A 128,536-nucleotide genomic window follows, 5' to 3' on the forward strand; every position below is an offset into this window, starting at 1 on the left:
TCAAACAATTAATAATTCGAATACTATCTTATTTATGGTTATTTGACTGTGGTGAAATGGGTTCGAATCTCAGCGTTGGCTTATCGTTTTAAAATATGCACCCGACTTACACCGACCTTAGTGATGACATTAAATATCCTTAGAGGTAGACGGATCATGGGTTAGAATCCCTTTGCCGTCAGGATAACCGTTGGAGGTTTCCGTTGTTTTCCTCTTCATGTAACGCAAATGTGGGTTAGTTCCATCAAAATATCCTTCACGAAAGCAAATTTATGGCTCAGCTGTTCACCCACGGCTATAATATTAAATAAAAAGTAACAATTAAATAAATTGCTATTGAAACATTTTTTCTAAGAGATATCTTACAATTAAAAGTAGTCATTAATTGATTTTTAAATTCGCCTACCATTCTCCTTTTCATTGTTTTAATTGCAATTAAAACAGCGAGGCCATGAGAAATATATATTTAATTCCGCATGGATGATAACAAATAGTAAAATTTGGAGGTCTTATTTTTTTGCAGCAATTTTTTAATTATTTTAAGAAAAGCAATTTTTTTTTTAAAAAAATGTTCTATATCTGATTTCGATGAAAGGGATAGAGCTTTGAAAATTTTCCATATCAACTTTTTCTTTAAGATAAATGACCTAAAATCTCAATAATAGCAGAGACGAAAAATATTAATCGTGTTAAGAAATGTGTTGAAATTCAATTTTTTTAAACTTTGAACTACTGGAAGAATTACTGTGGCAAGGACAGAAAAACAGCATACACAAAATCAACCAAGCATTCCTCCATGAATCCTCAATCTTTAATCTCTTTTCCCTCAAAACTATATTCCTGATCTAATCAAGTGATATTTTGGAATGTTCCTTTTATTTTTATTAAAATTTTAAGTAATAATCTAATTTCGTTCATTGTAGCGTAAAGTAAGCTCATTTTTTAATAAAAAATAATAAGAGAAAAACGTCTTTATTTAACTTATGTCACTTCGGAATTTTTTGAAAATAAAAATAACTAAATAATTTTTTTTCTTTTAATTTTAGTTTTCAAAAGTTAACTTTTTGTGTTTCGTTTCAAACTCGATTGAGAGATGTGATTGACTGCATTATTAGTATTTATTATTTTTTCTTAATTTCGTTTGCTCAAAAACTTGTGCTTGTTATCATTATATTTAAACCTATGGGGGCTTTCATAGCTCCAGTAAATTTCTAAGGTTCTCTTTTCTTCTAGCTTAGATCTTGAAGAAAAAGAATGTTTTGCAAAAACACTTCGTCAGCCATCGAATTTGTCGGTGGGAGGGGGGGGGGACGTGAAAGGAAGAAAACAGTCGTATCTCAAATTACAATCATAATTTTTTAATTACTTTGTGCAAATGAACGGAAATGGGGTGGGATAACTTTTCTTGTCCTCTGGGTTGGTTCAAAATTGCAAGGCTACGGAGTTGCGCATTAGTAGTCGCAAACCCAAAATTGGTTCTTTTGTTCCACGGCGGTTATAAAATAAAATAAAATGAACGGCAACCAAAAATATATTTTACTACATGTTAAAGTACTTGAACGTTCATAAAAAAATAAATACGTATTTATATTTTTTGAGTTTATACATGCATTAAGAAAATTTTTTTGTTTTGTTTTTTACCCGTTCTTCAGTTTAAAATCCTAACACTTCTTAAATTCTTATTTTATACACAAAAAGTAGCATCAAAGTGATAGGTGGCTCGTTTTTCTCAGTGATCTCATAGTACAGGGTCTTTATAATTAAAGTTCCACTTTGAAATGGCTATAAAAATAAAACTACCCGACCAAATGTCATCAAACTTGATAAATGTCTATAAGAAGTCATGGGATTTTAGTTCCCGCAACAAAAAAAAAAGAAGAAAAAAAATAGTTCAAAAATTCACCAGCAGCGGAGAATGGCGCTGTATGCAATAGTGTTAAACAAATGTGAAATATGCAAATTTGTTTTACACGCCATGTGACTTTGCAGTTATAAAAGTGAGGCGCCTTGTCTGAGCTGTCAATGTTCTGAGTCGACAATGTCTGCTACCATGCAAGACCGTGCTTTGCTTGTGAAATGTTACTATGAATGCGACAGCAATGAACGGAGGGCTTGACTAAAGTTCCGTACTGTAAGAGGAAAACGCCGAGGTCCAATGGCACCGCAAGGTTTACGGCAAATTTGCGGTGAAAGACGTGTAAAACAAATTTGCATATTTCACATTTGTTTAACACTATTGCATACAGCGCTATTCTCCGCTGCTGGTGAATTTTTGAACTATTTTTTTGTTGCGGGAACTAAAATCCCATGACCTCTTATAGACATTTACCAAGTTTGATGACATTTGGTCGGGTAGTTTTATTTTTATAGCCATTTCAAAGTGGAACTTTAATTATAAAGACCCTGTATTAAGTAATAGAAGATAATATATTTATTTCAATCGTGTTATAGCTGGTTTTATAATAGAAGTTTAACTATTATAGAATAAATTATAGGAATCAAAATGCATGTAATGTTGATAATATTAGGCAACATTTTTAGGAAATATAAATCAAACATAATAATTAGTTATACTGTAATGCTTTTATATTGTATGTATTATTCGTCCCCAATAGCTCACTTTTCAGCTTTAGTGCTACGTAAAGTATATTATTTCAAAATTGTAAATTTGCTATAATTATACCGAATTTATAAATTCTGTTTTCGTTCACACAAATAAACTCGATGAGAAATGATCAAATGGACGAAAGTGAGCATTGTGGCTCAGGGAATAGAACATTTTAGTCCCAATGACGTCACCCAGGTTTGAATCACAAAGGTTGCTGGTTGTTACGAATTCTGCTCCCGGTTCATACCAACTGCAGAGCTGACGCAAAATCTTCTCAGTGGAAGACAGATCATAAGTTAGAGTCCGATTAACCTAGGGCTAATCGTAGAAGGTTTTCGATATTTTCCTCTTCCTGTAATGCAAATTTGGGTTAATTCCACCAAAAAGCTCTTCAAGAAGGCTGGCATGTCTCACTGTTAGATCCAGAAGTTCCCTCGTCTCCGATTTTGAGTTCAAAATTACAAGGCTCTGGAGTTAAATATTGATAGTGATAAACTCAGAACTGGGTATCGGTTTTTCAACGCCAGTTATTGAAAATAAAATATCTATATTTTGTATTCTTTTGCAAGGGAATTCCATTTTTTTAAGTATAACATTGTATTGCAATATTGCTAACAATATTCTAAACATTTTAAAATTCCTTATATTTATCAATATATATTTCATAACTTTTTGAAAATTAAGCCTATTTCCATACCTACATTAATTGATTTCATCATTGTAAATTTGTAGTAACTATGGCTAACATTAAATAAATTTGTATATTTTTCAATATATGCTTAGTATTTTCCTGCGAGCAAGTTCGTGTATGCATAATATATATAACATTTTATTTCAGCATCATTATTTTGCTACCCTCATTCAAAACATTTCACAATTTATTAAATTTTTCAACATACAGTCGAACCTCGCTAACTCGAACCTCGATTTCACGAATTTTTCGATATCTCGAAGAAAAAAAAAATTCCCTTCAAATTTTCTATACACTCAATGTTACAAAAAACCTTGATTTCTCGAATTTTTTTGTCTAATCTCTCGATAACTTGAATTTTTTTCCCCATAAATAGTGTAGATTTTTTTTCTGAAAATAAAAAAAAAATATTCCAAAAAAAAATTATTTTAAGAATAGAAAGCCAATTTTCATAATCATAATCAATTCTCAAACAAACACTTTCTGCAGTGGACACTGTAAGGAGATTTACTGAGAGGCAGCTGAATATGTCAGAGGAGAAATTTAAAGCTATAGTCCACTTAGAAAGTGTTATAGACAAACTTTCTTACACATTTCTAAAGCAAACAACAATTGAATCTTTTTAAGTATAAAAAGTGTTTTTAGAATAAATATGGAATATTAAATAAGGTATTTAAAGATCATTTTTCTTTATTCTACCATCGATAACATGCGATTTTCGATAGTTCGAATTTTCGGTATCTCGAATTTTTTCTCCTCTCCTTTCAAGTTCGAGATATCGAGGTTTGACTGTATATTTAATAATGTTTTGTAAGTAAATTCGATTTCTTTACTTATTACGTATGTATTTAATATTTTTCTGTAAGTAAATTCGATTTCTTTACTTATTACGTATGTATTTAATATTTTTCTGTAAGTAAATTCGATTTCTTTACTTATTACGTATGTATTTAATATTTTTCTGTAAGTAAATTCGATTTCTTTACTTATTACGTATGTATTTAATATTTTTCTGTAAGTAAATTCGATTTTCCAGTGAATCTTAATCTACTGCAAGATTACAATTTTCCCGTTATTATTAATAAAAATTAACTATCCATTTTCATGCGTATTTCATGTTATAATTTACTTAAGCTAAATTAATTTTTCTTTTTTCATTCTAGGTTGCAATAAGACGAAATGGCTAATTCAATGAAAGAATTTTTAGAAAATACGAATTTCAGCATTGAAAGCTATTATACATTATTTGTCGATGTGCATTTTATACAGAAGGATGCTAAAAAAATTATTATCCAACTTATGAGAAAGAATCACGAGTTTTTCTGGATGAATAAAAGAGATCGCAACAATATTTTAGAACTTGAAAGAAAAATAGGGAATTTTTATCGGGAAAAAAGATACGAGCAGGGAAAATGAGGAACCCTCCACCCATGCGTTATTATCAGTTCAGTGCGTAAAGAATTTCCAGTGAATTCACCTGCTTAAACACGTTGTGCTTTTTAAAAATTACTTGGTAAGTCTTAATTTGAGTAATGATATTTGTGCTCTTTTGTGAAAATTACTTATTGAATTAATTTAAAAAACTATGTGCTTGTAACATAATTAACAAAAAGTTTCTGCATTAAAAATATTTGAGTTATGTAATTGCTGAAACAAATTCCTCTTATATTGAAAATAAAATCTTTATCTCAATAACTCTATGACGTGCGAAATTTGGCTGTAGATTTATTTGAATTCAAGATTAAATATATTGCTAAACCTAATAATAGGTTTATGTCATGACTTTTACTTATTTCTGAAATCTTTTTTTTCTTGAAAACTAATGATTGATTCAAAAGCTCAAAAATTTAGATAACACTCACAAATTTCGTTTATTAATGATATCTGAGGTATGTAAATACAAAAATAAATTTCATTAATTTCGAAAATAAAAATATGAATAAAATTATGAAATAAAAATATAATTTCGTCCAGAGTTACAAAGTTCGTCCATTAAGTGATTAGAATTCATAATTATATAGAAATATCGTAGTTAGGATATAGAAATACTGCAAAAGTGGCATACATAAAATGATATTCCTCACCTCTAAACTAAACAAAATTTACATTATTTGCATTATTTTTCTTTTTTGCACATTTTTTAAGTAATTACGACGATTTTTATTCACGATTTTTGCTTCTTTATTTTTAAGAGATTTTTTCTAAAAGAGGTTAATTTTTTTTTCAAATTCAGGAGTCTAAGTTTCTTTATCTTGAAAATAAATGTGATTTAGTATCATTTCTTTTCAAGTATAAGATTAAGCAAAGTATTTTCGCTGATAATTGTAAGAATATAGGAAATTTTCGTTATAGAAGAAGTTTTAATTTTGTTGATAGAAAGAGGAAGTTATTTATAGTCTTGCTATTTATATGTTATTATTATTTATAAGTTATTACTATTTATTTTCTTCCATATAAAAAGGATTTTTGTTGAATTACAAAATAAAATTTCTCACTTATAAATACTTTATAATAAAACTAAAAATGTAAACATATTATAAATTATCAAAATCGAAAACTTTTTATTCATTTATATTCTGTAAATAATATTCAAATTTTCATACAAAACAAATCTGTTATATAGTCTAGGATTTATTTTAGGCTATCAGATTATTTTTGCGTGTTCCTCAATATAAATATAATGAATGGTGAATATTTAAAATAATGTTGGTTAGAACTTATCAAATTTCAAATGCAATACAGAGATTATATCATTTGTTATTAGTTGTTTAAGTCATTAAAATTTATTCGAATATTTATAGGTTGGTAAGGAAATATTCCTGGTTGTCAAATTTTCAGTAATTAACTTAAGTAAATCCTGTTTTGTATTTGCGCTGACCCATATTTCATTATTGTAATAAATTTAGAGTACAACTTAATCAACCTAATTTATTTCTTTGCTATTCTTTTGTACTGTAAAACATAAAAAGGAAGAATTTGAGAATGATAATAATAAAATAAAAGTTGTTGGAACATAAGTATCTTACACAAGAAAAATTTTTATCATTAAAAAGTTAGAAAAACTAATCATATTTTAAAGTTTGGGAAAAAGTATAGTAAATTTTAAAAAGTGTTATTAAGTTTAAGCATAAAAGGGGTGTTTAAAATATCAAGATTAATTTTCCATCGTGAATTGATAAAGTTATTTTGAAATTTCCCAAAAAAATTATTAAACTCGTTAAAATTCCCTAAATTATATCGAAATTTCTTCCTCTTTAAAAGAAAAAAAAAAAAAAAAAAAGTCATCTTGATTTTGGAAAGAAAAAAAAATATTTGCTTGCACTTTTCTCTTTAAAAGTAACGTTACCCTAAATTAAGTAGCACCTTTTGATACTGGCAAACAAGATCTTTTTAGTTACTTTTGATCAGTTAAAAATAAAACCAAGCTATACTTTCTACATTAGGTTATATTTAACAGCATAATGAAGTGTTTTGTGTTCAGAATTTATCCTACTATGAAAACAGTGTGTAGTTTGAATGCAGAATCAATTCTTACATAATTGTTTTAATATTAACTAAATGTTGGCGTATAACATAAATTCAAATATTTTGTATAAAAAAACTGTGCTAAAATTTGCAAATAAATTTAAAGTTCGCAAATATGTTAATTTCTATTATTAACTTTACTTATTTAGAGTTAGTTCATATAGCTATTCATTGTATTGTTATATTGTCTATTGTATTGTTACATTGTATAGCTATTAATAGTATTGTTCATTGTATTGTTCATATAGCTATTCGTTGTATTGTTCATTGTATTGTTCATATAGCTATTCATTGTTAATTGTTAGTTGATATAGTTATGGATTGAATTGATAGTTTCACATTGAAAGGGTGCCAAAAGAAAAGCACCAATATTAACCAAAGCCTTCAAAGCATTTAGAAAGTATGTCCCTCTCAGAAAGAATGTTCAAACTACTGTTGCTTAAATTGTGAAATAAAAAATACAACTAAAAAAAATTACAAATCATATATCTTTTGAAAATATAAAATGTACAAAACAAAAAAATTAACAACAGAATAACTTTTGACCTAATAATTAATTCTTTACTTACAGAGATGTTATTTAAAGGTTCGAAAGATTGCCCTTAATAATACAGAGAGAGAAAAAATATGGTTAAATTACCGCACTGAATGGTAATTACATTTCTGGAAAAGAAAACTACAATTCTGGTTTAAAAAAAAAAACTGAAATATATGGTATTAAAATCATTCATTTTGTAATTTTTCCGTTTATGTTTTAAGGGTTTACCGGAAATTCTGGTTTTCAAAATTACAGTTCTTATTTTCCTCACGATTTGTAGAAAATACAAAACTAGAAGGTAAATTGAACCAAATAAATGGTTTTTATGACATTCTATGGTAATAGGTTAAAAATACCGAATTTTGCCTCATTTACCAAATTTTGTGACAGTTTAAATTCTTATCATGTTCTGAAAGTTTTGAAATTTTTAAAAAAAATTTGAAAATCACAAAGACAGACCTTTTCCAAAATGCTTAGAATAACCCCTAAAATTAATAACGTTTTGGTACTGAAAAATTTGTGATTGTATGGAAAAGAAACCATCAGACAATGCCAACCTTCATCGATTAAGAGGTACCTCAAGGTTGAATCAAGTTAAGCATGTCTTATATACTAGTGAATTGATGTTTAATAATCGCAGTGGTAGTTACGCCAGAATACTCCCCTCCAGAATTTTATGAGGGATAGAATTCGATGAACGGATACCTCTAGTTGCTGTATTTGTGAAGGACCGGGAGAGCTGGATTAAGGTCACCGGGTATTGAACTTGAGAGCTGTATTAAGATCATGGTTGTGTGTGTGGTCACTCCTGTGTTGCTATTAGCAGTCGATAGTGCAGGATCCCGTTGTGTATTAATGAGACTGAGTAGCAACGGCGTTAGGAGGACGATGACGCAGACACAATTAACAAGTCAGCTGTTCAATGCGGACCATCTAAGTAATCGTGATCATATCACATCGGCATGTCACCAATGTGGGGAAAAGAAACCATCAGACAATGCCAACCTTCATTTATCAAAAGGTACCTCGAGATTGAGTCAAGTTAGCATGTGTTATATGCTAGTGAATTGGTATTCAATAATCGTAGTGGTAGTTACGAAACAATTATAAACGATACTATATCTATTTCAATTATTCAAAATACTTCCATGCGAGAATAACGTATAGCGTTGAGAACAGATATAAGTCTGTAACAGGTCTAAAATATCTGTTGCGCAAAATATTACCAGTTCCAATCACACAGATCCTATATTAACTAATATGCTCTTCATTTTAAGTTGTTTTGAGTAAACAATACGTTTTGATGAACTGACTAACTGAATTCAATTTATTTCAATAAAGATTCAACTTCTATATCTATTCAACTTCTATATCTCTATATTAGTAGCAACGTTATTTTTTATCCGTTGCGCTATATTTCGTAAGACCGTTAGGCTTAAAAACAGAAAAATCGTCAAATTGCTGCTGGGCTGTTTTAATGTAGGAATGTATGCATGTTAGCTTTGTTCCTCGGAGTAAACTTAAGGCAATAGAGGTAAACTAAATTAACGTTTTTATCTTAATAATCCTATGTTGTCATCGAACATCCAAACTTTAGTATTTAAACTAATATAGATTTGTTATAACATATGATAACTGTTCATATGATAACGCAATGGCATATGATAACGCAAATAAATAATAAATGAATATTTAAGAATTTTAAGTAACTGTCAAAACATTCATGTTAATAATTATAAGTAATTGTAAAATTAATAATTTATACACTGAGAAAAGAAGTATGGTCAAAGTTATAAGAATAAAGCAAAATTTATCGTATTTCTGGCTCTATGCGAACAACAAAAAGCACGGTAAATATTACCGAAACGCTTTGCTTATGATTTGATAAAAATAAGAATTAAATATTGTTTTCTAAAATTTGGTTAAGGTTGTAAAATTTTATTGTTTTATCAGGGTACATTTGAGCATGGCATAGAAACTATTTATTCGGTTAAATTTAGTTTTCAGCTTTGTGCTTTTTAAATAAATGTGTAATAATAAGAACTATAATTTTGAAAACCAGAATCTCTAGAAAAACCGTTACCATATGAACTGAAAAATTACCAAATGAATGGCTTAAATACCATAAATGTTGATTTTATTACTAGAATTATGTTTGTTTGTTTTTTTAGTTATGTTTGTTTGTTGTTTAGTTAGTTTAGAGTGATTATGTGAATGAAAACCGGACAAATATATCATTTATTGACTGCAAGACACCACAAATCTTTTACTTAAAATATCAGTTGAGCAATCCATATATATATATATATATATATATATATATATATATATATATATATATATATATATATATATATATATATATATATATATATATATATATATATATATATATATATATATATATATATATATATATATATATATATATATATATATATATATATATATATGTTAAAAATGAAGAATAAAACAAAGAAAAATTATAGACATATGAATAAAAAAAAAGGGGGGGGGGAAATAATAAGTAAAAAATAACAAACAACAGTTTATATATATATATAAAAAAATAAAAATAAAAATGGATGAAATTTTATTAATGGATGAAATTTTATTATTATTTTCCGGTTTTTTAAACCGGAAAAAAAGCCGGAAAAAAAGATATAATCTTTTCTTCAGCCCACACGATTATATCAGCGAAACAGAGTGCTTACTGATATTGTATCAATAAAGCCAAAGCAAAATATATTAATACAATAGTGTGAGGAGCACTCAAAAATTGTTTTTCTTAACTTTCTTCGTGTTTTCTTGTATTTATTTATGTATTATATATATATATATATATATATATATATATATATATATATATATATATATATATATATATATATATATATATATATATATATATATATATATATATATATATATATATATATATATATATAATGTACAATTAATAATAATTAAATAGTGATAAATAGAAGATTTTCATCTCACTTACTAATCATATGAGGCCATACGATATATTAAATTGATAATAGAGTTGTTTTAATGCTCTATTGATAAGAAAACAGGACAAATGATTTTAATATGGAGATCGTAATATTCATCGCAATTCTGTTCTTGTATTGTAAAATAAAAAATTCACTTTGAATTGTTAATTCACACTGTGCACCAGGTTTAAATATTTGATATTAGCATGTATATATATATATATATATATATATATATATATATATATATATATATATATATATATATATATATATATATATATATATATATATATATATATATATATATATATATATATATATATATATATATATATATATATATATATATATATATATATATATATATATATATATATATATATATATATATATATATAATGTAGAAATGTAGTTGCACTTCACTTTAACTGATATACTTTTTGTGTATATCTGCAATTACTACAATTACTATATTTTGAACTATAAATCCAAGGCTTTATGTTTACCAAGAAATAAATTTCATTGAAATATGAATGTTTTGCATTCTATACTATTTGATATTTAAAACTTCGAACAACATAAGCTTAAAATTATGTTTGAATTTAAGTTTGATATTTAAGATTTGATACCACTTCAACTTTATTTTAAATATTTTGCATTTAATTTTCACTTTGCATTTAATATAAGTTACATTTTACATTTTTTACTGCACATTCGATGAAAATTAAATATTTTTACACTTGTGTTCTGTTTCAACAACACAAATGTTTTCTTATAAAACGAGTTTTTCATTATAATAAAAAACATCTCATATCATAGGCACATTACTGTAAAATCCATACATATTGTAAATGAAAGAAAAAGCAGCTAAAAATGTGCTGAAAATATTCTTTGTATTTATAGTTTATTGTGTTAAAAATTATTTTGTTGATGGATAAATTTAATTATTGTTAAATAATTTCTTTTTTACAACCGCACATATTTGTTATAATACAAAACTACTTTTTTAATGATTTTCATATAAAGTACAAATAAACATTTTTAAAAATATCTTTCTTCAAGTTTTTATCATGCAGATCCTAAAATTTGCATTTCTTCTTTTGCTGTTTTCCCCTTTAAAAGTTATTTCTACGTGATAAAAATAGGTAACTTCGAAGTTTAAGTTTTATTGTTTATTTAATTTGTTTTCAAAATGACTTTTCCAATTTTGTTTACGAATAACTATCACAATCAAAAATCTAAAAACTATGCTAAATAATGCTGAAAACACTACTACACTGTAAAAAATTCCGAATCAAATTACGGAAAAAAATAATTCTGGATAATAAAACTAAAATATATGATACTTAAACCATTCATTTTGTAATTGTTCCTTTTATATTTTAACGGTTTACCGGAAATTCTGGTTTTCAAAATTATAATTCTTATTTTCCCCACGAATTGTAGAAAATACAAAACTAAAAGATGAATTGAACAAAATAAATGATTTTTATGTCATGCTCTATAGGATCAGGTTAAGAATATCAAATTTTGCCCCATTTACCAAATTTTATGACAAAGCATAAAAATCATATTTTAGTCTTAATTTTACCAAAATCATTAACAAAGCGTTTTTGTAAAATCTACCGATCTTTTTGGTGTTCTCATAGAGGTAGAAACACAGCAAATTTTGTCATGTTCTAGTAGTTTTGGTCAAACTTTTTTTTCTCTGTCTAAGTATAGTTAAACCATAATTTAAGTTTTGATAAATTTAGTCAAGAAATCAGGCATAAACATACCTTTTTTTCAAGGAAATTTTGACTCAGTAGCTACAATATGAAATATGTACAGATAGTTTAGTTAAGATAAAACTTTGATTCCCCTAGCATAAGTTTTATTTATTTTTTTTATTTTTTTTTGTGTGTGTGCTCATTTTGCTATATTTCTGGAACCAATTATAAGTGAATCAGAACAAATTTACTAAAGATATAAAACTCGATTATTCATAGATATTTCATGCGAGAAATATTTTTTTCATTTTAAATTATTATTATTCCATTTAAAAATGATCAAAAAATTCTGAATTGTAAGGTATTTGCATTTTTGAATTATTTTAAATTATCTAACTTTGTATGACATAAATTCTAAATTCGAAAGGAGGGTCATGCATTTTAATATTTTTTTTCTCAAAAACATATCGACCAATCGAGCTCTAACTTTAGATTTTTTTCATTTAAGCTTATATTATTTAAAATATAAAGCTAAATTTACTGAAATACTAATTTGTTAGATTATTATTAAATAATCAAAAATAACTATTTAATCTATGAATTTATTTAGTGCCAATACTTTTGATTAATTCATGACGCAGATGCGACAATTTATTTAAAAAATAAAATTTACTTAAAGAATTTCACACTTTTGGCTGCACTCTAGTTTAATCCAATCTATCTTGTTTTATCTTGATTAATCTATAATTTTCATATTTCTACTACTTCCATATTTAAAGGGTCAAAAATCCAAATATATTGAAAATTAGGTATGATTATTCACAGAAAATACATTTGCTTGTCTAATTTCGTAACTTAAATTATTACCTGTATTTATTAATCGCCATATTTAAGCTTAATCTCTCGATTCATTAAAATTGAATCTTAATACACGAAAATTCAAGCATTAGATTACGATTTATTCAAATTGTTCCGTTTTTAATTTTACGCTATGCGCTATAACATTAATGATTCATTAATGAACATGTTTGTCAATAAAAAAAAACTTAATTTAGTTCGTATTTAATTTTGTTCTTTCGTATTTAGTAATAGTTTTAACCCATCAATTATAACAATTTCTTAAAATGAACTAATTTCATATGAGATATCTTTAAAATTAAACGATGTGCTGTAGCAATATTGATTATACAAATATGTGCTAGTTATAATCATGCAATCAAACGAATTCGTTTAATTTCAAAATTATTTATTTGAATGACGGAACACAACTGAAGTTTAAAGGCAGAAAAATGAAATAAAGAAAAATTAATTAATATATATGTGTTTTTCTTCTAAGTAGGTCAGTTAAAATAATTATCATTAATTCACAAAAATCTGACCTTCTGCTTTCATTTTTTTTTCAATACAATTAAGAACTTATTTATTCATTATTCTATACTTCAAATAATCGTTGTTAACAATTTTTCATTATTTTTATTGTTAATAAACTTTTATAAACTTTATATATCGCATTTCTTTTGAGAATTTTAAAAGAAAAAGGATAGTCTAAATAAAAAGATTCCTTAAAAAACTTTTGAAAGCTAATGTATCTTGCGTCTAGCTATTGGCTTAAAATTATAAATGGGCGTAACAATTACTTTTAAGGATCATATTTCCACCGCTGTTGCTACATAATGACCGTTAAAAGTATCTGTTCCGAAGTAACACACCTAGTGATTTTATTACAGTAGGGTTTTTTTTCCTCACTAACTCAACTGAAACCAGCGCATTTCTTCTAACAACGATTTTTACTGGAATATGTATTTTAGAGTTATAGAATTTTCAATTGTTCCATCTATTATTGACAGCGGGAAAAATTTCTTAGCCAGACAATACTTTGATAAAATGCTGTCATTTTTCAAGTGGCATTTCGGAATCTGTGACGATTTTAAGTCTTAATTTTAAACCTGAAACATCTTGAAAGACACTGTTTTTGTGTTCTCTTCCCCCCCAAAAACGGTTTTCACTCAGAAGCAAAATTTTCAGGTAGAAATTCTACGATTTAATGCAAAATTCGAGGGGATCATTGGTTTTTATACAAGGAGAAAAAAATTCTAGTAAAATTATCGTACTGTATGGTAATGACATTTCGGAAGGAAAAAAAAACATATTTCTGGTTAATAAAATTAAAATATCAGATATTTTAACCATTCGTTTGGTAAGGTTTCCGTTCATATAGTAACGGCTTATTCGAGATTCTGGTTTTCAAAACTATAGTTATTATTTCCACACATATAGCAAAAAATATAGTATACTGTATAATATTAGTACATACATATAGTATACTTAAAAGTATACTTTAAAGTAATACTTAAATTTTACTGAATAAATAGTTTTTAAGCCATGCTTCAAATTTTAATGATAAAATTACCAAATTTTATCATAGTTATCAAATTTTATCCCACCTAATAAAACCTTATTTTATTGACATTTTTTAACAAAATCATTACCTAACAGCTTCGATAAAAATTAATGAGCATTTTCCCACAAAGCCAGAAACTCGGTAAAATTTATCATATTCTGGCCGTTTTGACCATAATTCTCTTGACAGAGTGATTTTTCACAAAACCATAATTCTTTATTCCCAAATTCGTAAAATTATGAGAAAATTTAAAACAATTTCACAAAAAAAAAACCTTTTCCAAAAAGTTTAGAACAACCCCTAAAATTAATAACGTTTTGGTACTGAGAAATTTGTGATAAAGGATATTATTTCTATTTCAATTATTCAAAACACTTACAGCAAAAAGCCCTTTTTTCCCATGCGAGAATAACGTGTAACGTTCAGAACAGATATAAGTCTGTAACAGGTCTAAAATATCTGTTGCTTAAAATATTACCACTTCCAATCACACAAGTCCTATATTAACTAATATACTCTTCAGTTTAAGTTGTTTTGAGTAAACAATACTTTTTGATGAACTAACTATCTAAATTAAATTTATTTCAATAGAGATTCAACTTCTATATCTATTCAACTTCTATATCTCTATATTCGTTATTTTTTATCCGTTGCGCTGTATTTCGTAAGACCTTTAGGCTTAAAAACAGAAAACTAAAGATCGTCAAATTGCTGCTGGACTGTTTTAATGTAAGAATGTACGCATGTTAGGTCTGTTCCTTGGAATAAACTTAAGACAATAAAGGTAAACTAAATTAACGTTTTTATCTTATTAATCCTATGTTGTCATAGAACATACTAACATTATTATTTAAATTAATATAGATTTCTTGTAACATATGATAACTGTAAATAAGTATTTTTAATAATTTTAAATCAATGTCATCTTAATAATTATAAATAAATGTGAAATTAATTATTTGTACACTGAGAAAACAAGTTTGGTCAAAGCTATGTCCAGAACAAGGTAAAAGTTAACGTATTTCTAGCTCTATGGAAACACCAAAAATCACGGTAATTATTGCCGAAACGCTTTGCTTATGATTTGGTAAAAATAATAATACAATATTATTTTCTAATATGTGTTGAAATTTCGTTAAGGTGGTAAAATTTGATAGATTTATTAGGGATCCTTAGAGCATCGCATAGAAACTATTTATTCGGTTAAATTTAATTTTCAATTTAGTATTTTTTAACTAAATGAGTGTTAGCAAGAACTATAATTTTGGAAACCATAATCTCTAGTAAAACCGCTACCGGAACGGAAAAATTACCAATTGAATGGCTTAAATACCATTAATGTTGGTGTTATTATTAGAATTATGTATTTTTTAGACCATGTATTTACCCTACCATAATATATTACAAAAAATGTATTTACCATACAATTGGGAAATTTTATCAGAATTCTTTTCTCTTTGTAGTAACATCAGATCTGTGATTTCTTAAAGTTTATTATAAGAAAATCATACTTAATACTTAACTTAATACTTTAATACTTAACACTTAAATTATCAGTTACGACAATTATTCAAATTATCAGTTGATCAATCCTGATATATATAATGAACAATTAATAATAATTAAATAGAGTTAATTTGAAGATTATTTTTTTGTTTTTACTAATCATATGAAGCCACACGATGTATCAAATTGATAATAGAGTTGTTTTAATGTACTGTTGATCAGAAAACAAGACAACTTATTATAATATGGAGAGAATATTATCGCAATTCTGCTATTGTATTGTAAAATAAAGAAACTCACTTTGAATTGCTAATTCACTGTGCATCAAGTTTAAATATTTAATATTAATGTATATAGTTTAAAAAAATGACGAAGTATAGTTATACTTTACATAAAGTGGTATACTTTTTGTATGTAATTGCAATTACAATATTTTGAACTATAAATTCAAGGCTTTATGTTCACCACGAAGTACACAACATTGAAATACAAATGAAGAAGTATAGTTACACTTCACTTAAAGTGGTATACTTTTTATATGTAACTGCAATTACAATATTTTGAACTATAAATTCAAGGCTTTATCTTCCCCACGAAGTAAACAACATTGAAATACAAATGAAGAAGTATAGTTACACTTCACTGTATAGTTACACTGTATAGTTACACTTCACTTAAAGTGGTATGCTTTTTGTATGTAACTGCAATTACAATATTTTGAACTATAAATTCAAGGCTTTATGTTCACCACGAAGTAAACAACATTGAAATACAAATGCTTTGCATAATTCACTATTTTGACATTTAAGACTTCGGGCAGCATAAGTTTGAAATTATGTATGTTTGAATTTAAGTTTGATATTTAAGATTTAATACCACGTCAAATTTAATTTAAATATTTCGCATTTAAATTTTACTTTACATTTAATAAAAGTTTACTTTTAAGTACTTTAAACTGTAACTGTGATACTTTAACTACATACTTTACATACAAATTTTTTACTACACATTCGATATAAATTAACTATGTTTACACTTGTTTTCTGTTTCAGCAAAGCAAATGTTTTCTAATAATTAAGGGTTTCCCATTAAAATAAAAAACATCTCATTTCATGGATACATTATGGTAAATTCCATACATTTTGTAATGTAAGGACAAAGCAGCTAAAAATGTACTGAAAATATTCTTTGTGCATCGTAGTTTATTGGGTCAAAAAATATTTCCTCTATGGATAAATTTTATTATGGTAAAATAATTTCTCTTTCACATATTTATTATAATTTGAAAATTTTTTTTGTGATGAATTTGATATAAACTACAAATAATCATCTTTGAAAATATCTTTCTTCAAATTTTTAACATATACATTTCTCTTTTCACTGTGTTACACGTTAAATATTTTACGCGATAAAAATATTTAACTTCAAAGTTTAAAGTTTATTGTTTGTTTAATTTGTTTTCAAAATAGCTTTTCCATTTTTTTTACAAATAACTATTACAACTGCAAATTTAAAAATTATGTTAAATAATGTTAAAAACGCTACTACATTGTAAAAAATTTTGGATCAAGTAACGGTAAAAAGTACTACAGCATTCATAAAATCAATTTTTACCATAAAACTTTATGTCGTAATTTTTACAGTAATATTTATTTAATTTCAGTGATTTTACAGTAAATATTAGGTTAAAATTACAGTATTTAATATTTTTATTCCTTAAAATTTTACGTTAAAATGAATTTTAAGTAAAAAGTAACGGCTCCTTCAGTGCCAATACATTTCACCATAATTTGATCCGGAATTTTTGCAGTTTACATTGAATTAACTCGATCATGCTTAATGAAAATAAAAATATTTATTTAGAAATAGCTCAAAATAACAGGTTTTATTTTAACCTGAATTCGCATTCTCTAATTCTTGTGCATGAAAAAGCTATCGACGAAAAAAAAAAGTTTGAACATTTTTTCATGGTAAAAATTATTCGTATTCTTAAAATTATTCTTATAACATTTATAACATTTTTTCATTCATTATAACATTTTTTCATTCATTATAACATTTTTTCATATAACATTATTATAACATTTTTTCATGGTAAAAATTATTCGTATTCTTAAAATTATTCTTATGTTTTAAGGGAAAAAATTAATGACTTGTGTGAATCAGTATTTTACAGTGTGCTATATTAAATTCAACTTGATGAAATTTTTATAAAACTTATTTTCAATTTAAGCTATTTTTATAATACTTATTATAATAACACATTACTATAATACTTATTAAAATAACGCATTACTATTATACTAACTATAATATTTATTTCAAAACACATTTATGGTTCATTTTTATTTATTATTTTTATTTTGCGAAGTTTCTTCCATTTTGTCCAGTTTCTTCCTTACGAAATGCCAACCCCGCTTATAAGTATTATTCATGAATAATATTTTCATTTCGACAAATGATGACATTCTTTATACAAAAGAAAAAGTCATAATATATTTCAAAACAAAATACTTTTATATAAAATGCAATAAACAATCTTTGTGAAAATCAAAGGTGCTAGCACACATTTGCAGTTTATGATTAAGCTTTTAAAAATGGAACTATTTTTAGGGAAAGAAAGAATAAAGTAGTCTCAGCAAGAAAAGTGAGTTTAGCTTCTTTATTTTTGCAACCATATTGTCCCCTAAGATACAGTAAATATTATCTCTCTCTTTTAATTTGGTGGTTAAGTTTTTCTAATTTTGAAACACATTTGATTTCTCTTCTTGTGTTTGGCTTTATGTTGTAAAGTAATCTAAGCAAGAAAAGTGAGTTTAGCTTCTTTATTTTTGCAACCATATTGTCCCCTAAGATACAGTAAATACTATCTCTCTCTTTTAATTTGGTGGTTAAGCTTTCCTAATTTTGAAACCCATTTTTATTTTCTTCTTGTATCTGCCTTTATGTTATAAAGTAGTCTAAGCAAGAAAAGTGAGTTTAGCTTCTTTATTTTTGCAACCATATTGTCCCCTAAGATACAGTAAAAATTATTTCTCTCTTTTAATTTGGTGGTTAAGCTTTTCTAATTTTGAAACCCATTTTATTTTTCTCCTTGTGTCTGGCTTTATGTTATAAAGTAGTCTAAGCAAGAAAAGTGAGTTTAGCTTCTTTATTTTTGCAACCATATTGTCCCCTAAGATACAGTAAATATTATTTCTCTCTTTTAATTTGGTGGTTAAGCTTTTCTAATTTTGAAACCCATTTGATTTTTTTTCTTGTGTTTGGCTTTATGTTGTAAAGTAATCTAAGCAAGAAAAGTGAGTTTAGCTTCTTTATTTTTGCAACCATATTGTCCCCTAAGATACAGTAAATATTATCTCTCTCTTTTAATTTGGTGGTTAAGCTTTTCTAATTTTGAAACCCATTTTATTTTTCTTCTTGTATCTGCCTTTATGTTATAAAGTAGTCTAAGCAAGAAAAGTGGGTTTAGCTTCTTTATTTTTGCAACCATATTGTCCCCTAAGATACAGTAAATATTATCTCTCTCTTTTAATTTGGTGGTTAAGCTTTTCTAATTTTGAAACCCATTTTATTTTTCTTCTTGTGTCTGGCTTTATGTTAATAACTCTGCATAATAGTTAATGGTGATGGCAAGTAATTATTAATTAGCATTTTAATTATTTGTTTTTTTACTGTTATATCAATATGCAATTGTATATAAAATGACGATGCTAATCAATGTGTGTTATGCAAATTTGCTATTTAATTGAAAGAATATAAAATATGTGACTACAAAATATTAGAATGGAAGTAGCCGCACCATCCCGAAGTTTGTCCGGTAAAACTGGTATGAAATCGAAGAGCGAGTGCGAAGTTGCATAAGCACGAGAAATGGTGCCTGATCGTAGGTTCGTATCATAGAGAACGATTTGCATGCGGTGGGAGCATTCTACCGGCCTCTCTAGCTTGCTCAGGGCCTGATTATCGCCTAGGCCCAACAATAGGCAGGGGCCTAGGGCCCACACTTTCTGGGGGGCCTCAAAAATTAGTAAAAAGTTCGCAACATCGCTATTTTTTTAAATACTGAAAGAAACAGTTTTTCTCAAAAAATGCATTTTTTTTCCTTCAAATTTTCTTTATATTGTGAAAACATTGTAAACATTGTCACCAAACTCGTGTAAACATTGCACTAATCGAATTTGAAAGTACAACAGAATTCGAATTATTGTAATTTTTACGTCAACGACTTAAGTGAATGCACTGAACATGAATTTTAATTTTTTAAAAGTGTTATATTTAAACAAATTATTATTTAAGTGTGTTTTTAATTTTCTATGAGTAGATATAATTTTGGCTCTTTTGGATATTTTTTTGTTTGTATTTTTTAATAAAAATTATAATTAATAACCTTAATATCTTACCATACATGCTGAACTTATCGTTAAATCTAATGAAAAGTTGGCTACCTTTGTGTTGGTTTAAGTACTAAATAAAAAAAGTAATTACTGCTTACAATAAAAAATAATTCCACTAATCAGTGACTTTTAGCAAAAATCACTGATTTTCAATTGTTTGTGGTCACCAAACTATTTTTATTTTGACACAACATTGTTTTGTTGTTCTATATTTGCTTTTAATATATAGATGCGACAACTTTATCTTAAAAAAATGATCTTCAATTGTCAGGTTTCAAAATTTTTTAGAATGTTTTGCAGTTCAATAGATTCTTTTTTATTGTTAGGACTACTCTTCAGAAACTTAATTTCAAAATATTTTGCAAGGGGCCCGGAAATTTTGGTGGGCCTAGGACCCGAATTTGTCTTGATCGGTCCCTGATGGTGGAGTAGAGGTGAGGTCATATTGTGAGCTGTATTATCCCATGTCTAGAACACCCTGCAAGATCAGAACAGCCCCCACAATAACCAAAAGACCCTTCCACAAACATTACAAAAAGTCACAATAATAAAGAGTTACAATTTCAACAATAGCACAAAACACTTCGTTTAAACAGAAAATAAATAGAATAAAGTTTGTTAACAATTCATAACAAATTATTTACGCAGGATTACGAGGAATAATAATGAGAATAAACTTCCAATAAGTTGCATGACATATTTACAAAGAGAATAGGTGGTTACGCAATATTAAGAGCACAAATATGTTGTGCAAAACGTAAAAAAACTGTTGAAAATATAAATTTATAACAAATTCTAAAAAACAAAAGAAAACAACAACAAAAAAAAGAATATTCAAACATTTTAGTTTCTACAAATTTATGAATAATTGATTTATAAATAATTTAACATTTAATAAATTCATTTTTCTATTGGACATTGCATAAACTACTTTCAAGATGAACTTGAAAATAAAAATGCATACAATATTAATAAAATGCATGGTGCCAGTAATAATATGTAAATAAGATATGATATGTAATTTTAAAAAATAATTTCATGTCAAATATATATCGAAAAAATACTTTATATGAGCGTAACATAGAAGTTTAAATATTTGTTTTGGACAAATTTAAAATTCGGGAGAATGACAATTTAGCACTCTCATCCAATGTAAATACAAGGGGCTAAAAGACTGCATACATTCCCACAGAATTCAGACAAGAAATTAATTAACACAATTGACTAGATATTCATATTTTAACTATTAATGCATGAAAATAAAATACATTTAATTAAAATACATTGCCACAAAAAAAATTCTTTATCTCTGAATTAAACTCGTTTTCGCAGAAATTTGGTAGAAACTTGTAAAATAGCGGAACAGTGTCGAACATTTTTTGACATTGTAAATTGAAAAGCTGAATGAATAAAAGTTCTAAGCTATATTCTAGTGAATTTAAATAAATTACCTTTGAAAAATACGAAATAAAGATAATGCCTTACATTTATTTCTAGGCAGCAAGCTTCCGATTTTATTTTTATTTTATAACCGTCGTTGAACAGCCGACCCAATTTTTGAGTTTACAACTACTAATGTTCAGCTACGTAGCCTTGTAATTTTGAGCCCAATCCAGAAGACGAGGGAACTCCTGGGTCAAGTAGTAGGAGAAATTTTGCCATTGTGGAAGACTTCTTGATGGAACCGAATTTGCGTAACATGGAGAAGACCACGAGAACCTCCCACGGTTAGCCTGACGGCAAGGGGACTCTAACCCATGATCCGTCTACCACTGAGGATATTTCACGTCAGCATTGTGGTCGGTGCAAGCTGGATGCGGAATTCGTATCGACCAGCCATGGCTGGGATTCGAACCAGGTTCACCTCAGTGGAAGGCGAACTCTCAATCCCCTGGGCCATCGCGGCTTGTCCAAGCAAACTTTTGACTGATAAAATATGTGCCTTAAATATTTTGATAAAATTTATCCTTGACATCCTTAACTGTTCTTTGAAATTTTCGCATCACAGCGTCCGCACAAGCATTTTTGTTTGCTGTTATGAGAGAGGCTTTTTAAAGTTACATTCCGATTATTTTTTCGTCAGATTGCATGTAAAACTTCTTTCCACTTATAAAAAAAACTGAAAAATTGCTATTTCGTCAACTCATATCTACAAAATTTAAGAGCTTGTCAAAATTATATATTTTACGTAAAATATAGACTAAAATAAAATCTTTCTCCTCGAAATCCTAATTTTTTCATAATTGTCACTTAGAACCATCATTAATTAAGCTTTAGCTTTTATATTACGATAGAAATGATATGTTAGATAGCATCGAGAAGAACCCAGATTCTGTAGAATTAATATATAAGCTTAAAACTTTCAATACGTCTGTTTTAAAATTACCTCCTAATTGATTAAAACTTCTGAAGTAATTTGAAGATATATCATCGTAGATACGATTTTTATTCTTAATAAAGTTATAAATCACCGCATAATTGATTGAAACTTTTGAAGTAATTCGAATATATATCATCGTAGATACGATATTTATTCCTAATTAAGATATAAATTACCGCATAATTGATTGAAACTTCTGAAGTAATTTGAAGATATATCGTCGTAGATTCGATTTTTTATTCTTGATTAAGATATAAATTACCGCATAATTGATTGAAACTTCTGAAGTAATTTGAAGATACATCATCGTAGATACGATTTTTTATTCTTGATTAAGATATAAATTACCGCATAATTGATTGAAACTTCTGAAGTAATTTGAAGATATATCATGGTAGACACGATTTTTATTCTTAATTAAGATATAAATTACCGCATAATTGATTGAAACTTCAGCAGTAATTTGAAGATATATATAATCGTAGATACGATTTTTATTCATAATTAAGATATAAATTACCGCATAATTGATTGCAACTTCTGAAGTAATTTGAAGATATATCATCATAGATACGATTTTTATTCTTAATTAAGATATAAATTACCGCATAATTGATTGAAACTTCTGAAGTAATTTGAAGATATATCATCGTAAATTCGATTTTTATTCTTAATAAAGATATAATTTTTTTTTCAGTGAAGGCTCAAGCATGATGCTCATCATATCTCTCGTTATTTTAACGGTAAATTTGCTTCCTTGGATAGAGCAAAAGATTTCCTCTGGTTGTTATGATTCTGAAATAATACAATGGGTGGATAAAGATAAAAAGATTTTCAAGTATATCAAAAAAAGAACTGGAAGTAAGGATGTAGAAAAGTCACGACTTTTCATCGATTGGGCTATAGCTGGAGGTAATTCTCTTTATTGTTTAAATTATACAATAACAGTAACAGCGGGTAACAGTGGACTGCTAATGAAAGTTTCAAAAATATAGTTTTTCTGAATAGGCTTCGCTTATTTATTATTCCTTATTTTTTCAATTTTTAATTCTTAATAAGATTTTATTTTAAGAAATGGAAAAAAGCGAGCAATTTTTCATTGCTTGAAGTACATTTGAAATGATCGATTTCCCAATGAATGATAGAGGTTCTTTAAATATAAATGAAATTTTTAATTTCTTAAATTTTTTTTTAAACTTTTTGTATCGTAAACGTTATTTAGTAAAACTTTAACTTTCAATAAGATAATTAGTTAAAAAAATTTTCTATAAAAGCAATGCAAAATCTGTATCGGTAAAAAAATACTTTTATATCATGGTTCTAAATCTCTTTTTAATTAAATAATCAATTGTAAATAAGAAAGTAATAAAGAATATTTCAATTTTCATGAATATTTAATTTGAAACAAAGTCCTTATTACATAACATCAACTCCCTTAAAGACCCCTCATCGGTAGATATGTTTGAAATGCAAACTAACCATGAGTGGAAAAAAAATAGAGCATCTTGGATAACTTTCGTTCTAATGATTGGATTTTCACGCAGAGGACTCAATAGAGATCAGCGGACTCAATAAATTAAAAACTGATCATGATAACAAAAGTTATTCAGGAGTTTCATTTTTTTTCTTCTTTTTGCACACTGTGTAGCAAAAACAAGACAGTTAAATGTTCCAAAGCAATACTGCTTAGAATCATACCGACTGTTTCACAACAACCGAAACATATGAATGGATGAACGAAAACGAACGAAAAATGCTACTTCTTATGTCCTGGCTTTAAAAAACTTTCTAGCGTTCCTCTTACTTTCATAATAAAAAAAAAATAAAAAAGTTCTAAAATCAATATTTAAAATTTTTGCATTCAGAAACTTTTGAAATATCACAATATCGCATAAATTAGATAACTCGAGTAGTTTCAGGTACGAATTGTCTATTGCTTTTCTGGTGGAACTAACCCGCATTTGCGTTACATAACGAGGAAGAGAACGAGAACCTCCCACTGCGACAAGGAGACTCTAACCCATGATCCGTCTACCACTGAGGATATTTCACGTCAGCACTGTGGCCGGTGCAAGCCGGATGCGGAATTTGTATCGACTGGGATTCGAATCCGGCTCGCCTCATTGGAAGGCGAACGCTCTATCCCCTCACCCTTCGCGACTCTTTTACAATCAGCGATAAAATTTGGAAAACATTCAAAATAAAATGATCCTGTACGAAGCAACCACCAGCTAGAAATTTTTTGCCACATGATAACCCGTCTACCAGTTCCTCATTAAGCAAGTTTTCAGAGCCTGAACAATAGACTAGCTCTCTGCACCCAAGTATCTCCTCTAAAGCTGAAATGCTTTTTTGGCAATATCTTAATTCACGCGAACTGCATAACAAGCGAGAATTGCGATCAAATTGTCTTTTTTAATTCTCCTCATTTAACATCTCAAGTCAAAAATTTTGATGGTTTCCCATTGTAGACCAACATAATCTTGATGGTCGCCATCAATAATTCCATCATGAACCATTATATTTTTTGATGGTAACTACATAAGTAACCGCCACCCAAATGTTGGAATTCGGACTGATTTATGATGGTCCAACTTAAGAATAGCAACTTGTTTTGATGGTTTGCTCATGTTGAACGATCAGAAATTTTCATCATAGTTTCTTAGTAATCGAATGTTGGAGCGATCATGAACCACCATCATCCTAATGTAGGAATTCGGATTGATTTATGATGATCCAACATTAAAAAAAAGAAAACTGTTTTGAGGGTATATTTCTGAGAACAAACAAGAATTTCTATTTTACCATCATGAAAATGAATCGTTGGGATCCTCCTGTACCATCTTAGATCATCATGGATTGTTGGTCCATAAGAATCAAACTTCTCTTGATGGTTAAACGTCATTGTATTAAAATAGCATTTTCCATCAGGGAATGATGGAAGTTTGTTGGCGTATCAAACACCATGAACGCGTAATGGGAAATGTTGGATGATGGTTACCATCAAATGTTGGACCATCATGAATAGCACTGACACCAACATAAACCATCAAAACGTTTTGATGGGACCCTCAAGAGTTTTAACTTGGGATTTCTTAATTTTGTTGTAAAAATTTTTTCATTCTGTTTTTACGTTTCCCTGAATTCTGCTGGGTTGTCCATAAGTGGGTAGTTCATGTCTGGAGATTTTGGTGGCCAGCGGAAGTGTCTAAATTCAGAAGATTGCCGCTGGCCACCAAAATCCCCAGACATGAACAGTATTGAATATATTTGGGATGCCTTGCAACGTGATGTTCAGAAGATATCCCCACCCCCTCTTACTCCCACTGGTTTATGGACAGCCCTGCAGGATTCATGGTGTCAATTATCTCCAGCACTACTTCACACATTGATCGAATCCATGCCACGTCGTGTTGCGGCACTTCTGCGTGCTCGCGGGTACTCTACACGATATTAGGCAGGTATACCAGTTTTTTTGGCTCTTCAGTGTATGATAAGCATAACATAAAGAATCGGTAATAACCTCCATTTATATATGCTTAGAATCCATGTTGAACTTAAAGTCTAAAAAGCATACATACATGAAGTTTCAAATTAATAGTTATACTTTAGTCCGAATTACCCTAGTATAGTCTGAATTGCATCGAAAGTTTCGATTAAAGCATGGATTAAATTTGTTTCAATAAACCGGTTCCTTTCACAACATTTTGATTTATAACTTCTGTACTATTCTCGATTAACAAATACTAGTTATTTCATCACTCTTATTTTTTCATTCTTTTCAGATACTTATGGGGAAAATATAAGATTTTCAGTATTCAAACACAACTTAAGACAAGCTTTGAAAAGCAGAGAAAAGTTGGGATTAGTGAAAGAACTGAACAAAAAACATAAAGAATGGTATACCTGGCAGATATTAGGTAATTATTTGATAGAATTTCTACGATTATTACCATCTCTAACTTTCTTTAACATTCTAAACTGTTACTTATACTTTCTGTCTTTCCGATTTATAATTTTTTGATAATATTTCTATGATTCTTACCATTTCTAACTTTCTTTAACATTCTAAACGGTTACTTATACTTTCTGTCTTTCCGATTTATAATTTTTTGATAATATTTCTATTATTCTTACCATTTCTAACTTTTTTTAACATTCTAAACGATTACTTTCTGTCTTTCCGATTTATAATTTTTTGATAATATTTCTATGATTCTTACCATTTCTAACTTTCTTCAACATTCTAAACGGTTACTTATACTTTCTGTCTTTCCGATTTATAATTTTTTGATAATATTTCTATGATTCTTACCATTTCTAACTTTCTTTAACATTCTCAACTGTTACTTTCTGCCTTTCCGATTTATAGTTTTGATAGTATTTCTATGATTCTTACCATTTCTAAATTTCTTTAACATTCTAAACGGTTACTTATACTTTCTGTCTTTCCGATTTATAATTTTTTGATAATATTTCTATGATTCTTACCATTTCTAACTTTCTTTAACATTCTAAACGGTTACTTATACTTTCTGTCTTTCCGATTTATAATTTTTTGATAATATTTCTATGATTCTTACTATTTCTAACTTTCTTTAACATTCTAACAGTTCACTTTCTGTCTTACCGATTTATAATTTTTGATAGTATTTCTATGATTCTCACTATATCTAACTTTCCTTTACATTCTAACAGTTCACTTTCTGTCTGACCAATTTAACACCATTATTAATTTAATTCGTTTTTGATACTTCAATTCAATTAATTCTATTCTGATATTTCATTTCATTTCTTATTTTTTTATTGTAGTGCTTATGCAGTCAGAACCCTAAATTTTTAAAACATAATACAGCAAATTTTAAAATATAATAAATTTTTGAAATACAAAACAATAAATTTTAAAATATAATACATTTTTTAACTGTAATGCAATATCATATAATAAATATTCCACAATTTTCAAATGTTGTGAATATAGATATTTTATGTTTTCCAGTAATATAAAATCAGACATTTTTAATGGGTATTGAATTTCTAAGGACAATTAAATTAAAGATGAATTGAGTCTTTTTTTTGTTACCTCTTAATTTTCCATCCTATCTGTAGCGTAATCAAACATGTGAAGTTTAAGAATAAAAATGAAATATGGTATCGATTTCTTTAATTAATTCCATTTGAAGACGTAAAAAAGAAAAGCCGAAACGGAAAGGGAAAGGAAGTGTTAATGGCAACGAGATCTTAACGTTTATGGCAACGAAACGCTTTGCTTGGTTTTTTCCATTCTCTTTTACAAATTAGTTATGATATAATTTATATTCACTTTATTATTTACAGCATTTTGCTTAAACGTTATTATATTTTGGCTACAGTGTACTGCACTTTGGTTATAGCAATACATGTATAGTGATGCATAGTACTGTATGTTGATTTAAAAACAGATTGAAATCTTTTTAAACAGTTACTTATTTGTTTTACATAAGTAATTTTTTAAAGAGCGAAAAAAATATTTAACTTTTAATGACACATTAAATTTGTTAGAAAATCTTTTTTTTCCAATCAATATTTAGTCTAATCCATAGATAAAGAAACTTACATATTTTTCATTTTTTTTATTATTTTGCATTAGTTTAGGTAAAATAAGTGAAAAATATTAAATTTGGAATTTAATAGTTAATGGTTATAAAATACAGCATGAAACACTAATGTCTTTTTTTGTGGTAAATCTTCCCAATATAACTCATTTCCAAACAATAATATTTCAAACTTGCTCTTACTTGCAGTTAATTGGATCTAAAAGAAACAGTTATTCATCTTCGAAATTTCTGTAATTTTCAAAATGAATTATTTATGAGTTATTAATGAAACTTATAATTTCGTAATAAATTTATACTATTAATTTTGAATTAAATTCAAAATATTTAGCCAGTGATAGATCCCATGATTAGATGAGGGGGGCCATAGACTTCTTCGCCATCTCTCTGCTGTCCACTGTTTGTTCCTTACTAATTTTCTTAAAAAATGTTTTACCATCCCCTTGATGATGAAACAAGCAATTACTATTTCATTTTTATTTTATACCGACGTTGAACAGCCGATCCAATTTTTTGGGTTTACAGCTACTAATGTTCAACGCCGTATACTTGTAGTTTTGAACCCAATCCAGAAGACAAGGGAACCTCTGGATCAAGTAATGGAAAAAATTTGCTTTCGTGGATGACTTTTTGATGGAACTAACCCACATTTGCGTTGCATGGGGAGGAAAGCCAAGAAAACCTCTCACGGTTAGTCGGACCGCAAGGAGACTCTAACACATGATAAGTCTACCACCGAGGATATTTTACCCCAGCACTGTGGTCGATGCAAGCCGGATGCGGAATTTGCTTCGACCAGCAACTGCTGGGATTCGAACCTGATACACCTCATTGGAAGGCAAACGCTCTATCCCCTGAACCATCCTGGTTCAAGCCATTAATATTGTAAATAGCAACAAATAATAATGGTTGGTTGGTTGGTTCTAATGCCACTTGCCAACCGAGCAAATTTAAGGCAGAGTGTGCGATTCTTGTTTTTCAGTGGCGCCATCTATGGCCAAGAATTCGACTTCGCCACATCATACGTCACACCTGTTTATAAGGCGGACCCATTCATACATCCATTCATTCATCCACAGATCGTAATTTTGACCTGAATCAGAGAACGATCGATCTCAAATCCAGTACCCCCAGAGGTATTGATTACAAATAATAATAAATCACTTTAGTAAATGCGATTTTCATTTCAGAAAATTCTGGCAAGGCAGTGAAGACTTCAGAAATTAAGAATAATGTGAGTAGCTTTTTTAAGATACTAAACATTATCTATTTAGTCTAGAAATTGCGCAAAATATAGATTGTTTCAGATGCATCCAAGTTTAATGATATTACTTAATTGATTTTCTTATTTTCTTTTCATCTCAATACCTTTAAAGAAACAGCATATAAAATAAACGATTAAATAAAAGTCTTTAAACGATTTAAATTTAGTTTTTTAAACTTAAAGGAATTTTTAATGTCATAATGAGCTTGAGAACAAATTTTGGTAACAATACTAATTTCGTTCTTTAAAACAAAAATATTTGCAAAATATTTAACGGAGTTTTACCTAATCAATGTAACTAAGTTAAAATATTTATTTATAAATATTCAATTAATGAAATGTCTGCATTCAGAACAAAATAATTAAAAAAGATACTCTGAGAAAATTTTTTTGTCAGAACTACAGAATATGGTAAAATTTACCTTGCTCTTGGCTCAATGAAGCATTAAAAATCTCGCTATTTTTTTCCGAAGTTCAATTTTATTATTATTTTGGTAAAATTAACAACAGAATATGAATTTATAATCTATGATAAAATTTACTAAATGGGGTAAAATTTGGCAACCTCTTCATGATACCTCAGCATGGCATAGAAACTATTTATTCTATTAAATTCACTTTTCAGTTTTGCATTGTTTATTGAAAATGTGGTAACAAAAAATATTATTTGAAAAACCAGATTTTTTGGAAAACAGTTACCATATGGATGGAAAAGCTACCAAATGAATCGTTTAAATTCCGTGTTTTGATTATATTAACCAGAAGAATTTTTTTGGTCAGAAATGTCATAACCACACAGTACGGTAATTTTACCAGAATTTTTTCTCCCTGTAGTGTTGCAGGATTTTTATCTTGTGGATTTTTATGTACTAGATTGCAGGATTTTTATGTACTGCAGGATTTTTATGTACTAGAACATTTTTTAAAAGTGTTTTTGAATAATACTTTCTTTTAAATAGCCTTATTTTTCCAAAATTATTAGGAAATTCTCTAGTAGTAACCATTAGCACTTTTATAAGCATCTTAACTTGAAAATTAACATTTCATGTTTGAATAAAGTAAAATGTTTCTGGGACATTAATAAGTTTTTGTTTTGAATTTGGTGAAAAAAATTGTGAATAAAAAATAATAAATATTTATTGTTCGGCTGCAAAATTGGCTGGACTAAGACATTTGCTGTGCAAACGGAAAAAAACTATGGCAAAGCTACCATATTTTTATAGTAAACACATTTTTGGTAACTAAAGGATAATTCTAGTAATTAAATCATTCATTTGGTTATTTTTATGTTCGTTAGGATAATAGTTTACCGGAAATTCTAGTTTTCAAAATTATCGTTCTTATTAGTACACATTTAGTTTAAGTACACGAAACTGAAAAGTAAATTTAATTGATGGTTTTCTTGCCACGCTCTAAATTATCATAGTAAAATTATCAAACTTATCTTCAGAACTCTCATTCAAATTACCATTTTAGTAATTTTGATATCTATGTCTTTTACCAAATAGAATAGTAATAGACCTTATGATCTGTTTAAATTTCTATGGTTTATTTAAAATGGCGGTTTATTAAAATTGTTGAGAGGAGTAAGGAGATGGTTATTTATTTTCTCAGTATATCGTTTAATTACAAATGAGAGAAAATTTGCCCAACTGATGCTTTCAAGCGTTATAAGCATATTAAACTCGGATAGATCTAGAAAATGTTTGTGTTTAACGTATCTTTTATAGGGTTCGTAAAATTTATTCATTTATTTATATGCATATGTTGGTTTCTTTATAATTACACAGAACAGTTTAAAAACTTTTCTCATTTTGAAAAGCAAAAAGAACAAGTGTGACATATTCAGCAAGAATGTTGAAAGAGCCTGATGCGCAATATTTAATTTAATAATTTTATCTTAGCTTTTTCCAGGTATTTGTACAATTGCAAGTATGTATTTTTTATAGTTTTTAAAGCTGGTAGTTATTAATCTAAAGCGTACTCGGGGTGATCCCAAATTCATGGTACGAACTTTAAGGGTAGATACAGGACATTGTAACAATCATTTATTGTACAAGAATGTATGAGCGCAAGTGATGCGATGAGGCGGAAACAGGGGAATTAAAATAAAAGAGAAATGGAGTTATCGGTTGGTTGCGTTGCCGGTAGAGGGCAGTAGATGTTTAGCCGATGTTTAACATGATGCATCTCAGTAGGGGAAAGCGCCATTGTGCTGACGTCTATGATGGGAGACTTTACGTATGCCGAAAACGCAGACCTGCATTACATGTGTACGTCCGGGCAAATGTTAACGGCAGAGTTGCGCTACGAATGTATCACGCACAGTTTCATGGTTGATGAATTCCAGATCACAGAATTTTTCAGCGGTTGTATCTTCAACTTTGTGAAACAGGTTCGTCCCACATCACCAGACATGAAGCTGATCGGCGAAGAGCTGTACGCAAATCTAGCCTGGAAGAAAGCATCATGAACGTTGTGGCTGATAAATCTGAATCAAATACAAGAGCTGTTGCTCATCATGTAGATGTGAATCATCAGATCGTTTGTAGAGTGTTAAACGAAAATCGCTTTCACCCCTTCCCTTTTCGGCGAGTCCAAACTTTAAATCCGGTAGACTATCCTCTCCGCCTGAACTTCAGTCAGAGGGTGGTACAGCAATGTGACTTTAATGCGCACAATTCCCATGTGTGAGCAACCGAGAATCCACATACAATGCGTATCAACAATTCTGCTTGAATGTGTGAGGTGGTATTGCCAACGACTGGTGAATGTCAACTTATTTCTCTGGAACACGTGTTACCAAAACCAATGCAGGATGCTCCGATCGCCATTCGTAACCGAATGTGGTTCCGATTTATCGAGTCTCGATCTTTTTTTTATGAGAACATAAGAAAAATCTTATTAATGCGACTCCACTTGACTCAGATGAGGATCTCGTTGCTCGAATATCCGGTTATTGTAAACATTATACTTGTCAAAGACGTTTTCAACATACACTTTGTTTTCATTTCCCACATTTCCTTAAAATAAATTATTGTTACAATGTCCTGTACCTATCTTTAATTTTATATCATGCATTCGGGTCCACCCTGTTTAAAAATCAAACAACTAATCGATCAGAAAAAAAGTTATAAAGTGTTTACAAAATAAAAAAGAGCTTATGAAGCTCAAACTTTTTGCATAACCACAAAATTTGCTAGTAGTGCTATAATTACTTACTCTTTTTCTAGGTAGGTAGGTATACTTTACTTACATCGCTGGGTTTTTGACGACGGTATGGGAAACATCCCTGAGGATGATTCGAAGACATGCCGTTATGATTTTGATCCTCTGCAGCGGGGATCTTTTTTACCATCTCTTTTGGTAAAAAAAACTCAAATATACTTAAATTACTATCAATCAGCATGATAAGGAAATCATAATTTATTTGTATTTTTACTAAAAGTCATTACCAAAGCGCTAAGGTAAAAATTACCGTACTTTTTAGTGCTCTTCATAGAAAGAAAAAAACACGTTAAATTTTACTTAATTACGGTAGTTTTGATCATGCTTTTTTTTCTCAATGCATCTTTTAAATTGTTGCTTGTGAAGCAATTTGAAATTTGGCATTTCAAAAGAAATAAATAACAATTCAGAATTTAAAAAATAATATCGCGCGCTTGATTCGTTTCTGCAAAAGCAAAAAACTTTTTAATATATATTATATAACTTATTTATACATTTACCATAGTTTTTATAACTCATTTATATTCTTTACAAGATGACTGAAAAATGCTTCTCATAGCCATTCCAATTATTAGATGTACAGGAGAGGCATTGGCCTAAGGCCCGCAAATGATAGAGGCCCCAAGCACTGACATTTAAAAAAATTAATGTGACTTTTTTAAAATTTAAAAAGGACTCCTTCTTAAAAGGAGTTATTCTTATTCTAACCGACAGCGAGTAAGGATGTCCAGCTTAAGATCATCTGTTTATGTTTTATTTTCCTAATTTTTAATAAATGTTATTAAGTTTAATTTTGGAATAGAAACGCTAAAAATTTGAACTTAAGAAATGCAGAGAGGAAAATGGAAACTACGAGGAAGATTTTGTGAAAGAATTGTTGAATTCACCTACAGAAGAAAGAAAACGGAATTTAAAAATTCAAGAGCAAAAACGTGAGGATGTACTAGAAGAAATGGAAGACGAAGAGAGGTAACGAAACCAAGAAATAAATTTTGAATTTGAAAAATTGCGTCAACAAAATGAATCAAAAAGTATTGAAAACGGAAGGAGTGGAAATGATCTTCTGATAAAACCGAAACTGGAACTTCATAATATTCTACCAAAGTTCGATCCGAAAGCTTATGCCTGGTATTGTTCGAGAGACAAGAGAAACGAATAGGAATAAAAAAAGAACTGTAGGTATCGATTACAGATGATTACAGAAAAACAACAGATGATTACAGTAAAATAAAAGAGCTCTTGTTAAAAAGATTCAAAATGATGACCGAGAAATTCAGATAGTTTTTCATAAAACATTAAAAAAAAAACAGATACGAGTTGGTTTGCTTTTGCTTACAAACAGAGTAATTATTTCGACCTATGGATAACAGGATTAGAAATAACAACATCCGAACAACTTTTGTGATTTAATGATTACGGTCCAAATTAAAAGAAAAGTCCCTTTGGAAGTTAAAGAACATTTTATTGATGTGTGGAGCAATTTGTAAATTACGAATGATTTATCCAGTAAATTAAATTATTACGTAAATGTTAGAATGAATATGAAAACAAAACTGAAAGATTTCCAGAAAGAAAATTTCAAACAACCAGATTTCAAACGAGGAGAACAGAGAATTCAAACAGAATCGAAATTTCTCCCCCCATATGCTAGACAACAGAAATTTAGAAGCTTTTAAAAAAGAAGAAAATTCAACAAGAAGCATTACAAAAGATTGTTATATTTGTGATGAATCCCATTTTGCAAGAGAATGCTCAAAACTATTTAATAAAACACCTGATAATTCGAAGAAAAACGAAGTTTTAACAGCCAAGATCCGCTTTGAGTTATTAGACGGAAATTCCAACTTCGAAATTAATCCTTTACAATTCATTGATGTTCTAGTTGACAACAAGTCATCAAAAGCTTTGATAGACAGTGGATTTCAAATTCCAGTGATGCATGTGAATTTAGAAGCAGAAAAGTGTAGAATTATTCTTAGTAACGCATTCGGAGAACGAATTGGAACCGACCTCACGAGCTTCCAAATAGCCTTGAAAGAAAAAAGAAAATACTATGTTTTCGGAGTCAGTCGAAGTTCTCGCTGGAGTATCAGATAGAACCCTCCCAGCGTTTTGAATTTAATTGAAAATAATGAAGTCGTTACCATGACAACCAAGGCTGAACAAAAAAATAAAGAAAAATGCGAAGTAAAAAAAGGAACGCCTACATTTCGAAGGAGGCATACGGTGTGGTCAAATTGGTGAAGACGTCATGTTTAAAGGCGGAACTTGTGACTCAGAAGTAATATTGAATAGGAAGTAACACGATTTAAGGAAGAACAACGAAAATTCACGCCCCTGACAGATGTCTGGCGTTATAAGAAAATAAAGAAGAACGTTTATTTATTTATTGATGGAATTGTAAGACCAAACGTACCATTTGAAGTTGTTAACGTGGACATTATAGGAACTATATTATAGGACAACCTTAAACTTACTTAAGGGTTATTATGCAATCCCAATGGAGAAATAAAGTAAAGAGTACACATCTTTCAAAACACATTGAGCACAATAACGATTAAAATTATGCCATTTGATTTGAAGAATGCTGCAGCTACTTTCCAGAGAGTAATCAAAAATACCATAAAATAATTTAAAGAATTCTCTAGAGCTTACTCAGATGACATCGCTATATTTTCTCCTGACTTTTCAAATTTACAACATCTCCAGAAAGTATTTACCAAACTGGAAAATCTCGGATTTATTGTAAATTCCAAAAAGATCTCCTTTGCCAAAATTCAAATTAAGTACCTTGGCCTTATCATTGGATTTGGAAAAAACACAACTAAACGAAACACAATCATTGGATTGGAAAAACACAACTTGGACGAAAACACAACTAAGAAGCCTGCTAGGTTTGTTTAATTTTTAATTACTACCGAGATTATATTCCTTGTTACACTCATGCAGCTCCCAAAGAAAGGAGCTCCTGCAGAGCTGAAACATTGGAATGAAACACATGAGAAAGCATTTATTGAGCTCAAAGAAAAATTAAGTTAAACACCTGAGCTATATACACAGACAAAGGACTTGCCATTCAAAATCCATTCTGATGCTTCTAAAATCGGTATCAGAGCATGTTTAGCTCAACAGAGTGGTGAGAAAGAAAATCCCATTTGTTTTACAAGGCCAGGAGCACCCATATGTTTGAATTTAGGGGGGGGGGGAGGCTCATGAAAGAAAACGACAAATAGTTTAATGAATTAAAAAAGTAATGAAAGGAAATTTTATCTATTTATATATTTTTAATTTAATTAGCTGAATAACTAATTAATTTAAATACTAATTATTCACTCTTAATTGTACATGCCAAAATTATAATGCCAAAATTTCATTTTGTCCTATTTCGATTGGGCTCTAGTGAAAATCTAGAGGGGGGCCCCCGGGCCCCTTCGGCCCTCCCCTATGGGCGCCCATGTACAAGGCAGAAGCTTTTCTCAACTCAGCAATGCTGGCCAACAGTAGAAAAAGAAGCTTATACTATTCTTTTTGAGCTCTAAAGAAATTTGAGCATTGGGTATTTGGTGCAACTATCAAAGTGATTACCGATCATAACCCCTTCGCTTTTGTGGTGAAAAATGCACTACAATCATCAAAATTACAGCGCTGGACAATTGCTTTTCAAAAATATAATATCCAAGTCATTAACTGTCCAGAAGCAAAATAACTTCATAAACAATGTGTTTAATTATGGATTAATTCTTTTTTTCCTGTATGTTTGAAGGTAAATATTTCATTCATTAATCATTAATAGACTATAAAAGAAGTGCTTAAATGTTAATAAGTAATTAAGCATGTTAGGAGATTATTTAATTTTCAACTTTCTATTTTTCCTGATAATAATTTTTATTTTTGTAAATGGTTATAAATGTTGAGGATTGTTTGTTAAAAATATTTCTGAATAATTTAAACCTTTTTTTGATTTATGAATTATGTTATTTCCTTAGAATATATATAATGGTACAGCTATTTTTGTGAATAATTTTAATAATTTTGGTGAAAAATAATTTTGAATTTTAATTCTTTGATATTTCTTAACTTGATTTTATGGAATCTTAATAGTTTAGATCAGTGGTTCTCGTACTTTTTTGTCTCATAGACCCCTTGCCATGCTTTTCGGTTTTGGGTTAATTATTCAACTTCAAATGTATTTTTGAAAGCTGGTATAGTGCTACTCACTGTGAAAGATTTAAATTTCTAACTGTAGTCTAGCATGAAAAACTTAAGAAAAAAACACAGGTTAATTTTATACATTTATTAATTAAATTCAAATTAATTTACAGCGAAAGCCAATTTATCGCAGAAAAATACTTTTTTGTTACAAAATAAAACCTGATAAGCAGAGAAAATAAAAACGTAAGCTGGCAGAGATGCAGGCAACTGCTAGTTTATAATAATTGTTTCATAGCTCAGAAAATAATCCTAATAACTTAAGTTTTAAGAAATTTTTTACTTCAGAGCTATTTTTATAAATTAAGTAGAATGTAGATAGATGTATGTCTTTATAAGGTAGTATAATGTAAGTAAATAGGTACTATCAGTGTTATGTTGATTATTCCATTTATGAAATGCCAAAATAAAAGTAACGACTTGCTTATATGAGATCCACTATCGTTGACCCCATTTTCATTTCATGGACCCCTTGCAGGTTGTCGTCTACCCCTAGGGGTTGATATGGACCATTTTGGGAATCACTGGTTTAGATCAAGTAATTAAATTTCGAAGCTTTTGTTAAGTAGCAAATATGTTTAGGGTAATTCATGGAGTTTTTATTTTATGTGGTTAAGTGTTTTATACGTTTATATCTTTATTATTGTGCAAATTTGTGTTTATTATGCTAAATTCTAATTTTCAATGTCACTTTCGTTTTTTAGTTTTATTTAAAACCCAAACCCATAGCTTGGGGGAAAGATACAATATCAGAATTTATCATTTCGTCTATTATTTGTGTTAGTTCAGAGATGGCGCTGCCATCATATTGCTTTTGGAAATTACCTCCTTCCTAAAAGGAGTTATTTTTATTCTAACCGTTAACGAGTACGGTTGTCCGGCTTAAGACCATCTGTTAGTGTTTTGTTTGCCTAATTTTTAATAAATGTTAAAATATTTATTAAAATGATTTTTAATAAATGTTAATTATGTATTTTTAATAAAGTTTAATATTGGAGTTTATTCAATAAGTCCATATTTAACGAACCGTTTTTACTACAATACTAATTTTATTTTAGTAAAATTATTAAGGTCCCCTAATGAGTATTTGTCGTCCAAAGCTTCGTCTTTCTTAATCGAGCTCTGATGATTTTTAAAACTAAATTTTACTAGTTTTATGTTGTTTCCCTAAATTGCTGCTGCAAATATGTTAAAAATTTTTGCATAAATATTCATGTACATAATTTTTTATCTGCATCTTGATACTATATAACAAAACATGGTAAAGATTTACGATGCAAATAATAAGATTTTTTTTATAAGAAATTTCTCAAGCATTTAAATACAGTTCTTTTAATCACTTCTTCACATTATTTAGGGAAATTTTTTAAATCAATAATATAATCTGTTATTAAACATCTTATGAAACAATGTCATATTTTGTAGGTAAATAAAAAGGAGAAAAATAGGAAAGTAAAAACAGTCGATCAGCAAACACAAACAATAATCTCAAAAGTACCCACAAAAAGAGGTAAAAGAAAAAGTACCGGCAAACTTCAATCTAAAACACCTGAGAAGAAGTCAATGACTAAGAAAAACATACCAGTTCAAAATGGTAATAAAATTTTTTTTAAGAAAAAATTAATAGAATCATGATTTTTTATTTTATTATAATTTTTTATTATTAGAATCATAAATAAAGTTTCATAAATTTTTATTTCACTTAAAAACTTTACGTGTTTAAGTATTTTACTTCTTTACAGATGATGTTTCTTCATCTACCGAGCCACTTCCTCCGTGCCAAAGTCTGTTACGAAACTTTCCTTGTACATCAACTTCTCTTCCAGCAACAAACTTAGGTTAAACATTTTTATGGTTATTTATTGAGTATTTTTACTTTTTATTACATTCATTGTTTAATTTACTATTCATTTTGAAGTGCTAAATGTCAGTGCTAGGAATTTTCAATTCCTAGAAGTTTATTTTATAAAAAATAAATGTAGTTTAAACGAAAAATTTTAATAAAAGTTTTATTGATTTTTATAATTTCTCGAAATTTTATTAGGAAAAATTGAAAAAACTACTAAATAACTTGAAGATTTTTCTGAAAATATAGTCAAACTATTTATATTATGAAGGGGGATTTCTTTTTATAAATTGTGATATTCGAATTTTTTAACATGCTTTGCGAAATATTTTTTCATAATGTATGTTTTCATAAAATATATTGTTTCATTATGTTTTCATAAAACATACTTTGACTAAAATTAACTTACATTTTATGAAGCAATTTTCCTTAAGTAATATTTGATATACCGTAATATTTGCTCTAAAATTATTGAATTACTGTAATTAAATAAATTTTTCTATAGTTTAAAATAAAAAATATATAATGAGATAAATATATAATAAATTTGAATTTCTAAATGGTTCATTATCAATTCCTAGAAGTTTATTTTATAAAAAATAAATGTAGTTTAAACGAAAAATTTTAATAAAAGTTTTATTGATTTTTATAATTTTTCGAAATTTTATTAGCAAAAATTGGAAAATTTACTAAAGAACTTGAAGATTCTTCTTGAAATATAGTCAAACTATTTATATTATTTTTAAAAAAAAAAAAAAAAAAAAAAAAAAAAAAAAAAAAATATAAATAGTTTGACTATATTTCAAGAAGAATCTTATTATGAATCGAATTTATATTATGAAGGGTGATTTTTTTTTGTTTAAATTGTGACATTCAAATTTTTTAACATGTTTTGCAAAATTTTTTTTCACAATGTATGTTTTCATAAAATATATTGTTTCATTATGTTTTCATAAAACATACTTTGGCAAAAAATTAACTTACATTTAATGAAGCAATTTTTCTTAAGCCATTGGAAAAAATACTTAGAAGCAAAATTGAAGGAGGCAGTTATGGATCTAATTTTCGTTTATTATTACGAACAACACTTATACAATTTTATAATCGAAATGGAACCGTGAAACTTTGTGAATGTCATTCGGAAAGATATACTCTAATGAAATTCCTTATTATTACTAAAAAGGTAAGAACAAAATGAACAAAAACTGAATTTTTAGGATTGTTTAAAACTAAAAACATCAAGTGCATTATAAAAAATCCAGATCAAATAACGCTAAAAAGTACCGGCTCTCAAAGTGCCGGTACTTTTTACCGTGAAATTCATTTATACCGTGAAATTTTATGGGACAAAATATTTGATATACCGTTATATTTGCTCTAAAATTATTGAATTACTATAATTAAATAAATTTTTCTATCATTTAAAATAAAAAAATTATAATAAAATAAAATTTTACAGTAAAGATAGATTTTACGGTAACCATGAGTTTTACAGTAAAATGGATTTTACGAATGCTATTTTCAAGGTGGCAGTACTTTTTACCGAAATTTGAACCGGGAAATTTGATTTGATTTTTAACATTTTGTGATCGGGTTATGCTTTGATTGTTGCAAATTTCTTTATTAGAAAAGAGCTTGCATTTATGCTTAAAAAATAGCGATCCTTAGGTTATACTTTAATTTCTATTAAAATACTATATTAATATTAAAATTGCTATTTAAACTATTTAAGTTAATTTATAATTAACTTAAATAGTTTTAACAATACTTTAAGTTAAAACATTTTTTTTTCTTCTTTCAGACCATCAACTCGAGGATTTTAGTCAACAAAATCTCAACCAAATCTCACACAACATTAACACTGTATATGTTCAAACCTCAAACACTGAAATTATTCAGGAAGTGCCTTTATTTCATCCTACAAACACCATATCTGACTTGATGATACTTGATTCACCACAGCTGGAAGAATCGATATACAACCCAAAATATAACGAAGATATTTCACCTCTGTTCGAGCCAGGAAAACTTGAAAGCCAATCTCAAACGCTTTGCTCATCGCTAAGTTACCTTGAAAATCTGTCTGAAAATGAGCTGGAACAATCATGTGTACTGTTTACCGTCCAATTAGATTCGGTAAACACTTTGCCCGATGACTTTCTAGACTATGACGTAAACCCTTCGTAAGATTTTCAACCAATCAAATCAATGTATCTAACAATTTGACGCCGATTCTAATTCTTCGTGTAGTTTAAGCGACTTAAAACATAGCATTTAGTAGTTTAGAATTTCTTTTTACTTTAATAAAGGGTAGACAATATTTTGATATTTTTTAAAAAAATAACTGTTCATTCACATGGGTTTATGGCTCTTAAAATTAGTGAAAAATATAGGGGAAATTGGGTTAAAACCGAGAAGCTAAGATGCGAAAGCAGGAGAAACTGTTAAATTTTAACAAGATTTGTTATGCATTATTGCTTAGTTGTTATGTCGAATATAATTCATAGTCTGTTAGCTAGAAATAAGTACTCTAATTAGTACTTCTTTCTGGAATCGCTTTACCCTGTTTCATATCCCAACCCGGTTTTTCTCCACTTTCCTCTATATTAATTTATTCACTGTGTTATATGCTTTAAATTAAATTTGAAATAGTTTAAAAAATTGACATGAAGCCCGAGTATGGTTAGTGATAATAATTTACGACTTCTCCAAAAACCTCTGAAACCGACAGACTTTTAGCAATGTTTTAAATTTTTTTATAACACCTTAATAACTGATTTGTAGTGCATATGTAAGCTACTAATAGCACATATTACTAACTAACAATCAAAACTATTACTAACAATCAAAATAAAAAACAATTCTTAAGTCAGTCGTTTTGACTAAAAGGATTGAATAGCATGAATATTTTAAAATTATGTTAAATCATCAAAAATTGTAATTTTAAAAGTTTAAATTCTAAGATTTAATTTTTTTTTCAAAAGAATTAAATTTTATTAAGTTCAGAATGATCTATGAGGCAGTTGTAAAGAAAAAGAAAAATATTTCATTCTAAAAAATGAGTTTTATTTTAATTCAGGATATCTTGTGCCAACGTTTGTTTGCACCTAAGAATTATATGAAAAGACAAATGAATAAATAAATACTATTTCAATTTATTTACAATAAAGCTTTAAAAAAGGTATATTATACCTTTTTTAAAGCTTTATTGTAAATAAATTGAAATAGTATTTATTTATTCATTTGTCTTTTCATATAATTCTTTTGAAAAAAATTGTTCCGATTGTTCCGATTTATTATGGCTTTTAATTGCTTACTGGTGTAAAGAAATTTAGGCTTGAATGAGATTGCTACAAGAGATCTAGTCTATGGCATTTTAAGGCACGAGGCATTCATATTCCCGGCAACACTTCATGAAACTAATAAGTTAAAAACATTTTTAGTTGACTCGTTTAATACTTCGTTTAGTATAGTCTGTTAAGAACGTCGCAAAATTGATGAGCTTAATACTTCGTTAGATCGCCAGTTAAAAATGTTGTCTTTAAGTTGGTTGTTTCAACACTTCATGTAACTAATCAGTTAAAAACATTTTTAGTTGATGCCTTTAATACTTCGTATGGTAGTCTGTTATTAACGTTGTAAAATTGATGAGTTTAATACTTCTTTAGATCGTCAGTTAAAATCGTAGTTGTTAAGTTTTTAGTTTTAACACTTCATTAAAGTAATCAGTTAAAAACTTTGTTTAGTAGTCTGTTAACATTTAACATCGTAAAATTGATGAGCTTAATACTTCGTTAGATTATCAGTTAAAAACGTTGTCGTTAAGTTGTTAATTTTAACACTTCATGAAACTAATCAGTTAAAAACATTTTAAGTTGATGCGTTTAATATTTCGTTTAGTAGTCTGTTATGAACGTCGTAAAATTTATGAGCTTAATATTTCGTTAGATCGTCAGTTAAACACATTGTCTTTAAGTTGTTAATTTTGACACGCCATTAAAATAATCAGTTAAAAACATTTTAAGTTGATGCGTTTAATATTTCGTTTAGTAGTCTCTAGTCTGTAATGAACGTCGTAAAATTGATGAGCTTAATACTTCGTTAGATCGTCAGTTAAAAACTTTGTCGTTAAGTTAATAGGTTTAACACTTCATTAAAGTAATCAGTTAAAAACATTTTAGGCTAATGCGTTTAATAATGTGTTTAGTTGTCTATTAAGAGCATCGTAAAATGGATGTGCTTAAAACTTCGTTAGATCGTCAGTTGAAAACTTTGTCGTTAAGTTAATAGGTTTAACACTTCATTAAAGTAATCATTTAAAAGCATTTTAGGCTAATGCGTTTAATAATGTGTTTAGTTGTCTATTAAGAACTTCGTAAAATTGATGTGCTTAGTATTTGTTAAGTCTCCAGTTAAGTATATCGTTAAATTAACATTAAGTGATCAATTGAAAAAGTTGTTAAATTTATGATTGTATAATGTTAAATCATTGATTAAGAATGTCATTAAGTTGACGTGTCTATTTTATTAAGTCCTTGACTGAAAATGTCTTTAAGTTTATGCTTCGTTTAGTTATTAGTTAAGAATATGTTATGTTTATGTGTTTTATACATCATTATGTCGTCAGTTAAAATTGTGGTTAAGTTCTGTGATTAATGCTGCTCAACGTTCTTAGTTGAAAAATATTGCCAAATTTATGTTCTAAATGCGGGAATTACACATGCGTTTATATTACTTTTACATAAATTTCATCCTTTATTCATCTTAATTTTGTAATAACATTGTGAGTAATCCTTTTTTCCTAAATTTGAGACTTGAATCAACTTTGAATTTTATGCTCTATTATTCATAGTATGAGATGTTCATTGTACACATTGCATAATATATTCATTGTATATAATTCATTGTATTATTCCTTGTTATGTTGCTTCATTTTTACAAAATTTTGTAATAGATTGTTAAAATCAAATACTTTTTGTTGTTGATCAGAAAACATTTTGTAACATGCTTCAATTTTTTATTAAAAGTGTACAAAGTAAAAATAAATCTGTTTAATTTGCGGAAAAAAAACCCCACCAGCTATTGAGTCAGCATAAAACCACATATTTCACAGGAAACACTGTTATTTAAAAACGGACACCTGCTTTTTAAGCAGATTAGTGCTGCTATTTTGACAAATTCTATTATTTTAGCAAACTAACTTTTTATTTTAACAAAAATAAACTATGTTTTTAGAAAAAAAATCATATGTTATTTTAGCACAAAAATATTCTATGAAATAACGATGTCAGTATTAGAGTCGGCGCGAGTCGAGAGCAGAATTCATATGACCATTCAAGGTGGGACTCGAACCTGTGTCACTCCATCGTAAGGTGAGCACTTTGTCCCCTGAGTCATCGCAACGCTAGCGTTTCGTTATGAAGAAATTTCCTAAACCATCTTCATCTTTAAATTATTACTTATTGTAATCATATTTAAGTGTAAAAACGTTTGAAACTATAATGGTCTACCCTTATAAAAAGTTAGGCACTTTTACTTACCAAAAAATTGTATTTGAAAATAGATAATAATCTGGTAGGATATCATTTTGTTAATAAAGTCAAATAGCAATTTTATTTATGCGATACTCAAAACCATTAAATAATTTCTGAAAAGTAACAGCAAGTACAGAAAATAATGATTTGAAACAAGGTAAAGTTACCTTACTGAAAGCAAATTGCATGGCAGGAACTATAATGAACTGACTGTTTTAATCTAAGTCTCTAAATCACTATTAATGCACTGTTCAATTTGCTCAACCCTAACTTAAATATGAAAAATATGAATTTTTCAGAAAATTATTCAATAATGCTCCATAATAAACATTCGAACAATTTTTAAAAATTTAATAACTTTTTTAATTATTTAGAAAGTTTCCAATTTTAGTTTTATGAGACAAAAAAGAAACTTAAAAGTATCTAATGCAGAGTTTAACTTACGTAGGTGACAAAAAAAAACTAAAAGTATCTAATGCAAAGTTTAATTTACATAGGAGACAAAAAAAAAACCTAAAAGTAAAAAAAAAAAAAAAAAAAAAAAAAAAAAAAAAAAAATCCTAAATCTAATGCAGAGTTTAATTTACATAGGAGACAAAAAAAACCTAAAAGTATTAAATGCAGAGTTTAATTTACATAGAAGACAAAAAAACCCTATAAGTATCTAAAGCAGAGTTTAATTTACAGAGGAGAAAAAAAAAACTATAAGTACCTAATACAGAGTTTAATTTACATAGGAGACAAAAAAAAACTAAAAGTAATTAATGCAAAGTTTAATTTACACATTGCAAGTTCTAAATACGGAAAAAATTGATTTTTCACTGAATTATACAAATGTACCCCTCTCACTATTAATTTAAATTTAAATGAAACTAAAATGGAAGGATTTTTCTGAAGTAATATTCTGATTATACTTAACTGTTCAGCTGAAATTCCTTGCTATTTAAAACTAAAGACTTCGTTTACACTAAGTAATACTTATTTAAAATATACAATAAAGAAAAAAGGTTTATTAAATTATTGAAGTGAATAGAACAATAAGAAAATATGGCAGTTTATTTAACATGAGCTTTATCTACAGACACAATTGTTGACAAGCACAAAAATCAACTTTAAAAATAAGTAAAACTTAGTCTAAAATCTTTCACAATTAGATATTTATAGCACCATGTATTAACGTCAATGAGATTAACATTGCCAAACAAGCAGCTCTCAAAAAATAGAAAGTGAACACTCACTTTAAAGTGCGTTAATTTCTTTTTAAATGCATTGGTATTACCTTAAAAGGACTAGAACAAAAACACAAATACAAATGCAGAACCAGAGAATTATCAAGAACACAATGCTTCAAGAAATATATTAATGCTTCTTAAAACTTAAATGGTAATATGGTTAAAGATTTTCGTCAATCCCTGATGAAAATTATTCTTTTGTGATTGAACTTCGTGGTTTATTGATATCAAAATTACAATCAAACATTTCCAACATAAATCGTTTGTCCCAAAAACATAAAAATTTGTTCTCTCTGGACTGCTGGCAGTCAAAATCATGAAAATTCGTCAGAAAGAAAAGTTAAAAAATGATCTGTTCACAATAAAGAAAAGCACAATTTTTTTAAAAAAGAGGTTGTAAATTTTAAATCCACTTATTGAAAAAAGAGCTTGTTTTGTTGCAATTGCAGGATGATACTGGTTGCTATGTTTCTGTGCTGGTTTTGAAATTCCAGGCTAATTTCATAATGATAGCAAATTTTCGTGGCATGTTGTCTTCAAAATTGCATTCAAACAATTACACCAAAAGAGATTTGCCCCAGAAGCATAATAGTTCGCTCTTTCTGGACTGCTGGCAGTCAAAAATAATTTTTAAAAAATTGTCAGGAACGAAAATTAAAGGACGCTTTTATCAATAATCAAATTTTAAAACAAACTCCTTAACTTAAAAAGCTTGACATCGTAAAATTCTATCCGATCAATTGCACAAGTTGAACAGATAGTTTATTTTAGCCCAGTTTTGGTAAATTCTTCACACATTGCAAAATTTCTGACGAATTTCATATTTGTTTATAAGTGTCAGTTGAAAGAATATCATGTTATGTTAGTGTTCTTCACACAAACATTACACCTGCTCACTCTCGTACGCAGATCATTTGCCTTAAGGGTAACGCTAGCTGGTCTTTCGAATTGTTCGTCATCTTCGATGCTAGTTAGCCAGAAACTGTATTTGCTAGCATAGTAATGGCATGTTCCTTTAGCACCATTGCATTCGATGAATGGAGTTGCTCTAAAGTCTTCTAGACAGCTTCCTGGACTGGAGAGTGATTGCCCACCACCTTCAGCTCCCGCGGCAGTGTGCTGCAAACAAATATTTAATGAAATTAGATAACAGAAATATTTTATTGGAATTAGATAACAGAAATGTTTTATTAGAATATATTTTTAAAAAAAGCCATACATTTTTTAAAAGTATACATTTTTAACCAGAATAATAAGCAGATATATTACTTTATCCGTATCCTATACATTCGTGTATTTTTACCACGTTTGTATCAACTTGCTTTCGTAAATGTCTGTTCGGGTGGAATTTCGTAATCGATTTTGAACTAACTTCCCGACTAGCTACAAACTTTAAATTTGGCACATAGTTCAGAATTGGATGACAATGCATGAAAATTACTATAAAAAAGACATACAAAGTAAAATAAAATTAAAGAAAAATTAATATTTTCGAGATTGTCTTTTGTTGTCGATTCGATTATTTCAAATTAGTGTCACATGTCAGTTGAAAAGTTTCGTGAACAGTGAGTGAAAAAATAGAGATTTTGGAAGTGAGTACAAAAACTAATAATAATAATATTTTAAAAAACCACGTTTTTGTAGTGGAGAATAATAATTAAAAAACAAAAATTCGAAAAACTAAAAACGTGGGGGGCATGAAATACATAACAGTACATATACACATTTTCTTACTCATACACATGCACAACCACATACATATCCACATTCAGATACAATTACAGATATACATACACATATTCTCATGAGCACACATACTGTTACTGTTATGTATTTCATGCTCCCCACGTTTTTAGTTTTTCGAATTTTTGTTTTTTAATTATTATTCTCCACTACAAAAACGTGGTTTTCAAAAATATTTTTTTTCTTTTTTAAAGTATACATTTTAAAAAGTATACGAGAATGAATAGGTTATGGTTAAAATAATAAGTCTGGTTATTATTAATAATAACCACGTTTCTTGGTAAACGTGATAAATTAGGCACATTAAACCCATTTACTGGTTATTATTAATACCATTGCTCACATTATAATACTGATAAATGAAGTTTGGTCGGTGTTTGGCATAATTTATTGAAACTAAAACTCTAACGAAATTTTTATCAGTCTAATTTCTGTGATAACAAATCCCTCTTGTAGAAATTAGTAGAGTTAAAAAAATAAAAGACAAAGTGAAATGCGGATTTTTACTTACGTTTCAATTTAAAATAAAAGTTTTAAAAATTCATTTTTTTTAAATATTACCATATTTATTGATAAGTTATAATTTTAGAAATTTTATGTTCAGAAAATTTAACATCGTTATAAAAGATTTATGAAAACATTTGCTTATGGAATACAGCTAATATTAATAATCGCTGTTTATTATTTTCAGTAATCGAATTATAATAGGGAAGTGACTGCACTGATTTTTTCTTAGGGTTAAGTACCACTTTCAGGTATACCATAGGCTGATATTTTTATATGGTCAATTCCATGTTTTAAATGTCAGTTTTCGGTTCACTCTACACTTGCCCGGTATACACTACACTGTGGAGATTTTTTTAAGATAAAGTATCTTAAAGACAAAAAATTAAAAAGAATTTTTGAAAAAACGTCTGGCACAAAGTGTCAAAGAGCAACGCACACAAAGAGCGTTGCTCTTTGACACTTTGTGCCAGACGTTTTTTCAAAAATTCTTTTTAATTTTTTGCGTCTGCATCCAAGCTGCTGCTAATAATTGTGTCTGCATCCAAAGTAAACAAGCAACTGATATTGTCTATAATTTTTTTTCAACAAAAAAAAGCTTTCTGATTAAACTCTTAGTGAATGCAATCGTCTTTCTTAATAGTGTGAAAATATTTGAGATCACAGTTGAACACTTATCATATAAAATGCATTCACCTAATTAATAATCCATGCCGAATAAACTAGTTGGTCTTATGCAACAGCAGTAAATTTCCTAATTCAGTTAACTAAATGCTTAAAAGTTACAGATCATATAATTTCATAATTGTGTGAGCGATTCCATACCATAGCAAAACTATATCCGATCCACAAAGAGTCCCATCCTCTTGGACAGTTAGGAATGGCCAAAGATTGACTGTGGACAGCGATGACGTTAGCTGGTGTCTCACAGACTACACATCGACTAATGTGCTCTTGGATAACATTGTCGGACACAGGCATCATAGGAAGAGGTGCGTTTGTTGAAAGCCAGTATGACTTATCACTGCGTGTTGCATAGTTGCAAACGCTGTTAAAGTCGCAGAACAGGAATGGCATTGTACTGAATCTCTGCATGCATGATCCCGCAAAACCTGAAATTTAAATTTATTTAGTGTAGGGGAATTGGCGACAAATGTTTTCCTCATTCAGAGACAAAATTTAAAGCTAAATTATGCAAGCAAAATTATAACTAAAACAAAGAATAATTTTAAACTAAATGTAGAATTAGTTTTTAATAGTTAAACTAAAACAATTAGTAAAGAAAAGTAGAGGAAAAATTCTTAATGTGAAATAACGATGCTATATAGAGTCTCTTAAACTGCATGTCACGACCTGCAGCAGAGATCACCAAATATTTTCTTAAATTTTGATTTTTTTAAAACTTATTCGAGATCCGTGGTGGCGGAGGGGATAGAGCGTTAGACTCCCGATGAGGTGGCACGGGTTCAAATCCAAGCGGTGACTGATTGGTACGAATTCTGCTCCTGGTTCGCACTGACCTCAGTGTTGACGCATAATATCTTCAGTATATATCTTCAGTGTATATCTTCAGCATAATATCTTCACTGATCATGGGTTATAGTCCTCTTGCCGTCGGTCTAACCGGGGGAGGTTTTCGTGATTTTCTTTTCCATGTAACGCAAAAGCGGGTTATCTCCATCAAAAAGTTTTTCACGAAGGCTAGTTTGTCCCAATGCTTGATCCAGGAGTTTCCTTGTCTTCTGGGTAGAGTTCAAAATTACAAGGCCATCAAGTTGAACATGATAGTCGTTAACGTTGCTGTGACGCTGCTGTGTTGCCTTCTTTTCGTCTCCAAGTCATCCCTCCTTTGCGTCAATTTCTTTGCTGAATAAGTTCGAGAGCGCACTTCTAGTTATCTGTATGTCCCCGGATGACGCCCGGGTAAAGTTAGTTATTGATAGCCGTAAAACTTAGAAATGAATCAGTTGTTCTGAGCCGGTGATAAAATAGAACAATAAAAAAACTTATTATAATAATTTAACAACTACTGTAAGAATATACCTATAAAGAATTTATCCAAGTAATTTATTTTTTATTGCATTATAATATTAAGTCTGTTACTGATTCAAACTGCGCATTGTTACGTCATTTCATTGTTTACTATTCACATTGCGAATTGTAGTAAAATTTAAAATTAAAGTTAATGACTTAAGGCTGCAATTGTTTATTGCAGTACAAGTGAAGAAACTGATAGTTTCGCTAGTGCAGTTATTAGATTTGAGCAATGCACATAGGGTCCCACAAAAGTTTCATACATATTATGGGGTCTCTACACCTAAAAACTTAAGTAACCCTGCAATGCGTACGATTTTGTAAGCAATAATACACACAAAATTACATAAGTATTATATAATAGTTTTAAAATATCCAAAACAAACATTAATAACAGAAAGATTTACGCTATCTAAAAAGAAAATTACCACTTTTCACATTCTTGTAAAATCTACAAATCTTAACATATTAGCCTACAAAACTTTCTTACTCGTGTACGAAACGCAAAGTTTTAAGTGCAGGAAAAACTTCATTTGTATTTTTCATAAAGCTAAAAAAGGGATCCCGTAACTATTAACAATTCAAAAAAAAAAATACAGATGACTTAATAATTCTATTTTTAAAATTTTTCTGTATGAAATAAAAACATGTGGTTTTAGCAAAATGTCTTAATAATGTCAGTAGTTATGTTCTTATCTGAAACTATCCATTAGTAATAAGCAGTTGTAATCTAAAGCAGCATTTTTGTGAGAAATTATTAAATTAATTAAAACGCTAATTCCCGACCCCTTCTTTTAAAAAGAGTGATTCTTATATCCCTACAAAGCTAATTAATCCCTAATTATTGCGCTCATTACTAATTGTCATTGTTACATACATAAATTTACAATCAAATAAAACTAATAGACTTTATTTAGATATCGGCATTTTGCGGAAAGTCATTTTATCCCCTTTTCTAATTCTTAGAGTTAAAATCCATCTTTGTTTTAAGCTTTTAAAATGAATCAACCATGCGTATCAAAATGTATAATTGCTTTCCATGGACGTTTTACGAAAATAGGTACAAAAAAGTACATCTCACTATTTAGAAAATATAATCTTCTTGTATGTTTTTATAAGAATGAAAGTTTAATTCCAAGAGACAATATTATATAATAGTTCTAGCAAGCAAAAATATACGTGATTGTTATAATTATTCAATATTATTGTTAATACGAAAAGAAAAGTAGTATACGTTAAAAAAAAGTCTAACCAATAAGAAAATCACTTCTAAAAATATTATTTTCCTTGCACAGGTAGACTTACCTAAATCTTGATTGTGTGATTTTTCATTGCCTTCGATATACAGCAAACTGTAACCGTCCCACATTTTTCTCATGCCTCTTGGACATTGAGGTAAGTTGTAAGATTGACTATGCCTTACCACAAGCATTCCCATTAGCTTATCTCCTCCACCTTTTCCATTAAGACCTCTTGGTCCTGGCTCTCCTTTAGGTCCTGGTACACCTGGTGGTCCAGGAAGTCCATCAAAGCCCCTTTCCCCTTTTGATCCATCTGGACCTGGTAAGCCCGGAAGTCCTGAAGGACCGTTTGGACCAGGATTGCCTTTTAATCCTTAATCAAACAAGAGAGAGAAATGCTTGAGTATTAAAAGCACGAGTAGCACAATTATTAGAGCTTCTGAATAATATAGTCATTTTAAGACGCATCGCATTTTAAATCATAATCGAAAAGAAATAATTAATACTCTATATAAAGATGCACACAAGATAATGTTTATAGATTAAATTAAGAAAATTAGATTAAAGCTGGGTTTGATGAGACCAACTTGTATGTGACAACAGCTGAGTTTTAACTAACATATCTATAAAGTTTCAGCTTGCTTAATAATTAGCTCTATGGCGGTTTCATGAATGAGCAAACTTATGAGAATCTATCTAACATGTACAGCATCTCTGTCTCTTACAATAAACTGCATTCTTTAGAGAAGAACACCGATTGAAATATGATATTTTACGCTCATCGCCACCATATAGATAAGATTTCAGATCATCCCAGGCGATTTTTTCTCTTTTTTACTTTTGCTACCATCCTTACCATTTGAAACCATTTACTTTTTCCATCTTTACCATTTTCCTTATTATCTTTATTTATCTTTATTATTATTTATCTTTATATAATTTCTGTGTAGTTAAAAAATTTCATTTGTAGTTTTTATCTTACTTACTTACTTATCCTCTACGTGCCTTTGGGCACTTAAGGCCTCTAGCATATCCCTCCAACGCCTCCTGTCTCTAGCAATAGATCTTGCTTCCTCCCAGCCAGATATTCCACATTCTTTTAATTCGCCCGAAAACATGCGCTGGATGGTAAGTCTGGGTCTTCCTCTTGTTCTCTTACCATCAGGGGCCCATGTAAGAGCAACAGATGTAATTTTTTCTTTGATCATTCTAAGGATATGTCCGAGCAAGCTCCATCTTCGTTTTTTAATTTCATCTTCTATTGTTTTTATTTTAGCTTTCTTTAATAGATTTTGATTTGATACTTTGTAAGGCCAGAAAATTTTAAAAATAAATCTTAAACATTTGTTTTGAAAGGTTTCTAATTTTTGTATTTCGATCTTAGTCTGTTTCCAGGTTTCTGCGCCATATAATAGTACTGCTCTAACAATAGCTTTGTAAACAACTATTTTTGTCTTTATTTTAATATTTGACTCTCTCCAAAATCTACCTTAAAACATGTTCTTGCTTTGATTATTCTCTGTCTAATATCTTCACTACTTCCACCTTTTTTTTTTATCTACAATAGAACCTAAATGACTCTATGTCATCTATTTCGTGATTTTCGATTTTAATTTGTCATTTTTCTTTTGATTTATTCTCATTACTTTAGTTTTTGTCTTGTTTATGAATAAACCTACACTATTTGAATATTTGTTGAATTTGTCTGTTTTAAGCTGAAGGTCTACACATTTGGAGGAAATAAGTACGATGTCATCAGCAAAATCAAGGTCTTCTAAAGTAGCTGTGAAATTCCACCATATTCCTCTTTTTTCATCTTTCAAGCTGTTTCGCATAATCCAGTCTATCACCAGTATAAATAAAAATCCTGATAAAACACATCCCTGTCTCACGCCCGTTTTTATCTATAATATTTCATTTTAATTGTTATTTGCTATGCACATATGATTAAATGCCTATGAACATTGTGCAGTTAAATAAATAAGACAAAATCAAGCATGACATTACCATTTGCAACCATTTACTTTTTCCATCTTGACTATTTTCCTTATTATCTTTATTTATCCTTATTATTATTTATCTTTTACTATTTTATCTTTATATAATTTCAGTGCAGTTAAAAAATTTTATTTGTAGTTTTCATCTATAATATTTTAATTGTTATTTGCAATACCCATACGATTAAAAACGATTGAGCATTGTCTAATTAAGCAAATGAGACGAAATCAAACGTGACCAATAAAACATGTAAGCATTGATTAATTTGTGTATACTAACCCGGGAATCCTGGACTTCCAGGATATCCTTTAAGACCAGGCAGTCCTGGATCTCCTGGTATTCCAGGCAATCCTGGTTCTCCTTTTTCACCTCTCAGCAAGTTAGGAGGCGGAACATTTCCCTTTTCTCCTTTCATACCTGCGAATCCTGGTGGACCTGAAACAAATTTTAATTTTTCTTTGAATGAAGAATTTCTTATTTTAATTCAACATTATTTGATAAATTAGTTAAAAATATGACTTAATCGATAGGAAATTACAAATAATAAGCTAGGTAATAAATAAATATTCTTATTTGCTACATCATTTCCTACATTTTCATTTCTCATTCGTATCCATTTATGGTTTTTAAAATTTCTAGTTAATTTAACTTTCTATAACAATTAAAAACTAATATAAATATCATTAGTGTATATATTAACGACGCACGCAGAAATATATATATATATATATATATATATATATATATATATATATATATATATATATATATATATATATATATATATATATATATATATATATATATATATATATATATATATATATATATATATAGCACAATGAAGACAAAAAGGATAAAAGAAAAGAGAAGAAAAAAAATTATTAAAATAAAATATTTTTGAAAATATTTTTAAATAGATTTATTTACTTAAAAAAATATTATTAAAAAGCCAGAAAACAAAATATTGAAAAGATATAATCTCCTCATCAGCTCACCCGATTATATCCGAAAAAAAGAGTGCTTTCTAATATTGTATCAGTATAACCAAAGCAAAATATATCAATACAGTAGGGTGAGGAGCTCTCAAGAAATTGAAACGAAAATAGAACACATTAAGTAAAAAATTTATACGAAATAAAACATATCAAGCAAAAAAACAGAAAATAAAATGCAAAGAAATGTAAATGTTTACTCTATATTTTGTTCTGCATTTTCTTTACATTTAGTTATATTTGTCACTCCTTTTGTGCAAATGTTCTTACCTCTTGGTCCTTCTGAACCTGGAAAGCCATCTATTCCTCTTTCTCCTTTGACTCCAGGAAAGCCAGGTAATCCCGGCAGTCCTGGTTCTCCTGATTCTCCCTTATAACCTGGGGGACCTGGAACTCCAGTAAGTCCTAAAAATTAAGTTATTAAGTTAATAATAATTGCTATCCCCAAATAAAAATTCATGAAGTCTGTATTTTTATATTAACTCGAGGAACTAAGAACATTTTAATCAAACCATTATTAGAAATGTTGCATTCAAGTATAAGAAATGATACTAAAAGTTTGTCGAAATTTTTGTTCATGAAAAATAATTTTAAAAATTAGAATATAACAAGTTCTAGCCAAAATTTAAACATTCCAAACATTATAGTTAAGTAGACAGTATGATTTAAGTTAAGTAGACAATATAAATTAAGAACTTATTTAAATTAACAATGTAGTTTAAGTTAAGTAGAATATTTTTATAGATATCTAAGTTTATATATTTTTTCTAATGAAAATGTCCTGTTTTTAATTTAATGAAAGATTTTTTTTATTTTTCAAATTTCAAGATGTAATGAAAACCTTTTAAATTTTTTGTTTCAATGTGCAAAAAAAAAAAAAAAAAAAAAAAAAAAAAAAAAAATTTTTTTTAAAGATACCTTTTTAAGGCACTGAAAATTTTAAATTTCTACTAATTTAAAAATTATTGAAAGGAACTTTAAATATTTATTGACACTAGTTTTCCTAAGCCATTTAAGGTATTTGGAAACACCTTTTTATTATATTAATACATTTATTTTATCGTTAGAATTTTTAAGTCAGAACATTAACGAAAATAAAATGTGGCAGTGTATGAAAAAAATTGCCGGATCATAATCTAGAATTGAAATATATCGTGACTCAAACCTGGTGGTCCTTGATCTCCTACTGGTCCTGGTACAGCTGGTAAACCAGGAAAGCCTTGATCCCCCTTAAGTCCTGGAAATCCTGACAAACCCCGTTCTCCTTTTATCCCTGGTGATCCATCCAATCCATTCCTTCCAGGTACGCCAGGAAAGCCTGCGTTTCCTTTTTCTCCAAATAACCCTGGTAATCCTGAGGAGCCTGGTGTTCCTGGTTCTCCTGGTAATCCTGGCAGCCCAGGTACTCCTATAATATTTAATTAAACGTTCGTTCAACTTAAAGCATTATTATACTAATACTTTCTAAATTTAAGACTAATATAATTTAAGCATTTAAATGAAAATTAAAATATACCATTCACGCTCATGGCAAAGCACTTGGTATGCTTTATAAAACATCAAAATCAGAAATTGATTTTTTTTTTGTGAATGTTTTTTATTTGTTTTTCGAAAGTAGGAAAGAAGTAAAAAGAAGGTAACCATGGTTTTAAATTGATCAGTTTACATCTTTTTGCCTAAACTTTATAGGAAATTAAATTTCAATTAAAGAATTTTTAGTTATAATATACCAATGTATTTTTTTATAACTGAAACAACGATATTAATTTCCTCCAAGTTCCCTTAAGAAATCAGTATCTCAGGAGATACTGAATTGAAGATTGATCATTTTCTGGTTCAGATGAAAATTAAATCTGTGGATGAATGAATAGAATATGAATGGGTCTTCCCTGTAAAAGGGATTGTGACGTGTGTGCGCCTGAAGTTATATTCTTGGCCATAGATGGCGCCACTGAAAGACAAGAAACGCACCCTATGTCTTAAAAATTCACTTGGTTTACTGTATTGGCAAGTGGCATAAATAACAACAACGACAACAATATTAATTAAAAATCATACTCAAACTTCAATTATAAAAAAATTGAATTCTAATATTTGATAAATTTTAACTAATGTTTTGAACGAGAAACTGATGTACAAACCTTTTGGACCAGGAATACCTGGTAGACCTTCAAGTCCAGGTCGCCCAGAAAGACCCTTTTCCCCTTTCATTCCAAACCCAGGAATGCCAGGAAGGCCTCTCCCTCCTTTAATTCCAGGAATGCCTGAAAAGAAAATAATGTAAAAATATTATGAATAATATTCAATGCTTCATTAACTTCAAGTATTTATCCTATCGAAATCCATGTAACAATTTTTACAGAAATTAAAATGATTCTCAACAACTATGCGGACTCGAAAATCGTATAATCCTACAATTCTGCCATGATGAATAGGCTTTCCCGGGTATAAAATTTTGACAAAGATCTGTAATATGCTAGATTGGACAAAGAAATGGTATGAATGGGAAGGGAAAATAAATCGGCTATATTTGATGCACATAATTGAGATACGTAAGTACAGAATTTATTTAACAAACCCAAGTGTACCTCAAGCACTGCGTGTAAGAACTAAAAGTTTATAACGATATGCGATCAACTTTAAATTATTTCATAAATAAATTTATAGTATCGTTTTAAAGTAACATATTGAAAGATACTTGCCGTTAGCTCATATTTTTAATATAATTTTTATAATGTTAATTCTTTGTTCATAGTAATGCTGTGTATTTTACCCCACCATTAATAATTCTAATTTTTACTTAAAAGTGTTAATATGGTGTTGCTAATGTCATTTTTTTTCGGAACGATTGATAATAATGGGTACATTCATTTGTCATTACCATGCAATCTAAAATGATGTTTCGAAAGTGCAATTTTAAAATTAATTTGTAGACTAACATTTCCGACAGGACATACAAAAATTTCGAGCCCTTGTACTTTTTTTAGTTATTATCGTACAGGGTTTGAAATTAAATGAAATATACACATATATGCACTGATTGCCATAAAAAGTCGCGCACTAGGAAAAGTTGTCAGCCTAAAAAAAAATCGGAATTTTGCATACGTAAGTACTACGTTGATGAGAGCTGAAAAGAGACAGTCCAAGTTTGTGTGGCTTTTTAATATCTTCACAGCTATAATGCTATTTACCCAATACTAACATTTCTGCTCCAGAAAACCTCAATGTGAACTATTAAAACAATGAAATTAAAGTGTAGGAAATAAACATAATTTGAAATAGCCTTATTTTCTAAAAGTTAATAGCCTATAGCCATTGAATGGCATTTCATAATCTGTATATATATAGAAACAGCATTACCTGGGAAGCCGGGTTGTCCTTGAAGTCCTGGTGTTCCATCTAATCCAAGGAATCCTCTTATGCCCTTTAACCCTATAAGAATATAATAACAATTTTACTCACCCTTCATACAATTTACCTGATTTCTGATGGATTTGAAATAACTAAACCATCAGCCAAAACAAAACATTTAACGCATATTACATTTAACACATAACAAACATTACCTGGTAAACCAGGAGCTCCATCTAAGCCCCTATCTCCTTTAGATCCTGGAAAACCAGGTAGTCCAGGTAAACCAGGTTCTCCTTTTTCACCAGGGAAGGCTCTTTCACCTAAAAATAAATTAAAATAGAATAGAACTCTAAATGCTTTATATGTAGCATTAAATTTTTATTTATATTAACGACAAGAAGAAGAAGGTTGTCCCACAACATCCCGTGGCGGGCCAGGGAATCATAGAGGTTAAGGCTCAACAATTTTATGAAGAGCATTATTTTTACAATGTGCTCAGCATGCAAAACATGCAAACTGGTATTCATCATTCCGAAGCTGAATGAGATTCGAGCCACCAATGAGGATCGAGCCCTAGTCCTTCACAACGATAGCCCAGTGTCTTCAATGAATTTTATATTTATGAAATTTCTAATGTATATTTCAAAACTTTCCCCATTTATTAGATGATGACTACCATTTTTAAAATCAAAAAGGAACTTAAAAGCAGCACTAAAAATCTCTAAAAAATTAACGTATTTTATAAATTCAAATAATATTATGTTTTTGAATGATCGATTAACCATAAAATTTTAATACTTAGTTCAACCAATTAACATCTGAGCAAAATAATTTCTTGAACACCTAACTAGTTTAAGTGCAACTGATTTACATCCAACACGCAATAATTTCTTGAACTCCTAACTAATTTAAACGCGTTTTAAACGTTGATCACTCAATTGGTTCTTTAAAAAAAATAGAGAGGTTAGCTTCATACTTAAAGAACAACGTAAGATATCAAACAATTTAAAATATCAGGAGGAAATAAGCAGCTACTTTTGTTAGAAATGCAAGTAGAGCAATCATTAATGTCAAAAAACGGAATAAATAGTTTTGTACATAATTGTAATTGTTCTGAAAAGAAGCAGAAAGCAACAAAAAACATATTATGTTCTTATTGTTGGGGAAAGATTTAGTTGATTTCTGTAACTGGGCACTAATGTGAAGCTTAATTTTAAAGTTCAGCAATTTCACATTATTTTTTACATCAAATTATAAAACGTCAAAATCATAAATTGCGCAGTGTATTCTCTAAACTAATAAGATAATGGAAAATATCAATAATGAGGTAGGAAAGAGAAGTGAAAGCAAGCTATACAAATGCAAAAAATTATAACATTGAAATTAAAAAAAGGAAAGAAAACGGAAAATCTGTGATTACCTGGTAAACCTGGAAAACCAGCAAGGCCTTTGTCTCCTGGAAGTCCTGGTGATCCAGCTGGTCCTACACCCCCAGGATATCCTCTATCTCCACTCAATCCAGGTAACCCTGGTAGACCAGATGGTCCTCTGCTTCCTTTAACCCCCGGAAATCCAGGTAATCCACTGTCTCCTTTCAGACCTGGCGAACCAGGTAAACCATCTTCACCGGGCAATCCGGGGCCACCTGGTTGGCCATCTAAACCCTAAAAATTTGCATTAAAACAATTTAAATTTACAATTGCATTCTTTTTTGCTTTTTTTTCGAAACTCATAAGTCATCATGGTTCATATAGCAAAACGTGGACATACATATGTAGGCAGATTTACAAAAAAAGAAAAAAAAATAGCTGAACTAAAATAGTAATAATAATAATAATGAAATAAATTAAAAAAATTGTCTATTTATTTCTATCGTTACGTACTAAAATCGTAAGTAGATGCTTTATTATATATATATTTTTACATAATCATTTTATTTTTATTTATCCTAAGTGGCAAATTTATATACAAAAAAATGTATATGAATTGGCCACTATGGTATGTTTCATTTTTTGCCTCATACACACATGGAGAATTGCAAAGAAAAAATTAATAGTTTTAAATAGTAATGTATTTATATAAATAAAGCAGAATGTTTGTATGTATGTACAGTGCGCAAAAAAACGGGCCACATAACATTTGATCTAATAATTAAATCTTCAAGTTCGAGGACTCTATCTTAATGGTTTAAGGGGGTAACTACAAACACGCTAATTGAGAAGTACTGACGATATCTTAAGTTACGAAATAAGACACAACAGCGTAAACTTTCTCTAAATAAACTTAACTTATTTACAACTGATTCGGATTTCTGACCCCGAAAAAATAAGGGGTAACGGCAGTTTGGGGAAAGTGGTACCGATAGTTTGATCAGGAGAGCAGTAAGAAATTTTGATCCTTTAATGTTAATTTTATTTTTTGCCTATTTCGCTATATATCGAAAACTTTTTAAGCGAATCAAAAAAATTTTGCAGACAAATTTAAAATTTATTTATCCAAAGATAATTCCAAGCAACAACTAACTTTTCGAAAAATTTATTATTTTTATTATTTAATTTATTAACAGTCGAAAAAATTTTGAATTGTAAGGTATACAATTTTTTACTTCATTTTAAATAATGCAATGTTACATAGCAAGACACAAAATTTGAGTGAAATCAGTCAAATTTTAAAAAAGTCGTGCATTTAAAATTCAAGTTGTAGGAACTATTTAGCCGATTTCGCTCAAATTTTGTATTCTGCCATGCAAAATTGCACTTTTTAAAATTATGTCAAAACCTTATGCCTTACAATTCAAAGTTTTTCCGATTATTTTTATAAATACAATAATAAAATAATAAATAACTATCGAAAATTCTTCATTGAGTTGATTTATTTTTGGACAAACGAATTTTATAATTGAGTTCAAAAGTTTTTTATTTAACAGGAAAATTTCTCGAGATATAGCGAAGTACGCAAATAGTAAAATTAGCATTAAGGGGTCCAAACTTTTGATCGCTCTCCTTACCAAACTATGGGGGCCATATTTTCCAGATTGCGGCTACCCTCTATATTTTGGGGGTCAAAAATTCGTATCCATCAAGCAAAGGGTATGTTTATTCAGAGAAAGAATTTTTTTGAATCTAATTTCGTAATTTAAAATATCGTCTCCCCTTGTTAATTAGTATATTTGAGGTTAACCTTTCGAAACATTAAGATCGAGTCCTAGAACGTGAAGATCCGATCATTAGATCAAAAGTTATTTCGGGTGGTCTTTTTTTTTTCATTTTACGCATTGTATATATATGTATTTTTGTACCCTATATAAATCCGCAATTCGGAATCAGTCCGCAGCTGTTTCGTTGTACATACGTTCGAAGATATGGCGGACCTAACTGTCTCTTTGAAATTCTTTCCGACTGCCTGTATACGGGCTATATCCCCCCCCCCTCCAAAAAAAAGAGTTTTCCAAAGGTTTTGATAAATATTCTATAATATAAGTGATTTGCTAGCTTGCAGCTCTAATAAATCAAAAATTTGTTTTATTGCAAGTTTAATGATTTTTTTTATCTTTGGTTTCCTATGTTAGGTTATCAAAAGTGAAATCAACGTTAATAATTTCGCAAAGAATGATGATGACGTCATCGAATTTGCATTTTAAAATGTATATGAAACCATTTGTTTCTTATATTATTACTTACGTTTTTAGAGCATATCTATACTAAATTAAATAATGGAGATTCAACAAAACTTAATAAAACAAAATCGAAGTTATCTATTAAGCCCCTTGAAAATTGTGGTAAATTAATAACACTGGTTTGATGTTATACGTACAACTTATTTTTTTTTCTTTTATGAGTGGGACTTCTAACTCTTTTAGTCAGTTTAATAGTATAAAGCCACACCGGAACCTAAAACAAATAACAAAGGAAAACAGTTTGTGTGTTAGGTTCCGTTAAAATGTTTTGTTGGTTGTATTAGAATACTTATCCGTTTCAGAGCGCGTAAAAAGAACAAATTGCCACAGTCTCTATACTAGGCACCTGTATTTGTATAATAGGTTCTAATTACATGGCAATACCAGTAGTATTTTAGTATTTAATATCACATTTAATTAAGCATCACTGACGTTGATAAAAGCTTGGCATTTTTATGGACTTAATAAAAACCGATATTAGTTCTGTAAAAATGATTACAAAAATTTTAGTGTCGTTGCGAATTATTTTCAAGAACTACATTCAATTAATTTTTGGCTATAGGTACAAATTGAAATAAAAAAGATTAGTGTTGTACTCAAAAGTTAAATTAATGTAGAGCAGAACTGATACTTATTCGTAAATACGAACAGTATAATATTGACGTATGAAAATTGGAGCTAATGATTCTTCATTAATTTTGGTAAGAGGTGCAAATTGAAATGAACTGAACAAATTGAATCTACTGAGAACTGTTTCTTAACGATCAGTCCACTGCGGGACCATAAATAATAGAACAAATGATTCAAAATATTTGCAAAAAATACTTAAACTTACTCTATTTCCTTTTAAACCTGGGAATCCTGGTAAACCTTCAAACCCTTTAGATCCTGGCAAACCTGGTAAACCAGATGGGCCTTCGGGACCTCTTTCTCCAGTTGGACCTGGGGGTCCGGGAATACCAAATCCTGGTATTCCGTCGTCGCCTTTTAAACCAGGGAAGCCATCAAGTCCTAACATATGGTGTTAAACATTATCATAATTGAACAAAATGTAAACACATTTATTTGGTACAGTTGTAAGCATAACATTTGTTTAAGGACGCAATTAAAAATTTACAATATTTTATGCAATTTTCTAAATAAAAAGGTTATTTCCGCATTTTGTTAATTACTGAATCATTTTCATTTAACCAGGTTTATTTCGACTTCTAATTTCAAAATGATTGCCACAATTCTTTACTATTATTTATAGATAAAGGTATAATGTATAGTTACATAGCAATCGCGACAAAATACAAGTTTTGTGATTTTAAAATTTAACCCATATGTCTTTAAAAGCTGCTATCATATTGATTTCAAAAATGTACTTATTATTTAGCCATCCTGAAAATATAACTGTATACATGAGAAAGTTGCCCTTCTATTCGGTAATTGATTTTGGCGCTAAACTTGACGATTTCACAATTTTGAACAAAACTATTGTAATTATAACCTTCCCTAGTACTTATACTACTTGTACTTAGGCGTAGAAATTATAATAATAAAACGCTGAGCCCCTATGGCTCTATGAATAGAGCGTACGTCTTCCGATGAGGTGAACTGAGTTCGAATCCCAGCGATGACTGACTGATACGAATCCGCATCCGGCTTGTACCAACCACAGGACTGACGTGAAATATCCTCAGTGGTAGACGGATCATTAGTTAGAGTCCCTTTGCCGTCAGGCTAACCATGGGATGTTCTCGCGGTCTACCTCTCTCTGTAACACAAATGAGGGTTAGTTCCATCAAAAAGTTCTCCACGAAGTTAAATTTCTCCCAATGCTTGATCCAGGAGCTCTCTTGTATTCTGGATTGGGTTCAAAATTACAATGCTACTTTATTGAACATTAGTAGTCGTGAACCCAAAAATTAAGTCGGCTGTAAAACGACAGTTATTGAATAAAAATAAATAAAATAATAAAATGTTAAATAAATATAGGAAAAATAAATTCCATCGGCCAAAGGAAGAAAACTGGACTCCTTTAATGAACCAAAAAGTTTCGATGAATAAGCTGATAGCTAATTAGTTTTTTTTTTTTTTTTAAATAAAGAATAACCTTAATACGAAGAATTAAAATGGCTTAAAAAATAATATGAGCCTGAGTGATTCAAAAGTGAAAGAATAATTAAAAAAAAATTTTCAGATCGATTTCTAAAGTTTCGAGATTTTTGATATATGTACACTCCTCAAAAAAAAAAAGAAAAAAGAACGTCCTGAATAACTTTTTAATAACAAATATTAATGGTTTGGGGGGACAAACTATAAATTATATTAACCATAACCATAATAATTCTATAGTATCGATGAAATTTACGTAGAGGACAATTTACAAGTAACTATTTAAAAAAATTATTTCTTAAAATAAATAATATAAATAGCTAACAATATATCTACAATTTTAAAACGTTTATAAAGCACAGACAAAAGCATCAGTGGAATTTAAGGAACTTAGAATACGAACCTTCAGGGCCTGGTAAACCTGGTGATCCTCTTAAGCCAGGTAGTCCTCTGTCTCCTTTATCACCTTTGGCGGCTATTCCACCAGGTTCACCTTTTGTACCAGGAAATCCCGGAAGACCAACGTTTCCTTTAACCCCGGGTATTCCTTGCTGACCGTCTTTACCAGGAAAACCAGGGAATCCCTTGTCACCTTTTAATCCTTGAAAGCCAGGCAAGCCTTCTAAACCTGCAGGTCCTGGATTGCCAGGTAGACCATCAAAACCTCTTTCTCCCTTTATACCTGCCGTAGAGTAGCAATTTCTTTCAGTAATACGTCACATTGCATTTCAATTTCATAAAAAAATGTATTGCTCATCAATTATAGTAATTTATAAATTTGAAATGTAAAGCCTATGTACATATTTTTTTCTCTTTTTTTTTTTTGGAAAGTCAAATTGTTTTTGCAACTTCAGTTTTGCTTGCGTCAACTTTTTGGGGTGTTTTTTTCACATTTACAATATGAAATATTTTTTCAGTATAAAAATCTTTGTTTAATGAGGACAAAAGCTATAATCAAATCAAAAACAAACTTAATAACAGAATGCATAAATTAAAGCATACTTAGTAACAGAACACTTTAATCAAAATAAAGTATTAATTGTTACCGATAACGCTAAAATTACGACAAAAATTCCCAAGACTTACAATACCGTTATCTTTAAAGTAAAAATAAGGCAGAAATTGTTTATCACAAACATTATAATCAAAAAGTTCTATGAATTACAGAAAAATCCTTCTTCTAATCAATAAAGCAATTTGAAAGGCATATAATCTTTTTGGAGAAGCAGACCAAGGAGTTTACATCTTAATTTCTTCCTAAATTAATTAAACTTTTATTAACTAATTCGTAAAACAGAAACAGATTTTTCTTCATTCTTCATAAGAAAGATATTTCTCGGTAAAGAATCTGTTTCCGAAAATATTTATGATCAAATAGTTTGCTATCAATACTCGATTTATGCAAAATCATTTTACATTAATTTATGCGATAAATAAATAAATTTTTTTCTGATTCTATAAGTGGCAGTAATTTATTTCTTGATCACTAATGATATAATATTTAAAATTATTTTAAACTATTACATTTCAAAATTTTTTAAAATTATTACTTTTTAGATTCTCCAAAATTTAATGTAACAGAAACATCACGTTTAAATTCAATGATTTATAAAAAAAATTATTGCATGATCCTTTTTTTAAATATAATATTAAAATTTCAAGGCTTATCATAATAATTTACCTAATTATCCTGAATGTTTAATAAGATTAAAGATATTAAATCACAAAATATTACTGTCCGAAATCACCTAAGCATTTTTTTATATTCTCTAGAGCAGCGGTCCTCAAAAGGTGTTCTGTGGTACCCTAGGGTTCCGTGGAAAAATCATAGGGGTTCCAAGAATTGGGAGTTTTCACTCAGTAAATTGATCATTTAACATTTCGGGGATTTAAGGAAAACTCCAGTGAATAAAAATTGCGAAATTTACATAAGAAATAATCGAATAAATAACAATAAAATTATGAAAAGAATATGCCTCTATAAAAAAATAACATCAGTATTTTCCCTAGAATTTTTTTTCTCAAAACAAAATAACAAAATTTAACAATAAAGAAATATGCTAATCATAAGATTCAACTAGTAATGAATAAAAAAATACATATTTCACATTAAATATTATTAAATTGAAAATCTTTGCTTAATATATTCATATGCTGACAATGATTTATTAAATATTATTAAATCGGGATTTTGCCAAAAGAAAGTCAATCATTTAGGGTTCTTATAACGGAAAAAATTAGGAACCACTGCTTTAGAGTTATCTAATTTTTTAACCATATACAAGGGTTTTAAGTCATATTAATTTTTAAGAAATATTAATTTTTTAGCAATATTGATTTTTAATCAATTTTTTTTTAAAGAATTACAATTGCAATGCAAACTTTTGCTAACTTCAATTAATCATTGAAAACTTCAGATAAATTTTAAAAAAAGTCGGCAGAGATCCACTATTAGAAAAAATTAAAAAATTATCATATATTTTAACTCTGGCAGTACCTGGAAAGCCTGGTAAACCTTCAAGACCATCTTTTCCCTGTCTACCCGGTAAACCAGGTGCTCCGTTGAAACCTGGCCGTCCTGGTGAGCCAGGAGTACCTGATAATCCTTTTATTCCGGGTAGACCAAAAGATCCTGGTGGGCCGACATCTCCAGCTTCACCCTTTGAACCTAAAAAACAAAACCAAAAGAATCATTCAAGCAAATTTACCTTAAACCAAGGTCTTAAAATATGATTTTGGTACCCATTAACCAAACAATAAAGGAGACAGTTATCTTCTGCATTGTTTAGCTTAATAAATTTTCAAGGTGCCAAAAACAGATTTTAAAAACTTGAAAATTAGCTGTGGTTTGCTTTGTTGTTAAACTGTATGGTAATTATGAAGGATTTAGGTACATAAAAGATATCAAATTTTATATTTTACCTTTAGGTCCATCAAATCCTGGTTCACCACTCGGTCCTCGAGGACCAGGAAAGCCGACTAATGCTGAATCTCCTTTGTCACCTTTAGGACCATTAAATCCTGGTACTCCAGATATTCCTCTATCTCCTTTTTCACCCGGATAACCAGGAAAACCTTTTTCTCCTAATAAAATACCAATTAATCAAATTATGAAATTAAAATTATTTAAACAAAGATGCTAAACTCCTTTTGGCTAAATTACGCAAAATATAGCAGCTTCGTCATTATATTTTCGTTATTTGAAAATAAATCTTTTGCAATTTGAAGGCTAATTTAATTGAATAAAGACGTTGGCGAATAAAGACGTTTAGTATTTAAAATGTTTATATTCGAGGAATTTATGTATCTTGCAAATTTTACTGCAAAAATTAATACTCTAATTCCAATTTACGACACATTTGTTAAACAAATAAATATGCATCTCAATAAAGTTTACGAGGAAAACGATCATTTCATAAACAGATTTTTTACCTTTTTAGAGCAAATAAAATTAATTTGTTAATCATTTTTTGTCGGATTTATCCGAATTAAACAAATTTTTTACAAACACATTTACAATACAGAATCTAAAATAAAGGAAATTTACGCAAAATTTTAATTAAATGTAAAATTAAACAATTTTGTGCTAAAAATGCAATACTGCACGAAAGAATAACGCGTTTTCATTGCTGAACAATATTTTAAAAGTAATGAAACTTTGACTGCTGCAGTTCGCTAATTTCATGCAAAATACGGTCGAAGTATTGATTTGAACTTCGTCAACTGTGAAGAGTGCTATTAAAAAACGTAAGAAGACTAGATAAATTGGGAACTTTTAACACTCTGGCCGTCCAATACATATATGTTTCAACACGTGAATTGGACAACACATAGTTTCAACAAGAGCATGAGACCTGACCGTGTTTCTCTTGACCGGTGATTAAAATATGCCTCCTGGATCATGTGATTTAGTATCATTGGATTTTTTTCCATGGGGTTACTTGAAGCATGGAATGCATAGAATGTAGAGATTCAACGCTGCATCAAAGATATTCAGCCGCATTTATGCAAAATTGCAATGGAAAATTTCGATAGAAAATGAGCATGTGCCAGCAAAGCTGTAGAGCTCATTTGCCCAATGTGCTATTCCATACATATCCCTATCCTCCTATCCTACGTGCTTTATGATTTTCAATACAAAAAAAATCTGCAATTGGAAAAAAATCCTCTTTCCTTTTTAATTCATATCTTGCGCAAAATTTGGGACACCCTTTATTAAATATTGTAAGCAAAAATTTTAAATACACGTGTTTACTATATGCATATACGGATATATACTTGTATTTCACTTTACTTGTATTTGAAGCAATGGAAGTTAATGAAATTTCATTTGACTAGCGTGACCATCTGCCGATTGTTGTTGGAATTTACCCACAAAAAAGGCCACATAGAAACATAGAAATGTTTTATTTTTAATTATTTTCAAATATTTTGAACATTAATTTTTTAACATTTAATAAATAGTGTCCTCCAAAAGGTGTTTAAGGTTAATGAAGTTAATGAGGTTTCCTTGAAAACAGACATCCTAAGCTTACATTACCTATCAAACCTGGAGCGCCTTCTGGTCCTCGTTCTCCTTTGTCTCCTGGTCGGCCTGGAAAACCAGGTTGCCCTTTTCGGCCATCTCCAGCTATTCCTCTTTCACCTTTGTCTCCTAAATTATAAAAAATTAATAAACACCATGAAAAATGTTGTTTCATTTCCGAAAAAATATGAGTGAAATTGCAAATAAAAGCGTAGTGGAGATTTCTTTTAAAAATTTCGATTCATACATTTTTGCAAATTACATTAATTTGTAATGTGAGCAATATTTAATTGTTTATTAAATATTATTTCATTTTCCATCATATTATTAAATTCATTTCAATAAAAACTAAGGTGCACTTTTAAGAATTATGGTATCCATTGAATAATTTTTTAACTAATCAATTTTATTTGAATAAATAAGATAATAAAATCGAGATTGAAAATTGAACCACTTTAAGTATAATGTGCTGTATGATGTGTTGCGTGCAATTGAGACCTTCATCTAAAAACTTTCAGTTTAAAATGAATACAAAAAAGTTTCGAGATTTACCTTTCGCTCCAGGAAATCCAGGTAGACCGGGTTGACCTTGACGTCCTGGTTCCCCTTCAAATCCTGGTGGGCCTGGGTTTCCCTTGTCACCTCTTGGACCAGGCAAACCTATAAATGAGGCACTTATGAATAAGAAAGTAAATATCAAACGTATTTGCTGAAGAAATATGCGTTTTATTTTATCATTCTAAAAACAAATTCGAAGAAAAAGTTTGCTAACTTAAAAAAAAGACAAAAACTAAAACCAAAATCTGTGAACACAAATCCTTTGAAAAGAAGTAGAAAAATAAATATTATGTTTGACAATTAAGAAGAATGCATAAAAATAATTAAATAAATTTAGGAAATAATTTCTGTTATAAAATTGAAATTTTCTAATTTTTTTTTTACTAAATGACGATGTTTTCAAGTTTTTTGTGGTTTAGAAAGTTTTAATTTTTAATTTTTTTTAGCTAAACCATATTCTTCTAGTATAGTCAACATTCCTTCAAACACTTTGCGTACATTAACAGACTCAGTAACTATAAATTTAAATAAGAAAGCATCATCAAATTTATTTTACTAATTGAAGTTTTTTACGTAAATAATTTTTCAAAAAATCTAACTTCTAGGCACAAACCTGGGTTATAAAATTACACTTAAATTACGAGCAAAGCATTGTGTTTGTTATAATATTCAATAAATATAATTAAATGTTACGCATGTTTGTACAGCACTAATATTCTTAAATTGTAATGCTACGCACACCCACAGAAAAATTTAAAAAGAAATATGTGATTCTGTGATACAGTTTTTAACAGCCTTTTGCAGCTAGAATCAAAAGAAAAAAGTTATTGAAAGATAAACTGAATACTTTTTTAAAGTATTTAACTAATATACTTTATTTTCAGAGAAATTTTAAGCTATCTATTCAAATGATTTATTCTCAAATAAAAACTAATCATACAAATGCTTTTTTTTTCAGAAAGATTTGTATTATTAATACTTATTTAAATGCCATTGTTTAATATTTTTAATATTTCTTGTAACGCGAAAAAGGCAAAGGTGCGAATTTTTGGCATTCCGTAAAGGTTCCTTTTGATGTTTTCTTAGATTACATTTCTATGATTAGAATAACGAGTCGCAATAATCAATAATAGTGGAAATTATACACTGTTAGAATTTTCATTCTAAAATTATGATAAAATAACAGGCAGCTGTCTGTCCATCAGATTAACCGTAAAGGCTGAGGTAAAGAGTATTTTTTACCTTTACGGTTTTGAAGCCTTTTACAACTAGTTCGGTTATAAAATCATGAATACAAGTCTTTGCTCTTTTTTTATCATTTACAACCACCATGGTTTCAAAAAGGTAAAAAAAGAAATCTAACTGGGCATAGGTGTTAGGCTTCTCATTAGAAAATGGGCATTGGAGAGTACAGGACACTGGAAACTCTTCAAGTGTGTTAAAGGGAATGGAGGTGTCAAAGCTCGGATTCGAACCCCCGTTCTGTCTTCCATGAGATTGACAGATTAGCTCTTTCGGCAATAACATGTACGCAGTTGCAAGGAACTAAGTTGCTTCATTAGGTAGGATTAGTTGGTGCTGTAAAATTCTTGTTATTTAACCGTTTTAGGTAAAAAATAGTTAATAAACGATATTTCTCACTCTTAATAGTTTCATTTCGATCTTATTTATGGCTATTCGACTGTTTTGGTTAAATATGGTAAAATAACAATTACATAAATTGTTATTTAGCCATTTTTTACGAGAAATTTTTAACAGTGTAGTAGCAGCTATTTAGCTGAAATTAGTTAAGCTGGTATGCTTTATTAATTATGGATTTTGACAACTGGTTTTTATAAGCTATTTATGCTTAAATGTATATAGTTCATACAGATTTCTTTTCTCGAAATAAGCAATTTTTGATAAATTATCGACGGACATTTTATTTTGAGCTTTGTTTCTACAATACCCAAATAAAAATAAGTTTTACTTAAAATTCATTTCATTTAAATTACATGAAAAAAAAATATTTTCACAAGTATTTTTGATATCTGTGCACCAAATTTTCATTTTAGTTCAACATGTTGTTAAATTTGATAAAAACTCACCTCGTGGACCAAGTGGACCAGCTGAACCATCAAAACCACGCTCTCCTTTAAGTCCTGGTATACCTGGTCTTCCGTCTCTGCCATCTTCTCCAGGTCCTCCATCTATTCCATCGAAACCAGGTTCTCCATTAGGCCCTGGTGGGCCAGGAGGTCCGGGCTTTAACTGTATCCAAGTGGGAGGGGGATCGGGTGCTAAAGAGGAATCATTTCCATATTAATTAATGATTTGGATTATAAGATATATTTTCGATATATTTATTCTATATATATTTTCATAAATTTTCAAGAATACTTGAGAGTTAATTGAAGAACTGAGTGCATCAATGGTTTAAGTGACATTTTAAATAAGTGAGCAAATAAGGTTAAAAGTTTACGCGTTGACAATAAAAAAAAAGGCAATACCTTGCCTTTATTTCTTGCTCATAAGCTTTCAATGAATTCGATAAATCCCAAACACATGATGTGATGTGATATGATATGATATGATATGATATGATATGATATAATGTAATATAATATAATATAATATAATATAATATAATATAATATAATATAATATAATATAATATAATATAATATAATATAATATAATATATATAATATAATATATAATATAATATAATATAATATAATATAATATAATATAATATAATATAATATAATATAATATAATATAATATAATATAATATAATATAATACGATGCAATACGATGCAATACAACATGACACATGCTGTAAATTGGGTAATTTCTATGGGAGTTGTAGTTTTTCAAAGTACAGTAATTGTGACAAGAGTTATGCATTTAAATAACAAAAACATATTAATATAACTATATTTTAATTATTATTCACTAACTACAAGACTCTTTTATATCTTCAGTTGCAAGACTTTTCTATAAATTTTAAAAGGATTTTTCAATGCATTACTGTATTACCCATCGTTTTTAAGTAAGAAACACGTTTAATCTAAAATTAGTTTTGCTCTTAAAGCTACAGATTTTTATTAAATAACATTTTAAGTCTATTTTTTGGTCAAAATGTACAGGTTTAAAAACTAGTTGTATAAGTTTACAAACTAGTAATATATAAAAGGGGGAAGTAGATAGCAGAAAAAAATAGTTAATGTCTAGGGAAGTTAGGATGCATTGTTAAAATTTAACTTGTATAGAAACCCATGCCGGTAAATGTCACTGTACGCAGCTAGGGGCGCTTCAATATTATAACCTGCTCAAAAGTACTCGAGGAAATGGTTCATAATGTGGCAGTTCCTCTAGCGGCGTATGGTGACATTTCCAAGTATAGGTTTCTTCAAGTTTAATCCTGATGATGTGTCCTAACTCCCTTAGAAATTTGTCGTAACATTTATGCAGTTTGCTGGCAACTTTTTGTCAAAGATGTCATTTAAAAAGAAAAAAAAAACTGTAGCTTAGAGAGAGAAAGCGATTGCAGATCTAAAATCAGTGATGCGGAAATATCTTAGATCCTTTACAAAATCTCATGAAAAAAAAAAATGCTCGCCAGTGAAATTACTGGGGTATAGCAAAAACATCGTATATGCTCCACAGTTTCAAAAAACATGAATTAAAATGAATTTATTTTTGATCAGTTTTTAATTCATTCAAATGATTAAATTCCATATCGAATTATTTGTTCAGTTTAAAGAAAATTGTTAAAAATAATTTAATACGATCAGTCGTTTTTACCTGGTTCTCCTTTTAGACCTTGAGCACCAGGTCTTCCAGGTGTACCGGGAAATCCAGGTTCCCCTCTTTCTCCGGGGAAACCAGGTGGTCCATATCCACGGTCTCCCTTTGGTCCTCTAGAACCTGGAGATCCAGCCGGTCCCATTAATCCTGGTGGTCCAGGTGGACCTATAAGACCCTGAAAATATATCAATAGATTCCTTTATAGCATTTGGATACAAAGATTCTATTTAAACTTATTATTCAAAGGAAATATCAAAAACCTGTTATATATATTATTGCTAACCTTAAATTCATATTTTTTGAGCATCTTCAGAAATGCTTTAAGAAATTCCATTCATATTAAAATGAAGTGTTTATACTCCATTTCAAAAATACACTAACAACAAACAAAATAAATACAAATAATTTTTTTTGTATGGAATTCAAAAATCAGATTAAAGTAATTAACGCTACCAAGAACAATTATCAATACCGTATTTATTTTAAAGCAAAATCACCTTGTTTACATTAGCAGCAAAAAATAAATAAATAAAACATAAAGCTTTACTTCTGAGCCACATTATCTGCAACCAAAAAAATAATTTAAAATTAGGGATGAAACGAATAGTGATTTGACCGAATAGCCGAATACCGAATGCAACTATGTTTTAAAAATTATTAATAAATATTATTGCTAAATTTAATTTAGAAGTTTGGCATATTGTTGACAAGGTAATAAGTGTTTTATTATAATTCTTTTTTTCAAATGTTAAGCTGCACAGCAAGAGCCACTTCGAGTTTAAGACGATTTCTAAACGAGTTTAAGACTTTAGTTTAGAACTGATTGTAAACACAAATAATGAAAAAGGTAGGAAATACTATCTATGTATACAAGAAATACCACTCGAGAGAGTCTCAAAGTACTAAGAATACGTTGTTTAAGACGAGTTCTAAACGAGTTTAAGACTTTAGTTTAGAACTGATTGTAAACACAAATAATGAAAAAGGTAGGAAATACTATGTATACAAGAAATACCACTCGAGAGAGTCTCAAAGTACAAAGAACACGTTGTTTAAGACGAGTTCTAAACGAGTTTAAGACTTTAGTTTAGAACTCATTGTAAACACAAATAATGAAAAAGGTAGCAAATACTATGTATACAAGAAATACCACTCGAGAGAGTCTCAAAGTACTAAGAATACGTTGTTTAAGACGAGTTTTAAACGAGTTTAAGACTTTAGTTTAGAACTGATTGTAAACACAAATAATGAAAAAGGTAGGAAATACTATGTATACAAGAAATACCACTCGAGAGAGTCTCAAAGTACAAAGAACACGTTGTTTAAGACGAGTTCTAAACGAGTTTAAGACTTTAGTTTAGAACTCATTGTAAACACAAATAATGAAAAAGGTAAGAAATACTATGTATACAAGAAATACAACTCAAGAGAGTCTCAAAGTACAAAGAACACGTTGTGAGCCAAATGGCACCTGAATCAGTAAACCGGAAGTATAGAGAGTAAAGAGCCTGCAGCTCTCTCTAGTGTATAAAACACCATCCATATTCGGCTAACCGAATATTCGGCAAAAGGGCCGAATACCAAATAGTGGTCAAACATTCGTTACATTCCTACTGAAAATGAGATATAAATTATTCACAGATACTCATATTTTATATATCAACCGCGATGGCTCAGGGGATAGAGCGTTCTCCTTCCAATGAGGCGAACCGGGTTCGAATCCCAGTTGATACGAATTCCGCCTCCGGCTTGCACCGACTACAGTGCTGACGTGAAATATCCTCAGTGGTAGACGGATCATGGGTTAGAGTCCTCTTGCCATCAGGCTAACCGTGGGAGGTTCTCGTGATCTTCCTCTGCATGTAACGCAAATGAGGGTTAGCTCCATCAAAAAGTCCTCCACGAAGGAAAATTTCCCCTAATACTCGATCCAGGAGTTCCCTTGTCTTCTGGTTTGGGTTCGAAATTACAAGGCTACGTAGTTGAACTTAAGCAGTCGTAAAATTTGTTTTTCTCCGGATGCCGCCTGACTAGGGCGGGAAGGGGTTAAGCTTTGATTAGCAGTCATAAACCCATGAGATTGGGTCGGCTGTTCAACGACGGTTATAAAATAAAATATCAACAGCATAACAAATATACATATGTGCACGCTTCATAATATACATTGAAAGCTTTTATATTGCATATTCGTTTCTGTTATAAATTTCAATGTAGTTCAATTATTTCAAATAAAAATAAATAAGAAATATTAAAGTACAAAAAGAAATAACTAGATTTCAATTGAATGAAAAATTCAAACACTTTAAAGGCTTCAAAATAAATTTTCTTCATTTTCTTGCTTTACTTTTATAAGTTTAATTGATATTAAGGTGTTTGATCCCTTCCCGATTTCAGTACGTAAAGAGCATGACACCGAATTTTTGAACTCTGAATTAACGATAACATATTGAGTTATGAATTTTATATTAATCAAGCGAATTTTGTGTTAGCCAATCACGTTCCTTCTTAATAAAACAACAGCCTTACCTTCTCTCCTTTAGATCCAGGAATTCCGTGAGGTCCAGAATAACCATCTGCCCCTTTTCTGCCATCTTTTCCTGGTCCTCCAGGCAATCCAGAGAGCCCTCTATTACCTTTATCGCCTAAAATATACTTATTATTACAAATATACAATAATTACTATTACAAATATGCATAATTTATTATTACAAATGCATGTTTATTATTAAAAATGTTCAAAGTTTTATTTCATGGTAGGAAAAAATAAGTTAGTTAATAGAATTGATACATAACTTCGTTGACCTGTACTACATCCATTATTATTATTATCTGAAGAAAACTAATTCATATCGTGTTCAATCTTTGGTTGCATTAAGTTTTGTGTTTACTATAGTTTTTGTATTAAATTTGAGCGTTTTTGATGAGATCTTTTAATGTATATAAAATAAGAGTTTTTGATATAAAAATTCGCAAATTTAAATATCTATATAATAATGTCTCAATTACATTATAATATTGAAATAATTCCTATACATCCTACGCAGTTTTCCAGATTGAATAAACAATGCTAAAACGATGGAGTAACTAAAAAAATAATTTTTTGAAAAAAACTGAACTAACACATATTTGTCTTAAAGTGTTAATAATGTAAAATTTTTCCCCATCTTTTTACTGCATGGAATGATATTTCAAATGAGAAATATGCATTATTGTTCAAGATATTATTCATATTGTTATGGAAATATGCTATTTCATTTAGTCTCCAGCGATACATTGTTTTAAAGCTCGATTTATAACAAACAAAAAAAGTCTTAAGTTAAAGAAACTACAACGTTTAATAAAAAAATATACTGAAAAAACTTATGGAATGGTAAAAAAAATTAACATCCTGAGTGCATCATCTGTAAAATTCGCTTTACTGTATAACCCATTTTCAAGAAAAAATTTTATTTCATAATTTTTACAATATTTATTTAATCACAACGGCTTAGTGATTTAGAGGTAAAAATTGCTGTAATAATTATGGCATGTCAGATTTTTTTCAACAAAGGATAGTGCTATGTAGATATGCTATACATGTAAGCGAAAAACAACGTAAATAAGGCAGAGAATTTGTACTATTGTTTATTGTATTTTCATTTGTCCTCCCTTCATGTTGTTTTTTGCTTTAGTCAATTTTTCTTACGAAAATTTTACGGTGAAATAGATTTTACCACTAAAAGTACCGGCATCCTACCTTCCAGTACTTTTTACCTGAATTTTTTACAGTGTACCACGTTAATAAAGCACCAGGGTTTGCAAAAAAATAATAATTTCTTTTTAAAATGATATGTAAATTTAAATTTAGTTAATACAGAAAGTGAAAAATTATTTGAAGTGAAACAAAATTATTATTTGTTGATTAATTATGTGCAGAGGAGAACTCTAACAACTATTTGTACTGCGCATAAAATTTCTTCCTCCCAGTTAGCAAGCTTCCATACTTATTTATTTATTTATTTAATTTTCTTAGTGAATGCAAGAATGCCTGAAAATGACGTTGTGTGGGTATCTCGATCCTGATTGGTTGCTGAATTGTGGCATTTGTTTGCGTTAGTAACTGTTCTTTCCATTCTATTTCGAGCAAGTCAAGCACGATAAGTATCAATTCTCTTAACTGACGCATTCTATATTCTCACACAAAAAATTTATTTCACTATATATTCCTTATTTAACACCAAGACTGGCATGAAGCTACGTAGAACATAAACAAACTAATTATGCATCAAAGTTGCTAAATGCACATAGCAAAAATACATCATAGTTACGATATATTAAATAAACAAATAATAAATCTAAATTAAGTAAAAGATGTAGACGAGAAAGAACTATATTTTAACAAATTTGATGTGCTTATTAACTTATGTGGAGAAAACGTTATAGGTCACATGTGTGGGTATTTGTGATATTCTTCTTGAAGTGGAAGTACTCAATTACACATTTAGAAAACTGTTTTTAAAACGTTGAATTGCTGCATAAAATCATTGGTTCAGAAATGTAGATACATTATAAATTTGACATTATAAAATAAATTTTTATTATTTTTTGCAATTAGAAGCATTTATGTTATGAAATTATTAATACAATTTAAAGTTACAGTACATTTTTCACAGAGTAGTAAATTTAATAGAACTTTTACAGAAACGAAAAAATTTGTACTAAAAATGCGGAAAAGCAAAATTTTAAAACTGAAATTTATTTTAAAATAACTATTCATTGTGCCTGTGCTGCTATTTTTACACAAAAATTAATATCGATATTAAGAACAAAACTTTCTTCTTTTAACATCAATTCTTATCTTCTTTAGTGTGATTATAACTTATAAGGTGTTCTTTAATGACTACCCTTAATACATATCTTTAGAGTCCTTGTCAAGTAAGAAATGAAATAAATATACACGTTAGAGATTGCAAATTCAGCCTGAGAGAAACAAAAATGTTTTACAAATAAAAGGATAGTCTGATAAAACTTGGAAGCGTTTCCATTAACCACTTTTTTCCCTTTTTTTCTTTTTACTACGGTAATCAAACAGGTTTTGATGTTTTCAATCCCATCTTCCTCAATAATTATTCGGGAAATTTCGATAACATTTTTGTTTTTCCTCGCTAAAATAATAGTTTGTAACCGCAATTTGTAAAATTTTCTGTCCTCACATTTTAAGAAGATTTTATAAATATTTAGTATATTTCGAAGCAAAAACTTTAAAATACACACTCCTAATCCAATAAAATTCCCCTATAAAGATACTCTTAACGCTGAATGTTTTCTCTTAACGTTAAACGTTGAACGTTTTTATCAAAAAACGCAATTTTTTTGTTTGCATAATATGGTCCGTAAAAACTTAGGCTGTAAAAATGACGCAATTTTTAAATTACTTGAATAATATTTTTTGAAAATGTGCTAACAGTTTGCTCGTGTAAAATATTTAAAGACTTTTGCCGTCTGAGAAAAACGTTATCATAAAGTAATAATTTTATTTTTATATTATATTTATTTTATAATGCATTTATTTTATAATTATTTTTTCATACATATACTTTTAGTCATACAATTATTTTTAACACACAATTTATTTTTTGCCACATGCTAATTTTTCTTTTTTAAATTTTTACTTATGGTAACAAAAACTTTAACTAGTAACAAATCATTATGTTAAGCTTTGAAGGTCAGCCAGTTTAGGAAACAAAAAAATAGGTTTAGTAAATAGAAGAATTCAGATCTTCAAGAAGCATTCTTACCAGGAATACCAACTACAAGATCTTGACCGACAAATGCAGGTTGTCCTTTGTCTCCTTTACCTCCAGCAGCTCCAGGTGTCCCTGGCAACCCCTGAAAAAAAATTCAATAAATTAAATATGAAAATGAAATAATATTTGAGAATATAAGGAAAAGTTAATCATAATTAAATGCATGAAAAAGCATAAAATATTTTCAAAAAAAGAAAGAAAGAGACTTTTTCTGATAATGTTAAAAATTTTATATGTTTGCACTTATAACGAGATTTTTAATAATTTTGTCAATATTGTTATTCATTAAAAAAAGGAGATAATTATTGTTGAAAAACGCAGATAAATACTTCTAATCCAGGAGGTCCTGGAAATCCAGGTAATCCATCATCTCCTTTGTCTCCTAGTCGTCCAGACTGACCAGGAGAGCCTCTGTCACCTTGTGATCCTGGTATTCCATCAAATCCTCTCTCACCTTTCTCTCCTTTTGAGCCTGGAGGACATTGAGAACAGCTACCGCCCGAGTCTCCTAAAAACAAAAGCAAACAAACAAAAAAATTAAGATTGGTTTAAATATAAATGTACAATAGAGAAAGGAAACTAGCTTAACCTTTTTGTCCTCTTGGTCCTACAGCTCCAGGTCGGCCAGGTTCGCCTCTTAGACCTTTATCCCCTGGGATTCCAGGCACTCCAGGAATTCCAGGTATTCCTTCAGATGAGTCACCAGGAATGCCTTGATTGGTAGAGAAAAATATTTTTTTAAACTAAATATATTCGCGTAAATATTAGTTCACTCACTAATATTAGTTATCATTACTTATTTTCTGATACATATTTTTTCCTCACAGCTAGTAACCAAAATGGAGCTCTTTAAATAATAATTTAAGCTAATTATTCAGCAATAATGACAATATTGCTGAATAAAGCTTTTGTTGAGCTTTTTAAATGAAATCTATGATTTTTTGTAAAATATTGTCCTGAACTTAATATAGGTGGTAATTAATTTTTTAAAATTAGCTTTTTTTTACCAAGGCATATGCAAAACTAATTCAATTCGACAATTTTATTTGTTTATTACAAATCATAGGTATTTAATATTTGTATGCAAAGTGTTCGAAGCGTTTGCAAATTTGTAAGCTGGATGTGCTAAAACTATTTTTTAAAAATATTTAGGCATATTTAATATTCATTTTATCTATATTCTGTTTTTATAACTACAGATAAACCTGATTTGGAAAAAAAGAAATCATTAGAAAAAGAAAAAGTACATCGAGTCATGTAATACGGGCAAAAATACGTTAAGAATTCAAAAAAAGAATTTTAGTATAAAATTCACGATCAACTGAGTATTTTTTAAGAAAAAACTTATGAAATATCTTAGTTAATGAGAGGCAACTATGACCAGTATGCCATTTAAGGCCACTCAAGGAGTTTTTAAAAAATTTTTATTAAATTTAAAAAAAAAAATTATTATGGCATCATAAAGTAATATACTCAATGGTTTAATGAGTAGAAAAAATATTCAAGTACGAATTTTTGCATAGTTCTTTTGGTAGTCCTCTGAGTGATTCCAAAAAACCTCTGGAGCGTTTTCTCAAAGCTAAAATTTCAAAAAAGCAGTATTCTTTCTTGGCATCATTCCAATTGAAAATTTTTATTGCATTTCCTCTGAAAAGTATTTAATATCTTTATCGCAGTTTTTTGTCATGTTATAAACAATTTTCTGATAGTTTTGTATTTAAATTATCTTTCTTTCTTTAGGCCTGTATAAATAGACAGCTGTCCCTATCCGCAAAAGTAAAGAATAAAAATAGCTCTAAATAAAAATAGAATATGCATAAAATAACTTACCCCGATCACCTTTTATTCCAATAAAACCTTTCTCTCCAGATAAACCGTCCATACCAGGACTCCCATCAAGTCCATCAGAACCTGGTATGGGATAACCAGGTGTGCCTTTTGGACCAGGCTCCCCTTTTGGACCAGGAACACCTGTGAGGCCTGAAGAACCAGTCGAACCAGGTGACCCAGATGGACCCGGATCTCCCTTGTCTCCTTTAAGACCGGGTGGACCTTCTCGGCCTGGAAGACCTACGTCTCCTTTTCCTCCGGGTAATCCTGGAAATCCTTTAGGTCCAATTGAACCTAAATTAAATAAGTTTTAAATAAATATGTAGTGGTATGATTTTTTTTATTCCCTTTTATAGACCTGCAATAATGTATTTCAAACAAGTAAGCACCAAATGCTTAAAATTTTGTTATTAAATTAAAGAGAAAAAAATATATAAACTAGATAAAAACAAGTTACCAGGTAATCCATCAGCTCCAGTTACTCCTGGTGGACCTAGGAAACCTTTCGGCCCAGGTGGTCCGGGCTCACCTGCTCTTCCTTCAATACCCTAGGTAAGATAAATCGAAATACTTTCCTTGATAAAATATAACGATGCTCAAATTTCGTCAAATAATAATTGGAAAAACAAGTATATCATTTATTTAACTGCAAAGAGTTTAATTTATGATAATATTTATTTTGTGTTAAATATTCTAAAATTACAAACCAATCAGTGCAGGTAATTTTGTTAGAAATTAGAGAATGAAAGGTCCTTAACCGAAAATGACCAGATAGTTTGTCCACATAGTGTAAAAGTTAACATCGATAAGTAAAATTCGGCAATACATACAGAAGGCTTTAAATTGACCAGCAAAGTATTAAATTAGTAATATTTCACATATTACCCAGACGTTATATAAAATTATTTATTAAAAACTGACAAACTATCAAACAATTAATAGTTCACACATTGGCAAATGATCTTAAATTATATTAATAAGATGATTCAATTAATAAGTATTTGATTAATAATTAATTTATAATTTAATGAATATTTAATTTATAATTTAATGAATATTCAATTTATAATTTAATGAATAATTAATTTATAATTTAATGAATAATTAATTTATAATTTAATTAATAATTAATTTATAATTTAATTAATAATTAATTTATAATTCAAATAATAATTATTTAATTAATAATTAATTTATAATTTAATTAATAATTAATTTACAATTTATTTAATATTTAATTCATAATTTAATTAATAATTAATTTATATTAATAAGATAAGTGAAATTTAGAATGAAAATTATAAGCTTTATCAAAACAATGCAGCCCTATTTGATAACAACAGTGATGAAAGATATTGACCACTTAAAGAAATTCATTTAGAAGTAAAAATGTTTTAAATGTTTGGTTGTGTAGAAAATATACTTTAAAAGTTAATATTACACAATTTCAAAGTTCTTCAGTCTTTTTCTCCTCCTTACGAAGACTATTCATTAATCTTTTTTCAAAGTTCTTCCCCATGTTAACATAGTTTAGAAAACATTTTCTTTACGAATGGAACACTGATTAACCATCAGAATTTTCTTCACTTTATGCCTAACAATTTTTATGAGATTGTACTATGAGATTGATAATGAGATTGTATTATTTCTTTACGAATGGAACCCTGAGTAACCATTAAAATTTTCTTCACTTTATTCCTAACAACTTTAATGAGATTGTGTTTAATTCATATTTTTAATATTGGGATTGACAGATTTTTTTATTGTAAATTTAAGGTTGTATCTGAGTCTAAATAATTACACAGTTTGTCCAATTAGTATATATAACTGTTAAGCTTATAATTCTATTAATTTATTTTAGAAAAATTGCAAATGGTTTTTAAATTTTTCTTTCAAGTGTATCATTTAGAATTTTTTTATAGCTTGCTGAAAGTTTTCTTCAATCTATAAATATCTTTAATATTATAATAACTCAATTTTTAAGACTATGTTAATATTATATATTGGGTTGTTCGGAAATTAATTTCATTTTTCCTTATGAAAATGAAAGATGATTTTCTTATAGTGAATAAATATTTTATTGAATTTTATATTATCCACTCTAATTCCATACATTTTACGATCTTTCTGGCACTAGCATGAGTTCTTGCTCATAAATTTTTCCTTTTTTAGTGGCCAAAAACTGATCCAGGTGATTTTTGACCTCCTCATTTGAAGTAACGGTATCATCGTCTGAAGATTTTTGTAGAGACCCGAATAAATATTGTAGACAACCTATTTCTCGTCCCCTGTGATGATGCCTTTCAGAGATGGATACATTTCTTGACATCTTGAGAAGCAAATCACAGATGTCTAATTGGATGTCATAAATTTCTTTCCATAAGAACATAAGGAACTCATGTGTCGAACTTTGAGAATAAACCTAGGCGTTTCAAATGAGTATAAACGATCGAATTCGATAAATTCAATCTCTCAACGATCTCAATTGTTGTTATTCATCAGTTTGCATTAATTAATGCTTTTATTGAGTCTTCATCAGCCTAAGTCATCGTAATGCATTTTCATGCATCTTAATCGAAATTATGTCGGATTGAAATTGTAGTTGTTGTAGTTAATTTACTTCGCTCTAGAGCTGCACGATGGGCTATTGGCGACAGTCTGGGAAGCACCCTTGAGGATGATCCGAAGACATGCCATCTCAATTTTGATCCTCTGCAAAGAGGATGGCACCCCCTCTTCAGTAGCCCGACGACCTGCACGCGAAGTCGAGCACTTTACGGTAGAACAGTTTAACGAGGAATGATCGATCAGTCCACTGCGGGACGATTGAAATTGTGAAAAACAGTTTTGGCACTGGCGTTTTGTCAATACATCTCCAAAAGGGTCGGGATACCCAAGTTGGGAGGGCGTTGGACTCATGCTCGAGAGAACGGGAGTTTGAATCCAACCGGTCGAAGAATCCCCGTGTGACTGGTGCACATTAAATTTGTCAGGGCCATAAAGTCCTCCTAGTTCCCATAACAAATCAATACCTCTGGGGCTACTTCTCCAGGAGTTCCCCTGTCTTCTGGATTTGGTTCAAAATTGCAAGGCTACAGAGTTGAACATTGGTAGTTGTAAACCCAGGATAGGGTTGGCTGTTCAATGACGGTTATAAAATTAAAAAATACCTCTCCTTATGCATCAGATAATTTTTTAAGCAGCATTTTTTCCTTTTCGAAAGTAATGTAGCAAAAATATGCCATAAATTCTGCTTTTCACTTTCCATATCTTAAAGGGCACTAACCAAATCGTAATTTACTAACCAAACTTAGATAGAATCATTCGAATTTTTTCACAAGCAAGACTTAATCTATCAGCTGTCAAAAGATATAATGATTATGCAATTTTAGTGTAAAGTTGGTTGTGAAAAAACATGCTTAAGTCAGCTGGTAAAAACGATAATACTTTCTGGACAACCCAATAATATTGTGTTATGTATGTAAATGTTATTTTATTAATGATTTTCTATTTATATGTTATTTTTCAGTAATGTTTTCTCTAACACGTAATACTTTATTTATGGTGATTGTTTTTATTAAAGTTACTTACTCCAGGTAAACCGGGAGGACCTTGAAATCCCCTAGGACCATAAGAACCTGGTTTCCCTGGATCTCCTTTCAATCCCGGTAAGCCATCATATCCAGGTAATCCTTCGTTTCCTCTGTCCCCCTATTTAATAAATATACAAATTAAGGAAATAAAATATTTTTTAATATAGAAAACAAAATTTTGATAAAATTCAATAAGTTTAAAAAATTTAATTTTTAAATTATTTTGTATGAGCAATTATCACAAAAAAGTTAAATAATCAACTAATTATTTTAACAAAGGCGTACGAAATCCGTACTAACTAAAAATTTTTAAAAATATGGCCTTTAATAAATTATTCACAGAGATTATCAAAATCATTTATTTTCCAAAATCAAAAGACATGAAACCATAGCCATATCAAATTAATTGATTAATAAACATTTAAAATAAATTGAAAACTTTCTAATTGTTTTTATAATATCGTTCTTCCTGTTTTCTCTCAATTTTATTTAAAGAAAAATCATGCAAAAATCGATTAAAAAAATTATGAATAACTTAAGACAAATTGCTATGCTTAAATCATGACGCGTAATTTAATACACAAAGCATGTTTTATGGCATTATTAAATACGAGCATTGATTCAATTTTTAAGGAATACTTTAAAACAAACATTGTATTTCATAAAAATTTTATTTATTAAATAGTGCTTGATAATACATGAAAGAGAATAACACCAAAATAAATGTATGACAATAATACAATTTATTCAAGTAGAAACATTTATTCAAATAAAATTAATTTTTCTTTTTATAAAAAGAAAAATATGTGATGTGTAAGAGAAAATGTGATATATATACAACTGCTATTCCACTAATGCGTTTTTAAAAAAATTTAACTACGGAAATTACATTATTGATACGCACTTATGACACTTATTCATGATATAATTAAGCAATTATGTCATTTTTAAAGGAACTATATAATAAAAATATGATAGAATTACCTTAAATCCTATTTCACCAATTGGCCCTGGAATACCATCATTTCCCTAAAAGAGAAATTTCATTTAATGAAAATGTCATTTATAATAATCAATCAAAATACAATAATATCTATCTTACCACTATCGAAATTTACTTAATACACTGGTTATCATAAATTAAGGAAAAATCACAAAAATAGCGATAACTCTTTCAAAAGTAAGCCAAACCGTGCAAAATTTGAATATGTTGTCCACTAAGAGTAGCTGAGTAAAATTGCAATATGCAAATTAGTGGCGCTGCACTCGGCTTACGTCATCTGCCTGGAGCATAAAAGTCCAAGTTTGAGAGAAAGCACACAAATTTTACTGTGATTGCGACATTGAAAATCTGAGATAGCCAATTCGTAATAATGACCTCTAGGCATCATTTGCCTGAAGAACTACGATGGAGAGCCATCGGGAGACTAGAGGCAGGGCAGAGTCAATCAGAAGTGGCCAGATGGCTAAATGTGAGTCCATCTGTGGTTCATAGACTTTGGAGGCAATTTCAAACCACAGATTCGGCATCTAGGAGGTTCAGTCAAGGACGGCCAACTGTTACGACCAGTGCCGATGACCGATATTTGACATTAAGTGCACGCAGGAATAGAACCGCTACTCCGACACATCTTAGATCCTCTCTTGCTGCAGCCACCGGAAGGTTGGTGTCAACGTCAACTGTGCGCAGAAGGCTCCACGAAGGTTGTCTGTATGCGAGACGACCAGCCATTTGCGTGCCGCTCACATCACGCCATAGGAGAAACCGTTTGCAGTGGGCCCGACAACATGTCCACTGGACGTCAGATCAATGGAGGCCTGTTCTCTTTACGGATGAGTCCAGGTTTAGTCTAGAAAGTGACAGTAGACGTTATTTGATATGGAGAGAACCTGGGACCCGTTATCATCCATCAAACATCCGTGAAAGAGATGCATACGGAAGAGGCAGTGTCTGTGTTTGGGGAGGCATATCCTTAGGAGGGCGCACATACCTCCATGTCTTTCCAAGGGGAACCGTGAATGCTCAGGTTTATCGAGACAACATCCTTGATGCTTATGTGCGCCCATATGCCGGGGCAATTGGTGATTGCTTCCTGTTACAGGACGATAATGCAAGACCACACAGAGCTCGCATTGTTGATGATTATCTTCAACAGGAAACAATTACTCGCATGGAGTGGCCAGCTCGATCCCCGGACTTGAATCCTATCGAGCACGTTTGGGATGCTCTAGGGAGGCGTGTATCTGCCATCAATCCGCCCCCTCAGACCCTTGCCACGCTTGCAACTGCTTTACAAGAGCAATGGCTCTCACTTCCTATTGAACTGATAGACCGCATAATTGAAAGCATCACACATCGCTGTTTGTGCTGTATTGCTTCTAGAGGCAATCATATTCCATATTAAAGGTACTTTTTCTATTGCAAACCGATACTTCCAATTTGTTTATTTTATACATGTGCTAATTTCTATACTACTATTAATGTCTGATAATTTCTTTTTATGTTGTTTAATACCTTACTATGTGTTGTATATTGTGGGTAAGTTTCATAAAATTCCATGTGTAATTTCTTGAGTTATCGCGATTTTTGTGAATTTTCCTTAATTTATGATAACCAGTGTATTTCGATAGTGAAGGTTGTCTGCTTAAAGCGTAATTTATATAATTAATAAAATTAATAAATTATTGAAATAATTGCATTATTAAAATAAATAAATTATTAAAATAAATAAATTATTAAAATAAATAAATTATTAAAATAAATAAATTATTAAAATAATAAAATTATTAAAATAATTAAATTATTAAAATAAATAAATAATTAAAATAAATAAATTATTAAAATAATTAAATTACGAAAATGAATAAATTATGAAATTTAATTAAAATAATTATTGAAATAAATTTATTGAAATAAATTTATTAAAATAATTATTGAAATAAATTTATTAAAATAATTATTGAAATAAATTTATTAAAATAATTATTGAAGCAAATTTATTAAAATAATTATTGAAATAAATTTATTAAAATAATTATTGAGACAAATTTATTAAAATAATTATTGAAATAAATTTATTAAAATAATTATTGAAATAAATTTATTAAGGTAATTATTGAAATAAATTTATTAAAACAATTATTACAATAAATTTATTTAAAAAAATTCTTTTGAAGTTGCCATTGGTAATGTAGTTTGCTTGCCAATGCCTTGCCTCTTGTGTAGAGAAAAAAGACATGTTGAGGGCAATCTTTAAATCGACAAGAATCTGACGCTTACATGCGCATTGAATCTACCTGAAACTGAAATCCCTGCAATTGGTGCGAAATGGAAAATTATATGTTTAGCTTCACAGTAAATAGAAATTCAACAAACTATCATTTGGGTTCATTTATGTTGTTGTTTCTAATGCCACTGCCCAATATCAGCAAGCCTGCTTGGTGAAACCAAGAGAAATTAAAAATTTTATATTAAATTTTAAAGTGCCTTCTTTTTACTCAACACAGTTTATTTTAGAATTTATTATAAAAAATTTTAAAAAGTAGTTTGTTGGACCTTATTTTAATTATTATCAATAAAATATATGACAGGAAACTAGTTTGTTCTGTTTACCAAAAATTTTTTTTTTCTCAACCATAGACTGTCGAAACAGTTTCAAACTTAGTTCAAGCTAGTGTAACCCAAAACATTTCTTAAAGCGTTTAGTTTTTATTCAATCAATATTTAAATTTCCAAGATTTCAACTCTTAAAAACTCTTTTTTTGATATGAGAAAACAATTTTTGTAAAAATACACGAAAAAACAAAAAATCTTTCGAATCAGCAAAAAATATCGAAATGCACATATTGTTATAAGTATTATGAGATATTAGCATTTCCGTAACTTGTATTCATTACATAACCAGTATCAAATCAGTTGATTTATCTCGACTTATTTCATTATTTTGATTCGTAACAGCAATTTAAAAATAGAGCTTTGATATTAATACCAAAGAAAAGGATAGGTGTCAAAATTTACATATGTTAAAAAATAATTATGATTAATTTTAAAAAACTTTTATTTGACCTTATCCTCTATAGAAATAACACAGTTGTAGCTGAAATCAATGATGATGCAATTATGATATAAGGCAGGTTAAAAAATTTGTGTAGCCTAGATTTAATGGGCATATTGTCAATTTCGGTCATAAACTTTACTCTACTTTGTTTTCTAGTTATTATTAGAAGCTGCGTTTTAGAGCGTCATTTGGTAGACACTTTAATAATTCCATATAATTTTTTGGTACAAAGGAGAACACTGATATTAATATCAGTTCAATGGATATGTGTCAAAATTTCTAATATACACATGCTAGGAAATATTTCTAAAACAATTTAAACGCTGCGCTTGAGGGAGTCATTTAGTGGACACTTTAAAGATTACTTGTAAATTTTTGGTTCAAAAGAGAACTTAGATATTAATATCAGTTCAGTGAATAGGTGTCAAAATTTCTAAAAATATATACACATGCTAAGAAATACTTTTAAAACAATTTTAAATTTTTATTTTTATCTCTATATAGTTAGCACAGATGTCACTAAAATTGTTGATAATGCAATTATGATACGAGGCTGGTTAAAAGATTCTGTGTAGTCTACATGTAATTTCATGTGGCAAAATACAAAAGTCGAACGAAATCGGTTTAATAGTTCTTGAAAAAAGCCGCTTATTTAAAATTAGGTTTCTCAGGAACTATTTGACTGATTTTGAGCAAATTTTGCATTTTGCCTTTCAAAATGAGTTTCCTTGAAATTATAAAAAAAATTCCCCCGTTACAATTAAAAAAAAAATTCTATTATTATTAAATAAAGTAATGAGACATAATAAGTAATTATTAAAAATTACTTTTTCATGGAATCATCTTTGGATAAGTGAATTTTAAAATTGTGTGCAAATATTTCTCGATTCGCTTTAAAAGCTCTAAAGACATGCTGAAATATTAAAGAAATAAAACTAACTTTAATGGTTCCAAACTAACTTTAATATTGGGACAATATTTCTCAAATTCCTGCTACCTAAATATTTTTATAGTCAAATATTCCAATTTAATAAATAAATAAAAAAAATAATTAAAAAAAAAATAATAAAAAAAATCTTATGTATATTCAGATATTTAGATAAGATGAAGTACGCTTTTGAGTTTCGATTCCGTACCTTAATTATTTATCATATTTGAGGTCACATTTTTTAACCATTAAGATTGAATCCTAGTCACTTAATCATAAGTTTTTCACGCAATGCTTATTGAACTGTTTTATGGAAGAGAAAAATTATTAAATCATTTTTGTAAAACTATGCAATTTATGCCCAGTTTTTGTAAAACTACAATAATTGAAACAAAGGTCACAAGAAAATACTCACTCTAGCACCTGGATGACCCGGAAGACCCTTTTCACCAACCATTCCAACATCTCCTGGTGGACCCTATTAAAAGGATTTCACAATTACTTACTACTTGCAGAATTACTACTTACTACTTACGGAATTTCTACTTTCAACTAAGTAGAAATTCCTCAGTATTACAAAAGTAATAATTTAACCACAGAATCAATGGAAAATAATGGTAGCATTACAAAATTACTACATTAATCTCGATTACTAAAAAGACGTAATTATTATATTAAAAAATTATTATTTTACTCTACTATGTAAAAGAAATAATTGTTTCAAGAAATCGTAAAAGCTGCTGCAATTCTTTGTTTCGAAACATTTTGTTTCTCTACACAAAGAAAAAAATGACAAAGATCTATAGAAAAATGAACAGGAAGTACAATAAAAATAAAAAATGAACATTTGATAATTATAGTTGGAGAATTATGACTTGCTAAACTTATAGTAAAAAATACTGCGCGAGATGCTCTGCAGCCTGTGGAGATGCAACTATGGAGATGAAATGTAATTTTGTCATATTTACTTATGAAATTAGCATGAGTATTTTTCCAAATTCCAATTTTCTTGAAGTTTCTTTGCAATTTAAAATGCTTTTTTTTTCCATGTTTTTTTTCTCGTTACTTTTGCTTTAAATAATGACCATTTATCTAATTTTTTTTTAGGAAAATGTATTTATCTCGATCGAGATCATAAGCTCGTGCTAGAGTTGATGCTGAACGTAAAAATGAAGGGAGGATATTAGATGTTGTCGTACGTAAAGTTAAATATTTACATTGAAGTTTTTATAAATATAAGGAACATAATTCTAGAGGGATAAAAACCATTTTCTATTTGAACTTATACAATGACATGATAATCATAAGTAATAGTTGGTATAAATCTCGCTAACTAGTAAAATTTCTTCTCATTTATTTCTTTTTAATGTGTGACACGTCTGCATTCATAAATTTAATTTTTATTTTAAATTCAGTTTATTAATTTTTGAATCCTTGTAATCATTTATTCAGTTCGAGTTAACGTTTTAGCAAAACGTTCTTACACAAAATAATAATATCTAATTAAATATAATATAAATATATAATTTATCAGCAAAAAAAAAATTTTTTTTGTTATCGTTTTTTAAAATAAAAACAAATATAAATGCGAAGCAAACTAGGAGGTTGATAAGCGGAGCGAGCGAAGGCGGAGCCTCCTAGATATATACAAAATAATAAAAATGCAACGTTTTTTACCCATTTCAGTACATTTCGATCTGGACAACATTAGTCACTAGATTTGCATCAAGATAATCAATCTCTTTTTATGCCTTGTGAAGCATCTCTAGAGTTAGTTTCAGTTGAGGATCTGATTCTATGTTTTACGTGGCAGATATCAGTAATTATTTAATTTTAATGAACGGTTGGGACTTTATTCTTTAATTATATTTCAGCGCAAGTTTTATTTTCGTATGTCTGGAAATTTTTATTGAGGTTGCAAAATTATGGCCTTTATTGACCACTCTTAATATTTTAAAATATTGTTAAAGAAAATACTCCAATATTTTAAAATTCAAACAAAGAAAAGAGTTTCTTACACGTGCGTGATACTGAAGTTCATAAAAACAATCAAAACATTAAATTTTAGAGTGCGATCAATCAGAATCATTTGTATCAATCTGATTTAGAATTTATCTTAAGCGATTCCGTTCAAAAACAATTTTTTCCTAATTTTTTTAAGCATTTTACGGAGTAAATTTCTCTCTCAATATTTGAAATAGAATGGAAATGGAAACTTGAGTCCCTAAATTTTTTACATCCCATAATTTTTTTTAAAATTTAAGTAACTTTACTGAAAAAAATTCCTTTAATGCTTTTTGGAAAGATCGTGAAATTATTGAGTCACGAGTTAATTGCAGCTTAATTATTGAGTCATTATTAAGCGATTCTTCCCAAAAAACACAGAGAAATTTTTTTTTCTTTACTCGAATCTAGCAAATGAATGAGTTCATTGATTTCGTATTTTTATGAATTAATTCCTTTTTTTAATGGTTCCTTCCAGTTCTTGTTTTGTATTTGTTCGGTTTTTTGCCTTCATTTCAAACATGACAAGCATTTTGTATTTATATCAGAATTACAAAATTTGTTGTTACTTACTGCCACTCCAGGAATTCCATCAAAACCTCTATCACCCCTTTCACCTGGTTCACCCTGAAAAACAAGTAATTAATTTTAAAAAATTCGATAATTGTTCGCAAAAATAAATTTATAAAATCGGGAAATAGTAGAATTTGTTTACTTACTCTTTATAAATATAGTAAAGCATGTAGAAATAAAATTGAAATTAGAAATTTGAAATTAGAGTATAATAAAAATAATTGTTAGTAATAAATAATAAATTATGTATTTATTTTACGATGATTCGTAAAATAATAATTAATACTGATATAGAAAAAGGAAACGTTGCAACGGGACATTTTTTGTAGATGGGAATGATGAAAAGGAATGAATTACAAGTCAGTCTAGGCGTACAAAAATATTTAAGCCATTAGATTTGGCACAGAGACAAATCGAAAAACTGTTAATATAAGCGTTTAAATTTTAAATAAATATCAGATGTAAATTGTAGTTTTTAGACAGTATAAAAAAATTAAGAGCATTTCAATTTGCTAATTTCAAAACTAATTTTCTTAACAATATTTAAAGCAAATTATTGAACATATTCAAAGCAAAAAGACATATCAAATCAGACAGTATTTTTATTCATATAATTGCATGAATATTATTAAATTATCAACATAATAGATTTTTCAAATTTCCTCGATTGATAGTATCATTATTTTTTACATCCTATTTATTATTATTATTTATTAGTATCATTATAATCTATTATTATTACTTATTAGTATCATTATTATACATTATTATTATTTATTAGTATCATTATTATTTATTATTATTATTTATTACTATCATTTTTATTATTATTTACATCCAATTTGTTCATCTGAATTTTTGAAACTAATTTCTCGTTTTTTTTTTGTACTTTAATAAATTTAGGTGACTTAGAATTAATTTAAATTACTGCTTTAAGTCCCCTTTTTACTTCCGCATTTGTATATTTTTCATATTATTATCTTTCTGAATTACATATTTAACCACATATTACATAAACTACATGTAATTCAAATTAAGAATAAAATACCATTAAAATAAATCATCAAATATTTTTAACCTTGGCACAAAAATTTCAAATTAAATCAGACTGAGATCAGATTAAATTACACTGAATTACATTTTTTGGCTCTGAATTACATAGTGACATTTATTAATAGAAGTAATAATGAATTCATTATTCTTGCCTTTGATCCTTTCATCCCTGGAAGCCCAGGTGGCCCTACAGTAGCATTTTTTCCTCTGAATTGTGGATCGTCTGAACATCTTCCTGGAAGTCCTCGAGGGCCTGAATATCCTTTAAGTCCCTTTAAAAAATATTTTCATGTTATGTGAATTCATCATAAATCAAGCTACACTACATGACTAAAAAAAAGTGGGGACACAAATTAAAATAAGCTATTTCTATAATAGAAACGAATGATTGCGCATTTAAAAAAATCTGAAAGTCAGTTATTAGAGTGCAGAAAAAGCTTTTAATACTTTTTCTACCCAGGGATATATAAGAAACTTTTAAATTTGAATTATTTTCTAAGTTTAATAATTCGTAGATATCACTTTTTTGACTTTTCTTAAAATAGTTATTGGTTCAGTTTATTCTTGGTATAAAAATTCGCATATAGAATAATTTTTGCAATGTCTTTTAAAGACTAAGAAGAATTAATAACGGTGTCTAATTTTAAATTATGCTACGCACAAATATCAACAGAATATTGCAATGCAACATCGATTATGAACACTTTAGATATTCTCGAAATAGTTGTAACGGGAAATGCAGGAATTAGTATAAATAACTTTAATATTCGCTTATTTTCCACCATATTGTTTTTTAGTACCAAGCATTGCAGTGACTGGTGCTCAAAGCTTGAATAAAGTAGTGGACATGCTCCTGAATATAGCAATAAATATTTTGTTCAAATTATTGACATTCAACTACAATATGAAATTCCAATAACTTCAAAAATTATTTGTATCAGTTCTTTAGCAAAGACTGCTTCTTTTAAGACATCTAAATCAAACATTTGCTTTTTCATTTTTAGTGTGATCTTTTCCAAGTACAAGAAAACTCCTAAAAATCTCTAAATATCTCTCAGACTAGTACTCGAGATATATGACCCTGGTGGGATTCTACTTTTAAGGAAACATCATAGCTTTAGTGGAGCTAGTTTTAAGGAGAAACTTACAAATCAAGTTTAGCTCGTAACCACATGAAGAGCCTCTTTGCCTCTTTTATGAACAAAGACGAAATATTTTTAAAACCTGCACCAAGTGTAGTAAAGATCAGGGAGCATATGTTCCTATTTAGGGATGTCTTTAGTTTACCCTGAACAAGTTTTTTCAGAACTTTTCCTCTTAGACTGTTCGAGGTTTATGGACATGATCTAGTTTAGATACATAATTTTGAGGATCAGGAACAGCATTATTTGCATTTAACTGCTAAGTCGTCAAAAAAAATAACTTTAAATGAAATAGATAACATGGCTGAAATATATGTAGTTACATTTCAAGAATGAATAAAGTTATCACATTACAAAAGTAGTATCCTCGAAAATAATTTCTAAATAGTCGTAACCGAAGATTGATAAAACTGTCGGTGAATACTGCTATTAAAATTTGACTCTAGTACAGACTAAAATTATTTACATTTAAATACAAAGGTGTCAAAAGACAAACTTTAGTTGAAATATATATACACAAAATTGAAACATAAATAGTGTTAACTTATTTCAAAAAGAACATGGCTGAAATATATGTATTTGCATTTCGATAATGGATAAAATTATCACGTTGAGAAAATAGTGCCCTCGAAAATAGTTCCTAAATAGTCGTAACCAAAGATTAATTAAACTGTTTTTGGAAATCCTTTCATAAAAATTCGACTTCAGAACAAACTAAAATTATTTGCATTTAAAAAATTAAAATATAAATGGTGTTAAAACTTATTCAAAAGAGAACATGACAAAAATGTATGTAGTTACATTTCAATAATGAATGAAGATATTACGTTACGAAAATAGTGTCCACGTAAATAGTTCCTAAATAGTCGTAACGAAAGATAAATAAAACTGTTATTGAAATCCTGTCCTAAAAATTCGACTCCAGTACAAACTAAAATTATTTGCATTCAAATAGAAAGGCGTCGAAAGACAAACTTTAGTTGAAATAGATATTTGCAAAATTGAAGTACTACAAATATATTACAAATATATAATCACAAAATTGAAATATAAATAGGGTTAACTTATTATTTCAAAGAGAATATGGCTGAAATATATGTAGTTACATAATGGTAATGAATAAAATAATCTTGATATGGAAATAGTGTCATCAAAAATAATTACTATATAGTCATGACCGAAGATCAGTAAAACTATTATTTAAATCTTATCATACAAAATAGACTGATATCACGCTCTGAACTATTAGTTAAATTATTTCATACTTAGTTTATTCGATTCCGTGATAATAAAAAAAAGAAAAATACATCGGAAACAATACCTCATTTGTCTAGACACCAATATTTAAGATTTCCCATTATTCTCTATTCTTTAAAAAAAATGTGTTTTTAGAATATCCCAAAACTGAAAGAAACATTTTATTAAATATAGGAAGTCATATTTAGAAATTTCAAATATATTTGCTGATATTAATCATGATGTTTTCGAAAATTACTTAGAAAAGATTAATTTTGTGAGCATAAAATAGTTGCTAAGAAATTTACTGGAAAATGGCAGAAGGAGTTTTAAAAAATAAATTAATAATAATTTTAATTTCCAAATAACGTTTCAAAATTAGTAATTTTAAATCATTTTGCGTTGAAAAGGTGTACAATTTAATCACCTTTTGAAAAAACACTTTTGAACCTGTTGTTACTATTTTAGAAATTTTCACTCACTGACGTGACATAAGGAGATTGTTAATGAAATCTGATTTTTATTAGAAATTATTGCACCAATAGTACTTACAACAACACCCTTTTCTCCTTGAAAACCAACAGCCATGTTACCTTTTGGTCCCGGAAAACCAACATCTCCTTTTTGCCCCTATAAATAAGAGACATTTGTTAACTTAAGAAAAACATTCCCTTTGTAAGGAAATAACATTTTCTTTTAATTTTGTCTCTAACAGTAAAAATACAATGAAGATGTTTTGATACAATTAGCATAAATATTTATAGAAACTAGTCTTGGTGTTATACTGTTGACCCCTTAACAATCGGTTAATTTTCAAGAAAACGGTCATAAAAGCGCCAATTTTTTGGCCTTTGTATTTGTATTACGTATTTGATTAGTGCTGCAACTAGTTTAAAATAAACTAATTATCTACAATTACCTTAAAAATATTCTGTTACTGCCATCAGGTGTGTCAAAAGAGAAATAAAATGTTTTCCGGGCAGAAGAAATGAATTAGTTTTATTCTTATTGGCGCGTTACTACTGAACACTCCAGCCCGTCAATATCACGGGAGGGAGAAATAGCGGTTGAAAACTCACCCCGTCATTTTCACGGGAGCGAGAAAGAAGGGGTTAAGAGAAGAATGGGATACCTACAAGTGACACAGTGTGGGTAACTCGATCATAATTGGTTGTTGAAACGTGGCATTTGTTTGCAGTAGCAACTGTTCTTTCCATTCTATTTCGAGTGAACCAAGCCCGTCAAGTATCAATTCTTTTTAGTGAAACATTCTATATTCTTACAAAAAGATTATTTCACAAAGATTTCAATTCTTTCACTATATAGTTTTTACTTATTAGCACAAAGACAGGCAAGAAGCCATGAAGAACATGAACAAACTAATCTTGATTCGAAGTTGCCAGATACACAAAACAAAAATATCTCATGGTTAAAATAAAATTAATAAGCAAATAATAAATCTAAGTTGACGTAGACGAGTAAGAATTATATTTCAATAAATTCGATGCGTGATACGACGCTGTATTTAATTAACGTTGATAAACATTCTAACTAATGTGAAGTTCAGCTCAACTTCAACACGTCTTCCAATGAGGTGAACCGGGTTTGATTCCCAGCGATGACTGGCAGATATGAAATCCACACCCGGCTCGCACCAACCACAGTGCTGACGTAAAATATCCTCAGTGATAGAAAGATTATGGGTTAGAGTATCCTTGTCATCAGGCTCACCGTGGGAGGTTTTCGTGATTTTGCTTTGCATGTAATGCGAATGCGGTTAGTTCCATCATAAAGTCCTCCACGAAGACAAATTTCTTCCAATATTTGATATAGGAGTTCCCTTGTCTTCCAGATTGGGCTTGCAGATTGGGTTCAAAATTTTAAGGCTACGGAGTTGAACAGTAGTAGTCGTAAATCCAAAAATCGGATGGGCTGTTTAACGGCAGTTATAAAATAAGAATCAGGACGGTGCGGATGTCATAGATCACATGTATGAGTATCAGTGATCTTCATCTTCTTGAAGTTCAAGTACCAAATTGCGTTTTTTTTTAATTAAAAATGTCTTTATCATACAAGTACAGTTGATTAGTCAGAACTTTTTCTCCATGCAAGATAATTGCCTAATTAAACCCTATATTTACCTTCAAAATAATTTCCATAATGACTTTAAATTACTAAGATTAGAATAATTCTTTCATTTTTTTTTTTTTTAGTTAACTTTAAATGAGGCGAATTTTCTCTTTCTTTTTGACTGAAGATATTTGAAATTAGAATATTGTCAATATTAATTTACAGTAAAAATTATTGTATGATATTTAAAAGCGGGTAGAATTTTCTACTAATAATTTAATGTGTACAGAAATTTTTACTTACTTTACAAACTTTCCCTTTAGCATATCTATCTAAAGGATAATGTAATTTTCTCTAAGATCCATAGCAATGAATTTAATTATTTATAATTATAGTCAGTTTTCTTAATAGCATGCATAAAAATAAATTTAATGTTTTTTAAACCAATTTTTTGAAGTTTTACTGAAAGATTATTTATGTTTCAAGGAATTTTGAATTCATGGAATAATATTTCAATTCAATTTGTGGTTTTATTCATTCGACAAAAAATTTTTTAAAAAATTAATTAATAAACCTAATAACCTAATAACCTAATCTATAACCTAATTAATTTAAAAATTAACCAACTCCATCTAAATATTATAAAAACCAAAAACAGAAATATTCAGATGATAAGTTAACTCAGATAAAATAAATCAATAGAGAAGCAAATAAATTAAAATTAAAAATAATTTTTATGAATTACATAAACTCCTGGTGGTCCTGGATCACCTTTAGGTCCTGGTCTTCCATCTAAACCTGGCAAACCCTGGAAAAAAAACAGCTTCGTTATTTATTTTTTTTAAATGTATGTAATATTTTTTTTAAATAAATGTAATAAAAACTCAAAAAATTAATTTTAAAAATTAGTTTAATGAGTTGCGCATAATAATTTTTTTATTAAATTATAATTAAAAAAACAAGTGTAGCAAATATAATATTACGTTAAATGCTTAAAGTTGCAAAAGAATAATTATACTGTATGTAAATGCTGTTAAAGAGCATTATAAAATTTCTGAATAGTTAAAATGCAACAAAACAAAAATTATATCAAACGAAAATGGTAAATTTGTAAAAATGTTAAAAGTAATACAACTCTACGTACATACCCTTGCACCTGGTATACCATCTCTTCCATGTTCTCCCTGGAACGAAAATAAAAAAATAAGTACTGACCAAAATAAATCAAAATGCCGTGGATTATGTTATGTTGAATAAATTCACTAATTAATTAAGAATATAATCTGTAAGTCATAGTAATATAAATTGAATTTCTTGTACGAGATTAAAAGTAACTAATTATTCTGTTTAGTTATAATTAATCAAAATTATCGTAATGTTTCCATGAAGTAATAAAAACTGATTTCGTGAAGATAAACACACAAAAGCAGTGAGCCTAAAATCATTACTTCAGAAAAAATACCATTTCCAGCCTTTCAACCATACTTGCGTCATACACAATAAGAACTCTCTTCACATTTCTGTGAGTTTCAAATTTACTCAATGTTCTTAAATGTTCATACCATGGTTCATACTATTACAACATATAAAAAATATAAAAAAGGAGTTTTTAAAAAATTTCTAAATGGTACTCTTGGTCAATTGAATGAACCATCAACTCAAAATATTTTTAAACATTTTTTTTTCTCATTGACAAGTTCCTCAATTTTTTCAGCATAAATAGAATTATTAAGACATATCCCCTTCAATTAAGATTTTAGTGGAAGCAAGTATTTAATTCAGTTAAAGATTTGAAGTTTGAGTGTTTTTTAAATATATAATTTTTTTCTGTTACTTACAAAATTACTAAGATATTTTAGTAATGTGTTTAAAAAATAGCAATAAGATATGGGAAACAAAATCTCTTACTTTTTGACCTTTAGTCCCTGGTTGACCATAGGAAGGCTCACCTTTATCACCTTTAGAACCTGGAGTACCAGGGTATCCATCAGGTCCTGGACCGCCATCTACACCTGACCGGCCAGGACGGCCCTGGAAGTTTAAAAAGACTTACGTTATAAGATAAAACGAAACATATTGTTTGATTTCTAGAATAAAAATTTGTTTTCATTATTCACCTCTTCTCCTTTGCAGCCATCTAATCCAGGGGGTCCTCGAGGTCCTGGATCACCAGGAGTGCCCTAAAATACAAAATATTTCTACTAATAATTGAATAGATGATGTAAATTAGTCTAAATTTATAGTAATGATAATGTAAAGCACGCAAAAATCAAAATGAAATCGTTGCACTTTGAATAACTTTTGACCTAATGATTTGAATTTTACTTACTATGACGCAATTTCAATGTTTGAAATTTCTCGGAAATTTTTTTATAACAATTTATTTAATTGTTATTTTACCATATTCAAACAAAACAGACAAATAAGCATAAATAAGTTTGTATTCAAATTGATGATTGTGAGAATAACCGTTCATTATCTGCTTTCATCTAATACGGTTAAACAAGCAGAATTTTATCCCACCAACTAGACCCACCTAATGAAGCCACCTAGTTCCTAGCAGATGGGTACGTATTACAGCCGAATGAGCTAATCTGTCATTCTAATGACCAACAAAACGGGGGTTCGTGCGCCCTCGTTGACTCCCAAATATTTCTTCCATTCCCTTCAATGCATGAGGAGTTTCCAGTGGTACTGCACTCCTAATTTGTGACCCTGGGCTATTAGCATACGATATTCTCATTCACGCAAAGATGGCAACGCTATGAAGCTGCTGAACTCTGTCCAATGTCCAGTTAATTTGTTTTACGGTTTAAAAATCCTGATTGTTTCAAGTGTTTCGCGAAAATGTTCAAGGGCTTATTTGTTGAATTTTGAGGAAAAAATAATCTCTGCTTCATTAACAAAACGAAGAAGTGTGTAGATTATTCAGCTAACCAAAATAAGCTTTTCTAAATAATCAGGAGTAAGTAAGAGAGTATTTGCCAGGCTTAGCCAAATAGGTATGTACCTCTGATTAACCCTTTGACAGGAGATGGATCACTATTGTTTCGTTTATATATTTTTTTCGGACGCAAAATGTATTTTGGTAATTTTTTTTTAATTGAAACCACAGCCTTATAGTTACTGAAAACAATCTGCTAGATTTTCGGAGTAATATTTTCACAAAAAGCATAAAATCCAAGGAATTAGTCAATTTTTTTCCGTTCATATTTAAAAATTTATGAAAAAACTTATTTTGTAGATTAAAAAAAAATTAATGATGAATAATTGTTTCTCTTAGATCTAAATAACTGTAAATAGTTTTTTTTTAAAAATTATTAGAAATTTTAATTATTTATTTTTAATATTAAATTATTTAAAAAAAACTTTTTTTAAATTTATTGTTTGGAAGCCTGCCATGATTAAATTTTACCTTTAACGTAGAAAAAGATTCTGGTGTTTCATACTGTATTTCTTAACCACCAATTATTAAAAAGCTAAATATAATACTATTAGCTTATTTTGACCGCAATTAATGTACAAAGTCTTGAAAAGTATGAATAATATGTGTATTAAAAATTCTGAGTCAAAGGGATAACATCCAAAGATTTTGTGTCATCCATTAAAAGAAAGCATTTTTTTCTTTAAAAAAATACAATGCAAAAGCAATGTACGAGTTTTAAGAAGAAAAAAAAATAAGAAATTGTAATGTTTCTTTTATTATAGTCTTTTAATTTTTGCAACAGTAACTGCTTGTTTATAAAAAAGGATAAAATTGTAACATACCGGAATTCCGTTAACTCCTGGAAATCCTGGCATTCCCATTTTACCCTAAAAGTAAGAAAACATAAAAAAATTTAAAATTTTATAGTTGAAGACTTGAAAACATTCAACTGCATTGTAAATTGTGTAAACCAACCCTATCTCCTTTAGGTCCTCTTGAACCTTGAACTCCCAGTTCACCTTTTTCTCCTTTTGGTCCTATTAAACCTTCTGGTCCAGGGAAACCAGGTTGTCCTGGATATCCTTGTTCTCCTCTAACACCAGGAGGTCCCTACAAACAATATAAATTAATTTCAATTGATTTGAAATTCTAAGTAACTACGACTAGTATTCAACTAGATTTTTTGTAATAAAAGTCAACATAAAATGTTTTAACTATTTAAAAAAAAAAAAGTTAGACTATGGCGAAGATAAAATTTTAATTTTATATTAATTTAGTTTAGAGGAATCAGTGTGTAGATATTGGTTTACGTATTATTTATATATTTACTATAAATTAGTTGATCTATTTACCACTTGTTATTGAGTACGTAACAAAGAAAAGTTTTGTAAAATTATTAATAAAGTATGTAAAGAATTACAAAACCACCTAATTTTTTAAATCAACATTTGAAATAAATATTTGATAATTTTGAATTCAAGTATAATGTCTTAACTAGTTAATTTTTATTGTTTATCGTCAGTGTTATTGCATATTGTTATTAAATTTTATTTTTTCTAGGGGAACACATTTTAATTGACACTGAGGTTAAATTGAGGTTAACACTGCGGAACAAATTTATTCAAATATTTGATCTCGTATAATTCGGCTGCTGGGATTTCAAATCTGACATTAGCTTTCCTTTCAAATCAACAGAGGTTTTAAAATAACATTTTCAGCCTATTTTATTGTCTAGATGTACAAGTTTAAAAGCATTATATATAACAGGGGGTAGCGTAAATGTTGCTACAAACTTATAGGGGAATAACGCAAACATCATCAAGATTAAGACATAGGAGCCTATGTCGTACGTGGCTAGGGTGCTACCCTATTCCTAAAATTAGTTTTCCTTTCAAATCAACAGAGGTTTTAAAATGACATTTTCAGCCTATTTTATTGTCTAGATGTACAAGTTTAAAAACATTATATATAACAGGAGGTAGCGTAAATGTTGCAACAAACTTATAGGGGAATAACGCAAACATCATCAAGATTAAGACATAGGAACCTATGTCGTACGTGGCTAGGGTGCTACCCTATTCCTAAAATTAGTTTTCCTTTCAAATCAACAGAGGTTTTAAAATATCCTTTTCAACCTATTTTATTGTCTAGATGTACAAGTTTAAAAACATTATATATAACAGGGGGTAACTACCCTATTCATAAGCACACGAGGAAACAGTGCAAAGTAGGGAAGTGAGCCGCGATGGCTCAGGGGATTGAGCGTTCGCCCTCCAATGAGATGAACCAAGCGATGGCTGGTCGAAACGAATCCGCATCCGGCTTGCACCGACCGCAGTGCCGACGTGAAATATCCTCAGTGGTAGACTGATCATAGATTAGAGTTCCTTTGCCGTCAGGCTAACCGTGGAAGGTTCTTGTGGTCTTCCTCTCCATGTAACGCAAATGCGGGTCAGTTCCATCAAAAAATTCTCCGCGAAGGCAAATTTCTCCCAATACTTGATCCAGGAGTTCCTCTGTCTTCTGGATTGGGTTCAAATATATAACGCTCTGGAGTTTATTATTAGTAGTCATGAACCCAAGAAATTGGGTCGGCTGTTCAACGACGGTTATAAAATAAGAAATAAAAAATAGGGAAGCTTCCCTAGCGGCTTACGACGACATTTCCAGGTATGGGTTCCTAGGAAAATTTCAATCTTGATATGTGCCCTAACTCCCCTAGAAGTCAGTCGCAACATTTACGCGCCCTCTTTTTATATGTAACGTTTTTAAACCTATATATTTTGGCAAAAAATAAACTAAAAATGTCATTTAAAAAAAACTGTAGCTTGAAGAGAGAAATCGATTTAAAATTTGACATCAGCGACCTAAAAATATCCGTGATCCGTAAAAAAATCTTCTGCAACAGATAATAAAGCAAAAAAAAGTGCTATGAGTAAAGCTTCTCAAAAAATTTTTGTCAATACTTCTTTTAAAAACTATTTAAATGAAAACATAATAATAAAACATATTAAAAACATAATTTAAATATAATAACAATATCATAATAACGGTATAAAGCAAAGAGCACAAGTAAAAGAGGAAAGAATCTTGCGTGATTGATACCAATATAATAAAACTGTTTAGTTGCGTTTTAAGCAACTTTTTTTTTAATTTGTTCTAACAATATGTTTTCTATGCAGGAATATACTTCCCTAATGAACATACACTACTAAATAAAATTTATCATTTATTTTAAACTGAATAATAATCATTGAAAATTTCTTTACAAATTTATGGTGTGGAGGTAAAAGATTGTTGCTACAGTGTCAAGATATTTGTGTAATGCATAATTGTAAGAATTCATGCATTCTAGGAAAACATGAAATTTTGCTAAGTTATTAATAAAAAAAGTTAGATGACCAGGAATAATAAAATTTCTTTAAACTAAAATAACTTACTCGAGATCCCTTTTCCCCAACGCATTTACAGCCGTCTCCTTTGCAACCAGCACATGCAACATAATTATAAGTTTGCTGTCTACCAGATTGATCAGATTGCTAGAAAATAAAATATTATAAAACGCATATTGATACACACTACTTAATATAGTGAAACCTCTTGGGAGCCAGAACTCTCTGTTCCACCGTAAAATGGTCGTTAATGGAGGTTGGTCGTTCTAAGGAGTTACTTCCATTGACTTCAAAATGTTATTTAAGGTACATGATTTTTCGCGAACAATTTTAATTTGTGCCATTTTCTTGGTGCGGAAATGCCACTTATGTTGGCGTCATGAAAATCGGATCGATGAATAAGTTTTAGCGTCAGTAAAAATGATCCCTACTGATATAATTATGTGGAAAAACAGATTTACCAATCATGAATGATATAACTGTTTTAAATAAATAAAAAATTATGTTTTTTGTTTAAGTTTGTTAATTATGTGTTTTGTTATTCACTTAATTTTATATCAGGAAAATTAATTAGTTTTAAATGATGAGAAGAGGTTTGTTTGTTTGAGATACTTAATTTTTTCTAATATAACTTTTTTTTCTTATTTAAGTTTGAACTCTGAAAATAAATTGTTGAACAGCATCATCTTTAGCGTACTCTGACTGCAATATGAGGTTGTAGATCTCTTTCAGAAAAAAGAGCTCTCAAAATTAGAGCCTCGCACAAATATTTTTAATACATTTTAATCTACTTATTTGTTTCGTAAATATTTTTGTTTTGATATTTTTTCGTGTTTCCTCATTTGGCCTTTTCCGCATTTGATGCATAAGTTTGTCCGTTCACTGGGAGAGGTTTTAATGGTCTCTTTTAAATGTTTTATTCAACATAAAGTCTATTGAAAAAATTCCGTGCTTCCCAAAAGTGATCTTAATAGAGTGGCTCGCTACATAGAGGTTGTCTTTCCTGGAGGTTTCACTGTATATTGATTGATAAGTGCATTACTCTGAAACTGAATATTAAATAAAATAAAAAAACACAACTCATAGAAATTCTTTAAGCAAAAAAACGGTAATGTTTTTAATTGATCTAACATTAATATGTTTCAAAAGCACATGTTTGAAAAAAAATCCGGTTTCAGTATTTTAATAATCTCAAAAATATATTATTTTGAGATTTGGCTAATTCTATATTCTTATAAATTTCGCAACCTCTAACTGTTGAATTTTAATTTTAGGTAATTTATATTTTTCTTTACTGATGTATAAGAGATAAAACAAACATTTTTTTGATTACTGTTGCTAATTATACTTTTAATGTCAATGCTCCATTACATTTACCTTGGAAGGTATAAGTTTCATGACTTATCTGCTATTTTTTTCATTTAACTTGCTATTATTTACGCTAATTTACTCTTATTTGTAACAAAAATTTATTTAGCAGTTTGGTTAAACGATATTTGTAAAATGGACTCAAATATTGCTATTGTTTTGTTCAGCAATGATAAGGCATTGATAAAATAAAGGCAAGTAAAGAAAATTTCGAGCAACAAATTAAAAAATAAAACTTAGTTTACTTCATTTTAAAACATAAGAATCTAAGTATGAATAAATGAGGAATCACTCATAAAAAGCCTGCATGAGGAACAATGACAAAGAATGTGTGCTGAAGAGGAACCTATTCTCTAGAACAGTGGTTACCAACTGGCTGCCCGCGGGCCGCATCCGGCCTGCGAAGCCTTTTTTTGTGGCCCGCGAACCAAAATATATTAGTTTTCATTTTTTTTGCAGACAATTTTCGTAAAAAAATCTATATGGGTGTAAAATACTTTTCTTTCGTTAAAAAAAAAAAAACTAATTTCTTCATTTCTGTGAAGTTTAACATAATTAAGAATTCAACGGTGCAAAAAATTTATTTTTCACGTTTTGCATCCAAGGAAATATTTATTGTTATTTGTAATTCAATACTTTTGTTTTGAACAACTTGATAAAAATCTGACAATAATATTTAATGTTCCTTCAAACATAAAAGAGTCCTGTATAAAATTTTGACAAAGTTGTGGCGCGCCATTTGACTGGTGTTTTTAATTGTGGCCCCCGGCCTCATGTAATTTGGAAATCTTTGCTCTAGAAGTACAAAATCGTAGTCCAAAGCAAATGGCTAAGTAGTATATATCCTACTATTCCCATTTTATTGAGAAAAAAACTAATAGTGAAAAATTATAATTATTAATTACTAATTATAGAAAAAAAAATTTTTTGATTGAAAATTTTTATTATATACTCATGGTCTTCCTCTGCATGTAACGCAAATGCAGGTTAGCTCCATCAAAAAGTCCTCCACGAATGCAAATTCCTCCCAATACTCGATGCAGGAGTTCCCTTGTCTTCTGGATTGAGTTCAAAATTACAAGGCTACGGAGTTAAACATTAGCAGTCGTAAACCCATAAAATTGGATCAGCTGTTCAACGACGGTTATAAGAAAAAAATTATATCTCAGTTATTTTCCCAAATTATTTATTTTATTAGGTTTCTTAGGTTAGGTCTAAGATAAAGTAAATTACTCCGATTGTTGCATCCAGTTCAATTGTTCCATAAATGTCTCAATACGCGACTTCCAAATTGTTCTTTGAGGGAAAAAGACAAGCAATGAATATTCAAATTTTTGAGGACCTTGTGAAAACACTACGCTTACTTCCGGCGACTTAGACATTACTTTTGCGTAGGCGCTGGTTCGGCCGTCTGAGCTTGAGCCGATGTGGGCGAATGACTCAAGCTCCAGTTTTGGAACTGAATATTTTTTATTATTTTTTGTATCCTTTACAAACAAGACATTCAATTTATTGACTAGAGGGGAGAGAGCTACACGAGAGGAGGGAAAAACTCAACGTGTTTTAATTGTCGTGTTTATTCAATAATAATAGAGCAGGCTTTCCGCTTTTTTAAGATGAAGTGGGATAATAACTTAACTTTGTACAAATGATAAGAAGTCTGGAAGCATTAATTGAATATCTGATGATCTTACGGTATCGTAATGTTCCTTCAGATATAAGTAATTCTTGTTGTTTAACTTTATTTTATAATAAACTAAATTTATAAAATTACTGCTGAATATAAATGTAATATAATCTGTCAAATTTATATTATTAATATTAACGCAGTTAATATGAAAGTTGTTTTCACATACTTATTTAATTCCTACACTTCTAAAATTTACACTGAGAAAAAAGTGTGGTCAAAACTACCAGAATATGGTAAAATTTACCGTGTTTCTGACTCTATGGGAGTATCAGAAATATGGAAATTTTTTATCAAAACGCTTTGGTAATTATTTTACTAAATTTAACAATGAAACATGGTTGTATAATATGTGATGAAATTTGGTAATTTCAACATGAATCCTTAGGCATAAAAGTAATTTGTTCAGTTAAGTTTACTTTTTTACTTTGTATTTTTTCCTAAATGTGCTGTAATAAAAACTATAATTTTAAAAACCATAATTCTAGTTAAACCGTTACCCCATGACCGAAGAAATTACTAAATGAATTGTTTAAATACTGTATATTTTAATTTTTATTACCAGAATTATGCTTGTTTTTTTTACCAGAAATGTCAGTACAATAAAGTACGTTAATTTTAAGAGAATTATATTTCTCCCTGCATGACAAATACTGACACATGATTATTACTCTATATTTTTAAATTTTAAAACAGAATATTTGACAGTGATTTACCTTCTAATAGTAATTTTTCAAAAAAAAAATTTTTCTTTTGTAAAAATAAAAATATTACCAGAAAAAATAAAAATAAAAGCTATATATGGTGTTTGTTACAGAGCCTTTCAGATTCATACTTTCTCACTATGAAATTCAGTTGATCGCATAAACTTTGAATTTAGATAAGTTTTACAGAAACAATATCTAAATATTTTTTTCTATATATTTTTAAACATTAGATGTAAATTACTTAATTCATAGTCAAGTCAATATTTATCTATCCTATATATTTCTTCATGGTTCTAAAATTTCAATGCATAAAATATCAAATTGCAAATTTACGTTTAAGTTGTCATTTTATCAAAAGAAAAAAAAAATTATTCTTTGAATAGGAATTTTTTTTAAAAAACATTTTTTTCCTAAATAATTGTAGATATTAAATATATAAATCTTACTTGCAACAAAAATTTTGAAATATTTTTAATGATCCGGAAATTAAATATAAATATATTAAATTTTCGTTTTACACTGAGAAAAAAAAGCATAATCAAAACTGCCAAAATGTGTTAAAATTTGGCGTGTTTTTGGGTCTATAGAAACACTAAAAGGTTTCGTAATTTTTACCAAAGGGTTCTGATAATGATTTTGGTAAAATTAAAAATTAAATATGGTTTTATAATATGCGATAGAAATTTTAAAAAAGTAGAAAATTTGGTATTTTTATCTTGATACCTTAAACCATGGCATAAAAATATTTTTCAGTTTTGTATTTTTTACCAAATGTGTGGTAATAAGAGCTATAATTTTGAAAACCCGAATTTTTGCTAAACAGTTACATAAAAACGAAAAAATAACCAAATGAATTGTTTAAATGCAGCATATTTTGGTTTTATTTGCCAGAATTATATTTACTAAAAATATCATTCAATACAAATACATCATAAATACAAAAAAATTCAAATTTACTATAAATATCATATCATTTTACAGAATTTTTTCTTCATGCAGATTTGAATTACTTTTTATTAGCATTAGAATATAACACAATAAATAGCGTATATTTCGGTTTTATTTGCCAAAATCATATTTACCATTAATGTCACTGCCCCGCGAAGTACGGTAATTTGAACAGAATTTTTTTCTCCGTATAGATTTGAAAATATTAAAAATATAACGCAATTTACCATACGCCGTAACCATACGTTTAAATGCCGTACATTTTGATTTTATTTGTAAGAATTATCTTTACCAGAAATGTCGGTAATTTTATCAGCCGTGTAGATTTGAATTACTTTTTCTTAATATTAAAATATAACGCAATTTTTCCCTTGTGGTTACGAGAGTATGTCGGGTAATATGTTATTGCAGGTCTTGCGCAAATATTTAAAATGCTTTATAAACTAAAAATATTAACGTCGTCTAGTTCAATATATCAATATTACATATATATACAAATGTAAAGAATCTTTCATTTATGTGATTCTTAATGTATAAAATGAATTAAAAATTATACATTTTTGATTAAAAACAGTGCCGTATTTTTAAATTTCGCATTGAGAAATTACTGCAAATATCTATGCATTTAAGAGTCATTTCACAAGCATTTCAAACTTGTCTTTTTTTTAAAGAAAAAGAAGCAAAAACACAAAAAATAAAAATTTTAAAAAAAAATCAGACATGCTTCTGTTCTAATACAAAAAATGTCAACAAATTAAAACTTCCTTCTATCTGGTTGTATCATATTACTGCCGCTCTTTTTTTTTCTCTGTAAACTTTATGACGCAAAGTTAATGAACGAACTTCTTTGTGACAAATTATGAAAATACATTGCGTAAGTCAGACAGAAAAGAAATACTCACAGCTAAACATAATTCTACTATACAAAGCCAACATATAAGCCATATCCAGAACCTGAAAATGTAATAAGCATTTATTATTAAAAATAATTTAAAATTTAAAAAATTCAAACAACTAAACAAACATTTTATTGAATTTGAATTATTGTTTATTAAATTAGTTACATTTATTTAAGAACCTGACATAGAATATCCTTTATCACAGTTCTCTTGAAACATGCTTACTCGTGGGAAATATAATAGCGTATTTGAACCAAGTTGTAGTTTAGCAGTCTAATAAAATATATTTTACAGTTTCACTTTCACAATAAATTTCTAAAATTTAAAAAAAACGTTATTTAAATTTTATAATTTGCTCATTTTTTCTTACTTGTATATTTTGAAGAAAAAAACGAGTTTTTTATTTAATGAAGATATTAAAATAAACATTTTATTTCCGGAAAAAAAAATACAAAATAATGAAAACGTAAAGGCATTAAGTATCAACTTATAGGTTTCCATATTTATTTTATTTATCTGGCAAAACTTTACTTTATAGAAAGAAATATGCAGTTTCTATAAGCTATAAAAATTATGAAAAATTTTACTGCAATAAATGCTCACCATCGTCATTATAATGAATTTTAAATAAAACAATATTGTACTAAAAGATAACAGACGTGTGTGTTAAAACAATTAAATTATAATCATCAAATTCCACAAATGTTTACTATCAAATTTAAGGATGTACTTATACATTAATATAGATTAGACATGTATCACATGATCACGCCTTTTAAATAAAATCACTTTATAAATTTTGAAACATATGAATACGACTTAAACGATAAAAAAATTTAAAATCATAAATGTTATAACATAAATTTTGCTCTCGTTGGCATTAACAAAATTATATTCAAAATGTTAATTCAATTCAGTCGTTCCTTCAATTAAATATTTATATTTCTTTTAATTAATTCACAAATATTTTTCTAAGATAGATGAGTTTTCATCCTTGAGGTTCTAAACTCAAGAAGATATATTCTATTGTATTTCTTTTAGCACACTTTCAATGAAGAAGAAACTTTCGACTCATCTTATAGTTAGCGTTCGTAAAAAGTAACTAAATAAATGAGTCATTCCAGCATTTGGATTGAGTCTATTTTTGATTAAGTCAGCTGTATCTTTTTAAATCTAGAGAAACTGAAGAATTGTCTGTTGATGATATCAAGAGAGGTTTGGTAAATTCTTACAGACTTCATTGCAAGAAATAATAATGTCAACAATTTTGTTGAGTGATTTTTAATTCATATTTTTATAGTTTTTCGAATTTGAAGCATCATACTTATGCCCATTCTATTTTTATTACAAAAAATGTAAAAAGTAATCAAGACTTTAAGATTGGGAATTATTAAAAATTAAATATTGAAAAAGGGAGACTGATAATAATGATAATTGTTATGATAAAAAAAGAATAATTATACATGTATGAAGTATTTTCGTAGCAAGATTCGCGATCGCAACGAACTATAGGGGGCGTTGTTGTATGAGACGCTTACCTGCGATTTCTATATGAACCGTCATTCAGTTACTCTGGAGACGTCGTTAATGTAGCACGTAGCATTGCAACGTTCCTTCTTTAATGTGGCTTATTAAATTTAAAAAAGAAAAATGCTTGATATTCTTTCTTATGCAAACGAAAACAAAATGGTATCTCTTTTTATTAGAGAAGGAACATCCAAAACACATCGGAAAAATATTTGTACATTAACAGAAAAAAATATGTATATTCTTAAAAGAGTTAAAACCTAATGCCCGAGAAATAGTATTACTAAATTTAATGATATAACATGAAAGGCCCATTTAAACTTTACATTCTATAGTTTTAAGAATCATATTAGTTCAAAAATTAAAATAAACAAAAAGTATACATAAGCCTCATAATTTTATGAAATTTAATTTTGTAAACAACGTTTTTTGACAACAATTTTTATCAAAAAATTTCAAGTTTCAATAAAAATCATTATTTAGAAACTAAGAAACGTAAAATAAAGAATGCTGACGAAACAAAAACAATTCTTTTTTGTCGCCATTTTTAGTGCTACGAATATTCGTCTTTGGGATTTGCCAAAAACAAAACAAGATGCAATTTTATTTTTTCAGGAGGGAAATATTTTACCGAAAAAACGAAAATGTACCAATTCCCACAACATAAAACTTTATCTTGGTAAACGTACGTTTTGGAAATGTTATTTCATTTGGAATCTTATTCATCAGAGTTCATATGGCGATATGATTGTTTTGAATCTATGCTAAACTCTATATCGGCTCATTTTCCACCGAAATCCGATTAACTATTTTGATTTTAAATAAAGTGTTTTATTTTATGAATTGTCGCAAAAATTTTAAGTGTAGATTGGCGGCACTTAAAAACCGCCAAATCTGTAGCGGCGGTGGCGTTAATACGTTAGTACCGAATTTTTATTCCATACTTTTCTGAATCATATTACTTCAAACATTGGAATATACAAGAAGTATACATAAACACATAATGTTATACCATTTAATTTTTCAAAAAAAGTATTTTGAGAACAATTTTTATCAAAAAATTATTAACTAAAAAACGGAAAATAATGAATTCTTAGGATAAAAAAACGATTTTAAGAATTCTTTACATTGAAATAAAAACTTTCATATTGTTTCTTTTTTTATTATTCTTATAGTTCTTAATCAGACGTAAAAACCCATTCTGTAGTGTAGAGAACCATCATCAAATGAAAAAAAAATATTTACAAGCAAATTTTTTATTGTAAAAATCATTGCACTTACCTGATTTATGATTCCCGGAGAATTCCAAAATGATAAGTTCCTTGTTTGAAAACTTTATTCTCAAATAATAGATACATAGTTTATACCTTCATTACTTTTAGATAACATACTACACAGCAATATTTTATAATTGATATGAATTTGAATATGTAGCTAAAAACAGAATAGCTGAATTCTAGTTGAACTTATTCTTTCAAAATTAAAAAAAACTTACCAAGAAAACGATTTAAATTAATTAAGAATCAGCAGAAATGGCACTATTTCAAGTAACTTGGATAATTTTTTATTGTTGTTTTCCGAATTATATGGATACAGAAATATATACTATTCTATAACTATTACAATTCTGTCTGTTCTGAATTCATATTTATTCACTGGAATGACGAAAGCAATGTTGACTTCACTTTAATTCGTAATGAATTGAAGACAGAAGAAATGCATTTTACCTTAATACACACATCTGTAACAGTATCCGAAATCGGAAGTCATCAGTTGCAAGTTTGTTGATAATAGAAATTAAAAATTATTGAGGAATTTTTCTTCAAATGTTTGGCGTGTTCTGTTCCTGAAAGATTTACTAATATTCTGGAGATTTTTTTCAAGTTCTTCGGCCTTTTCCTTAGGGAAATTTTGTTTCCTATTTGCTGCTAAAAAATGGCGTCTGATTCAGTCAATGACTTTGATGGAACTAAATGAAAACGTGATAAATTAATGTCCGATATTTACAGGCTCCCGCTAGACGGCGTACTCGAGCGTTGCGATCGCGAATACAGTTTCTCAGAAGATCTTGCCAACAATAATAAAGATGTTGCTATTTTAGCAAACAATTTTAAATGTTTATCACACAGTTGATAATACATTTAAATAAGTTTTCTTTATTCATAACATCAGAATTATCATCTAAAAATCCTCTTTCCTCCAATTTAAGATTATTTTTTTAATGTAACTACTATTTAATTATTAACATTATTATTGAAAATATAGATATTATTTTACTCACAATAATAAAAATTTTATTGCAAAACTTTAAATTTAAAAAAAATAAACAAGGATTATACTCAATAAGATAGAAAAGAAAAATGGTAATAATGTAAAAACTTTTGTAGAAAGATCCAGTTTTCGTCGAAAACTTAATTCCCCATTCATAAAGAATACATCACATGATTACGAGGGTTGCTATTTATATTTCTGGCCTTGGCAACAGTAAGTGTTGCTAGGCGACCGCAGACGATTTTAATTGAAAGTTTGATATTTTTAAACTTAAATTCAGCAGACGATTTACCATTATAGCTTCATTTGTGTTGTTGACAGTAAATTGAAAAGTTCTTCTCTTTCAAAAAATGGAATTGAATCGTGAACATTTTCGTGCCATTATTTTTCATAACTTTCAACGTGGATTGTCAAGACAAGAGTGCTTCGATAAACTTAATTCTTTATTCAGCGATAAATCACCATCCTACAGCACTGTAAAAAATTGGTATAACGAATTTAATCGTGGTCGATGTTTGATCCAGGACGAATCCCGTGCAGGTCGTCCAAAATCCGTTGTTGTGCCAGAAAAGATCGATGCTGTACGTGAACTGATAAAGCAAGATTGTCATGTGACATACCGTGAGATAGAGGCGTCTTTGGACATTAGTATGACTAGCATCAATAAAATATTGCATGAACATTTGAGCGTAAAAAAATTTTTTTCGCGTTGGATCCCGCATAATCTGACAAACGCTCAAAAAAAGGCTCGTTTCGATTGGTGCAAGGAAATGTTTAAAAAATACGTTCAAGGTACATCAAAGGCTGTGTATAACATCTACACAGGTGACGAATCATGGATCTATGCATATGAGCCGGAAACAAAACAGCAATCAACTGTATGGGTCTTCCAAGACGACGCAAAACCAACAAAAGTTGTTCGAGGAAGAAGCACATCGAAACAAATAATTGCCTGTTTTTTCGGCATTAACGGTCATGTAGCAACAGTGGCGTTAGAGCAACGCAGGACGGTCAATTCCAAATGGTACACGACCATTTGTTTGCCAGAAGTCATCGGAGAAATTCGAAAAAAGCAGAAGAACAGGCGAATCATTCTTCATCATGACAATGCGAGCTCTCACACATCGACTCAAACAAAGGCATTTCTGACGGAGCGAAAGATCGAAGTGATGGGTCACCCGCCGTACAGCCCTGATTTGGCACCCAATGACTTCTTCTTATTCCCACACATCAAAAATAAATTACGTGGACAACGATTTTCGACCCCCGAAGAAGCGGTTGATGCATTCAAAACGCATGTTTTGGAGTTACCTCAATCAGACTGGAAAAAGTGCTTTGAAAATTGGTTCAAACGCATGCAAAAGTGTATTAATCATCATGGAGAATATTTTGAAAAACAATAAAACCAATTTCGATCCTACATATTTGTTTTTTTATTATTAGGCCAGAAATATAAATAGCAACCCTCGTACCCCAATTATTTTATCGACATATGTTAAATATAATTGCTACTCTTGTAAAATGAAAGCGTAGTCTATGTTCTTGTTTTATGTACTGCTAAGATAACAAAAATTAAAGTTCCTCATATACTAACTTCAAAAAAAATTTATAAAAATGACAATAAAAAAATTACACTCGAGAAACATGTTGAACAATAAAACGATTTTATGATTATAACAGGTAAAATTTATTTGTCTTAAACTTATTTAAACTAAACAAACAAAGTATACCAATGATGAAAAAAATTATTGAAGCATTGCGACTTAAAAAATTTAAAAGAGTTGAGACAATCTCATCTCTAAACGTTAAATTCAGATGAAATTAAAAGTCACTTTAATAAAAAATAAACGAAAAACGACAATCTTATTTGTATTTCAAATCTCATCGGAAAGAAAAATTCAATTAAAAAACTGTCTTTTAAAAATTATCTAATTAACATACCTAGCTTAGACAACATATTAGAAGCATGTCAAAACTAGCTTACAGCTTACATACATTCTAAACTATTACTATAAAATTTTTCGTCTGCTTCTAAGATTTTTGACTCATTATAGTTTAACCAAAACTAAAGTTAGAAACTGATAAATTTTAAACAGTTGTAGAAGATCGTCATTTATAAAATCCTTCGCTCAAATTTCGTGTTCTCTATAGCTCAAATTTCGTGTCTTTAAATGCTAATATACTGTCAGAAAATTAAGAAGAAAATTATATAGTTTTTGAAATAAAAAATTTTTATTAGTAGTCTTTGCACTATTTAAAAGTTTTGACATATCTGTAGTAGAAAATATTTATGAAAAGGCGATAATTCTTAACTATTACGAAAGATCAGCTTCCAGAGATATGTAAGAATTTTTGTTTTAAAATATTTCCTTTTTAGTCATATTTTCTTATATGTTTTTAATGCATAAGGGGATGTATTCTAATCTGTTACAATCTCTTAAAATACAGACAATAATATATTTTCTAAACCTGTTTCAGTTTCATGCATTATTTAAAAGTCTTATCAATTATTCTAATTAATATGTTATGAATTGGAAAGAAATGAGCTTTTTCTATGATTTATGTAATATTGAGACATGTATTTCCATTCAAAAAAAAATTTCTTTCTTTTTTGTAAAACAGTTAACTTATGTGTCGTGTAACTAAAAAAAATTCTTTAATTTAAATAACTTTCATTTAAGTTTTAAATGTATTAAAAACATAATAATTTACAAGTTATATTCCCTAACCTCTATATTATAGAGGTATACAATATCCGCATCATCGAATTAGGAACATGCCTCCTGGAAAACATGACATTATTATCTACCATTCTTCTTGCAATAAATGCTACAAGAAATTATGTGTTCTGCAAGCTCATGTTTGCACCATGCATTGTTATTTTAATCGAAAATAAATATTTGTACTTCGAAATATTTTATTTTTACTCGTATACTTTTATGTTTGTTTTTCTTATGTACGAGAGGATGTGTTTTAATCTGTTACAATCTTTTAAAATACAGGAAATATTATATATTCTAAATCTGTTTTAGTTTAATATATTATTATAAAAATTTTATCTATTATTCCAATTTGTATGGTATGAATTTGAAAGAAATGGTAATATATATCGGCATGTGAAATATAATTTCCTAAAGCTTACAAATAAATTTTAAAAATTAAAGTGTAAAAAGAAATTACCACTATTGTAAAGAGTATTACTATAAAAAAAAAGCTGAAATCGAATGAATAATTTTCAAGATTTCCAACTATTAAAGAGAAAAATAACGGTTTCTAGAAAAATGGGTTTAAAGTTTCTGCTGCATCGAAAACAAAATTTTTATTATGTTCAATGCAAATTGCAGTTAAATTTGGGTTAAGCCAGCTGTTCAATGGCTACTATTCCCATAAAAGCTGATGGGGACATTCCTTTCCCCAAATTTCAAATATATCCTAACCATTTCAGAAGACCTACGGAATACATATAAAATATGATTTTATTTATTAAAATGGCCTTTCTTTTTAATTATTTATGAAACACAATACAAATTACCTAATTATTTAATCATTATTATAGCTTGGTTTATTTTCTTTTTAATAATAAGTGGCTAATGTTATAGAAAAACCAATGTCCATAATAGCATAATATATATAGATATAATTTTCATGAACTGGAGTGCCGTGATTGTTTGCAGGTATAATAAAATGCCGCACTATCTATGAAAGACCGTTTTTGTGAAATTGAGCGAATTCTTCTCGTAAATTGGTAAAAAATCTCAGAAACCAGTTATCTGCTTTGACTTTTAGTGAAAATTTCATTTTTGTAAAGTGGACTCACTATTTTGTGAATATATAAAAATAAGGACTCGTTTTTATTGGGGAAAAACACAGAAATCATGTCAAAAAAAAAGTTTTAACGTTTAGTAATTAACTTTTGAACTATGAATTAAAAGTTTCATTGACTCTATTTTTAAAAAGAAGAGTTTGATTTCGAATACAATTCTATTTTCACGATTAACAATTTTGAGAAGGGCACGTTTTATAGATAAAAAAAATATTGTGTAGGGTATCCTAAAAAAATTTCGTGATAGACTCCTGAGATTTGAGAAGTGGAACTATTAGTATTCATGGACCAAATTCTTTATAAACTCTGATTTAAATAGGAAAATATAAAATTGAGCTCACATTAAATAGCCTACTTAAGATATTATTAAAAACAGCTTCCCAGTGCGTTCTCGTTTAAATAAAGCACTTATTACCGACAAGCTTTACTGATATTTTTTCTGTAAATTTGAGATTACAAAGTTTTATTGTGCTCTGCAAAGTTTAAGTTTTATTTGGAAGTGCATTAAAAGTGGGAAAAAAGCATATTAATTTCTTATAAAAAATAATATGCCAATAAAATCCAATAAAAAATCTAGCTTGTGATTTGCAAATATAAACTAAGTTAACTAACTAAAATGAGCCATTTAAATAAAGCCCTTATTGCAAATGTGTTTCACCTAATTTTTTCAATTACGGATTATGAAGCTGTTTGCACTGAAAATAGAAATAAAGGAAATTGAAAATATCGCCTAATATAAAATAATTTTCAAAAATATATCACTCCTCTAAATATTAAAAAAATAACCAGCAAAAATATTAAAACTAATTTCCCCAAACCTTCAGCTATAATAAAGTTCCAAAAAGTTATTTAAAATATTAGGAAAAAAACTCACCCTTCCCCTTCTCCCTGCTATTGCTGATGCAGCGAGGTTTCCTGGACAAGAGGGTCAAAATTGACACAACTGACCAGTTGACATAAACGAGCTTTATGTATTCATTTGTTAATTTCTTTTTATGTAGATACAACTATAAGTTGCGAAAATTGTATGTTTTTTTTCTTATAAGCATTCTTCAACAGAAGACACATGTGTGGAGTTTCATTCTACTCACTAAAAAATGATTTTGAGACACAAATCATGCTTAAAAATAGTTATAACCCTCTGAATGCTTATTTGTACAAAAAAATATCGAAATAAAATTTTATGTATGAGGAAAAATGTTAGGAAGGAAAGAATATAACTGAAGTAGTAGACCTATTTCAGTCCATTTGGAATATAACTGAAATGAAATATGTTTTTAATATTATTTTAGTTAAAGACGTGATGTAAAGGATGAAACAAATACTGAATATTTATTTTATGTGCTTCTTTTCTGTAAAAGCATATGCAAATTGCCCTTACACATTTTTAGGGTATCCGACTAGTTTCGACAGCTTTTTTTAAAAATATCAATATAACATTTTAAAAAAAACTAGTTTATTTGTTTTATTATGTGACAAAACTTGCAAAACTAGGGAGAAAAAAATTTTTATTTCCTTAAATAGCCATTGATGATGTAAAACAATTTACATCATAAATGTTTTACATTTTATAAAATTTATATATAAGTTTCATATAAAATATTATTGTAAATTTTAAAATAATAAATAACACATTGTAAAATTAAAAGTCTTAAAATTAAAGAATATTGAATCATTTCTTGATGGCAAACTTCATAGAAATAAAAAAATTCTATTTTCTTCTGCTTTAAAATGTTAAAAAATTTTGATGAAATAAAACAAATTTTGATTTTTTTTCCTTTTAGAATTATAGTTTGTAACTAATTAACTTTAATCATAAATAAACAGTTTTATTTCAAAAGAAAAAAGTTTTTATTTAAATTAGCAATTGTTAAAAGCTATCCCTAAATTTAATACCCTTTTAACATATTCTATCAAGTTTACTTAATTTAAAAAAGTTATTAAACATTCTTGTAAGAAAGGTAAGTAATTTTTACGATTTGGGAAGAGCATAAAAATAAAGGAACATAACAAGGCATCACAAATTGAAAGCACACATCTGTGCTTTTAATTTATAAATTAATTTATAATTCAATATATTATTAATTTAGTTCTGTTATTTAAAGTTACAAACCTTTTATAAAGGTCTCATTTTATGTTATTTTTAAAAATTCCAGATCCGCACGTAAAAATTTTAGTTCTAGTTGTAATTTAAGCAGAAACGACTATTTTACATTAAAGTAGTTAAGCATAAAAAATCACATCAATTAAACACTAAGAAAAAGAATTGAACTTAAACTAAATTGTAAAAATGTAAAAAAAAAATTATGTAAGACAAATAAAACTACTCAATTATCACTCCTTAATATAATTAAATAAATCCTTAGTTTTAAATTAAGAAGTAGTTGAACTTTTAAATAAAAGTTTTTCTAATTTCAGAAAACACTTATTTTAAATTCAGTTTTTTGCTAAATAAAGTCTATAAAAAAGAATAATAAAATTTGAAAGAAACTCCTTAGGAATAATAAATTAAACTAAAAAGAAGTTTTATTTAATAAAAAAAAAATAAAAAAATAAATAGGGGCTTTTAAAAGAAGGTTGCAATTTATTTTTCTTAAGTAATTTTGTGTTATTCAGTCTATCAGATAAATAATTAATATTCAATAAAATTGGTATAATTTAATTATTTAGCTGTAAAATCTGAATTATAATATTAAATCAATAAATATACAATATTTCTATATAATTTTATTTTTGGAAATGTACTTTTAAAAGTTAATGATAATTCCGGATTAATCCATAGTTTTCTCCAATTAAGAATTTACTTTTAAATTGTTATATAAAACAAGAAGAAATTTAAAGAACTTCAAGAGTATTCAAAAACTTTCTCCTGTCGACTGTGGGATGAGCGAAGGATCAAAAATAGGGGGAGGAAAAAAGAAAAATAAACATTCCACTTACCGAGACCCCGGAGAAACCGGTTTACCAAACCCGGACCGTTTGTCAGGCCCGCTCAGCTCCATACTACGAGACGAATACGAGACACTACATGAATAATAATTTTACTAATTAGACCATATTGACTAATTTCATAGTTATCCTATAAGAGCTGAAAGATGAAATCTACTCCGATCGTCTGCTAGTATCTTCCGGAAATGTGAAAAGAATCTTACGGAATCGACCGCCTCACTCACGGGTTAGTGTGTATCCTTGGGCGGATCTTTTTGCCGTGACGAGAGGTGGATTATATTTCGCTCGCTACTCCATGAATGGGCGAATTTTTTGAAGATTTTTATTTGTTTCTTTTTATGTTCCTCGTTATCAGATTTTTTTTCTCCATCTTTTCTCATAGTACTGACAGAGACGCTTTTCGAAGAACTTTTGATGAGGGATTATAGACATTTTTGTAAGTCGGGAATGCTTCAGGATTTTTTTTAATATTTTTTTTTTATTCTAACTTAGGAATAGAAAGGAGAGAAAAAAAATTATTCCAATTATCAAAATTAGAGTTTGTTTATTTTGGAAAATATTCTTCTAACACCCTTTTTTTTTCTTCCTAGATTCATTATTTTTTTTGTGATTATGAAATGAAAAAAGAAAAAATTACAGACTATTAATAAAAATTGTAATCAAGTTCTGGAAAGTAAAAACATATTGTTTTATGAACCCTTAAAGGTGTATAACATAAAACCTTTAAAAAAAATATAGAAGATTATTACTCTCCTGCTATTTTATACATATATATATATATAGTTGTTTACGGATATCGTAACGTCCTCAATACCATGTTCGAAATTATTTTAAAAAATTATAGGATGAAAATTTTCAAAAGAGAATAAAATTGATAAGGAAAACTTTCGTTTAAAAAAGTCATTCTGTCTTTCTTGCAAGAGTAATTTTTTCAGAAATCATGATATTTACGGACAAAAAAAATTCATTCAAACATAAGAAAAATCTTATTCTTAAAATAAAAGTATTAAATAATGTAATAAAAAGTGAAATATAAATTTGAAACTTACAGAAGTTTTTTATTTTTTATTTTGCCAAACAGTTAAATGCTTAGGTTACAACAGGTACTTTCTCTTATGCAATACATACACACATCACCTAACGATGACATGCACCTAACCCCATTTTTACCCATATCTCATTAATATCTATTTTTAATCATAATTGATTATTGCAGCTAAATGCTTCTATTTTTCTCTCTCAAAACTCTAACTAAGCAACTTGCGTTTCATAGATGAACACAATAATGAAATCAAATAGTCTTTTGAAATCATAATTTTCATCAAATGTAAAAAAAAAAAAATTACAGAGTCTTATTAATATACTTTTTAACTTATTTATGTTATGTATCTTCATTATTATTATTTTACTATGTTATTTGAAATCATTACCCAATGAAATTCAACAAAAACAGTCTCTTTTTAATGATTAATATTCATAATATTCTCGCTTTAATGAGTAATAATATAGTGATCATTTGTTATAATGAGCTCATTCGTAATATTTCAAAGAGATCGTTTTAACGCGAGTCATCTGCACATGCGTCTGCATAAGGTATAATCTTAACTGCTTAGATTCATTTCAACAGTATAATTGTGATTGAAAAAAGGACTAAAAATTTCATAATTTCTTTTAACTTATAACTTATAATTAAAAAAAATATTAACTTTCTTTAAGAAATTATAATGTATGTTTTCTTATTCGAAATGAACAATATAACGCAACTAACAAAGTCAACTCAAACACGTTTATGTAGGAACAGTAAAAGCTGTTTTAATCTCACTTTTTCTCCCCTAAAGTTTTACACGTAACTGGGTTACTGGACTTCATTACCAAATATGCCTACTTATGAAGTGTTTCAATGTTATTTATGTTAGTTAAAAGTCGTACGTCTAAACAATAAAAGGTTTTTAAAAAACGTGTGGAAATAAATAAGGAAAAAAAAGTATTGTTATATGTATAGGAGTAAAATCTATCGCTTTTTCGTAATTATTATATTTTTTCACAGTTTGTTGTAGGAGAAAAAAATTTTTTTTTGTCTAAAATAACGTTCTATTAACGTAACCAAATGATGTAATAAGACTAGATATCTTATTACTATTCGACAATTTTGTGAAACTCAGAGTGAAATATAATGAGAATCAACTGTTGTACTAAAGGTTCGGATATCGTTTAGTACGTCTAGACAAAGTCTATTTTAATGAAATTAACTTTATAATAACTATTACATACCATCGAGGACGCTATAAAAATGTTTACTTTTGACTAAAAAAGAATTAATTTAAAACTAAGTATATCGATAATTTTGTCGATAAATATTATAAATAATTATAATAAATATTTAAAAAATCATGAAAAAGCATTAAAAGCTAATACTAAATATATACCAATACACTAAAATATAATAATATACAAAATAAAGGCTAATCTATTATAAATAATTGAATATACAAAATTTAAACTTTCTGATGTGATGAATAACTTTTCCTATGTCGTATTTTATTTTTCTGTTTCGTGTTCGAAAATTACTGACTATGGCTGCATTATAGTGGCCAAATCAATCATTTTTATTTGTTTTGGCGTAGCCGGGGACTATTATTATTGTTGCTAGTAATAACAGTGGTCAAACAACATTTATATGTGTTTTGACCGCTATTATGTTATTTTATACGGTAATTCTTTCAAAAATTCAAATGTATTTTTTTCTTTTTATTACTTTTAGGGTGTATTTTAGAAAAAACCATTTATATTCATATTTCATGCATTTTTACTTCCTTTTTTCTTCAAATGGGATATGAAAATAAATACGCTATTTGCTTAAAGCATAAAGTTATTAAAAAGCAATTAAAGTAAAAATTTATCAGTAAAAGATTTTTCAAACGTAAAAGGAAATGTTTTTGTAGTAATCAACTCATATGCGTTAGTCAATAGATACTGGTTAGATCGTAATTGTTTCCTCATCATTGATAATTAAGATAAAAATATTTTTCCCAATAATTACTGTCTTTTTTGAGCAAATATTTCGGTAAAATATTCTTAAAGGATATAGACTTCTGATCATTAGTTCAAATATACTATTCTTTTATTACCCATCAAAAGCATGCTAAATACAGTGTTTCAATTCACGCGGTTGTTGCATTTAAAACTATACTTACGATAAAAGTTATTAATTTTGATTGAGAAAAGATTTTGATTGAGTATGATCAAAACTAGCAGAGTATGGTAAAATTTGTCGCTTTTCTGTATCTATGGGAACATTAAAAATCTCGGTAGCTTTTATCGAAGCGCTTTGGTAATGATTTTAGAAAAATTAATATTAAAATAGGGTCTTGCGATGTAAGATAAAATTGAGACAACGGTGGTAAGCTTAGGTAATGTTACCTTGGTACCTTAGAGCTGTGTTTCCAAACACCCGGCTGGCCGGCCGGTAACGGTTCTTGGGTCAAATTGGACTGAGCCACTCAAGAAAAATTAAATTATTTGGTATACTTTTCTCCTGTTTGTACGACCTTTCATGGACGAGAGGGTTAACCGGGAGCTGAAAGCCGCCTCAATATCATGCACGTAATTGTATTTGATTTTGAATGCATGTTTCAGTACAATTGAATTAAAACTATTAAAATAAAGCAATCTGAATTATAAACAATCAACGTCCCTCCCCCCCTCAGCAGGCCGCGGTACAATTGTCAAACGTTGTCCGGTCCGCGGCGATGAAAAGGTTTCGGTGCACTGCCTTAGTTCATGACGTAAAAAACATTAATTTGATTAAATTTATTTTTTAGATTTGCTTTTTGTTAGTGTTGTTTGTATTTTTACTAGATGTGTGGTGAAGATTTTGAAAATTTTCTTAGAAGATTATGATTAGAAGAATTATGATTTTGAAAATTTCCAGAATTTCTAGTAAACCGTTACTATATGAACGAAAAATTAACAAATGAATAATTTCAATACTGTATATTTCTGTTTTTATACTAGAATTTTTTTATTTTTCTTGCCAGAAATGTAATTGCACTTCAGCACAGTAATTTCACCAGAATTTTTTTTCACTTTGTGATAAACAATATTCATTATCTTTTTTTAAAGTACTGTTTGCTATATTTTTATATCATACACTGATCTTACAAAAGGGGTAAAAAAAAAATTTTTTTTCAGCCCGCTGCCCCAAAACAAAAATTCTAGAGCAAAGTTTTGTTCAAAATATTATTTCAGACATCTAGCTTCATTAAAAACTTTCATAATTGAAAAGAATACTCAAAGAAAATATTTTTTGTTCATCAATTTTACTTATTAGATAATAATTCGTGTATCTTTATATAACATGAACTATATGTGGGCGAAATAATAATGTGTTATATTGGAAAAAATTTTATTAAAATATTAATTTATATTTTAGTTCTGTGATAGATATTACATACATGTTATTATTATTATATTTTTAATTTTCTTGTTCACAAACTATTTTTATATGCAGTGATATATGTTAAAAAATGTATAATGCAAAAAATTTCGTATGACTCTTTTTTAAAAAAAAATAAAGTAATATCCTAAAATTAATGATATATGCAAGTATTACTATAGTTTTAAATTTTTATTCATTACAATCAAACTAAATATAAATATCTTCTATAATAAAGATTTTTAAAAAAAGTTAAAAATGTGCTCAAAGGAGCTTTTTTCCCTTCTTTGCTTTTCCTTTTTTCCTCTTTTTAATTAATATATTTTTGACTCATACTCAGAGAAATACTAGTTTTCCTACAGTTTGCTAAATATTCTATGGTATGTAATACGCATTGTGTTTAAATCTTAATCAAAAATTTAAATATTTTAAACAAATAATTTATGTTACATTGATACCTTCATTTCAGTTATTATTATTGTTTCTTTACTGATAAAATACTACAACTGGTATAGTCCATCAATCTTTCCACGACGCATCTTCCTTAAGAACCTGTCACTCAAAATAATCTATGAATAATATCAGTGTCTTTAAAATATTCCTGCCAGTCCTAAATAACAATAGTAGGTACCAGATAACTGATTTTTACATTCTCCTTTTACGATGTTAAATATTTGTTTTTCAAAATAAGATAAGGTAAATATTCAAATCTTTTTCCTGGAGTTCTCATTTCTCAAAGCTATTGCATTATGAACAACGATTATAATTCTTATAGTAAGGTAAACCAAAAGGCATTGTTTTTTAACAATTAAAATTTTCTAAAAATATTAAAAATAAATTAAAATCCTCGGAATAACATGTTTATAAGAACTCGCTGAATGCATTAAATTATATAAATTATTCTCCTAAATATTTTAAAGAATTGATGACGTAATTATAATAATATAATATTTGCCAATATGTAATTATAAAAAAATATAATATTCATTTCAATACGATAAAGAAACTTTGTAATTCCCTTCATCGTATTTAAGTGAATATTTTTTGGAAAGATATTCAGTTTATATTAGATATTAGTTTATATTAGATATTTAGTTTGAAACAGAAAAGCAGAACCTAAAACTTTTGTACCAAAATAAACTTTAAGACAATTAAAAATAGCCCGAAAATCAAACTTATCACCGCTCACAAACCCTCGTAATTTATTCTCATTCCTCATTGCTTCCATGGCGACAATTTTACCCTCGCCTCAGTTGGGCTCAAAATTGGCTCAATATGGGTCCTATATGAACATGCACTGCGGGACCAATATTGGGATGTCTAGATTTTTTAATAATGGTCCTAGAATGGCCTATATAAGGTCTATATTGGCCAATATCGAATCTATTTTGGCTAAAAATTGGATGTAAAATATTGTAATATTATAATTATAATTATATTATAACCGTCGCTGAACAGACGACCCAATTTTATGGGTTTACAACTACTAATGTTCAACTCCGTAGCCTTGTAATTTTGAACCCGATCCAGAAGACAAGGGAACTCCTGGATCAAGTATTGGGAGAAATTTGCCTTCATGGAGGACTTTTTGGTGGAGCTAACCCGCATTTGCGTTACTCGGAGAGGAAGACCACGAGAACCTCCCGCGGTTAGACTGACGGCAAGGGAACTCTAACACATGATCCGTCTACCACTGAGGATATTTCACGTCAGCACTGTGGTCGGTGCAAGCCGGATGCGGAATTCGTATCGACTGGGATTCGAACCCGGTTCGCCGCATTGGAAGGCGAACGCTCGATCCCCTGAGCCATCGCTGCTCAAATGAATATTTTGAAAATATTTTGGTGCTATATATCTATTAGTCAAACTAATGCATAAAGTGAAAAGGCTGAACAATTGCAATTGCAATCCGTTCTGCCTTATAATGTCCAGCTCACAATTTACTAATAAATGGATAGATTTACACGGCATTCCTTACGCCACTTTATACCACTAAAGTTCAAGTCCCAGTATTCGTGTTTATAGGCTGCAGTGGTTTAAACAATTCATGACATGAGACTCAGGGGCAAAGTTTTTAAAATTAATTAAGTATTTTCTTTTTCGTTAACAGAATCATCTGTCAACGAATCTCCATCTCAAAATCCAATTGAAGTATTAAAAATAATATCCCGAAAATTCTTTTAAGTTTTAATTTTTTTTCTTTTCAATTGCGTCATAGTACGTAGTTTTAAAGTAGATTAAGTTAAAATTTTGATCATTTATCAACGAATCTCCATATCAAAACCCATTTGAAGTATTAAAAATACTATCCCAAAGGTTCTCTTAAGTTTTAAAGTTTTTTTTCTTTTTAATTGCGTCATAGTACATAGTTTTGAAGTACATAAAAGTTAAAATTTTGTCAATTAAAATTCTTAACAAGGGAAAAATTTACTTCATTACATACATAAAACGTTTAGTAAATTTTACCAAACTTTATATCATTCTTCATTGTTTTAAAACCTAAGTTAATTAACTTTAAGTATGCTTCTGTGAATTCAATAGAGGAAAAAATAAGCTAGCAAATTCGACATCAGATTTATTGATGATCTGTGTTATCTAACCTACTTATAATATTACAAAGAACGCTGCATGGTATCACTTTAATAGGAAGCAAAGTTAGAAAATTGATTGAAATAAAAAAATAATAATCGTCTTATTTTGCCATACAACCGTCGTTGAAAGATTTCTTTCTGACATCCTTAAAGATTCTGATTAAAGATTAAAAAAAATGAGCGGCCTTAATAAAGATATGATAAATATAAAATTATATTTTATCAAACTCAGACTTGTGTAGCTGCTAGACTTATCTTTGACTCTTGACCCTTCACAAACATAAGGCTCAATGCACTATGAATAATCTCTGAGGAAGAAAATTAAATATTTGATCAATTTATCTCTCTTGCATGCTTTGATGCATCTTCATTCATAATTTTAAGCTTTCAAGAAGTATATTAACAGTAGTGGTTTTTTACAGACTAATTCTGATATTATCACTTTTGAAAGTTAGGTTTTAGAAATGCATAAGTGCGACAGTTCTTAAATAGCATCTTTTTCTACACAAAAATAGACCAATGAGCAAATATAAATTCTAAATTAATTATTTTCAATCAAAATTGCTTCAGATTGAAGTTTTTCATTTTGTTAAATGTATATTTACTTAACCTCCTGAAGTAATTTCGAAAAAAAAGAAAGATTTTTTAATTAATTTGTAACTTTTGAACACTAGTTTTAAATGTAGCTGTTTAAATGTAGCTAATTATTTTCTTTACATCAACAGTTAAAAACAGAATACTTAAAATATTAAAAAGATAAAAACAGTTTTACAAAAAGTTTAAAAAATCGAAGAGAATTTGAAAACTTTTTAAAATTGTATTTATTATTCTTTTAAAGGAATACAAAGAATGCCATGTGCGTATATTTTTATGAATTATTTAACAAAATAAAATGCAGGTTTATTCCTTTGCTACCCCTAAAACCTATAACTATATAAAAAATAGAATAGCTACCCCTATAACTATATAAAAAATAGAACAATTTTAGTATCATAACCAACTCGCTTAGAAATGAGAAAAATGATTAAAATGCTTTTTTAATTTTATTAAACTTTTACTAAAACGTTTTCGTAATAAATAAAACTATTAAAATATATTATGGATCAAAAAAAATGAAAAAATGAAAGTTCTTAACCAAAATCTAATGGCTAGACTGAAGATGTTTTTTTTCTGTTATAATATTTCTCGAGGATTGGCTAGTTAAAAAAGAAGACTGCCAACTGCCTGAAATAGAAATACAATTTAAAGTTTTTTTCATTTTCCGTATAACAATGCAGTTAAATTTTTTTATTGCTAACATTTAATTTATTTTAGATGTAATATGTCTTTCTTAAAAGGTATATTTTTATACTTAAAAGCACAACAAAATTTAATAGATATAACTTCTGTACTTTAATAAATATAGCTCTGTTTTAACTATATAACTCTATATATATACTATTTAACTCTGTTTTAACAAATTTGAATTCATTCAAAATAAAACGGCTGTCTTAATTATTTAGTTTGAAAATAATGCGAACTTATTTTGTGAATAATTTTTATATAGTGAGCAAAATAAAATAAAAATAAAATAACGAACATCTTAATCACTTTTGACGGAATTAATTTTTCACGTACTACAATGCAGTCTTAATGTTTCGAAAAACTAAACTTAAATGTACTAAAATATTTATACGGATGATATTTTTAAGATAGGAAATCAGAAACAAACTTTCAGTGAAACCAAGAATAAAATCGTATTTTCTCTGAATAACCATTCCTTTTTTCGATGGACTCGGGTTCACGATCTTTAAAATATGCTGTAGTTGTAGCCGTAATTTGGAGAATATTGTCTGAATGATTTTGGCAAAAGAATTTGTGGCCCTTAATGATAATTTCACTTTTTTTAACGCTGAATAAAACTGAATAGTCGAATTTTTAAATTTTCATTTCTCAAGACCTATTCGACCGTTTTCATTCAAGTTTCGTATTCTGTTTTAAAATTTCATAAATTAAAAGAAATTAAAATTTGCAGACATTAAAATATTTTTGACCATTATTAAAATAAATATCAAGAAAGAATACATAATGTTATAATTATTTATACTTTTTTATCTCCAAATCTATTTTTTTAATATTAGAGTATCTTTGGATAAACAAACCAACAACTGTGAGACAAAACTTTAAACAGGTTCAAAAGATATGGTGAAATTCTAAAAAAGTGAAATTAACATTAGAAAACCCAAATGTTTGTCCAGATTGCGGCTACCCTACTTTCATATATTTTGGATCAAGAATCCAAATCAGTGGGAAAGAAAGGTATTTTTAAAAAATACGTTTTGTATTCTTGATATCTTAATTTAAAATATCGTCTACAAAGTTATTTCAACATATTTAAGATTATGCCCTCAAATCATTAAAATTGTATCTTAGAACAGGAAAATTTAATCTTTTGATCAAAAATCCTCTCTTTGACATCATATGTACAGTACATTTACAATGATTAATAATACCAATAATTTTGAAGTTAAGCTTGATTTTTCAATGCTTTTATTATTTCACGATTTTATGATCATGT

At 28.7% G+C, this 128,536-nt stretch overlaps 2 protein-coding genes across 3 annotated transcripts; one reads left to right on the forward strand and one right to left on the reverse strand.

Annotated features, from left to right (window-relative positions):
- Positions 1-4,674: 4,674 nt before the first annotated feature.
- Positions 4,675-41,727, forward strand: LOC107441261 (uncharacterized). Of its 2 annotated transcripts, XM_071179567.2 has the most exons (8): positions 4,738-4,812; positions 18,591-18,624; positions 23,452-23,666; positions 26,540-26,674; positions 29,539-29,582; positions 38,475-38,643; positions 38,792-38,887; positions 40,697-41,727. In XM_071179567.2, the coding sequence occupies exons 3-8, from the start codon at positions 23,465-23,467 to the stop codon at positions 41,080-41,082; spliced, it is 1,032 nt and encodes a 343-aa protein (XP_071035668.2). In that variant the 5' UTR covers positions 4,738-4,812; positions 18,591-18,624; positions 23,452-23,464; the 3' UTR covers positions 41,083-41,727. The 2 variants fall into 2 exon arrangements, with proteins under 2 accessions (XP_042906683.2, XP_071035668.2); XM_043050749.3 differs by lacking the exon at positions 18,591-18,624 and having other exon boundaries at positions 4,675-4,812.
- Positions 41,728-45,461: 3,734 nt separating this feature from the next.
- LOC107441250 (uncharacterized) lies at positions 45,462-119,254 on the reverse strand. The gene is made up of 39 exons (XM_087167473.1): positions 118,945-119,254; positions 108,387-108,438; positions 102,823-102,921; positions 100,358-100,492; positions 100,225-100,269; positions 98,574-98,636; positions 98,365-98,487; positions 97,605-97,640; positions 97,202-97,264; positions 94,939-95,016; positions 92,161-92,280; positions 90,956-91,009; positions 88,794-88,856; positions 84,377-84,421; positions 83,391-83,510; positions 80,257-80,347; positions 79,800-80,093; positions 78,559-78,681; positions 78,299-78,477; positions 77,961-78,051; positions 74,710-74,825; positions 72,181-72,358; positions 70,477-70,668; positions 68,384-68,491; positions 67,847-67,960; positions 66,229-66,390; positions 65,804-65,974; positions 63,710-63,988; positions 62,042-62,217; positions 58,951-59,194; positions 57,743-57,850; positions 57,537-57,608; positions 56,318-56,440; positions 55,342-55,584; positions 54,447-54,581; positions 53,461-53,616; positions 51,248-51,556; positions 48,734-49,020; positions 45,462-46,780 (listed from the first exon to the last, which is right to left on the reverse strand). Exons 1-39 carry the CDS (start codon positions 119,004-119,006, stop codon positions 46,514-46,516), a joined length of 5,376 nt encoding a protein of 1,791 aa, XP_087023599.1. The 5' UTR covers positions 119,007-119,254; the 3' UTR covers positions 45,462-46,513.
- Between the last annotated feature and the right edge of the window lie 9,282 nt (positions 119,255-128,536).

The sequence above is a fragment of the Parasteatoda tepidariorum genome, chromosome 1, assembly GCF_982258835.1.
Source record: "Parasteatoda tepidariorum strain Cologne lab strain chromosome 1, Ptep-v5.0, whole genome shotgun sequence".
NCBI lineage: Eukaryota > Metazoa > Arthropoda > Arachnida > Araneae > Theridiidae > Parasteatoda > Parasteatoda tepidariorum.

What these genes read in the sequence shown, in the direction of transcription:
- LOC107441261 (XM_043050749.3), top strand. Translation starts at nt 23,465, where the DNA reads ATGATGCTCATCATATCTCTCGTTATTTTAACGGTAAATTTGCTTCCT. An exon ending in GTATACCTGGCAGATATTAG is followed by an intron (nt 26,675 to 29,538) that starts GTAATTATTTGA and finishes TTTTCATTTCAG; the next exon opens with AAAATTCTGGCAAGGCAGTG. An exon ending in AAACATACCAGTTCAAAATG is followed by an intron (nt 38,644 to 38,791) that starts GTAATAAAATTT and finishes ACTTCTTTACAG; the next exon opens with ATGATGTTTCTTCATCTACC.
- LOC107441250 (XM_087167473.1), bottom strand. Translation starts at nt 119,006, where the DNA reads ATGGAGCTGAGCGGGCCTGACAAACGGTCCGGGTTTGGTAAACCGGTT. An exon ending in AGGCGCTCCAGGTTTGATAG is followed by an intron (nt 66,391 to 67,846) that starts GTAATGTAAGCT and finishes GTATTTTATTAG; the next exon opens with GAGAAAAAGGTTTTCCTGGT. An exon ending in AGGATTTGATGGACCTAAAG is followed by an intron (nt 65,975 to 66,228) that starts GTAAAATATAAA and finishes TTTGTTTTTTAG; the next exon opens with GTTCAAAGGGTGAAGCTGGA.